Source organism: Buteo buteo, chromosome 10, assembly GCF_964188355.1.
Source record: "Buteo buteo chromosome 10, bButBut1.hap1.1, whole genome shotgun sequence".
Taxonomy (NCBI): domain Eukaryota; kingdom Metazoa; phylum Chordata; class Aves; order Accipitriformes; family Accipitridae; genus Buteo; species Buteo buteo.
Window position 1 is genome coordinate 38809396 of NC_134180.1, and position 115720 is coordinate 38925115.

General features: G+C 56.6%; 7 protein-coding genes across 17 annotated transcripts; 3 read left to right on the forward strand and 4 right to left on the reverse strand.

The window, feature by feature from the left end:
• Positions 1–4753: 4753 nt before the first annotated feature.
• SSBP3 (single stranded DNA binding protein 3) lies at positions 4754–60084 on the reverse strand. 7 transcript variants are annotated; one of them, XM_075037165.1, is made up of 18 exons: positions 59889–60084; positions 59640–59712; positions 59393–59454; positions 58595–58679; positions 22272–22361; positions 14377–14457; positions 13553–13612; positions 11407–11473; positions 11221–11297; positions 8253–8317; positions 8089–8137; positions 7765–7800; positions 7488–7542; positions 6918–6988; positions 6298–6376; positions 6049–6077; positions 5761–5862; positions 4754–5187 (listed from the first exon to the last, which is right to left on the reverse strand). In XM_075037165.1, exons 1-18 carry the CDS (start codon positions 59942–59944, stop codon positions 5056–5058), a joined length of 1269 nt encoding a protein of 422 aa, XP_074893266.1. In that variant the 5' UTR covers positions 59945–60084; the 3' UTR covers positions 4754–5055. The 7 variants fall into 7 exon arrangements, with proteins under 7 accessions (XP_074893266.1, XP_074893269.1, XP_074893268.1 ...); XM_075037168.1 differs by having other exon boundaries at positions 4754–5242; XM_075037167.1 differs by lacking the exon at positions 14377–14457.
• A 15369-nt stretch (positions 60085–75453) lies between these two features.
• On the forward strand, positions 75454–90611 carry ACOT11 (acyl-CoA thioesterase 11). Of its 5 annotated transcripts, none has more exons than XM_075037175.1 (18): positions 75454–75534; positions 79597–79672; positions 81196–81394; positions 82272–82341; positions 84256–84306; positions 85517–85577; positions 85813–85914; positions 86355–86490; positions 86620–86776; positions 87157–87276; positions 87357–87501; positions 88459–88514; positions 88646–88712; positions 88786–88869; positions 88982–89115; positions 89430–89561; positions 89642–89768; positions 89872–90611. In XM_075037175.1, the coding sequence occupies exons 1-18, from the start codon at positions 75512–75514 to the stop codon at positions 90025–90027; spliced, it is 1896 nt and encodes a 631-aa protein (XP_074893276.1). In that variant the 5' UTR covers positions 75454–75511; the 3' UTR covers positions 90028–90611. The 5 variants fall into 5 exon arrangements, with proteins under 5 accessions (XP_074893276.1, XP_074893277.1, XP_074893274.1 ...); XM_075037173.1 differs by lacking the exon at positions 75454–75534 and adding an exon at positions 79308–79448; XM_075037176.1 differs by lacking the exon at positions 84256–84306 and having other exon boundaries at positions 75455–75534.
• A 3071-nt stretch (positions 90612–93682) lies between these two features.
• On the forward strand, positions 93683–94655 carry TMEM205 (transmembrane protein 205). The gene is made up of 3 exons (XM_075037624.1): positions 93683–93854; positions 93954–94117; positions 94356–94655. The coding sequence occupies exons 1-3, from the start codon at positions 93755–93757 to the stop codon at positions 94653–94655; spliced, it is 564 nt and encodes a 187-aa protein (XP_074893725.1). The 5' UTR covers positions 93683–93754.
• Positions 94656–95204: 549 nt separating this feature from the next.
• Positions 95205–103184, reverse strand: TTC4 (tetratricopeptide repeat domain 4). The gene is made up of 10 exons (XM_075037178.1): positions 103082–103184; positions 102877–102994; positions 102568–102729; positions 102250–102327; positions 101314–101438; positions 100945–101031; positions 99831–100045; positions 97995–98076; positions 96831–96913; positions 95205–95894 (listed from the first exon to the last, which is right to left on the reverse strand). The coding sequence occupies exons 1-10, from the start codon at positions 103154–103156 to the stop codon at positions 95795–95797; spliced, it is 1125 nt and encodes a 374-aa protein (XP_074893279.1). The 5' UTR covers positions 103157–103184; the 3' UTR covers positions 95205–95794.
• A 1165-nt stretch (positions 103185–104349) lies between these two features.
• Positions 104350–105796, reverse strand: PARS2 (prolyl-tRNA synthetase 2, mitochondrial). Its single transcript, XM_075037625.1, has one exon. The coding sequence runs from the start codon at positions 105782–105784 to the stop codon at positions 104375–104377; it is 1410 nt and encodes a 469-aa protein (XP_074893726.1). The 5' UTR covers positions 105785–105796; the 3' UTR covers positions 104350–104374.
• Positions 105797–106658: 862 nt separating this feature from the next.
• On the reverse strand, positions 106659–110510 carry TTC22 (tetratricopeptide repeat domain 22). The gene is given in 7 exon segments (XM_075037647.1): positions 106659–106947; positions 106949–107109; positions 108682–108819; positions 108821–108844; positions 109382–109500; positions 110162–110277; positions 110464–110510. Coding segments are annotated over 7 exon segments (894 nt in total).
• Positions 110511–110821: 311 nt separating this feature from the next.
• On the forward strand, positions 110822–115243 carry CIMAP2 (ciliary microtubule associated protein 2). Its single transcript, XM_075037648.1, has 10 exons — positions 110822–110833; positions 111206–111310; positions 111409–111525; positions 111722–111859; positions 111955–112072; positions 112280–112308; positions 112421–112564; positions 112764–112865; positions 113883–114013; positions 115120–115243. Exons 1-10 carry the CDS (start codon positions 110822–110824, stop codon positions 115241–115243), a joined length of 1020 nt encoding a protein of 339 aa, XP_074893749.1.
• Positions 115244–115720: the final 477 nt, after the last annotated feature.

Consider the following 115720-nt stretch of genomic DNA (forward strand, 5'->3'; position numbering starts at 1 on the left):
AGCTAAATTAGCTCCAACCAAATGTAGAATGTTTTGCAGTTCTGCACTGATATCCTCCAGCACATGGGAAGGAATAGGACAGCCTGCGCTATTTTACGGTGTGGAAGAGCTAATTTCCAAGAAATTGATCTCACCTTAGTGTCTTGTGTCAGAGACTGGTCTGTGCTTTGTGATCTTCTCTGACCATCTGGATGAACACCCCAGTTGTGTGTTCCAGTCCAACAGACAGCTCTACTCTGCAGCTTTCAGAAAACAGATTTTCACTAGTCAAATTTGAGATCAACAGTTGCACCCAGTAAATTGGGATGCATCGGCTTGTAAGTTAAATTAACAAATCCCTCAATAGTTAGGAGAAAATGCTTGAAAGAGAAGTAATCCAGTAAGTGTTGCATTGATCTAAATCATGTTTATTCTGCCTGCTCAAGGGATGCCTAATTCAGCTGATCGATTTTAAATCTGCTCAGATCTGTAATTTGCACCAGTTATTTAGGAATATATTTGAATCCACTCATGCTGTGTGGAGACTGGTAGGTGTTTCTTTCTCGGCTGTTGGCTCTCTGCTATGTCACACGGACCCTGCTGAACGGCTCTAGGCAACGGCCCTTGGACTATTGACATCCCCTCACCCTTCCAGCTTTGGGTCATTACCGTCTTAAGGAGGAAACCCTGCAGGGCAGCCAGCCGCTGCCGTGTTAACGTTCCGGAGCAGAGCGGTTTCACTAAGGAAGCGTGGTAGAAGAGTGGCTGTGGTGGAGAGGGGGCGTGGAGGAATGAAACGCCTCGCATGCTTCCAGTAGATGTGGGAATCTGTGAAGATGGTCTACATGGGACAGAGCCAAAGTCTCTTTAGATGCTTTTACCTCTCAGCAAAGACATCTCTATTAGGACAGGCAGTAGAAGAGAAGCTAAGTGAAGCTGGAGTCCCATTGTCTCCAAGACTGAGCAGAGACAAAGCATGAACGCAGGGAGAGATGGGCAAAGGCAGAACAAAGGCAATTTTGAAAAATGGCAGAAGCAGTAAGACATGGGATAGTCAGCAGGGGAATGAGGCTTTGGCAGGTTAAAAGAGGCATCAGGAAGCCACTTGAGGTGAGGGGACCATAGCCAAGCGTGCAAGACCGTGTCCCTGGTTTGCTCGGGGCACGGCTGATCTCGCCTGCGGTGAGGGGGGGAGCAGTACTCACAGTGTTGCCGAAAGGAGCAGCTGATCCCCGTGCTGGGTAAGCTCCTCTGAGGTCCAGGAGGGGAACTCAAGGGGGGGCAGAACAGGGCTCCCAGCTTGGCACCTGGGACGGACGCTGGGGTTTGTCCGTCGTGGTGCAGGTACGAGGTCCGTGAACCAGGCAGCCCCTGCAGAGCGGCCCCCGCGCCGCGGACAGCCCAGCACCCGTGTGCGGTGTCCCGCTGGTCTTCCCAAGCAGCCTGCATGTGGTTCGGCTCACCCGCTCGTTCCTCCAGTGTGACTCGCTGGAATTGGCCCAGCTGAGGGAGGTGGGACCGAAAGCAGGACGATGGGTCACAGAGGCACATCTGGTTTGGCATCAATAAGTTATAAAGGCTTGTCAGCAGATGAATGGCATTACCTCAGCACGGACCAAGAGCCAGGCATTAACTTTTAATGAACGGCAGCCGGGGAAGCAGAACATGCGAGAACGGGGTGGCTGGAGTCCGAGATGAAGACCTGGCAGTGCCCGGCTGCCAGGAGAGGAGCTCTGCAGCCACCGGTGCAGGATCTGGCCCCCAGCCCGCCCTGGGGATGATGCACTATGTGCCGTCTGGGCTCCGCCGCTCCACGCGACCTTCCCCTGAACCACTCCCTGTGCAAAATCCCACTCCACGGGCTGCACCCGTTGTGCCAGCAAGTACAGGCTGTGCTCCGACCGGAGCCCCTGGTTGTTCAGAACCTCCTCCCACGTTTAATTTAATGAAGACTAATGGGGGAGACAATTATCCCTGAGGTTGGGCTCAGGAGATGTTTAGGCTCAGGAGATGTTTAGAGGAGGGAAGCTGGCAGTTTCTCATGGGGGTGTGTAGTAAAACTAGCTCGTAACCCCACAAGAACCAACGGGAAGGGCTTTTCTACGCCCCGCAATGCTGCCTCTTGCTCGGGGCAGCCGAGCAGGGCCTGGATGGGCAGCGTGGGCAGGGATGGCCCCAGGGAGCCTCATCAGCATCACCTAATTACCCTTGGGGCTCGCGTTTCCAAACGATGGACAACGCTTGCGCGCTACTTTCTGCAAAGCACGGAGGGACGTGACTGCCTGGACCAAAAACCGCGTTGGGGACCAAAACCCGCACGAGGATGTCTGTGGCATTAACCTGGGGGCAAACCTGCACAGGTAGCAAAGGGTGTAAGCACACACCGCTCCTTGGCCCCGCCGTTAATTACACGCTAACGGGCTCTGCAGGCGCGACGATTTTTCTGGGTGGTTCCCAAAACCCAGCAGACATCCAACGCATCGGCCCCTCGCCCTTCTGCTCCCGGAGCATCCGTGATCGCACGGCGCTCGCTCCTGGAATTGGAGCGGCGACGTGGCTGCGGGTGCCGGTGCCGGGTGGGAGCATCCCACGGGACCAGCAGAGCTCCAGGATGGCTCGCGGCCCCCTCTTGAACGTTCCTGCAAGGAGGGAGAGGAGCTGCAGAATCGCAGCCAGCCGTATCCTGCCCCAACTAGTCAAAGGCAGAGAACAAGTCTCAGACAGCAGCTCCCGGGAGCGTTTCAAGCACCATCTAAAGACCTAAAAACCCCCAATTTCTCCCCAAATGCCTCTGAAGCTGCCCGGCGGCGAGGCAGGTCAGCCTCGCCCGAGTTTCTCCATCTCCAGCAGTCGGTGCGGAGCCCGGAGCTGAGTTTGATCCTGCAACGGTGCAGGCACCCATCCTGCCCTGCAGCCAGCTCTTGCTCGAGAAAGAAGTCAGTAGACCCCTTTGCAAAGCTATATATTTTTTTTTAATTTTTTTTTGAAGGTGCCACTTGTGTCCCTTCCTGAAAAAACAAGGAAGGATCGTTAAACCAAACCTCTCCCAGGTCCTGCACTGCAGCCAAATCCCTGGCCACCTTCCCAGCCTCAGCCAGACTCCCCCCCACCAAACGCCGACCACCTCTCAGCTCTGCATCTCCCCCGCTCCCGCATCCCAAACCTGCGGTTTGGTCCTCGATAAATAAAGGTCGGAAAAAAAAAAAATAGCCCTCCCCTCGCCAGTCTGGCAGCAAACACCAGGAACAAACTGCAGAGCACCGAAATCAAATGTTTATGTTGATATTTATTACAGCATTGGGGGGGGGAGAAGGGGGGAGAACCGTTTCATTCAAAAAACCATCCCATACCAATGAAGACAATAATTTAGCTATTCATTTTAAAATACATTAAAACCGGTCCTTTCATTTCCTCACGTCAGAACAAAAAAAAAAAAAAAAAGGAAAAGAAAAAAAACCCCTGAACAAGATGTAAAGCGGAAAAGGAAAAAAAAGTTGACCCCTTGGGGAGCCCCCGGGTACATTTGCGATGCAAAAAAAATCTGCGTTCAGTTATTTCTCAGTGTAACTTGGAAAATATTAACCTGACCGTAACTATGAGACTGACACCCTCAGACCCCCCCATACCACCCACCCCTCCCTCCCCAGCGACTTTCTACAGGTAAAGCACAATTAAAATGCCTAGGAAAAAGAAGGCAAATGTGAAAAAAAAATATTCGTATTACACACTAAAAAAAAAAGTTTTGTCATCTCATGTCTTGCAGTCAGAATAATAAAAACAAGCCAAATGTTCCCCAAAAACATTTCAATGAAGGGGTGCGGAAAAAAGACATCCCTTTAATAAAACATTATCAACAAATATCGTACACAAACTACAATGTATAATAATTATTTTTTTTTTTCCCCTCTCGGTAATTTTCGAACCAGACTACAAGGTAAGAAAAAACACTGAAACAAGATACAATGCTTTCAATAATCCGCACAAAGGTCAAATCCAAGGGAGAGAATATTTTACAGAATATGATATACATGGAGCAGAAATGGGAGCTGGAGAAAAACAAAGACCAAACTACAGGGTAGTGTCATGTACAGAGATCCCAACCCGCCGCCTTGGCTCATCCCTTCCTCTCCCGCCAGAAGGAAGGGCCTTCGATGCTTGCCATTAATTTTTATTTTTCTTATTACAGAGCGAGCCTACAGAATAGCAAGGTTACATTTTAACAACAAGAATTCCTTAAAAAATATCTCCATCCAGTTCCAAATCATAGATAAGTGAAACCCTGACAAGAGCACATCTCTAAAGAAAAGAACCCCCCCAAAATACCCCCAAAGCAAAGAAAACCCCCAAAAAACCCCCAAAGTTAGCTGGAGATCACAGTTTCAAAGTCCCAGGTCAGATTAACCCTTTCTTTCGGTGGATTTACCAAAAAAAAAAAAAAAATTTTTAAAAAATCAATTTTTGCAGTGAACCAGCTGAAGGACTCTGGGGAAGGGAGGGACAGAGATTTCTTCTGGTACTCAGAGAGGGGGGGAAAGACTAACACAGTGCATGCCACAGTCACAGAGAGCAAGATCACGATTCATTCGAGGATGTGATCCTAGAAGGGGTCACCTGCGTTAACAAGTTTATAACGAGGTGGTGGAGTCTCTTCCCCAAAGCAGATCTTGTTAACTGGAGGAGGAAGCGTTGTGCTGCAAACGAACCAAAAAAACCAAAAATAGAAGGGAAAAAAAACCCCCAAAACCAAAACAAAACAGGCCTTCTGAACGAAAACCACCATTGTAAACTGTCCAGTTTATTTAAAAAAATGACTACAACAGAGACAACATGAGATTTCATATCTAGACTAGCTTCCTGGTGTCGCACGGCACAAACATACAACAGGTTCGGTTTCTGTCTTTATTTAAAAGAACAAAGCAAAGAGATCGGAGTTGGGTGCTAGAGGCTTCCGTTTGTTTCCAAAAAGAAGTGTCATGTACATATATAAACCCTTCTGCACAAAGAAGGGTCTTGTCATGTCTTGAAATATTTTAAGTTTTGTCCTTCATGTTTTATGGAATAAAAAGTTCAGCCTTTTTATTGCATGAAACTAAACCTGGGGTTTTGGCCCCCGCCACGCGTCTCCCTGCCCATACACCTAGCTTCTTCTTCTTCTTCTTCTTGCATAATTCGTTGAGATCCTCCGAACGGCAGCTGACTCTCTTGATCCTGGAGAGGAGGAGGGGGAGGGAAATCACACACTCATCGTCATGCTGGGGGAATACTGGAAGAGAGACAGAGCCAGGGTGAGAAACCAGGCGGGCCGGACCCCCAGGCACCGAAGCGGGGGTGCAAAAGGAGGCTGATGACAACTACACAGCGACCTAATCGGATCTAATAAATCAGGAGGAGAGGATACGCTGGAGACTCCAATTTATCAGGGCGTAATCTGCTCTCTAACTTGCTTTTCCGGGGAGAAAATCAGCAGAACGGTATGGGCTGAGACGCAATTTAAAACAAATAATTAACATGCACACGTGTATATACGCTGCTAATAGAGGAAGAAGAGGAGGGATGTCTGCAGCCACGCACAGAGCCTCAAATCGGCCAGGCCAGCACAGCTGGCTGCATCTGCAGCGGTTCCTCTCCATCCTGCGGGATCCTCTCTCCTCCATCCCGCAGGATCCTCTCCTCTCCTGCGGTACACCCCTATCCCGCTGAGGACCCGAGCTTGCACCCACCATCCCCCCGGGAACCATCCCCCCGCCCCGTCCCCAGGGAGGCACTCACTCACTCACTCACATTGTCATTTTGGAAGGAATGGAGAAAGTTGCCTCCCAGCTCCCCGTCGTCTCTTGGAGTGCCCGGGGGATTGCTAATGCCACTTATGTTGTTTGGAGAATTCTGCAGGAGATGGGGGGGGAGGCGGTGAGCGGGTCCCTGCGCTCCCCGAAACGCCGTGGGGGCAGGACGCAGCCCTGCCTGCCCCGCTCACGTCCCCCTGCCGTGTCCCCATCCGTTGGGGTCACACCGGCACCCCAGTGCCGAGAAAAAGGGGGGGCCCACACACCCGCTCTGCAACTCACTTACTTTTGGAAGTCCATCTATGTCTCCTGACCCTGCGCAGGGGGGGACACAAAAGGAGAACAGCCTTATTGAGCATGCAGCGATGGCCCCTGCACCCCCCCGCCCTGCTCCCCCCCACCCTCCAGACTCCCCCTCCGATTTCCAGTGCTTCGAGCACTGGTCCGAACTGGGGGCTGACCCTGGGATGCTCTGCCCAGGGAGCGAAGGCACGGCGGGGCTCCCCGAGCCGCAGCCCCCCGCGCGGGCGCTCACCTAACGATCCGTTCATGTGATGGGGCTCCATGCCACCCATGCCGCCCATGGGGCCGTCGGAGCCGGGGCCCATCGGGAACTGCGGAAGAAAAAGGCGACAAAACCAAAATCAGCCACGAAACCACCCCGCACGTCTGCCACGGCCACGGCGGCTCCTGGGGACCGTCCCCTCCCCAGCCATCCCTCCGGAGCTGGGCGAGAGGAGGGACGCATCCACCCTCCGAGGCTGCGGGGCATGTCTGGGGGCTCACGGTCCTGTGGGTTCACCCATAAAATTTGGCCGGATGGGTGCGGGCAGACCCAGACCCATGGGCAGGGCGGAGGACTCCCTCCAACTAGTATTTAAACGGATTTAAGTCTGCCCGTCTCCCGCAAAACACAGCATCTCGGCGGGCACGCAGCTGCCACCACCTCGGCCGGAGCAGCAGGACCACCGCTCCCTTAATAAGCATAAAAAATTAACAAAGTCGCCAAAGAGTTAATCGCTTTTTGATGGTTTGTGTTATTTCTGTTTTGTAACAAATGGCTGAAATCAATTAAACTGCTTTACTCTCAACTGATGAAGTTAATTATGATTTGTTATGGTATCTGATATGTAAATTATTAGAAAGCAGACTTACATTCGATCGACTGCCTGCAGGCGGTACTGGATTAATCATTGTGTAGATGTTGTCACTTGAATTTGTTGAATCTGTGGAACAGTGAAGCCCAGTAAGTCGGGTGATTAATTCATTTCTTAATTAAAACAAACTCATGCCACTTGAACTCATTCTTTTGTATTTTATCACCTAAAATTCCCTCTAAGTACCACCATTTTCTGGTTAATTTGTATTTAATGAAGATCCACAAAGTTTTTAATCACAGAAATTCAACTGTGAAAAATAATTCAACTCCTGGCTGGGAAGCACGGGGAGGTAATTCCTCGCCGTGTAGCACTCCTCACCTCCCCGAGCCCCGGCAGCATCCAAATCCATAGATGGATAAACAAATGTCCCCAAATACCATCCCAAAGCCAAGCAGCCCACACCGCTCGCTCCCCGAAAAGGCAAAAGCTACAGAAATTGGTTTTCGCCAGTTGGGCAGAAGTTGCTTGCGCTTGGTGGCGCGGCCCCAGGGATGGGGGTCTCCTGGCAGGGGAAGGGGCAGGAGCCCGGGAGACGGGGGTTTCGGGGGTCTCGGGGGTCTCGTACCTGCGGGACTGGGCATGATGGGTGTCCCCGGAGGACCGCCGCCGCCGGGCGGACCCTGCGGAGAAACGAAGCGGGGGTCAGCCACACAAACACGAGCATCGCCCACCTCCCCACGTTTTCAAACGCCTCCCCCGGCCGGACCTGGCACCCCCAAACCCAGCCTGGCCCCCCCCTCCCCACCCCGGCACCGATTCCCCCCAAAACCGCACGAGCTCTCCGAGCCGTAACGTCTCTGCACCCCGACGACAGGATGGACAGATGGAGCAGGAGGACTCACCACGTATGTACCAGGTGATGAAGAAGAGTATGGGATCTAACAGAGAGAAGAGAGCCAGGTTCAGCCGCGGGGCACAGCCGAGAGCCCCCGCCGCCCCCCCAGCCCGGCTGGGATGGGGGTCCCAGGGCCCACCAGCCCCCGCGGCTGCACGCCGCCCCAGGGAGAGCAGGACGGGAGCAAGGCTTAGGCTTCAGATGCAGCCCCTAAACAAGAGGCTGGGGACCCCCGCTTCGTTAGCAGGATTCAGCTAACGGGGAACGGCCTCATTTGCGGGACGGTTCCCAACCAGCCCCGCTCTTGCTTCAAGGACCGTGGGATACTCACTGAGTTAGCACTGCTGGGGTTCGGCCACGGTCTGCCAGCTCCCGGCCCCCTGGGGTCAAAATTAAAACGGGGAAAAAAAAGAAAGAAAGAAGTTTTTTTTATCCATATGATCCTGCAAAGCCCGAGTCAGCGGCCAAACATCCCCCGTGCAGGGTTTGCCTTACATGTTAATTCCGGGCATGCCGGGACCTAGGGAGTTGGGTGGAGGTCTCATGCCGCTGCCGTAGTTCTGCAACGATAACCAAGGGTCAGTCTACCGTAACGGGAAGGGAAACCGGAGAAGACAAGAGAAGGGAAAAAAAAAAAGACCACAAAAACAACAACAAACAAAAAAACAAGAAGGTTAGTTTGCAAAAATGAGCTTTAAAAAAAAAATAAATATTAGACGATGCTGAACGTAGGGGCAATTAGCAATTGTGTTTATAAAAAAGCCAGGCGGCTGAATATGGAAGGGAGCCAGGCTGAGCCCCGAAGTCCCCCCCGGTCTCTGATGCCATGCTGGTGGAGAGAAAACAGCCCCCTCCCAGCTCCGGGAGACAAATCTGCTCACAGCCCCCCGGCGCCAACAACAGCCTTTTGGGTTTGTCTTTTTGTGCGGGAGAAAACAGGGGCAGGAGGAGAAAAGGCGGCATCGCTTGGAAGGTTATTGCTGCAGCGTAAGGACGGGAAAAGGCTGCACGAGCTCCCCCCGAGACGGAGCATCCCCTGCTCCCAGGATGACAGCTGGAGTAGGGAAAACCAAGCCGGGCTCGTTTTCCCGTTGCTTCCCAGCTCTCTGCTACGTCCCCCGGAGCAGGTCCGCAGCCAGCCCCTTGGGGCTCCTCTCCTGGCTTATTCCAGCCTGGCTTAGCCTCCAGCTGGGACCGGGAGCCTCAGATCTGCATCCCTCATCTCCTAAAACCAGCTCTAGTACAAAGCCAAGCCCAAGGCAGCGAAGGAAGAGGAATCTCCCGAATGCCGCGCTCCATTTGGTCTGCGCTTTGCTCCCCGTACCCTCTGGGCGACGTGCAGCCGGATTTAGGTCGCGCTGACGCTCCTCCCCTCCCACCTTCCCCCCACGATGCATCTTTTTGGGCTGTAGTTCTGCCGTTTAAAGAAAAAAATTGCTAAGGCAGGAGGGGGGGGATGGCTGGCCGCTTCCTATTTTGCAGCCCCTCGGAGCGTTCCAAGCTGGATTTTAAGTGCAATGCATCAGAGCTGTCGATTTTTCCCTGGGTTTGTGGATGCACCGGAGCACGGTGCTCTCCTGAGGGCATCATCGAAGTTTGTTTTGAAGAGGCAGAAAAGGGTTTTCCCCAAACAAATTACCGGCAAGTCCTTAATTGAAAGAAATTCCAGCCATTTACACTGAATAGCAGCATCAAACCCCTTGGTTGTTTTTTTTTTTTTTTTTTTTTTAAAAAAAAAAAAGCCTCAGCATTTTTAATTGGAGCTGAAAGGCTGGAAAACGAAGCTGTCTGAAAGATGCTCAGGGAGGGTGGAGAGGGAACGCAGCTGTGCTGAGCAACCTGGATGCTGGGCTCCGGCAAGATGCTGCCGAAACCCAGTGAGCTACAAACCCTCTTCATACAGGCACCGGCAAAGCTAACCCTGGCTTCTGCAGAGCTAAAACTGCGACTATTAAAGGGAAAAAGGCAGCGGTGATCAGCTGTAAGGGATGATTCATCGTTGGTATGTAATAAGCAGCTGCTGTCAGGATGCCGGGATGTCCTGGCTGGACGCTCGGCAGCCCTTTCAAATAATTTAAGGAGTCTTCGGGCAGGTCCCGATGCAAAGCTTAAAGGAAAAAAAGCCCTGGGCGTGCGAGGTGTGAGAGGCTGCTGGGTTTGGTTGGGTATTTTTGGTGGTTGCCTGCACAGGCGCTGGTTCCTGGATGGCTGCGGGGAGGCAGCGCCCCGCGGGTGCCAGATTGGGAAGCCCAGCGCTTCTCCAGGGGAAGGCTGCCTTTTAAAAAACCTCTCCCTAATGTACGTACACAGGGAACGGCGGAGTCAAAAATAAAGCTCTGAACATTTCACAACTCCTGCCGGCTCCCAGAGCCGCCGCCATCCCACGCGGCGCTGAACGCGCGCTCGCGGCTTCCAAGTTTCGCGGCGTGCTTTGCAAGTGGGAAGCGAGCAGCCTCCCCCAGGCAAACCACCGCCGCTCTCCTTGGCACAGGCCACGCTAACAAATGCCGGTTTTTTTGGGTGCAGTCCTCCAGGAAAGGAGGATTTTAAGCAGAGCAGCGGCGCTATCGGAGGGCTAGTCTGGGAAACGATGCTCATGCGGGTTTTTTACCTCCTGCCCCGGGATGGATCCGGGTGCCTGCAGAGACAGCCGGGCATCCCTGAGCAGCATCCTCAGGCTGGTGTTAAAAAGGGATGACACAACTCCCTCTTTACACAATATTCGCTTATCTCAACAGTCTCCAGGGGAAAAACAAAACAAAACTCCAGCGCACCCGCTCGTCTCTTGACAGACTCTGATCCTCGCACTACAAACTTGACGTAGGCGACGATGCAGAGAGGATAAACCTCCAACCAAAATATGGTAATCTGGTTTTGAAGTCTCGTAGAAGGAACAAACAGGAGTGAGTCAACAACAAGCCACTCCGTAAAGCGAATCAATGGAAAGACAGCATATATTAACCCAGATCTGCTTAATTTCAAGAGTTTAGTCCCCTTTGCTGAAATAGAGAGCTCAAGCAGGCAGCAGGAGGGGCGCACGGAGGGGAACCTCGCAGAGGGAAGCCTTATTCCCCTGCTAAAGGCATCTTTGCCATTTCTTTTTATTTATTTATTTTTAATGCAAGCCTCCTTTCCCCTTCCTGCTGTTAGGGTCATAACTATTTCCCAGGCAGGCAGCGTAATGCACTCAAAGGCTGCTCCGGCGCGGCGCTAAGTGCCATCCCCTTTGACGGAAGGGCAACAGGGAGGTTGCGATACCCTTAAACGAGCTCTGAAGACCTTGCTCACGTTAAAAGGAGGGAGTTCCAGATGCAAGACTAATGTAAAACGCATTAACACTAATGGGGGGACAGGGCGTGGGGGGTGGGGGGGGGTAACTCCCAGCCCTTTGCGCCCCAGGAGGTCGTTTCGATGGTGCGCGGCGTTTGCCGAGCTGTAAGAGGCTCTTTGGCGTTGGGCTTACCTGTGGACCGGGACCCATGGGGCCCATCCCTCGCGGAGGATTCATCCTTTGCATGGGGCCGCCCATGTTAGGGTGCCCTGTTGGGAGGAAAGCAGGGGCGTTACGCGGCACGGCAGCCGCTTCGGGTCCCAAATTTAACGGCTAACGAGAAACGTTAACCGTTCGTCCCTCCTCCGCTGGGTTTACCTTGCTGTCGCGTGGGATCCATCGAATTGGGCAGCAATGGCTGTGTACCGGGAACGGCACCCGGGGGCTGTGAAAACAAGGGGAGGAAGATGAAAAAAAATAGTAATTGCTACAATGCAGCCTAAAGAGATAGATTTGGGTTGAGGCTTTAGGGGGGCTCCTTGGTGTGCTCCCCAGGGTGCACCACCCCTCCTGCCGCAGCACGACCTGCGGCTGCCCGAGCATCCCGCATCCCGCCGCATCCCGGGCATCTTCCTACAGCCTCCGGGCGTTTGCCTCCCCTTTCCTTTCACAACCACCCTCTAAAAAAACCAAACAAGGTGTCAGCGTTTCCTCCTCTCCCCGCAGCCCGTGTGCCGCCAGGCTGCCGTATTTTAGGGGAGCCGGGGGGAAAGCCCGGGCTGCACGGGGCAGAGGCATCAAAGCCGACAAGGAAAGGAGACGGGCAGCGTGGCTCCCCGGTATTTACATTCCAGGGCCAAACCGTGCAGGTTGCAGCGATTCATCGGCTGCCGGCGGAGAGATGCTCCATTTGCAGCAGACCAGCGTTCGGACCCGTCCCCACGCGGGCAGAGGGGGAGACGGATGCTCCCCCTCCCCAAACCCACGCTCTGCTGGGGCAACGTGGCTATTTAAAGTTCAAAGGCTGCTCCGAATAGATAAAGGGGGAGAAAAACGTAGCTACCATCTGCCCGGGGGAAGCAAACTGTAAACAGTTTTGCTACAGCGCTGCTTTTTATTTGAATACCGACACAGACAGATCCCACTGCTGGAGCACAGCGCAGGCACTGGGTGCACATGGCCGTGCCGAGGCAGAATCTGCCCAATCCCGATTTTTTCGCAGCCTGGAAGCTGGCAGCAGGAGGAAGATAAACCAGGGGCGTTGCAGAGATGGATATTTACACTTCTGCTGCCTGACCTTCCCGCCTGCCTATTTATTCCTCTTGTCCCTCTGGATGTGACCACAACCTTGCCGAGCTCTGGGTAGGTACAAAACGGTGTTTTATACGTGGCGTTTGGGGGGAAAAAATTAAATCCTTCTAATTAACTTTACCCAATCCTGGATGCTTGACCCTGCTGCAAGAGCAGCCTCCCCAGACCGGACCCACGCCTGCCCCAGCTCACTGTGTTCACCTCCAGAGGAGCTTGGGACGAGCTCAGGACCACAGCAGGATGGGCTCCTGTTAAAACTGTCCCGTGAGGAGGTGCAGTTAATTAATACCTTGCTAAAACAGCCACCAGTGCCTTGGGTGGGAGGCTTTTCCAGCCTGTCCGGGCTTGGAGGGGTCCTACATCAGCCCCCCTGAGTTTTTCTCAGCTACATCTCAGCTGTCTCACCGTCATTTTGCAAGTTCCAGCGATTCAAGTCTCAAATCCAGCAAGCACAAACACGAAGCGAGCTGCTACATCCTATTTCCTGACTATCCTGCTCATTCTGCTAATAGGAGCTATATAAAAATAATGTTGTTAGCCAAAAAACAAGCTCCCGAGATAATTTTTGCACAGCCACGTTTGCTACTCAAAGGAATTACAGGTTTCCTTTAATTTCCCTTTAATGACAAATAACCTCTGGTTCGGTCATTACCCTATGGATCTGCACGGCATTGCTGGGAACGAGATGAATTCCTGAACCAAAGGCCACGCGTTCAGGCAGCGCGTGGGGTGGAAGCCTCCATCCGTAAGGCCAGAAACAAACTGCCCTTGTTTAAGCTGGGATAAGAGGATAAACCGAACCCAAAAAATTCAGCAGTGACCTGCCCCGCTTGACCCCGCCGCTGATCTAAGCGCTCGGTCAACCCAGCAGCAGGATTATCTCCATCACTTTAATTTTCTGCGATTGCAGGGAAAATCCGGCTGGGCACCGAGCCCGCGGCACGGCCGTGCTGAAAACACCACAAATAAAAAGCGGCACACACCCCACCGCCGTTTACACCCTGGATATGCCCGAACCTCAAAAAAACAGTAAAATAAACGGGTTTCGTGACACTTGACGGTCCAGCAGTAAGAAAACGGAGGATGCCCGAGGGAGGCGACGCTCGCCATCCAAACCCCAGGAGCACCTGCAGGACACGTGGCCCTCGTCCCCCTCCCCAAATAAAAGCCGTCCCCAAGAAACCCGCCGGCGCGGAGCCCGGGAGCGCAGTACCTGGTTGCCCATCCTGATGGGGGGCCGGGGACCTCCGGCGTAGCGCGGCGACATGAACGGCTGCGGGGACACAAAAGGGAGGTCAGGGCCGAGCTGCGGGGAGGCAGCACGCTCCCCACGCACGCCGGTTAGACTGTACACACTGGTTTTGTTTTTTGTTTTTTTTTGTTTTTTTTTTTTTCTGGAGACATCCTTTTTAAAAAAAGTTAGGTTTCAAAAGGGCAAAAAAAAAAAAAAAAAAGATGTCCGGAGTCCGTTTTTTTTAACATTTTCTCTGTAGATTTATTGTTTGAGAGCGTTTGACATCGGCAATACTAGGTGAGGCTGTTAAAATTAGTGCATGGGAAACCCTGAGTGTTAGATACCGTTCAAGTTTAAATATATAGAGATATATTAAAAAAAGTGGCAAATAAGCACATACAGACACGCACACACAAAAAAACCCCCAACGCTAAGTACTGAAAAAAAAAGAAGAAAGACTTAAAGTTACTTTTTTTACAACTGCTGCTACTAACAGAAGCTTAAAAACCCACATCAAGTTAAATTTCTCAGGCTACCTTGGGAAGGTAAAACAGTCTGATACCCACGATTGACTTCTTAGTCCATTGACAACTGCACATCCAAAAAAAAAAAAAAAAAAAAAAAAAAAAAAAAGGAAAAAGAATGGGAAAAAACCAACATTTTGCTTCGGAGCTGGGGTGCCCGGGGGGATGCTCCCCGGGGGAGCGGGTACCCGCTGCCCAGCATGCTTATAGAGGAAAAAAAAATAAGCAAATCGAGCGCACGTCCCGGTTCACAGCCCTACCCATCGCTAGTGTCTTTACCTGACTGTGGGGTCCCATCATGCTGTTAGGATTGTGGGGTGGAGGCTGTGCGTGTGGCGAGGGCTGTGACCCAGGCGGTCCCTGTGAGGTCAGACAGTAGAAGGAGGTTATAGATTAGCACATGAAAGCGCAGAAAGAGCTAAAAAAAGGATTGACGGGTGGACCTGTTTTGTCGGGGAGTCAGTTCTCCCATTTTTAATTTTTTTTTTCTTTTTTTCCTCTTTTTAATTGAGTTTCTATTCATTTGTAGCTGAACAATGAATAATGATATATGCAAAAAAAAAAAAAAAAATTAAAAATCAGAACATCTGTCAAAATACAGCAGCCACATTGACGGTAAACGGTCCGGTAGTTCAACCAAGTCTGCAATGATAAACACACAGGGAAACACTTTGCAAGGGCGTGAAACGAGGAAGAAAAAATATGCAGGAGAGGACCAGAGAGGTTGGGGGAAATACAAAAAACACCCCCAAACCAAAAAAAAATATAATTTTTTCCTCTCTCATCCCAAAGGTTGGAAACACCTCCGGGGTTTGGGTTTTTTTTTTTTTTTGACCGTGGTTCACTGGAGGTGCTGGAGCGAGCGCAGAGGACGAGGAGCACGTCCCAGCTCGCGCCTGGGCAGCGTTTGGCCGGCACAACCGGGGCTGCATCGCCAGACTGCACGGATGCAACATCCTTCCTCGAGGTGGATTCCCTAAGGATGCGAGTAAAATGGCTTGCGAGCAAAGAAAGGATGTCTAGGGGAAAAAAGGAGAGATTAGTCGGTGCAGGTTTAAGGCTGCAATGCAGCAGCCGCTGACATTTTGGGCTTGAACGCCCACTTTTTTTTTTTTTTTTTAAATTTTCCTTAAAATGAAATGAAAATTTGCTTGGAAAAACCACGAGCTCGGTGCAAGAATATAGCGGTGCGTGTTAACGTAAGGAAAAAAAATATGGATTTTTGGAGTCAAAGGAGGTGTAATTGGTAGAGAAAGCAAACGAGCTTTGTCAGGAGGTGATGGGAAGCGACGGCAGGCTCCAGGACCGGCGCCGGAGCAGATGTTCTCTACCTGCCTCGTTACTAATTTCAACAAGTGTTCGCCTTCTAGCTGCTGCCAGCAATGGCATGGTTTGTTACCATGAGCAATTTTCTTAATTAACAGACATTAATTAGCCATTTAGCAATTTTGCAAGCATTTGTTTAGCAGCTTTCCTAAACATGAATACCACTGTGATAATGGTACTGATTAGAGGGTCCCCTAATTAACAGTACAGGGAAGGAAAATTGAAATCACATAAATTAAAAAGGGAGGGGAAGTTAATGAAGGCAGGACATATTTGCACCTGCAAATCTTTTGTACGGCGGAAACTTGAGTGCAATGTAAATAAAGTAAGAGGGTGGGTTTTTTTCCTCTTTTTTTTTTTTTTTTTTTTTATTTGAACGGTTCGGCAGCGAGATGGAGCCAAGCGGATTTAAACCAACAGCCTCCTGCCAGCCTCTCCGCTCCAGCCGCCGCGCGCGGGGAAACGAAGTCCCACCGTTTACGCCACCGTTTATTCTCCAGGAGCTGAAGGCGACCAGCCCCCGTCCCTGATGCCCGGCGAACCTTGGCTGGAAGCGGTCGCGGCACTTCAGGACAACCCTCCCGGTGCCAACCCAAGCGCCTTCTCCATCCACGTCCCACCAGAGCAGAGAAGACCACGGGGCCGTGGAGGACAGCAGCCCCCGACGAGGTCTGGCCACCACCAAAGCCCTTCCTACGCGTCACAGCCGGAGGATTTGGGGTAGGGGTTATCGGCGGAGGCGAACGTGCGATGAAACCAAGTGGAGGAGCAAACCCAGGACTGGCAGAGGCCAACCTCCACGTCCCATCGACGCGAGGGTCAACAGGTCCTGCGCAACGCCCGCCTCGCTGCGCTGCAAGGAGGAGCTCGCTGGTCTCCAGACGCCCAGCCGACAGGCGCGCAGACCCCGTCTTGAAGTTATCAGACTCCCGACATCCTCCCTCTCGCACGCCCCAGCGCGCCAGGCTGTGGGTTTAACTGGTATCGAATGCGAGGGGGACCGACACGCACCGACTGGGACCGGAGGGGGTGCTTTGGGTCTGCATGGAGAGCTTCAGAGCAAGCAGCGTTCGGTCATCGTAGGAGACGCGTCTGTAAGACGCGGCGGCATTTTCGCCAGAGAAAAATCCACCCGCCCCCAGCAAGCGGATCCAGAGAGCATCGGTTTGTTTGTGCTGCTGAACGCGTCCTCCGGAGCGCGGTCCTGCCCCACGGCTGCTCTCCGGGATGCTCCAGGCTCAGCGCCGCAGCATCTTCGCCGTTGCGTTATTCCATGCGGTACCGCTCCCGGCAGAGACTTCTGGATAACGTGACTGCAGACGGCCAGCTCGTGCAAACGCTTCGGCAGGCGGGGAGGAGCCGAAAGGAGCTTTTTGCCTTTTTTTTTTTTTTTTTTTGCTTTTTGCTTTTACAAAACAGCAACGAGCAGCAGCATCCAAAATGCTTGCTCCGGGCTGCAACCGCCACGGCCCCCTCCCGCGCCCCTGCGGCACGGCTGCTCCACTCCGTCAGAAATGCAGACCCTCTGGATATTGTTATCTCCGTAAATATTTGCAGATGTTTCAGGGCCGGGACCTGCGCTCAGCCGGGAATGCCTGCCGGATCGGTTGCTTTTTCGCACGGGTTTCCCTCGCTGCAGAGGAAGCGGCAGATGATCCCGATGGATCACGGTGGTTGAGACAAGTGTTTTGCAGAGATGACATGTGGGCTCCAACCAACAGAACAACCCTTATTTCTTAAAAAATCTGTATTTAGCAGTTATTAACTAGCGCTATTACAAGAGGAGGCCGAAGGCACGCAGTTCCGCTTCCTCCACATCCCAAACGCCCCGGAGTCGCATCCGCAGCAGAGCCCCATCCGACACGCCACGCCGGGCGAGCAGGACCTGCTCTGCAGCTAATTCACTCTCATCTCAAGACCAGCGCTCTCCCCAACCAGAGAAACCCCATCATCTCTCAAGTTTTCTTTTTTTTTTTTCTCTTTTTTTCTCCAAACTGGGTGCCTTGCACGGGGGGTTATTCTTCACCTTCCTGTAGCTGCCTCAAAAAAAACCCCAACGACCAACCCCAAACAGCTAAAACGGCGTTAGAGGAAACTGTTTCCGACAGCTCTCGGTGCCCCAGCCTCCTCTCTACTTCATTTTTTTTCCCCTCTACGCTACGGGGACTTTAAAAGCCCAACCTGGCCCGTCAGACGACTGAAGTTTGCTGCCGCTGCCGCTTTCTACGGGGAGCTTCCAGGCGATCAGGTTATTTCCACTCCGTCTTTCACGAGCTCGACTCCTCAAACTTCTTGTAAAATATTAAAGATGGAAAATGGCACGAGCTATCATAGCTCTGCGTGTGTCAATTTATGTTTCCAGCGTAATTCACCACAAATGGATCATGTTTTATGGGCTACATACTTTCAGCTAATGGGGGAGTTTTTCTATTTAAAAACATTTTCAAGCACCTCTGGGGGTGGCAGAACAATGCAGGATGGTACGAGAAGGCAAAGCATCGCTGCCACGAGATACCGACAATTTAGAGTTAGCAATAGGAAGGCATCTTGTGTTGTAAAATACCTGCCCCTGCCTACCGGTTTTGACATTAGAAAATACTAAAATAAATTAGATGGAGATTAATTAAAGACATGCCTGGGTCTATTGGATAGGAGCTTTATTTCTACCGAAGGAGAGGGACGTTTTGCAAGTTGCCAACAAAAAAAATAAGATATCCCTGAAGGAGCTTTTTGGAGAGATGCTCCAGGTCGAGGAGAGGAACCCGGTCGCCTTCCAGCACATGGTGCTGGGTGAGGACCTAACCGCATCTTCTCGAGAGAGGGCAAGGCAAGGCAAGGCAAGGCAAGGCAAGGCAAGGCAGGGCAAGGCAAGGCAGGGCAAGGCAGGGCAAGGCAGGGCAAGGCAGGGCAAGGCAAGGCAAGGCAACACAAGGCAAGGCAAGGCAAGGCAAGGCAAGGCGGGCCAAGTTCCCCTGCAGACGGCGGAAGGCAGCCGTGGGCAGGAGCTCTGCTTCGCCTGCAGCTGGGGCTCCCAACTGCAGAAGCCTGGTTTTAAAGAATATGTTTAACACAAGCTCTTCAGGAAACAAACCCATGTCAGCCGGAGCCAAGAACAGTCACCTCCATCTGGCTGGAGCACCCGAGAGAAAGTTGACTGCAAATCCCACCATATGCTCCAGACGCTCGGTACAAAAGCCTCGGGCATCCTACTAAACTTCCAGAAAAAAAACTTTCTCCGACGCTTGCTTTTCCTTTCCTCCAGCTCGTAAGCCACCTTCCTTCAAACCCTGTCTGGTGCAAGGCTGATACCGAGTTCTGCCCTGGGATTTTGGGAAGGGCCACCTGGTTTTGCGACTCTTGTGCCACCTCGCCGGAGCCGGTTGCCCACAGCCGGCGGCACCGGCGGAGCGGTGGCGAATCCCACCGAGACGTCAGGGCAGCCGAGCAGGGGGAAAATGGTGGCATCCAAGGAGGGAGCAGGACAACGCGGACCTCTCCCTATTGCCCCTGGCTTTCCCATCCTCACCCCGGTGGGTGACCTTACCCGAAGAGACGTGCCTCGGGGTGCAGGGAGGAGAGGCAGGGAGGGCAGGGGATGTCGGGGGGGTGAGCCCCCCGAGTTCCAGAGCCCCCCGTCCTCCCCAGTTCCCGAGGTCTCTCTGCATTAGGGGGCAGTGTGGGAACACCGAGCAGCCGGCGCTTTGTTTTGGTGCATCTCGGCGCCGAGCCGCTGATGCATAGCTAACGCAGCCGCCGACATTGATTTATGGTCAACTTTCCATTTCATCAGCGCGCGGGGTACGGGGCGGCGCGGGGAGTTTGCACTGGGGAGAGGAGGCATGGCTGCGGTGGGGGGCTGCTGACTGCCCCCCCTCCCCATTTATTTAGTCTTAAGAAGGTGTGGTATTAATTGCTTTCAATTTTTAATTTTCCTTCCTACATTTCCCCGGCACCCCCCCCCCCCGTCCCTCCTTTGAGGGATCTGCACCCCGGCATCAATCCAGCTTTCAAAACAAAAGCAGGAACGCCTCTGATGACCTTTAGGAGGATGAGCAAAGGGTTTGTTTGCTCATCTCAATGGGACAAAGAGAGAGATTTAAATAAAAGCATCTACCCACGCCGGCCGTCAACCCAGCCACCTTTTGTCCGGAGCGCAGCCCGATGCCGTGCCGCTGGCTGGCACCATGCTATGCCCCGGCACCCCAAGGGCGCCCAGGGCCTCTCCTTTCCCATCGTTTTGGGAAGGTTTTGGGAGACTCTGCAGGCTGCAGTTCCCTTGGCCCCCAGCCCGAAGGTCGCTGCTGAGCCCCAGCGCAAGGAAGGGACTCTCCCTGCAAGACAGCAGCTGCGACGGGCGCTGCAGCCTGGACTCCTCCTCTCTTCTCCCCTTCCCAGCGTATCACTTCTCCTCCAAGCTCACTCCCACGGATTTTTGGGCCACTAGCTCCCAGGAACGGTCCGTGTCATTTCTTTTCCCTTTGCCAAACAGCAGTGCACATCCAAACGCGTGGGGCTGGGGAGGGTTCACGCACCCCCAAGGCAGCAGCACGGGGCTTCACCGGTGACTCCCTTCTTATCTCCTGGTGCCCCACCATGCCAGGACAGGATCAGGCCCTCTAAACCTTCTCAAAAGCAGTCTGCCTATGCCCTCTGCCATCAGGGATATCCCTTGCAGGTCCCTGCTGCCTGCAATATGGTGCAGGAGAGCGAGATGCTGAAATCCCCCGTGCCCTCTCCATCCTCCGGTCTCCTGGCATGAGGAGGGCACCGGCCGAGGTGGTACCACCAGGAACCTCACTCACTCCCAAGGCTGGCACACCAAGGTCAGGGAGAAGTCCTCTGCATCTCCTGTGACCTTTTTGGTTTTGCCCTCTTAAGTTCAGCACTTTAATTTCCTACAGAGATAGGGAATTACCCGAGCCACGACCAGCTCGCTGCCGAGCCTCCAGCCCACCTCTGCCAGAGCTGGTCTCCAGCACCTCCTGAAGCTGGAATGAGCTCCAGCACCCGCAATAAATCAGACAGGCTTTCATGGAGGCGATGTTCAGACTGTGTTAAAAGGTGGGATTTTTCTTCTCCCCTCCTCCCCTCCATCCCCAGGGCTGGGAGGAGAAACCAGATGTTGGAGGGCTTTCAGGAAAGGCAGGCTCTTGAGATGTCACATGTGAGCCATATGCATCGGCATCCATCCTCTCTTCCCTCCGGCAGCTCCGGGGATGGGCAGCATCCCCGCACACGACACCTGCACGGGTGCCATTACTTCTGCTGGGTTTTCGGGATGCTCCCCCCACCCCGAAGGTCCTAAGAAAGCAGGGTTGCTTTCGAGACCCCCTTCCCCAGAGGCTCCTGTTCCAGCTGCACGAGAGGTAAGGAGCTAGGATGGGTTGTTTGCTCCTGCATCGGACCCTCAGTGCAAAAAGGGCAGAAAGGAAAGCAGGGGGGACAGCCTGGAGGCTATCCATGGAAAGAACTGTGTGTGCATGCACAGCACGTCTGGGGAGATGCGACTCCTCTTCCTCACCTTCCCCTCTCGGGCAAAGCCAACCCATACTCTTGAAGCCTTGCCCTAACTTCGTGCCAGTTTTGCAGCCCTCGCAGCTCTGCGTGAAGCAGGAGCCCCAAAGGACAGTCAGCTTCACCGCGGGGCGAGATCAGGACTTTTGGAGACACATTTCTTGGAAGCAGCAGCTTGGCACTCGAATTGCTGGCAGCAGCTATGACCTGCGAGATAGCATCTCCGCTGTTGGCTTCACCCCGTGCCGCCGAGCGCTGCTACAAGATTTGCCTGTTTTAGGGTTCCCGATCAATATCGGATATTCTTACTTTGTCAGAAGCATGTTCAGGAAATGGGATCTCTCTAAAAAAAAAAAAAGACAGGACCCTCCTTCCCCCTTCCCATACACACACAAACGGTGATATCGGGCTCAGATATCGCCACAATAAATCACAAGCGCCTTATCGAGTCTGCCTGTCTACTGCCTGAGAAGTTCTCCCATATACAAATCACAAGCCCAGATAAAAAAAAAAACAGCTTGCCAAAACAAATATTCCTTTCAACTCTTATCCCATTTGTTACACGAACAAGTGTTTCTTCCTCAAGAAGGAAGATTTTAACGTACCGAGAGCTTACGCCGCTGCAAACCAGTGCAGCTCGCGCCATGCAAAGAGATTCCAGAGAAACCCCAAAAAACCCCCACAGCTCAAGTTTTGAAAATTCCTTTTCCGTGTGCTTGTCGAGATCCTTTCCGTCAGCGTCACTCCAAACATACGTTACCCCTTCCTCGGTCAGAGCTCAGCACGGGAGAAGGAAGGAGAGAGGGGACTTTGGGGACTTTGCTAGGTATTTGCTTACAAGGTGCCTCCACGGCATTCGGGGACTTGGCTGGAGCCGACTCCTGCCTGCAGCCACAGCCAGCGTTTGTTAATGCTTTCAGTGATTGCATTTGGAAAAAATCAAGCGGTTAACCAGAGGAGGGGGAAAAAGTTTCAGGAATCAAAATCCAGAATGTTTTCAATTATGCACGTCTGTTAGGACCGGAGAACAAATACAATCCCAACCCAAACACAAACCAAGCAGCTTTGGAAAAAAACATCAGTTGTAAATACACAGTAACCTCTTCGAGCAAGAACAAAATTTGCTTTTTAAGGCCACAAAAAAATAGAAAGCAAACGTGGAAGGACAGCAGAACACAAGTTATTCCTAGACAGGTCAGCTACGCGGGCATGCTGCTTCCCTAGCATCCCCTTGGAAAAAAAAAAAAACCACAGGCACGACAGCGCTGACACCCAGAGCGTAAGCAAACACGTGCGCGGTGTGGAGACGAGCATCGGGAGGAGCGGGAGCCTACCTGGAAGAAACCGGGCGGGATGGGGCCCCCCGGCATCCCGTCGTTCGGGGGAATGTTTCCAAGCACGGGACTCGGGGCGGCAGCTGCGCTCTGCGGGGAACAAAACCAGGACAAACATGGTGGGTTTGAGTCGGAGTTGAGAAAAAAAACACATCAAAAAAAGCCGCCTGTCCTGCCACACCACACTGACTCAATTAGCCTGTTACCTCCAGAGCCTCGAGCATCGCTCCCCGTGCCCCGAACATCTTCCCCCCAAGGGGAACGAGCAGAGGATGCTCGGAGCCAGAGGGGCACAAGCCTCTGTGATTCATCCATGGAGAAGATGGCTGCACAAAACCCAGGGATAATTCTGGGGCTTATTTATTCATTTACCCAGGCATTTAGCCTCATCCAACGTGTCACTTCAGGCAGAAGCTCTTTTAAGGCTTTTTAAATGCTTCTCTTCCCTCACCTCCCCCCACATGCTCGCCGGTTCAGTTCTGTCCTCTGAAAAAGATGCCTCCCGGACCTCACCAGCGTGCCAAAGTTTTATTGTGAATTTCCAAATTCATCGCACCTGATCTGTGGGGTCATGCCCCCCCTCACACCTCCCCAGGACGAGCCACCCAAGTGGCTCCAGCCCTGAAAAGAAGGGACAGGGTACCCAGACACTCTGCTCATTCCTGCTCAGCATCTCTTTTCATATTTACTTCCTCTCTGTGATGTACGTTGACAGACAAAAGAGGTTTTTCTGGTGCCAGGAGCAGCTCCGGCAGTGCTGAGGGAAGGGTGGCATGCACCAAACCGCCCTGGGAAAGCACCAGCACGACAGGAGGCTCCTGCCCAGAAGGAAAATGGTAAGAAAAAGATATTTCCCCGAAGACCCCTGCTGACACACATCCCTGCTGGGTTAGGAGCGGTACCCGTGCCGTTGAAGTGCACTCGCGTTTACCCATCGCCGAACGAACCCCCATTCCCAGGGCAGTTACGAGGGATATTAATTGTATTTGGATCACTGACCTACTCCCTCCACAAATCTTTACAGTGCACTTACCCACCTAAAACAACGTGGCAGGGCCGAGGAAAATCGTCCACCACAAAAAAAAAAATTTTTTGGTGTTTCCCCAAAGCTCAGAGCACCCCAACCCCACCAAACCCCGTGTCCCAACAGCAGCCGAGCCAGCCCCGGCCCCGACCGCATCCGATGGGGTGACGACCACAAGGTGCGAGCAGAGGGCAGAAGCCGGGGGGTCAGGACTTGGGCAGCTGGAAAATTAAGGATTATTATTAAGGACTAAGGCTTGCCGAGGTGAGACCTCAATGTCTGGTTGGGAATCTTGCTATTCCGGACCAGAAAGCCCTGCAGAGGGAGGAGACCACCAGGCTAAGCGCTGCCTTGTCCCTTGCTGGGACCACCTCTCGTGCCCCCCTCCACCACGGTCTCCAGCAGGAGCCAGCCTGCGGGATGCGGGATGCGGGATGCGGGATGAAGGCCACGACCACGCCGGATGAGCGGTTGCTTTTCCCACCCCAGCACCTCAGAGCTGGAAGTGCTGGAGACGACGGCACGGGCTGATTCCCCAAAAAGAGACCCCCCCTTCACAAAATAACCCCTGTGGCTATGGGGTCCTGCGCCTCCGGGCACAGCCCACAGCATGCTCCCCCCGTGCCCCCAAAAAGGCATCCCGAGCAGCCTTCCTCACATCAACAGCAAAGGCCAGATCTGAGTGTTTTTACAGTTAATAAAAAAAAAAGTCCTGGCAGGAAAAATAAGCCTGCCCATTCCAGGCTCTTTTTATACATCAGACGGCAGCAAAAATAGACAGGAGAGGGAGTGAACCCAGTTCTCCCCCTCCCTCCATCCCCCCAAGTGGGTCAGCTATAAAAGTAAAACCAAATCTTAATCCAAGGCCATGAACATATTGCAGTTTCTCTGCAAAGCAGATGACGGTTCTTAATGCAAAAATATGTAAGACCGAGCCCCAAACTGCAGCGAGCCCATTTGGAATTTCCTTTATTAAACCCTCTATCACGCAAAACGCTTCTCTCCCAAGGCGGCGAGCGCTGCAATAAAGCTGCCAAGGTGATATTTTATGGTTTCAAGAGATTTCCAGCACACCATAATCCTTTGCTGGGGGAATCTCCCAAAGCGAAATGGATCCCAAAGCGGTGTGGAGTGAGGATGGACACATATTTGGGGATCCAGGGGGAAAGTACGCTGCCCTCCTCCTTCCCTCTGCAACAGGGAGTGGAGGGAGGAGGGCAAAGCAGCCAAAGAAAATCTTGAAGCAAATGCCCATTTTCCCCCAAAACCGCAGAGTATTTTTCCGCGTTAAACACCCCAAAACCTCACCTATGCCTTCGCGGCATAAACGGGGATTTAAAGTTCCTCGCACATGTGGCGCTTGGCAGAACTCGGTAATTAAAAACCCACAAGTGCCCTGAGCACATTGTAGGATGGGAGCCAAACTGGTCAGCCCTTGATGAATGATTTACAAGGCTGCGAAGTGACATTTTATTTCTTTTTTATTCCCCTCCCCATCACTGCCGCTAAGGTAAACACGGAGGCACCTTTAGCCCCACAGAAGCGATGGGAGTGCAGCCGCGGCCGGAGCAGCTCTGCAAAACCCTTGGGATGTGCCAGAAAAGAAAGGAAAAGGGAAAAAAAAGACACCGGGAACAGATTTCCCAGACCCCGAGGGTGAGCACCCAAACCCCAAGGGTGAGAACCCAAAGCCCAAGGGTGAGAACCCAAACCCCAAGTGCTTTCCAGCACTCATTTCCAGAAAACCAGGACTTCTTTGCCCTTCCAGCTCTCCCCACCTGGCTTATTTCCACCATTTTGGCTCAGAAACACTTTTTTAGGGACTCTGGAGACTTCAGCTCCTGCCAAGCCCCTTTCACCGGGTGAATGTCTAAAAAACCCCCAATACCCCTCCCCGGCGCAGGTACAGGCGCGACGGAGATGCCACGGAAGCCGGCAGGAGACGGGAAGCACCGGCGCGGTGCAGGAGCGTGAAGCCCGGCTGTGCCACCATGTCCAAGCTGGCAGTAAGCCGAAAGCACGTCCAGCCACACGAAGGTCCCCGTTGGCACGCGACGCACCAAATTTCCTTCCACCAAAGCACGCCGGAGACCGCTGCCGGAGATGAGCGAGGACAGCTCTGGCACAGCCAGCATGCCGGCTCGTTTGCCTTTTATTAGATGGTAAATTTGCTCCATGTTGGAAATAAAATGCAGTTCCTGGGGCACACATATATAGCTATATACACACACTTTTTTTTTTTTTTTTTTTTTCTCCCACATACATTGGATTTTTTCCCCCTTTTTGGTGGAAGCCAGCGGAGCAATGACAATCTGGATCGCCGTGTTTCGCTTCCAAAACGAAGCTCTCAGTTAACACACCGGCTTGGTACGCCAGCAGATGCCGTCTAAGCCTTTAAATCGCACACTAATTGCACTAATTGAGCTAACAGTCTCTGTTTCGTCTCCCTACCCTGAGTCAACCAGCGTCTTCTGGTACTGCTGTAGAGATCCAAGCTGTTGACTGTAGTGTTATTTTGTCAGCCATTAAACGATTCATCAGAGTCATTAATTGATTTATTACCGCTGCCTGCGAGTATAGCTTTGCAAATAAAGAAGGATGGAGGTCAGGAAGCAATGGAAATCGGACAAAACAGCACAGCCAGGAGCTGGGCACTTGAATTATCGGTAGGAGCCTGCTCGGGCAGGGCCACTGCCATCAGGTTATGGGGGAAAAAACAGGGGAAAAAAAGAAAAAGATGTGCTGTTTGGCTGCGCTGCCAAACCAGTTAGGTTTTTCAGCTACAATCTACGTAGGATGTAAAAGGGCTATTAAAACAATCTTGTTTTCTTAACCTAATCCTTAGGAAGAAACCAGGTTATTCCGCCGTATTAATTGCATTTAAGAGCGGCAGGGAAGAGGCACCGGCGTGGCTGTACTGAGCGGCTCCTCGGTCCCCGGAGCCACCCGAGCATCCCGAGCTGCCCCGCCAGCATTTCGGTGTCACCCGAATTTGCTTTCCCAGGCCAGCTGAGCCGGGAACATGACTCACCTCCACTCACCTCCGCTCGTCCCACAGCCCTGGGAGGAGCGGCGGACGGGTGCTTTTATTTATTTACCCTCTTTAATGCAGAGTTTAGGTCTTTGCTAGGCGTGAAGGTTTGCCGAGAGCAGGGTGCGGCGAGCCGTTTCCTGCCCCCCGCCCTGCGGCAGACCCGACCCGAGAGGAGCTGTGAGGCACCATCGAGGCCAAAAAAAAGGGTTTCGGGGGCTGAACTGAAAAACCAGAGCAGCCAGCGCAGAACCGGCGGGCTGAAATTGCCGCCGACGGCACGCCGCTGCCCCCGGCCCCGGGGAACCCCTGGTAATAAAAGGCAGCACCCAACAAGGGCAGGTTTGGGAAGGTGGGGAGCTTTTTGGATGCTCTGTCCGCACGGCAGCCCTCGGGATGCTGCAATGGGATTCTTCCTCCTCATCCCCGTTGCTTGGACAAGCCTGAGCCGCCTCCAAGGGCATCTCGGAGTTGGGCTAAGGCGCCGCAGCCCGATGCATCCCACCCTGCAAGGCTCCCAGCGCCACGGCGAGACCGTACCCTGGGAGGTGGCAGGGCATCAGCCGAGCCCCAGTTTGCCACCCGCCCAAACCCGCCACGCTTCACCGGCACAAGCGATGGTTTCTATTAACTATGAAAAACAGGTTCCCGTTGGCGGGATTTACTCTGCCGTTAAAGGCGAGCCGGCGTCCCCACCGCACGCTCCGGGCGAGCAGCTTCGGGTCGCGCAGGCAGCTGCGCAGCGTGCCCCAGCATCCTGCGGCTGGCTTTCACCAAACGCTTTTTTTTTTAAATAAAAATAACCTCCAAACAGTGGTGCAAGGCGCTGGTAGGCAGCAGAGAGGATGCTCCCTTCGTGGGAAACACCACCAGGACCAGCCACGCTGCCTGCCCCAGCCTCCATCAACCCGGCAGCGAGATGCTGAATGCAAAAATATCTTCATGGCGCAGACCTAAAACCAAACTAAGGGTGGCTGGACACTTGCTTTTTTGGCTCAAGATGGTTTTGCCCTCGCTCTCCTCTCCAGAAGAGCGGACCGGAGAATTTTGGCTGCATCTCACACCTCCCAGCTACAGCGGGAGCAGCACGAGGCACTCGAGGGCAGCTCCGGTACGAGCGTGCGGGGATGCTTGGGACGTGTTGGTGATCTGGTATCTATCTGTCCCCTTTGATTTTATTTTTTTGCCTAGAGCACAGGCTTTGGAGCCTAAGGAAGAAATCAGCGTGCAGGTCAGGACTTAAGCAGGCTGCGTAAACAGGTAATACGGAATTTAATTGGACTCCAGTTAAGCCTTTTCATCTCGTTAAAGCTGCCTTCATCTTATACAGCCAGGTTTTAAATTTAATAATAGAACCCTCCCACACCTCGCCGTAACCCGATTAACGCCGGGGAGGACGGCACGCCGACCGTTTCCTCTGGACCGAGCCCTCAGATGCTCTCCTGCATCAGTCCCCTCTGCGGGTCGGAGCCAGCATCTGGGTTGCATCAACGTGCATGAAAATAAATAAACCACCAGCCCGCCGCAGTTGACGCGAGTGCGATCGCCGGCCCACGTGTCGGTAGCGGGCACCCACTGAGGCACTCGCTTCAAAACCACGGTGCTTGCAGAGCCTCTCGAGTGGGCTCAGGGTGTTTTTGGGGCACGCCGTGCTCCCCAGCCGCGGTACGCCCGAGACCGTCCTGCTTCCTCCGCTGCAAGCCGCTTGGCTGGATGCTCCAGGAGACAAAACAAACTGGGTTTGGTTTATTTTAGGGTAAGAGAAGGTAAAAGGAGACCGGTGTGAAGCTTTGCGTATTGGCAAGAGGAAGATATATATATATATAAAAAAAAAAAAAAAAGATTAAATGGGCTTTCAGCAGTATCACCGTACCACCCAAACGCCATCACCGCGCTCCCGTGGGACACCAAGCTGTGCACACAAGTTCAGCGTAATTATACTTCTATGATAGCACAAGCTTTTTGTGCTTCTTTTAAATACATCACCTGCGAGCCGCCTGGTATGGGAAGCCCCAGCACACAAAGCACCAGCGTACATCCCAGCCGGGAACAGCCACGCTCGGCCACTTTTTTCCCCCTCCTTTAAAAAGAAACAACCCCCAGCTCTGTATTTTCCCTGAGCTTTATAAAAAAAAAAAAAAAGGCATAACAGTTGAATGGTGTTTCAAGCTAATACGGGTCTTTTCTTTTTTTTCACCCCCCCTTGTAAAGGATAATCTGAGACAGCAGCTTCGGCCACGAAACAATAGGATTTTAATCTCTTAAGTCGGCGTCCCCCTTATCCCCGGGAAGGAAACCCCTTCAGTCATTTACAAGTTTGTAAATAAGGCTCTTGGTAGCATCTCGCGGACATCTGCTCCGCCAGCCCAACAGCGTTCCTGCTAACATTTACAAACATCCTTACGCAAACACCCAGCGCGCTCTGCTGAGCTGGCTTTCTCTAAATATATCCCAAGGAAATAACTTGGCAGGGCTGCAAAAATTTCACAGCAACCGAATTAAAGGGGGGGGGGGGGGAAGGGAGGGGATAAGCATCGGAGGTGTAAAACAGACCAAATGCAATTAGGCTCGTTTTTGCACGCACGTGTGTACGGAAAGGTTTACAAAGGGAAACTTCTGGGAAGTTAAGCCGGGCTTGCTGGTAGCGCTTTCCCTGACTTAGGAAGGGCTTTGCAGGGGAAAGCGCGCCGGGGCTTCACGCCGCGTGGTCAGGCGCGCGGATGCACCCCATCCCTGTTTTTTGGGGATGCTTTGCCACAGGCGTCCCCGAGTCCCCCCATCCCCAGCTCGGAGTGAAGGTGAAGCCGAGGGTCCTGGCTCTCCCACTGCCGGCGACTTCCCCGGCACAAGACCCACGTCAAGCCTACGCCTTAAAATTGGTGTACGAACCCTTCCCACTGCCAAACAGCTCAAATGGATCTCGTGCAATTAGCAGCCTGGAAAGTGCTGTAAATACACAGGTATTAATTACTATCAATTCTCCTCTAATAATTCCAGCAACAGACAGGCCAGGCTCTTTTCCAGCAATCAATACCATCCATTTCAGGGTACACCTGCCAAAAAAGTTATATAAAATAATTATATAAAATTTTCATTAGATAATGCAATTGCTTAGGACTATTAATCTACCGCTCATCTATCAGCACAGGATGCTCGGCTCTACCGAGGGCCACCCGGCAGAGCGGTACAGCTCCTCGCACCGACGACCTGTATTTTCTCCTGCACTGGACACTGGGTGGTTCCCGTTGGATTTGCTCCTGATGGACCTACACAAGCTTTATGCAAAGCTGACGGATTGATTTCAGATTTTTAAAAATTATTATTATTTTTAAAACCAAAAGGGAAACAGCCCCAGCAAGCAAACCTGCTGGGAGAGGTAATGTGCCAGAGTTTTCTGCAAAGTTGCGACGGTTAAAGCAGATGGGAGTTGATTCCCCGTGATGCCCCTCGCTTCGCGCTGCTGCTGTCGGGGTATAATTATGTGGGCTTGCATGGCTGGATACTCGTCGGCACGTGCACCGGCTCGCCTTCCATCCTTGCCTTAAGCATCACAGCTGAAATCAAGTCCTCTCCTTTACCGACCTTTGAAAAGCTCAAATTAAGGAAAAATACTGCCTCCCTCTCAGAAAAATAGTAATAATTTGGCGATGAGGTCCAAGGGAAGCTGCTGGCTTTGGCAGCCGGACTTCTGCTTCCCAGCGCCTGTACAAATCACTGCTCCTCTGCCTTCTGCCTTCTTCCAGATTGAAATTGCCACGCGAATTTTGGAAGGGGTTTTAAGAAAAGCTAGATTTAAATTGGTAATCTAATTTAAAAGAGAAAAAAAATATATAATCCGCAGCTTTAGAAAAATGCCGCGCCATTGCACCACGTGCATTTGAAAAAACATAGTTTTAACTTGTCCAAAGGATTTACTAACAACTAACGAGGATATTGCCAATCCCATCGGCTAGCCGACGCACCGCAAAACGCCCTGAAGGCATCCAGCGCCCGGCAGTGCTTTCCCCATTAAAGATGGGTGCGGATTAGAATTTTTTTTAATTTTTTTTTTATTTTTGCCACCTTGTGTTTCAGCTAGCAGACCTCATTGGTTGCTGTTTGCAGTCAAATATAACACAAAATAAGCTGCGAGTTCTGCATGGGGAACCAGTGATGGCCAGTACCTAACCTTCCTCTGAATCCAGGGAAGGGGATGAGACCCCCCCGGCACCTGCCTTTGCAGTGCAGTGGGAAACACCGTGCCCTCCCCAGAAAAACACCCATTTCCATTGTTGGGGCAGCGGGATGCTGTGGGATGGAGCACCCACACCCCGGCACAGCATCCAGCACTTCCCACCCCCGGTCCAGCCAGAGAAGACCAGGACCCGACTCTGCCCTGCAGGAAAACATCCCGGTTTTCTCCATCCTCTCCCGCCGCGGGGAAAGAAGAGGAGGGAATTAATGCAAATACTCCCATTCTTGTCATGCACTTGAATGCCAAAATATCCCATTTGCTTAAGCCTATTTTACTGCTAGCAGCTGCCCCGGTATTATTCCCCGACACCAAAGGCAAAGGGCGAAAGAAGTTGGTCCGGAGCAGGTGAACGCCATCTGCCCGTCCCTGACAAGATGCTGACGGCCACCATCTTCGTGTATTAACACAAAGCCCGTTTGAACGCCTGCGAAAGGTTACGGCGGCGCTTTTCAAGCGCCGCCGTAACCTTTCGCAGGCGTTCAAACGGGTTTTGTGTACCTACAGAGGCGGCCGAGCATCCATCCCCACTCGCAGCGGCCCCTGATGGATGTGCCTGCTGATCTGTGAAGAGTAAAGTTTTTCCACAATGAGCCTTTAAAAAAACCCCAAATTAAAAAATATAATAATAATGACAATAACAATAACGAATAATAATAAAAATATTAAAATCTCCTCCTCTTAACAAAGCAGCAGGTCAGCAAAAAGAAAAATCATCATTTTAAACAAAAGTGCTTCCTTGATGTTTGAAGATGCTTTGTAGCATCTTCTCTGCACAGCATCTTCCATTAAATGTGCTGGTGGAGGGATGGAAATGCCTTAAATAGAGGCGGAGGTGGCAGCTGACTTAAATAAGGGCTGTGACTTGCTGTGCAGGTACAAAGTTCGGCACCTCGTATAAACCCTGGCGAGGCGGATGGGGAGGAAAGCGGTGGACTTTGCACGGGAGCAGCTGGCACTGCTGCGGTGAGACCCAGGGCGGCCCGTCAGAGCCCTAAATTAACCAGGAGGAATGGACTTCACTGCAAATTTTGAGGACTGCTGTATTTGGCAGCAATGCTGGCTATGGGCTTTTGTCCTCTCCATCACCCAAACAGCACCCACCCTCCCGGGAGCATTGCCGTGACAAGCCCACCAGGTTTCTGCATGCTTGATGCATCCCAAGAAGCAAATATGGACTTGGAATTCCTTTAGGAGGCTGCAGTCGTGCTCCAAGAGCTTTTGCAGGGACGGCAACACCAGGATGGCACAAGGAAAGCCGTTGGCAAACCCCAGTCCCAAGCAAGATGGGTTTTGCGGTTGAGCGATGCCCTTGCCAGCGTGGATGGAGAAAAGCCATCGCACCTCAGCACAATTCCTACAATTTCCAGGGCGATGTTTTAAAAATGGTAAAAATATTCTGCCCTCCATGCGGTGCTTTACAGCGAAGTGCTGCCCAGGTACAGAACTGCGGAGTATCCTGCAACGTTTTGCTGTGGAGCTACGGAGCTGCAGCGCATCCTGCATCCCTGCAGGGTTCTACTGCTTAGGTACAGAGCTGCAGAGCATCCTGCACCCCTGCATCCCACAGCAGCGGTGCCGACCCTCCCCGAGCCCCGGACGGCCGCTGATAAGGTCATGATATGCGCTTCTCAGCATCCCGAGTGCCACATCCCAGGCTCGCCCGTCCCTGGTCCCTGGGAAGCGGGTCCGACCGAGCGGCGCGGCGCAGCACGGAGCACCACCGATGCTCTCTCCGGGCGAGCTTAAAGCTTGAGCGAACAGCTCAGGTTTGAAACGCGTCGAGCTCAAGGGAAGACGCAACACGTGAGCGTGAGGCGGCAGTGGCAGGAGGAAAATCCCAGCTTTCCTCATCACCCACCGGCACAGGATCCCAGCCCGGATCGTACCCATCGCTCTGCCCCGGCAGCACGGAGAACGGGCTGTGGCTCCGGGGGCACGGCCAAAACCAAAAGCGGTGCGAATCGTCCCCAGAAATCATCCCTGCGCATCTGCCCGGGGTCAGAGATGAGGGGTTTTGGGGAGGGGGGGAATTGCGGTAACTTTCCCCTCCTCTCCACTCATCTAATCCCCTGGGCTAATCCCTTCCAGCCATATGGAGCCCTCGCATCCCAAACCTGCCCCCGGGAAGCACCCGTGGCTGCCCCTCTGGAACCCGTATCCCCCCGGGAGCAGTGCTTTGGACCTCCAAAGCGATGTATGGGTGGCGAAAGGGTGCAAGCCCCCCCACAGTTCCCCAGGAGATGCCCCCAACAGCTGCACGCATGGTTTCTGATGAAAATTCACACCAAAAATACTCTTTAAACCCAGGCGAGCGCAGCCCCCGTGTCCATTTGCCCCCGCCTTTTCTAACAGCAAGGTTTATTGCAGTTATTTGTGGGTGCTGCCCCCCAAAAATACTGTTTCCCAGGTCTGGTAATTGCTCAAGGCATTTGAAAATTAATAGAGCAGCTAGAGCAAAGGACGGGAGGAGTAAATCTGATGTAAGCCAGCGTGTAATTCAGTGCTATTCCCAAGAACTGGTGGCTTTCTCCACAGCCGAAAAAAGCCAGGGGCTAAGCCAGCTTGGAGGGGGCGCAGATCTTCCCTGGTAGGCTGGGATTTTTTGGGAGGAGGAGGGTGAATGGGAAGACTTTAATTTGCAGAGCTTTTTAACCATTTCGGCACATTCTGGAGGAGAAGAGATGTATATCAACTGGACGGGAGGGAATCCACTGTACCTCCTCACCTCCAACCCTGCTTTCTCTCTTGCCTACCCCTACCTGGGATAGGAAACACCGCTCCAAAGTGGTCACACGTTTTATTTACCTTAATGCCACCTCTGCGTTGCTTTGGCACCGCTGGCAGCGGCGGTCTGGGCACAGTCGAGCCGTGGGGCTTCCCTGCAGAAAAGTCCCTCTGGGGTTGTATAACTGACAAAGTGCATGTTGGGCTAGGGAAGGATTTCTGATAAAAATGTGGGTTTTTTGAAGTAGTCACTTCTTTTTGCATGCTCACAGAGTGGTTTGGTTAGGTGAAACTCCAAGCTATGTTACCCTTTAAGCTTACAAAACATTAATTATTTCACTTCTAAGAGCACCCCTCCCCATCAAAATAAGTCAGTTAATACAAACCCCCATTTATGAACTGGGAGCTTTTTGAAGCAGGCTCTGGAGGGACCCTATAAAACCAGCATGCAAACCCCTGCCCCCTGACCCAGCAATAAACTAGTACGTGAGGCAGGAAAACTTAAAGTCTTGAGAGCAAGGGGAAAAAAAAAAGAAAAGAAAGAAAGATAAAAAAAATTAGCCCCAGGCTTTCAGACAGCAGAGCGGGGGAGGGATCGATGTGAGAGCATTGAGCATCACTGCAAGGTCTTGTTTAGACTGGCAGCGCCGGGGAAAACCTGGTTACAGACTGGGTGGGCAGAGTCCGAGGGATGGATGGGGACGATGAGCGGGGAGAGAGGACTGGGACGGTGGTCATGGCCGTGAACCGCTGATGGAAACTTCCTGATGGGCTTTTTCTCTTTTTTTTTTATGTCCACCATTTGATATCCGTAAGTAAGAGCCACTCCTCCGCTCCCGCTCTCGCGACACCCCGGCCAGGCACACCGCCGGTGGGTCTGCCCTGGCAGCACGGCCCCCACGGCCCCCTCCTCTCCACGGTGACGTGCCTACGGGTGCCAGGTTGTGGCTCCATCCCCGCGACGAACCATCCTCGGTCCCCAAAGCTGAGCATCCCGCAACCTCCCAGCTCTGACGGCCGCTGCCCCTCGCCTCCCTGTGACCAAAACACCCCCAAACCCCATGGGGAGCCACGGGCAGACCCCGAACTCCCCAAAAGGCAGAAGATGCCCGGTGGCACCCCAGTTAGTTTTTCTAAGCCTCGGTACAAAGCTGGAGAGGACACCCTTCCCCTGCCCACCCCACCTTGCTGATCCCCAAGCTGCCGTGCCGGCGAAGCTCCGGTGGTCCGCAGGGTTTCTCCCTCCCCTTGTCCCGGTGGGATGGAGCACCCATCGCCACAGCCTTCCGCACCCACCAGCATCTCGGTGGGCAACGGCTCCTCCTGGGAAAACTCTTCCAGGCTCTGGCATGGAAACGACACGAGGGACGAGGGGCCTTTGTGCAGGCTGCACCCTGCTAAGCTGCAAAAAAAAGCTGGGGACGGGGGGGTTCAAAGGCTCCTGGTGCAAGGAAAGGCCTCCTCCATCTTCCCCCTCCCCAGGCACCGGCTTTTGTATCGCTTTGGCCGGATTCGTTCACTCCCCTCCCAAAGCTGGGGCCTCCTCCGCCTGCAATCCCTGTGGATTTTACCTCCGGGCAAGAGCAAGGGGAAAAAAAAAGGGGGGGCAGCCCAGAGCCATAAAAGAGCCTGGTAAAAACAACAGACTGCGGTTGGGGAATAGATACACGATGGCTTTAAAAAAGCGCACCGCTGAGGAGAGTTTGATGGCTCTGCCAAAAGGAAAGAAGTGTCTTCCCACTTGCAAACAAGAGTTAATTATAGAAAAAAAGGCCCAGGAAAGCGTTAAAACCATCTGTGCCATGAGGAAGAGGCTGGGGCCGGGCGGGCGAAGGCAGCAGCGCTGACAGCTGCTGTGTACAAGCAGCCTGGACCGCTCCCCCCGTGCTGTGCCGAGCCGTGCCGTGCCGTGCTATCCTCCCGCCCTGCCATCCTCGCCGTGCCATCCTCGCCGTGCCATCCTCACTGTGCCATCCCTGCCGTGCCATCCCGCCAAGCCGGTGGCAGCAGCAAGCCACAGTGCCGCAAGGTCCCACCTGCCCCGGTACGTGCCGTGGGTCCCCAGCCGGACCCCCCCGCAGCAGCCGCCCTCCTGCATGGGTGCACGGGGCCGGAGCTCCAGGTTCGGCAGACAAGGTCACCACCAACTCCCAAAAGAGCCCCGGGTGGCACAGAAGGGACACCCCTGGGATGCACGCAGCAGCCTCGCCAGGAGACTCATCCTAAATATGTCCCACCGAAGCATCACGCCGGTACGTCCCAAGGGACGGACCTCTAGGCACCCAGTTTTACCCCAAACCCTAGGGAAACGAGGCCCACGTGATGATGCCAAGCGCCCTGTGTGGCCTCTGCCGTCTCCTCGACGGGGCTGAGGCTGGACGTGCCTCCTGCCGTGGGAAGGATGGGGGCCGTGGGAAGGATGGGGTCCGTGGGAGGGATGGGGTCCGTGGGAGGGATGGGGTCCGTGGGAGGCCGGAGACCTGCGTGCCCGGCTGCAGCAGCACCTCCCGACCCTGCAGCCAGATCCCAACTGCTTCACAAATATTTACCTAGCTGGTTTTTAAACAAACCCGAAATGCCGGAGAGTTTAAAGTCCACGTCCCAAACAGCTCCCGTCTCGCTCTCGCCTGTCCTCGGGTCCCCAGCCGCCTGCCCCCGGGAGCCTCCGGGCTCCCAGCCTGCCCCAACCCCCCAATTTTAAAGAAACTGCAGGCAGGCAGGCAGGCTCCTGCCTGGTCAGGCAGCCAGGCCAGCGGCAACACTTCTGCCTCTTATTTTATTAGGGACATTCAGGCTGGATGATGCCTGAACACGCAACTGGTGCATTTCAGAGGAGACCTCATGCTGATGAGCTTGCATATAGATTCACCGCAGAAAATAATTAGCCATAATTAAGGGCTTCTGGTTTATGGCTCCAACAATTGTTTAAACAGCAGAGCCCTGTTCAAATTAAGTTCAGGACTCGGCAGTAAATATTTCTTTACCATGATACAGTTTAGTTTCAAATTCCTGCTCCGAGCAGCCAGCCTGGGCTGCTCACATCGGGGCCAGAGCTGCTTCTCCTGCGAGGAGGCACAGGAGCCAGAAATCCTGCTCTTTTGGAGCAAAAACCTGTTGGGGGTAAGAGAAGGGAAGGAGGGATGGCAGGAAAAAAATCGCCAGGAGCTTGGAGAAGACAAGAGCGGATGAAGAGCAAGAAGGTGCCGCCGGCGGGTAGATGGCTCCGTGGCGTGACGTGGGCACCAAAGCCTGCAGCACGGCCGGATCGGCCGGTGTTTCGGCTCACCGAGGCGGAGGAGCCGTTTGAGGCTCTTCCACGTAGCATCTACCCACCGGGCCGGCCCCCACCCCACCTGCGGCGCTCCCTCCCTATGGACAACATATGGCGTGTCTCACCTCATTAGAGACATAACTAGCAGAAATAATAAGCAAGTCTTAACACAAAATCTAAACCAATGCGCTAGAACAAGCTCTTCGGCACCGAGGTTTTTCGGTATGCCCCCAAAACCCTGCTCCCAAAGCCAGCTGCGGTCCTGCAGCGCGCTCGTGCTCCACAGCATCAGCCTGGGCGATATCAACCGGGCAAAAGCAGAGTAAAAAGTGAAGATCAATACTCGTATCAAGGCAGCTTCTAAGAGGTTTCAGTTGGTTAAGTAGCCTTGAGATTTTGGCCATGAAGGGCGGTGCTGTCAACACGGCCGTACGCTGCCCAGGGACACTGGGGGGTCATCTCTGCAACTGCGATCTCCGGAGCAAGGAGCTGACGAGGGGGAGTCCTGCGTGGATGCAGGAACCACGCACGGGTGGAAACTTGCAAGCAACTCCACAACATACATGGTGGAAGTTTACTTTTTTTCTACTTTTTCATTAACACCAGCCCTCCGTTAGCACTGGCGAGGCGGGAACCCATCGGCGTGCCACCGTCCACCACAAGGCACCACGCCGTGATGCAGTCCCACCATGCCACGTCTCAGTCCCACCACGCCGCGATGCCGTCCCACCACGCCGCGATGCAGTCCCACCACGCCGCGACGCAGTCCCACCATGCCACGTCTCAGTCCCACCACACCACGATGCAGTCCCACCACGCCGCGATGCAGTCCCACCACGCCGCGACGCAGTCCCACCACGCCGTGATGCCGTCCCACCACGCCGGACCAGGTGAAGGACAAGAGAAGAGGAGCCCATATGATGGCCTGCGTGGGAGCTCTGTCCCCAGCACGGTGGGGACATCGTGTGGGGACGCTGGCCCTCAGCCTGGGTAATTTCTCCTCTCCAAGGCAGGTCCTGAAGCCACCTCAGGGCCACCGCGTATGGCAAGCCCAGATGTTGCTGCAAATTAGTAAAACTCTTTCCACTGTTTTCTTTAAGGAAAAGGGATGTTTTCCCCCATTACCGCTTCCTCCAGCAGATGAAACCTCAGAAAGTCCTGGAAGCAAAACCCTGATGCTGCTCTGCCACCCAGAAGGGCATCTTCATACACATTTGGTGCCTCCGCAGAAGGACAAGCCAGGAGCACCACCGGCTCCCACCAACGGCAGCGTTTTTCCGAGTATGATCTAGGAGCGCTGTGGGAAGCGCACGGGGAAAATGGCTGTATCATAAACCAACTCAACTTTATGACCTGAACGTTTTAAGACGTAGCAGGAGCCTTTGTACTGTGGCCATAACTGCAATATATCAGTTAGCCATCGCTTCCACCAAGATCTAGCACTCTAGATTTTGCAGCAAACGCTGGCTTAAAGACCCATATCAAATACATTATGATACCACTGTTTCCCGTTACCCACGCTGATGATTCAATTAATTTAAAAACAGCAGTGAAATTTAATTTTGCCATTAACCCTGCAATCCCCGGCAACCGCCAGCTGGGAAGACGGCAGCCACCTGCCCAAGTTTGGATGGACCAAAGGGGTGGGAGGAGAGTGAAGGGACGAAAGATGAGGAAATACGGATGTGAGTGGAGAAACAGGGCAAGGCAGGATCTTTTCTAAGCCCTTTGCAGGGGTGGAAAGAGTAGGAAAGTTTGCAGGAGAGACGGGACAGGGAGCAGATGAGGGGTTGCAGAACTGCGCCTGCAAAGGGCTTTATTCAAAACAGGCTCTTGTGGAAAAGGCTCGCTTCCCTCCTTCCACTGGCACAGCTCGAATTCCTGTGGTCCTGCACAACTCCAAAGACAAACACGATGCAGAATGAAAAACACACCGGTGGCCACCCTCCGGAAGGGCAACCCCCGGAGCCTGCCCGGGTCTCGCCTCGGATCCATCAGTAGGGCCAAGGGTTAACAGGAACCGTCAAATGGAGCGCGAACTCCATAAAGGCAAGCTGTTCTTTCAGGGGGGTAAAAGGTTGCCCTTTAGAGATCTGCAGTGACGGTTTGCACGTAGGCTCAGGCCTCAGGTCAAGCGGGGCTCACCCATCGCTTCATCGGGCAGCCCAGCTCACCGCAAAGGAACAGCACAGAAGGGACACGGCTGCCCGACAAGCTTTCCTCCCCGACACGTGGCCAGAGAAGAATAGTTAGCCCAAGCAGAGCTCTCCCATCTGCTTTTGTTTTCCAGTCTTCAGTCCCGGGCTCCGCTAAAGCCCCTGAAGTCACCGGGCATCTGTTCTCCTCCACCCATCGCAATCTGCCAGCCACCGCCGCTCTGACAGCCATCCATCACGCCGTAATACGCTGACCACGAGACCCAGTGGGACATCATTTTCAAGTCAAATGCAGCAGTTAGCATAAAATAAAGCATTGCCCTGGTTTGGTTGTTTTTTTTTTTTTTTGGACGATTCCGCAGCTGCAGCTAGGGACTCGGTATGCAACAAAAGTGAGGGGGGAAAAAAGGCACAGGAAAATGGCAATTCTACTCTTCTGAGTCATAACAATTATGACGTTGTGATAAGAAACGTTTTCTATGAATTTTTAAGTACCAGTAATCCTGTTTTGCAATTGTCCCCCGGGAACAAGGCGACAGATTGAATGGGGCTGACAGTTATTTCCATCCTGACGAACGCGGCTCCGACGCCCCGTCTCCTCCCTCCAAACTTCCCGGCCTGGCGTTTTGGCCCACCGCTCCAGCTCCGGTTTGTTTGGTGCAAGCGAAGCGGAGCTGGCTTGGCCATCGGTGCGACTGAGGAAATCCCCAATAACCCTGCAAAAACCACCCCGCTGGCCCCAAACCCCAAGCGTGTACTTATTCGTGCGCCCACAAAGCAGGGCTGCCCTCCGACAGCGTGCACGGGGAGGAAACGCACCCAATAAAGTCCCTTTTCCTTGCATGTGCAGCTATCCCCTGGAGAAACCTTCAGCTGTGAGCTACGAGGCGAGTCGAGCATCTTGGTCCTCCCCGGTCCAGCCACAGCAAACACCCTCGCGGGTCCCGGGAAGATGGGGATCAACAGGGAAGAGCATCCCTTGACGTTTCAGTATTCGAGACTCCAAAATTTCCATCACCACCCTAAAACCCTGCAGATTTATCTCAGTGACGTCGAAACGGGCTGCGGGAGAAGGCGGCAGGGAAATGCACCTTTTTGTTCAAGTCTTTTAGACCGGGAACAAAACCAGTTCCTTTTACCTCTTTTGTAAAATGAGCATCGTCATCAGAATCAGTGCCGAGGAGCGAATTTGTTTTGCAGAGGATCAAATAAATAATGGATGACGAAGGAAAGCTGCCACGGCGAGACTGCTCAGGAGATGCTCTGCTCTACACAGCCTTTCCCGATATGCTCCTGCTTACAGCTCCTCACGCCAGCCCCAGCTCCAGCCCCCCAAACCCAGGTACCAAGGGGTGCACCGGCCAAAGCGACACGCGCCGGGACATCGGTGCCTTATGGCTGTTGTCTCTGGCAGCCCCGTACGTTCGACGGGGACGCGTTTCAATTGCCAACAGGCAAGGAGAGAAACGTGGGATGCGCTCCTGCACACCCAGGGTACTGCACGGGCCCCGGGGTGCGAGCAGCCTGGCACAGAGCGGCATCCCCGGAGGGCAGCCCAGCTCACTGTCCTCAGCACTGGCCATCCTCAGCCACCAGCCTGTCAATAAGTCTCAATCCTTTCAATAATATGTTAAAAAAAAAAAAGAAAAACTGAGTTTCTGCTTCCCTGCGAGCAGTCACCCCATGCCTCAACCACTTCTGCCCTGGGATTACTCCATGCCACCATGCCAGCACCCAGCAAGAGCAGGGACGATGACCCGCACCCACCTACGAGGGAAGCCCTTCCAAGACCTATATAGCCAGAAGACATTAAAACCAGCCTGTCAATTTAGATGCAAATTTATTTTAGATGCGACAGAGGGCTTACGAAAGAAGGCGCGCTGGGTGCTGTCTGCTTCTGCTAAGGCTGTTGTGATTTGGCTCCCAAGGGCGTTGGATGGGTGAGCTGGAGGGATGGGTGCCGGGATGCAGAGGCTTTCACCTCCGGATCAGTCCCTGGCTGAAATCCGGCCCCATGATGACCAAAAGCCCTTCGTCTGAAGGCTGTGCAAGCTGCTCCTGTCGGAGAGGTGCAAGCACAGAAGCGTGCCCACCACCCCTGCCTCCTCCACACCTCTTCCCGGCAATCCTCGGTACGATGCAGCTGAAACCGGCACCCTTTGTTTTCCTTCCCCAAGCCTGGGCAGCCCTCCTCCTCCTCCTCCTCCTCCTCCTCCTCCTCCTCCTTCCAGTCCCCACCACCGCCGCCACGGGGGCAGGCTGCAGCCCGGCAGGTCCCGGGGCGGTTTCTCAGAAAGCGTAACCGTTTCTGCAGAAAGTTTGGCAGCTCGGGCCAATGGCAGGAGATCCTTTAATCAACTCAAATTGCATTTTCTGCAGATAAGTCTCCCACTCTTAGCCGCCAAGAAAAAGCCAGCCGGACGGCAGCATAAAAAAAAAACCTAAACCACCACAGCCCCCCCCCCCCACGGAGGCTGCAAAGTCACCGCACAAGCTCGCGGGGTGATTATTTATAGCCTTCCCTCTGCAAAAGCCAAAAATAATTGTTCCAGCCCAATTACCGAATTTCTGAACGCTCGGCTCAGGGGTAGCCACCGAAGTGCCGCGCCTTGAGCCGCTCACAATATATTGGGTTTGTGTGGCAAGGTTTTGCTAGCGGGGGGGCTACAGGGGTGGCTTCTGTGAGAAGCTGCTAGAAGCTTCTCCCGTGTCCGATAAGAGCCAATGCCAGACGGCTCCAAGACGGACCCGCCGCCAGCCAAGGCCGAGCCCATCAGCGACAGCGGTAGCGCCTCTGCGATAACATATTTAAGAAGGGGAAAAATACTGCCGTGCAGCAGCAGCAGCGGAAAGTGGAGTGAGAACATGTAAGAGAAACAACCCTGCAGGCACCAAGGTCAGTGCAGAAGGAGGAGGAGATGCTCCAGGCGCCGGAGCAGAGATTCCCCTGCAGCCCGTGGGGAAGACCACGGTGAGGCAGGCTGTCCTCCAGCAGCCCAGGGAGGTCCACGGTGGAGAAGATCTCCACCTGCAGCCCGGGGATGCCCGAAGGAGGCTGTGACCCTGTCGGAAGACCACGCTGGAGCAGGTTCCTGGCAGGACCTGTGGACTTATGGGGTGAGGAACCCATGGAGCAGGTTTTCTGGCAGGACTTGTGACCCCATGGGGGACCATACTGGAGCAGTCTGTGCCTGAAGGACTGCAGCCCGTGGGAAGGACTCACGTTGGAGAAGTTCGTGGAGGACTGTCTCCCGTGGGAGGGACCCCACACTGGAGCAGGGGAAGAGTGTGAGGAGTCCTGCCCCTGAGGAGGATGGAGGGGCAGAGACAACGTGTGATGAACTGACCCCAACCCCACTCCCCATCCCCCTGCACCACTGGATGGGGAAGAGGTAGAGAATTTGGGAGTGAAGTTGTGCCTGGAAAGAAGGGAGGGGTAGGAGTAAGGTCTTTTAAGATTTGGTTTTATTTCTCATTCCTCTACTCTGATTTGATCGGTAACAAATAAAATTAATTTTTCCCCAAGTCGAGTCTGTTTTGCCCGTGACAGTAATTGGTGAGCAATCTCTCCCTGTCCTTATCTCGACCCACAAGCCTTTTGTTACATTTTCTCTGCCCTGTCCAGCTGAGGAGGGGGAGTGATAGAGCAGCTTTGGGGGGTACCTGGCATCCAGCCAGGGTCAACCCCCCCCCACGCAATTAGCACCCGGCGAGGTGGGATGGGTAACGGTGGTGGGCATCTCCGGAAAGCTGGGATGCCATCAGCCCGGTGGTGCTTCCCAGATGTCCGGTTTTGGTGAGGAGGATGTGTCTCATGATTGTAACCTCCATGGGGTTGAGCTGGGGCTCCCAAGAGGCTCCCTAAGAAATTGCTGGGCTCTAATGAGGTTTCACTGCAGCCTGCGCCGAACCCCAGAAACGCCTGTAAAGGTCTGACCATGCACAGCGGCTGGGAACACACACGTGCAAACATTGAGTTGGGTTCTTTCCACCCTGTGCCGGAGCCCAGCGAGACCAAAAGCCTTCTGCAGCCCTCCGCTCAGATGCCTTCCCCAGCCGTTTCAGCCTCCCTCGGCTTCCCATCCCTCCTTACGAGCCCTCTGGTTTTGTTTGGAGAGTGTTTTTCCTCCTCCCTCGGCTCAACCCACCTACGCCGCTCCGCTGCCTTTTCCATCGGCAGCGAAGGCAGGCGAAGAGGAGCGACCGTGTTTTGCGTGGCGAGGAGGGGGAAGCGCCAGGCGCCCGCTCCGAGTCCCCTACCTCTGCACACCTTCCCTAATATAAAAAAAATATTACATATATACACCAAAAACCCTGGTGGTGGACCCAAGCCAAGGGGCAATTCAGGGCGGTACAGCTGCTGTGCTTGCAGTCAAAACTGATCTCCGAGGTTGGATATCACACATTTTGGGGATGTTCATCTCAAGAACTCCACAAAAGAACAACGCAACCACCCGCAACCCAGCTTGAGCCCTCGCGGGCAGGTGGAGAGCCCCTGGCACCGCTGCTGAGGACAGGCAGCAACCACTGCTGCCTTCGGAGGGAGAAAGCCCAGGTTCCCTCTGCACCCTACTTCTGCGTCTGCTGGCTTGACCCATTGGGAGGTCTCAAAAAAATACCAAGTTTCGTTAAAAGCAGGTAAAGCCAAGGGAAACCCAGCTGCTCCAGTGGTCCCTGCCGAAGAGCCAGCGGGAGCCCAGCTATGGAGGAACCTGTGCGGCAACCCAGAGTCGCTGCCACAGCAAACCCACAAATTAGCACGTTTCTTTCTTTCTAGAGGTAGCCTAAAATTATTGGGGAGGAAGTTTTCCTTTGGTTATCTCCTTCGGGAGGCCCAGACACATCGTGCTGAGCTGCTCTCATGGCAGTGATCGCCTGGGGTCCCCACGAAACACACCCTGCGCTGCAGAACACCCAGTTACCAGCACGTGCTTCCAACTCAGGCAGCCAGGGAAGCTGCCAACACCTAAAAAACTCCCCCAAACCTGCCCATTCCCTTCCACGTGACTCGTCCCACCCCACCACCATCTTCACCCGAGGGGATGACCCTGGGAGCTCTTCCTCCCAGGTGCAGAGGAGGAGGCTGCAGACCCTCCTGGGGATCCACCACCATGGGACACCTCCGACCAGAACCAACTGGGGCTCAAGCGTTCCAGCTTGGGCTTCAAACCTACCTTAGAGGACCGCCGAGCCCCCGGCTGGGGGGGATACCGGGTGGGGGGACCCCATCTTTACCCCCAGCAAGCGCTGCCCCCCCCTCCCCACGAGGCTGCGCCGGCTCCAGCCGCTCCCGCGATCCAAGCGGAGCAGATGGCACGCGCAACACTTACGGCTTCGCTTTCCAGCCGCCATCGCAGAGCTGCTTCTCAGCAGGGCGGAGGCGGGGGGGGAGACGGCTTTTTTTTTTTTTTTTTTAATTTTTTTTTTTTATTTTCCCTGGGAATTTTGATTTTCGTTAAAAAAAAAAAAAAAAAAAAAGTATAATCCTGCACTTGAGACCTGGGAGGCCCTGGCAGGCAGAGCGCAGTGCTCTACGGAAGGACGGTGCGTGCCGGCTCATCGGCAGTCTGTCCGTCCGTGCCTGTGGGACCCGCTGACCGCCCAAAATCCATGTTGAGAGGGACAAATCCTGTAAAGCCTCGCAAAGCAGAGATGGGGGGGGGGGGAAGGGATGAAGCGATCAAAAAAAGGGCTTTCTAGGGATTCTGCTGGCTCACCTGGATTTCTTCCTTTTTGATGGCTCATCCCCTGCTCACCGAGGGGCAGCTTCTGCCTCTGCCACCCCGGTGGGGCAGGCAGCGGGTTTGGAGAAGCGTGCCCTGAGCGGAGGAGAACTGGAAGGAAAACCGAACCGTGTTTCGGCTCCCTGGGATACCAGTCCTCCTGTCTCCACCAACTAAGATGGAGCAAGGGAGATGCTGTCCCAGCCAAGGCGATGACAGGCTCTGGGGGCATTCTCCAGCTTGGGGACCAGACCTGCCTGGGTGCGATGCCGTGGCACACCACGGTCCTCTTGTCCTACACCGACGGCTCAAACCAGGTTTTTAGCTTCCCGGTGGAAGCCAACACCTAGAATGAGGCTGGGAAACCATAAATCTGGGCATCGCAGACACCAGATTGCTTTCAGCAGCCGCGCTCTGCACAGAGCTCGGCGATAAGTAACAAAAAGTCTGCGCTTTGCGCCGCTGATTTCTTGTCTGGGGATGCATAAAACCTGGGAGATGACAGATCGGCACCTCAGTCCAAGAGCATCCCCGCGCTCGCTCTGCCGGAGAGGCGGATAAACAAAGGCGGCCCTCCCCGGTGTCCGCAGGCAGCTGCCACTGCTGTCGTGCAATAGCGAGAGGGGGAAAAAAAACCAACAAAAAACCAAAAAAAAAAACCAAAAGAGGTCTGCACCGCCAGGATCCACGGGAATGGGATGCTCCCGGCGCTATCCCGGCCCTTTTATTGTGTTGGTACCCGCAGGGAGCTTGGCCCCAGCCCCTTGGACACCTCCCCTCCCCGGGGGTCTCCTTGCCCAGCCGCCACGGCTGGATGCCAAGGGCAGCGCCATACGGTGTAGCCACTCGGCACGGCGCGGCGAGGGGGAAAACGTCGCGTTTGGGCACAGAGAGCGGCTCGGCCATCCCAGCAAAATTGCTCAACGATGATTTGTACCAGGCTGCAGCGGTTTTGTGCCGACGGGTGGGATAGACGCCTGTCCGAATCCCACACGGGACTGTGCGGGCAGAAGAGTTTGAGAGCCCATCCGACGGCACCCGGAGATTCCGTGAGGTCAAATATTTGGCCGGGAAGTTTCCCGATGCCGTTCCTTAATTTAGACAACCCCACCGCTGGCAAGGACCGGTGGGTGCTCACCGATGCTTCGCACTGGCTGGTCGCGACAGCAAGGGAAAAGGGAGCGTGCTGGGAAATGCTAACTTGAGGATGTTTCCAAGAAAAAAAAAAAAAAGAGAAGATGGCCATGGCTGCAGCACTGAAACACCCAGGTCTTGGGTTCATCCACATGTGGGCACGTGGTGGTTGTGCTCGGCCAGCCTCGTGAGCTCACAGCAGCCTAAAGCAGCCGGAATAACGGTGCCGCGCTCCTCCCAAACCTTCCCCAAAAGGTTGGCTGGGTCCCCGCGTCCCATCTCCGTCCCCTTTCCCAACCACCGCGGCCCCGCGCTGCCCTAGTCCTGCCCCATCATCAGTTTGGGGCTCAAGCCCCAGCCCCTCGCACAAGAGCCCCACCGCTGGGCTTCCCCCCGACAGAGCCGCACAGCCCCCCAAAATTTGGCTTTTGGAAGCGCCGACGAGAGCACCTCTAGCTCCCAGGGGGCCGCACGGATTATTTCACCGGGCCACGGCGGCGAATCCTTCGGAAGGAGAGAAGGCAAGGCAAGAAACCATCTTTGCAACCCCAAAGTTGAATAATTATCACCTGGGCTGCGAGAAGCCCTCTCCTCCTCCCCAGGACCCACCAGCACCCGGGGAGGGGACGGCACCGCCGTGTCCCCCCCCCCAATCCCCGGGGTTTTGCCGAGGAATGCCGGGGGCGGCGGTGGAGAGGGGGGGAGCAGCCGCGGCGCTGGGAAGGGAACCAGCTGGAGAGCCGCAGCCTCATGAAATAATGAAATGCCAAACCAACCCCTGCATCTTCCACAGTCTCTCAGGTCACCTACCAGATTAGGAGGCCTGTTGCTAAGGCAACCATATCTTGCAAGTGCTAGCTGAACTTCCCCATCGTTTTTAACCCTTTAAGGAGCAAAAAAAAAAAAAAAAAAAGAGAGAAAAGAAAAGAAATATATATATAAAAAAAAATAATAAAAGGGTAACGCCAATGATGCAACCCGCGGGAGACCAGCGGAGGCAAAGGGGGGGGCGGCTGGGAAAGGGAAATAAAAGAAAAGGCGCCCCAGCAGCCACCTCCCGCACGATGCACGCCGCGCTGGCTCCCTTCCAGGCGGCTAATAAAATTATTCGGCATCCGCGCACGCACGCGAGACCCGGCAAACTTTCGATGCGCCTGGCATGGCAGCGGGGGGGGGCGGGGGGGGGAAGGCAACAAAAAGTCAGGTTATGCATATGAAATGGGGGCAAACAAAGCAAAAATGGAACTACTTTTTTTTTTTTTTTTTTTTTTTTTTTTTTTAAATACAAGCCCTCACGGCCTCGCAGACACTGGGCAAGCCCTGCCACCGTGGCAAGCAGCCGGCAGGCCGGCGCCGCGCAGGAGGGGACAGATGGCCGGCGCTGCGCCCGGCAGCAACGTCGGGATGGAGGTGATGGGCGCCTGCGGCCACCCCACCAGTTTTGCTGCAACCAAGGGCCAGGAGCACCCGTGACGGGGATGCACGGCTTGTGCTCTGCGATGATAAAATAAAAGAAAAATAAAAATAGCTCCCTCGCCGCCCAGGGATCGCATTCCAGCGGGGTGATGGGGAGCACGGTCCCCCGCTCTGGGGGGATAAAACCCCATTTTGAAGACACACAAGCAGGGAGGCCCCAAATATTGCAGCTTGCTGGGATAACGGGAAGGCCTGCGAGCAATAGGGAAAAAAAAAAAAAAAAAAAAGGAGCAAGGCAATGCACAGACAGCACAAGGGGAAGGAAAAAAAAAAAAGGAGGGAGGGGAGAAAGAGGCATGGAAATGAGGAGAAAATGTGGAGCGGCATAAATCAGGCGCGCGGGGGGAGCCGGGGAGGCACGGCAGCACGTGCTGCGTTCCAAGCGCGCGGGCAGCGCACGCGGCCGGCTTCTGCCTGGCAGGGTTCGCACCGGGAGCCAAACCGGCCTCGTGCCCCAGGGAAATGGGCTCCCACCTTCCCCCCCACCCGGGGGCGCTAATTCGGTGTGGGGTATCAGCTCCGCCACCCAGCAAGCCATCGTTCCCCTGGTAAAATCGCTTTGGGAAAGAAAAAGCCTCCGTTGGCACCGGTGCAAAAGCTACTCAAGGGCAAAAATTTAGGGGATTCCCCTTTTTCCTGCACCACACCCCCCCTCAGGTCAAGGTGGGGACAGCAAGTGCGACAATTCCTGCTGAATTCCCCTCAGATGAGGGCAGCAAGATGGAAACTTGCTCCCAAAGCCACCTTCTTCCCACCAGCCTGCTCCAAAAATCGCAATAAAGAGAGGCGCGAGGGTCTGTGCAAACCCAGCCCCGCTTCGCTCCGGGGTTGCGGTGAGAGGGGCTCGCGGCCGGGCCACCGCACCAAGGGGCCGCCGGCATTGCCGCCCGGCACCGGTCCTGCCCTCCGGCCTCGCCCCCACGCCGGCACCCCCGCACCTTGCCAACGAGCTGGCGGGAGAAACTTAATTAGCCACGTCCGCCAACCCCAAACATCTGTAACCAGCAAATTTACAACCAGAAATAAAGAGGAGTGACCTTCGCGGTGTTGAAAGACGGTTGGGTTCTTGTATTACAACGGCGGGGACAGGCAAAATTCATTATCTCTAATAGCCATCCTTATAACCAGATTAAACACAAAGGCAGCAATTCCGTATTCCCTGACGTGCCACCGTCCCCATCCCGAGCGGAGGGGAGCTCCCCTCTGCCACGGCGCCGCTCGCACAAGCCCCCATCGCTGCAAATCCAGTTGATGTTTATGCACGTGGCCATCTCCATCCCTCCTACCTGGGAAAGACAGTATCCCGGCTCGTCCCACCCCACCGGCCTTGGGGACACCCAGCTGGCAGCTCATCCCTCCTGGTCCTTCTCCAGGCAGCGCCGGGGAGATGCTCGGCTTCCCTGCGAGCATCCCGGGGTGGGGGGGTACCAGCGGCGAGCTCCCCCCAGCACCAGGAACACCGCGGTGGTACCCAGAGCGGGTGCTGCAGATGTTTGCTCACAAGATGCGAGGGGAAAAAACACCTGGTTTCCAGCACACAACCAACCAGAGCCCGACCCTCCAGAAATAATCATCGTCACTTCTCGGCGCACGTAACGTTCCCAAGCACGAGGGCTTTTGTCCTGAAGACGTAGCCAAGGCTTTCACCTCTGGCTGCGAGATGCATGCGGTGCCAATCACCGGCCGGGGAGCGGGAGCCTGTTATTTTCATCAGAGGATGTTCTCTGTGGGGACCTTCAGCTGCCAGCCAGGAGAAACAAGCCACTGGAGAAAACTCGAGCCTCCTAATGGCTTTTTCTTTACCACCCCCAGCCCTGGCAGCAGCGCGAGGGCAGCTCCTTCTCCAGAACATGAGCACCAGTGGGGCCAGCTGGTTTCTCCTCTGTTCAGCAGCAACAAGTCCAACTGCTTGGAAAACACTTAAGGTGGGGGGAGGAAGCTTCAAATGGACCAGGCGGACGGTGCTCCGCACTGGAGCAACAGTAAAAGTTAAAATTAATTAGCTGGCAGGATGACAAAGAAGCCATTGTGCAGCACGGTGGAGCAATCCAAGTACAAAGGCTTTATATAAGTCATGTTGAAAACTCCTTGATGACTGCAGGTAAGGACGGACAAGCTGTCAGGACGTGCCACGACACCCTGAAGGGCTCAGGGACAAGCAACTAAATGTGCTTTTAACGATGAAGCGAGCCCTGGGAGCCCCAGCCTGGATCTTCTCTCCAGAGGAGCCTGGCAAAGGCGTGAAGCACCTGGGCGTAACCGGTGCTGCGATGCCCAGGATAAAACAAAACCAGCCGGTTTGGGTTTTTCCCTGGAAAATCGCGCTCGAGCTGGGCTGAAGATGCCCACGTGCGACACGGACCAGCGTTTGCTTCCCTGTGAGCTCCCGCCTCCATCCCCAGCCGTACCCCACCGAGAGCCCAAGAGACGAGACCGAGCGTTCCGAAGCGTGGCTGCCCCTGCCTCAAACCAGACCCCAACGGGGTCTTACAAAACCAGACCTACCTCCCAGTTCACGCCTTTCAGAGAAAGACCCCCAACAGCCAAAGGGTCTCCATCACCAACAGGCAGACCCGGGGTCCGCTCCTCGGGGAGAAGCGGGCACCCTCCCAGAGCCGCCGGGGATGCAGGAGGAGGGCAAGGGGGGGCTGAAGCTGCGACGGAGGGTCACCCCAACGCTGCTACTGGCCATGACCCCCCCGTCACCTTCGCCCCCCCACCCCACAGGCAGATGGGCGGTGGTGCGGAGGGACGCCGGCTGTGATTTACACCCCACCAGCTGCACAGCTCTCCCGCAGAAAGGAGCGGAGGGGGAGCGAAACACCTCTCCCTCCTCCTCCTCCTCGCTGCGAGCATCGCTCCCAGGCAGGGGGATGCGGGGGCTCAAGCAGCCCCTGCGCCCCGCAAGCTACCCTTATCCCAGCGGGGCTCCCCCAAAAACCAGGGACGAGCACCCATCGAGTGCCCGGCGGAGCAGGAGGGCAAGGAGGATGCTCTGCCGGGCTTTGGCAGGGGAGCAGAGCCGAGCGCGACGCCGCAGCCTTATCTGCCCACCCCAAACCAGGGCACGCTGCGAGGAAGCGCCCTGCCCCCTTCCTCGGCGTGCAGTGCCTTTTTTTTTTTTCCACTTAAAAAACCCCAAAACAACAAACCAAGCTCCCAGCTCCTCCCCAACCCAGAAGCTGAGCTGCAAGGTACAGAGCCGGGCACCACTAGCTGCCCCTGGGGGTGATGCAGGGGCTTTTCCCCCCCTTACAGTTACCAGAAATGAATAAATAAGCGATGCCAAAGCTTGGGACACCCTCGCCGCGAGCCTGTTTTGGGAGGAAAGGGGAAGACAGCCAGCCGCTCGCCTTGGCAGGCACCCATCGGTGCTGGACCAGGCACCCCGGGTGCAACGGCAGCCGCACGGGTGGGAGCTGGGGCAGGAGAGGGATGCAGGAGAAAACCCGGCTCTGGGCCGGCATGCCTGCCAGGAATGCCATGGGATGCGGGCACCACAGCTGTGCCAGGCAGGTCGCGCTCACCAGCGAGTCAGAGCCGCTGCAGTGCATCCTCTGCTTCGGTTTGTAGCCAAAAAAATCCCAATTACAGGTGCGAGCTCAGCCCTGTGATGTTGTAAGAAACCAGCCCAAATCCAGGGAAAACAGGAGGGAAAAACCCCCACCAGACCCCGTTTGAGGCAGGCAGGAGGGGCGGCGAGAGCTCATTTTCACTACAGAAAGCCACTGCACCCCGGGAGGAGAGGCGCCAGATCAAATGTTCAAGGGTTGATGCAGAAACATTAAGAAAAAAAAAAAAATTAAAAAGAAAATGTTAGCTTAAGACACAGCTAGAGGTCTTCCTTTGGACTTTATCTGGAGGCGGCAGGCTGCGGCGGCGCTGCCTTGCACATGGACGGACAGACAGACCCCACAGCCTCCCGCTTGGCCCAGGGAACAGAGAGGTGGAAATCACCTTGCTAAAAGCCACCGGTCGTGGTGATGAAGGCCATGGAGGAGGAAGAGTAAGGCAGGTTGGAGAGCACTTGATGGCCGGGTGCAAAGTGCTGCTCTGCTGCCCCAACCACGTGCCAAATATATAGGCCCATGCACCTATATCTATCTATATCCATATTTATATCTTAATTCTGTACATTGCATAGATATAATTGCATATATACACACACACGCACGTATATTTTGCTTAATTCTGATGTTAGCAGCACCCATGCGCACACCATTAAACTCAGGCAGGAGAGTGGGCATTTCTCCTCTTCTCAAAAAAAAAAAAAAAAATTAAACGCACAAACCTGAGACAAAAGAAAAGGTGGCCTTACCGCAGGGGGAGCTGCACCCCATCCATGTCCAAACCTTACCCAAAGCTCCCCCCGGGTGCCCTTCTTGTCCCAGCTGGGGACAGGGGGTGGCCATCACCACCGCAGGACACGGGGACGGGCGTAGGGAGGTGGAGGCGGGTGGGCAGCTGGGTCCCACCACACGTGGGAAGCGGCACCCACAAGCAGCCACCTTGTATTTTGGAAATCCCCCCCTCTACTGCACAGCTGTAGCTTTGAACTCAGCTCCTGGCACTCGTGGCCACGAGCAGGAGTTTTAAGAGAAGAGGGAGAAAAAAAAAAAAAAAAACCAAACCCCAAACCGAGGCAGAGGCAAGGTATTTGTTTACTCGCAAAAAGCCGTTTTTGCTCCCCGCCAGCCCAGAGGAAAGCGCTGCTTCCGCCCCGCCGAGCCCCCCAGCCCCGCTGCGTGGGGGGGTTTTGTCTGCCCCCCCCCCCCGGGATCTGCAGGGTCAGGGCTCGGAGGGAGCCGCTGCTGGGAAATAAAAGAGGGAACGTGCTCGTGACTGAGCAGAAGCCTCAGCGGGAGTTTCATAACCTGACCCGGGAGCGGGATGCTGGCGAAGCGGCCGTGTGATGCTCCTGGGGATACAGCCCGCTCCGCGGTCCCCACGGGCACAGCGGGGCCGGACCCCCGCCATCGGCCGGGCTGGGACGCACCGGGGAGGGGGGGACACGCACGAGCCGCTCCAGGCGCTGCGTCTCTCCCTCTGCCATCCCATCTGTTTATAGGGCTCTCAAGGAAAAACGGGACCAAACGCCGCTGCGGCAGCTCCCCCAGGTCCTCCCCGGAGCAGCCCCGGTCAGCGAGGGCTTCGCGCAGCCCGGTGCCATCGCGGCGGTGCCGGCTCTGCCGCGGGGGGCACGCACGGCGGAAGAGGAGAAAGAGCCGGAGCCCCTCGCCCGCTCCCCGGGACCGGCTCTGGCAGCTGTTTCCAATAGATCCAGGGACGGCTTTACAAGAGAAAAATAGGGAACAAAAGGTAGGAGAAAATCCAAGTTTCCAAGGTAAGGAAGGAAATGATCAGGAGAACAGGAAAGCCTCACTCGTACCCAATACACGGCGTCCTGACCTAACGAACCTCCTCGCTGCCCGCCGCAGCGGGACGGCGAGCCCCCCCCGCCCCGTGCCGGACTGCCGGCCAGCCTCCCCGCCATGGCACGGCACGGCACGGCACGGCGGCCCCTCGCCCTCTTTGTTCCTCCGAAGGGACCCCAGAAAGCAGGGGAGGGCAGAGCTGCGAGCTTTGTGCTTGCCCAGAGCGGAGCATCTGCCGGGGGCGGCCGTTTTCCCCACCGAGCCGGCGGCGGGTCCCCTCGCCGGCCTCACCGCGCTCGCCCACGTGGCCGCGGCGCCGCCGGGGCAAACAATGGGATGGCGCGGGCCGCCGCGCTTGCCACGCAAGGCCTTCCTCCTCCTCCTCCTCCTCCAACCCGCTGGGGGCTCTGCCTGCCGCCGGGAGCTGGCCCCTCTCGAGCGCTGGGTGGGAGGAATTAAAAAAAAAAACAAACAAAAACAAACAACAAAAATAAATACAGAAAAGGAAAGGCTCGAATCTGCCTCGTCGCCGCACTTCGGTTCGTGGAAGGCGAGGGCGCGCTGACCCGCGCGCGCCGAGATGGGCGACGGGGACGGCAGAGCGGGGACCTCCCCGGGCAGCACCCAGGCTCTCGCCCCGGCACCCGGGGTGCAGGGGGTCCCCGCCTGCAGCACAAACCCCCACCTGCCCTCCCATCCGTCAGCCAGGATGGAAGAAATCCTCCCCTCTCCTCCCGTCCCACCCCCGGCTTTTCCGGAGAAACCCCTCCCGGAATTGGAGCCGGAGAAACTTTGCATCTTCACAGCATTTGTTGACATAAAATCCATCCCCTGCCTTACTTTTGCAGAGGCACTCGGGGCGGGGTGGAGCGGGGGGGAACGTCTGTTTCCATTTGAAACTGTCAAAATTAGCATTCAGTAATTAAAAATCACACCCTTTCTCTTAATAACCTAACCAGCATGATACAATCAGGTTGTGCCAACTCTTTAATCTAATTGACTAATTACAGATTTTAATTTAGTCAGTTACTGAACAACTGTTGACAATTTGTTTTCATTAGGGACAGAACAGGATAAATATTTAGGCTCCCCAGTCAAAGACTAAGACATAAGCTCTGGGCTCTGACCTCCGGTTTCGCGCCGGCAGCTTCTCCATCGGCATCACCCACGGAAAGGTGCCTCTCCGAAACGCCCCGGTCCCACCATTGGGAAGCGCAGCAGCAGAGCCTGCTCTGTCGTGACAGCCGATATTGTTTAAAATATAAAATTAAACTAATCCAGCTTTGCACGGTGCCCCAGTAGAAAGCAGGGTTTAAGGGATGCTCAGGCTCGCAGGCGGGATGGGGACACCAGTACCCTAAACTGGGAGGGAAGGCTGAGCCCAGGACACTGCCGGGAGAGGGAATGTCTGTATTTATTTATTTATTTATTTTTTAAGTGATGTGGAGTTTTGCAGCTGCTCCTGGCAGCCCGCCACTCCCGAAGGAAACTCCTCTCTCCGGTTACCTACCGGGGAACCCTGTCCCTGCAGAGCAGAGCTGGACGGAGCCCAGACAGAGCGCAGTCCCACGCAGAGACGGGACGGAGCTGTGCGTGCCGCCCTCGGAGCCCCGCGCCCAGGGCTCAGGCAATGCCCGTGGGGGCTCCCAGGGACCGCACAAAGCTGTTCCCAACCCCTGCCCCTGCGTCGCGCCAAACCTGCCCCCAAAAACACCTGCTCTCCTCCGCTTCTAATGCGCTGTCTGCGGAGGGCACGTTGCAGAAGCACTCGGGGACCACCGCCACCACCGCAGAAGCACTCGTGGGCCACCACCATCCCGCGTGCTGGTCCCACACCCACCCCACGCAGCCGTGGGTGCTTGGAGCAAGAGCCCCACAGCCTTCGCTGGTCCTGGAGCAAGATGACAGGCCGCCACAGGAGAGGCGACAGTCACACCGAAGCCCTCATGCACGCAGAGCATCTCCTCCCAGGAGAGGTCCCACATGGCCATCTTGCCTGCCAAGGTGCCACGAGGCGGCCACGCGGACCCCGGGGAGCAGAAGATGCTGTGACAATGAGGAGATGTCCCCCCTGCACCCCGGGGACGCCCGTCCCACAGCCAGCCGGGGCGTGATGGGCAGATCCAGCAGAAAAGGACCGTTTCCCACGCCTCGCCTCCAGAGCGCGGCTGGGAGGGCACTTAGAGTGGGGGGGAAAAAGCTGGGTTTGGGATTCACACTCCAGTGCCTGGGTGACCCCCCCCCAGCCCGTACTGCCAACAGGCAAAACCCTTCCAGCCCCTTGGGTTTCACCTGGTTCCCCACTGAGCAGTCTTGCATGCTAACACCAGCAAGCCTAGATGCTACATCCCTCCGTCTCCAGGGGCTTCAGAAACCCCCTCACCGAGATCTCAGTCCAAGGACAACTGTTTCAGACGGTGAGGAAAAAGGAGGAGCGCTGGTTGCCCTCAACCAGGATGGGAGGACACCACACCATCTTTTCCCAGACCAACCGCCACCTTTCCAGCAGCAACCGCCTCTGCTGCAGCAGAGCATCCTTCCAGACCCAAGTTAGAAAGAACTGCAGCAGCTTTCCAAAGTTAAAAAAAAAAAAAAAAAAAAAATCAATACTTTGCGTTAATGGCAAGTTGAAGCCACCGCTTCATAGATCTTGCACTGCAAAGAAAACAGCATTTCAAATGTTCCCAAGTGTGGGTCCTTCTCAGGGGGGAGCTGGGGGCAGCAGAGGAAGGGAAGGATGAAGTCAAACTCTCAGGCAGCCAAAGGCTACCCTAATTTTTCTCTCCTGCACGTTGATGCTCCGAGCTGGCCGTGCAGGCAGAGCAATACCACAAAAAGTATGTAGCAACAGTCAACTAGATTTAAGTTCATTTTCTGTAGCTCGAGGCCAAAATCGACTGAAGTGGTTCTGGTGATCAAGTTTTCTGCAATTCCCCTTTCTATGTATTACCTCTTTGACAGAAATTCACTGCGGTATTTAAACTGGCAGTCATCACCGCTAACTCAAATTGTATTGGCTTTCATGGCGTTGAAATGCTCAACTGCGACCAGCCATCGGCCAATTCCCAGATAACGCAGCAGCTGAAATCCCCTGTCATGCCGAGCGATCCCGTTGCAAGCTCGCCGACGCCGGCAGCGCGCCGGAGCGCACCGCAACGCTGGTGCACTTGCCGTGGGGCTTTGCCCAGCGGAGAAGCCCAAATCAACGGCTGTGGGTTGAGTTTTAGGAGTCGACGGGTGCTTCTGGTGCTGTTAACTTGGATAAACTCTTGATACAGGTGGGACAGGCTGACTAATAACCAATCTTCCAACCAGCACAACTCATCAGTTGCATTAACAGACTCGCAGCCGTGCCGGAGATGGAAGGAAAGAGAAGTGCGGCGTTCCTCCTGCCTGCGCCAGGTGAATCCTGGCTCCCATCACCCCTCTCCCAAGAAGCACCTCTCTACCAAGTCCCAGCAGCCTTTTGTCCCGGCTTCGGAAAAAAACCTCAGGGGAAAGGTAAAAAGCAACATTCCTCAGCCGCGGCGAGAGCCCATGGCTTTCAAGGGTGTCCCTGCCCCCAAAAAGAGCAGTGGGATTTCTCCTTCTTTTTTCCCCTCACTAGAAAGAGTTCAACATTAAAAACTGGAGGGGGAAATTGGCAATTTGTCCTGTTGCTCCTAATAGTTTTCATACGGTTACGCTGGGAAACGAAGTGGAAACGACACAGCAAGCAAATCCCACCGTTAGCACCTTGCTAACAAGGTGCACCGCTCCCCCTCCTGAAGATGCGTCTCCCAGGCGAGCAGCCCTCCGGTGCCGGCTACGGGAGGGCTGCGTGCCAAGCCCCGGCTGGCCCAGCACCGCCGCGCTGCTCCCGGAGCATCCCCCTGTTTCATCTTTAGAGTGGCATGGTAAATACATAGTCTTTGGGTAAATAAACACCGTATTTCGAGCAAACACCGAGCTGGCTGCGCAGAGGTTGCCCATCGTTGGCCAAGTGTAAATATGATGCTCTACCAATCTGGGCCAAGGCTTATATCAGAGTATTTTTAACCACAACCACCGTATGAAGTGATTCACGACTCACTGGTCCAGCCCCATTGAGGGCTGGTACCCCATTTTAGGTGCCATGCACTGGCTGATGGGTTGTGGCGTTTGGTGCTTGATAACAACCTGTATTCCGACTCCGGCACCCATCGGCGAGGCCAGCCACCACGCTCACCGGCACTGGCAGCCCGCCCCGGCACAGAGGAGGGTGAGAAACAAGGCGCTATTCACACTCCCCCAGTTATCATTCGGTTCTTTGGTCAATATTTAAGTTTTGGCCGGGTAGGTCCCTCACCTTGTAAAGTACACGCTGTGCCGGGAAAACACCGCTCCTCGGAGAGGGACTGTGCCGTGAGCATCTGCCACGGGCCATGGCGGGAGGGAGAAGCACAGCCCCTGCTTTGAGGCCAAAACATGTCTGGGGAAACCAAACCAGTGCCACCAAGCCAAGGCACAGGGGAGCAACAATCTTCTTACGAGTCTTCAAGGTAAAACCCAAAACATAAAGCTCTTGGGGCTGTTACAAAACTGCATTACACCAAGAATTAAAAACAATCAGGATTGTGTCTATTTACTGTAAGCTTAAAGCAACGTGTATTAAAGAAGTTTATGCGAATCATCTAATGCACTCAGGCCTATTGTTAGAATTATTACCAAGCTAAAAAAAGATTAATTTCTCTAAATACACTAAATCCTCAGACACGATGAGGAAACTGCTGTGAACGGAGCATTACCACGTCTTGGTTGCTAATGTCATCTTCACCTGCGGCTTTGCCGCCCAAAGATCTACCTTCGCCTTGCTCCCGATGAGCCTGCTGTCCCAACCGCGCTCCAGAAAAACCCAGAACTTGGCCCAAAACGCCCAGGGAGCGAGCGAGCAGCTGCCCGTGCCAAGCCGAGTGCTGGTGGACGTGCCGCCGGTTGTCAGCTCTGACCCCTCGGTTCAGGAGTTCACCATCTTAATCCGACCCAGTAAAAACAAGCGATGCAGAGAGCGGCCACGGGGAGGGACGGACAGACGGACAACCCCCCCACCTAGCAAATACCCAGACCTGCTTCCCTCCACGCCCCAGCGAGACGAGCATCTTTCCCCCCCCGGGCAGAGAGAAGAGGCAGCTCAGCAGCCAGCCCAGGCTCCCTGGCAGCCCGGCGCTGCCCGTGCCCCGGGGCGACCGCTGCGGCCAGCGCCAGCATGCAGGAGCACCGCGGAGGTCCCCGAGACGCTCGCCAACAAACCCTCGCGCATCCCAACCCAGGCATGTCGAGGCAACGAGAAACTCGGGAAGGGAGGAAAAATGGTTTCCATACCATAGGCTCCCCGGAGCAGACAAAACCAGCTCCTGCTACAGGGTTTAAACTCACTTGACTGGGGTCCAAGCCCGCAGCCAGGTGACTAATCCTTCGACGCAAATTCCTCCCGATGCTACGGACGCGGAGGACGCGCGCGGGACGGGAGCGGGCAGCCCGCCCGTCGCCCACCGGAGCCGACACGCCACGCGCCCTCGCTAAGAGGTGTCTTTTTGGGAGGCCCCTCAAGCCTCGGCATCCTGCCCCAAAAGCATCACCCCTGGTTCACGCTAACACCTCTGAAGAGAACGACCCAAAACACCGACAGACGAGATGCACGCCGTCGACCGACGGGGGTCTGCAACACCACCTTCAACGATCAAATACCTCTGCCTTGATCAAACACCTCTACCTCGCCGGTCTCGAGGGAGGACTCGGACAACCAAGGAAGCCCCCCAGCCTTGCCAAAGGCAAGGAGATACTCAGTGGGGCGTTCAACAGCGTTTTGAGGAATCCCCCCCTCCTCCCCACCGCCATCCAACCCCTGCCCACCCTTTGAGACGTCCTCAGCATGAAATATCTCACCATCGATCCTCTAGTAAACGCTTTGTTGTCCATTGCTATGCAAAACTGCTTAATTCTACCAGTAGCCTGAATGCCTTTAAGTGCTCGAGATAAGTATCTGAGCTAATTTACATAATTGCAACATTATGAAATACTGTTCAGTCAAATCAGAACATTGTTGGTTAAAAAACCCATGCTTTTGCCAGTGGGTTACGTTGGCTCTCGGTGCGCCGGAGAAGCCGGAGCTCCCCAACGCTGTAATTACCGCGAGGATTAGAAACTTGTTACTCACGTAGTCATGAAAGGCTTTCGCTTCACTCGAATGTTCACAAGTGTCTCGCCTTTCGGGAGCTGCGCAGTAAAGGTCCCAAAACACGCTGCGTGGCGGAGAAAGTCGAGAGAAGAGGCAGTTACTCATCGGGGCTCGTGCACCGAGGGGGGGTCGGGGGTTGTCACCGGAGGTCAACAGCTTCCCACCCACGGTCGGGGAGGGGACCTCAGCCGGATCCGGCCGCGCATCCCAACTCGAAGCCGCTTGGACCCCTGGAAGTGCCCGGCACCGCTGCCCCCGGGATGGGTGACGTTGGGTGTTTTAAGAGGCAAAAGCAGGCTTTTGGGGCTAACAACCGCACCGCTTCAGGGACCATCCTGACCCTCCCGGCCCCGCTACCACCACCTCGCCCTCACCTTCCCCCCGGGCACCCCCACGGCCTCGCCACAACTCGGTCTCCCCAACCGGCCCCGGCGGCTTTTCGGCCCCGCTGCCGCCCAGGGCTGCCAGGCCAGGAGGCCTTGCTGGGGGGGGGACGGACGGACGACGGCGAGGGTGGCTCCGCCGCGCCTCGACGCCCCGCGGGGAGCGGGAGCGAGGAAGCCGGGGCGGTTCGGGGCTCGGCGCGCCGCTGCTGACTCACGCCGTCGCCGGGGTTTTACCCCACGGGTGGGGGGGCAGCGCTCCGCCGGGGCGACCCCGCGACACCCACGGCGGGGGCTGCCGGCTCCCACCCGCGACGTGGACACCGCGGGGGGCTCCCACCCTCCCGGACGGTCACGCGTGTGCGCGCGGGTGTCCGTGGCTCCTCGCACTTACCACCACCAGGAGTGCAGGAAGCCGGGGGGCTCGCCCAGCGTGATGTTCTTCTCCCACCGGATCTGCGGGCGAGAGGAAGGCGGGGGTGGAAGGGGGAAGGAGGAGGAGGAGGGGGGGGAGGGTGGTCACGAGTGGGCGTGGGCCCCCACGCGCGGCGACCCCCCGGCGCCGCCGCCGCCCCGCGCAAGATGGAGGGCGGGCGTGCGTGCGGCGGCGCACAAAGGGCGCGGGGGGCGGCGGGGCTCACCTCGGACAGGAAGGTCTGCGCCGACTTCTGGGCGCCGACGTGCAGCAGGTACTCGTAGACGTACAGCGCCAGCCTGCAACAGCCGAGCGGCGGGTCGGGGCGGGCGACAAGGAGGAGGAGGAGGAGGAGGAGCACCCCCCCCCCCCATACACACACGTCCCCGTCCCCGCCGCCGCCCCGCACAAAGCCGCCCCGCTTCCTCCCCCCCCGCCGCCTTCCTCCTCCTCCTCCTCCTCCCGCCGCGCTTACTTCTCCCGCGCCTGCCCGTCCGAGGGCACCGCCGAGCCCTTCCCTTTGGCGAACATGGTCCGCGCCGAGGAGGAGGGGGGCGGCCGCTGGACCGCCGCCACCGGGAGCCGCTCTGCCCGCCGCTGAGGGGAGCGCCGGGGGCTGTCAGAGCGCCGGCCGCCGCCGCGCCCCCATCGCCCCGCGCTGCCGCCGCCGCCGCTGCTGCTGCCGCCGCCGCCGCTCCGCCGCCGCTCGCTGCGCCCGCCGCGCCGCTGGCCGCGCACCCGAACGTGGCCGCGCCGGGCACCGCCCCCCCACCCCCCCGCCGACGGGCGCTCGCCGCCGCCAATCACCGGCGAGGAAAGGCGGCGCCGACCCGCGCCACGCCCCCCTCCGGAGGCGGCGGGCGAGCCTCCCGCGGCGAGGAAAGGAGGGAGGGGGAGGGGGGCGACGCGCCGGTCCTAGCGTCCCACCGGCTCGGCCCGCAAAAAGCGAGGCTCCCCCGCCGCGCCGAGGCGCCGTGGCCCTTTAAGGCGCCGGGCCGAGGCGCGCAGCGCCCGCTGATTGGTCGGCGCCGCGGAGACCTCGGGAGGGGGGGGCCTTGAAACCGCCCGCCGGGCGGCTGAAGGGGAGGAGGAGGAGGAGGAGGAGCGGGGGGGGGAGAAGAAGAAGCAGCGCGTCGGTGCGCCCGGGCGGGCGCTGCCTCTGGCCGCGGCGCCGGGCGGGACCCGCCGGGGCCGGGACGGAGGCGGTGGGAGGCGGGGGCCGAATGGCCCCCGCCTCCCACCGCCTCCGTTCCGGCCCCGGCGGGTCCCGCCCGGCGCCGCGTCCCCCGACCCCGGCGCTGCGGGCGGTTACCTCAGGGCCCGGGCGGTTACCTCAGGGCCCGGGCGGTCCTGGCTGTGAGGAACCCTGAGGGGAGCTTGGGGCCGGCCTCCCCCCGACTCCGGCCAACTTCAGCGCCTCCAGTCACGGGGCGAGGCTTTTTGCGGCGGAGCCTCGCTGCCTGTTTTGCTTCGCTGCCCTTTAAAAACAAGGCGGGGGGGGGAAAGCCGAGCCCTTGGGGCTGGGTGGTGGTCTGGCCTGGGTTTTGGGGGGGGTCCCTCAGAGCAGGCTGTGGGGAGCCCTTTTGCCTCTCACTGGGGGGTTTTCGGAGGTTTGGGCAAAGCTGTGCTGCGCCCCAGGGTGGGCTTCGCAACCCTCGCCCCACTGACAGAACGCAGGAGCCCACCAAACTAACCAGCGCTCCTGCTTTCTGGTGGCGGTTTCCACTGATGTTGGAGCAGCACAAAAATAAGGGCTTTAAAAAGCTCTTCCCCCCCCACCACCACCCCGGCCTCACCTCTACTTCCAGAATGACTCGCTGAACAAAAAAACGGGGACGGAGGCTGGGTAGGGGTTGCGCGATGAGTTACCCGATGGTTAAAATCGGGAGGTTACGGCGCATCCGAGCAGCCTCGTCCTGCAAAAACACCGAAGAGCCCGAGGAGTTTGAGCAGGGCCGTATGCTCCCGGCGACCCTCCTTGCGAGGGCAGGGAGGCTCGGGGCGGCTGCGTGGGGAGCTGTGGGACGGAGGAGTAACTGCTGCGGGACGGAGGAGTAACTCCTCCGGCAGCGGGTAGTGCTGCTGCACCCCGTGGGAACGTTCGCGGCCATCGGGACCTGCCTGAGCAGGGCCAAACTCGCTTTAAAGCAAGGTTTAAAACAAGCTTTGGGGGGTGGGGGGAATCTCTTTGCAATGCGGTAGGTCGGAAAGGATCAAAACTTGAAGGCATCCGAGATCTTCTCTTTGGAAGGAGAAAACCTGGCGCTTTGCGCAAGTTTTGGTTTGCGGGGCGGGGGGCCGGGGTGATGGTGGAGAGGATGAGACGGGCGTTAGGAGCTCTGCTCCGTGCGTGCCTCTGCGGCAGAGGCCGGAGGGCCGGGCCAGGCAAATCCCAGACTTTGTGTCTCCCGAGCCTTCGCATCCCTCTGCTCCTCTGCTGCTCTGATGGGCTCAAAAATAACCGGGAGCCTCCCCCGGGACTGAGGCTATGGGATAAATTTGACCCTCCAGCAGCACGTGAGATGTTCGCTGAATATCCCCGGTTAAAAATAATGCCCTCATATTCTGTACCTTCTGCGTGGAGGTGGAAAGCATTAATGCAACCGCCGTGATCGGTGCAGTGCCCTCGGCAGCAAAAGGGCCTCTCCGTGCCCAGAATTCCGTCCTGCCCCGCTCCTGTTCATCGGGAGCTAGTTTTCTTTTAACTCACTGATTTTCTGGGACAGGTGAGTGGACAAAACCCAGCCACCTCCTCTCCCTGACCCCAGGGGTCGTTTGGGACATGGAGCTAGCCCAGGGAAAACGCGACGGGAGCCGGGATCTCTGCCTCCTTAGGTGCCTTCAGCAGTCTGATTGCAGGTCTCCAGCCGGGAGAGATGCTCGGAGGAGAGAGCAGCCGGCGGGGGGGGGGGCCGGGAAGCCGCCTCGGCTCTCCCTCCTCTCCTCCGGACCAGCTCCAGTTCTCGGCTGTTGCTAGGGGAGATGGAGAAGAGCAGTTGATGGAAAGCTTCCCGTAAGCGGCACCAAAAGAAAGTATCAATATTGCCATCCCAGGGTGGCAGAGCCCGACCTGCCAGCCACCAAATGCCAGCACAGCGAGGGTGGAAACTCTGGCCCCGTGTGAATTCACCAGGGACCAGCCCTGCCTTCGCATCTTCCGTGACCTGATGATTAGAGCAAATTATAAGCCGGTGCTTTGGACCAACTTAGCTGAAGATCAGAAGGGAGACTAATTTCATATCATCACCACCGCAGAACGCAATTAAATGGCTCTGCAAAGTTTTAACACAAGTTGTGACAGGAAATTTAGGAAAAAAAGAAATCCCCACACCCGAAGCCAGCAGCTCCGTCTAGCCGAGTCACAGGAGGACGTACCGAGGCCACCGAGCGCTCCCAAGGCTTGGAGGGCGACCCGTGGGCTGCCTTACTCAGCCGGGCTTTCTCTTCGTCGGGAGTTTTTCCTTGGGTTGCGCCAAGGAAGGCACCAGAATTCATTAAAAACCCCAAACCAAGAGCCCAGCTGGTTGTTTTAACCACCCGCCGGTGGATTCCTCCCAGCCGCCGGGGTGCCTCCCTTGCACGGCACCCACCCGGCGGGTACCCGACAGACCCTGCTGCGCCGAGCCCGAAGGCAAGAGAAGGTGCCGGGGGGGCAAAAGGCAGCGTCCCCCGGGCACGGCGAGGGGGAAGGCACCAACGCACCGGGCGCTGCCGGCGGCTCGGCCGGGGCTGCTGTGGGATCCCCGTGGGCAGGCTCCCCCTGGGCAGGGATGCGCAGCAGGAAGGACAGGTTTGGGAGGGAGTAGCTGTGGGAAGAGTGGCCTCTCCACGTTGCATATTAATGCTCCGCGCGCTTTAATTGCGGTGGGACCTATCGCGCGGAGCCATTAGCATGCAATGCGGAGGAACACGTATTTTTGGGATGCCTGCCTGGCTCGCAGACTCTCAGCCACGGGGAGGGGGTGGGCCGTGGGATGCGGGGAGAGGTGTCTCGTCCCCCCCCCGGGGACGCCGCTGGAGTCGCAGCTCCTTCCTCGAGCCCCTGAATCATCCCCGCTGCCATCTGCTGCACCCTCGCTCTTCCCCGCAGATGTCCTTCTTCCTTCCCCAGAAGGAGATGAGAACCGAGGACGAGGTGCCAAACGCAACTTCAAACAGCATCTAATAAAACACGGGATTAATTTCTTCTGACTGGTGTTCAATGGCTCTGATTAAGCAGAGCAGGATTTAATTAGCTTGTTTGGACTGCCTCGAAACCCGCGCCAAAGGTGGGGGAGTCTCAGCGGCTGGGTCCCCCCCGGCCCCGACCGTGAGCCGATGGGGGCTGTTGGGACCTTCTCCCCATGGAGCAGAGTCCGCTGCCTGCCCCGCCAGGCCGGCAGCTCCTTCAGGATCCCCCGACCACCTTTTACCACCCGGGATGGGTGCCCTTGGCAGTGCTTAATCCCAGTGACACCCACGGGGCAGGCATGGGGGGGACGGAGAGGAGCAGGACAGGGGGTAGGTTGGAGGCCCCACCAAGGGGACACCTCTGCCTTCCCAAACTGCGTCTCATCCTCTAAATCCCGTGCCGCTCTGCATAAACCAAACTCGCCTGGCCACCAAGTCCTTGAATTTAAAGTAACCCTGATTTACTACCAGTTGCTGGCTCCTCTCCTCTCCCTCCGCCTGTCTCCTTTAACCCATTTCATTATCTATGCTAGCTTAGGCTTGTCTACGTGGGAACATCACGGTGAAGTTATTGCAAAATAGATGGGCTGTGAATGTAAAGCGTGGCAGCTATTCCCCAGCAGCTCCCTGCGTGTCGGCTCGGATTCCTTACCCGAAATACCTGCATTAACCTCGGCTGCAGGCAGGCACTGCAAAGCGCCGAGCAGAGGCACCCATGTGGGACGCGATGCTGCATTCCCAGAGCTGGCACTCCTGGGATTTTAACTCTGCGGATTCCCGTCGTTGCAGAGGAGACAAACAGAGGCAGAAGGCTCGAAGGGAGAAAGTGCCAAAGATAACAGCCAGGGAGCAGGACTTCCCCGTCTGAGGAGCACGGACAACTTGTGAGTCCCAAACTTGCGCTTCGGGATGTGGTTGGATTCCTGAGGAACTGGTCAGGCTGCGCAAAGGCAAAACCCAAAACGCAAGACCCCGGTCACCCCATAGCCCTGACAAAGTGTCACCTTGCCCACCTCCTGCCAGTGCCAGCCACTCTGGGCGACTCCGGTCCTCCTGGTCTCCACATCCCTTGCCGCTAGCCTACATCTCCCTGCAAGGGACATTTTGCAATTAAATATCCCCTCCCTGAGCAAACCGGCACGCAGGAGCTGTGGTCCTGCCCCACGCGGTGGCATGGTGATAACCCCCAGCCGGCTCCCACCAGTGACGGTGGCATTTTCTTGCTGGGCTGTCTGTGTCTGGCCATGCTCGTTCCCTGCGGTTCCCGAGCAGGGCACCGGCATGGGGTGAGGATGCTGCGGGGGGGTTACATATAAATGCTGCCCGCAGGTCTCCTATGGCAATGGTATAGCAGAGACCCTCCCGGGGGGTCCCAGCAGAGCTGTGTGTGCCTGCAGACCCTACAGACAATGCGATGGTGCCTGTCTTTGGGTTTCCTTCATCATCCCGCAGGGATGGCCTCGGACCTGCGCTACCCGCCTCCCGGCATCAACCATTCTCAAGGGAAGGGTCGCAGCCTTGCCGGGGTAGCAGCGGTTGTCGACTGCCTCAGGAGCCAGGCAGAAAGCCTGATGCACCAAAGAAGCATCTGCAGTTTAACGTCAGAGGTTTCCTTACCCCCCTGCCCTCAGCGAGGAGGGGTTTGGGTGGGGAGCGGGTGCCCGGCTGGCGTGACGGGATCTAAATCCAGCTCTGCTGGGGCTGGTCTCGAGCCTTTTTGCTCTGCCGGGGCAGTGCCTTTGGGGCCTATCGCTCCCGTTTCTTCTCCAGGCTGAGTCCCTTATCTGTCACCTCTTCCATCTGTCCCCGCCTGATACGCGCCGCCGGCAGCGCCCCGAGCCAGCCACCCCCGCCAGCGCCCTGCAACGGGCAGGAGCGTCTCTTCGGCTCTGCTTTCCCGGGATGCTTCGCGGAGCTGGCCGGAGGGTGACCTTGGGTTTCGGAGCAGATGTCCCTCCTGCTGCCACCGGCCCCACGGGTGCTCCCACACCAGGGTGGACGGGTGCCAGGTGCACGCATGGAGCTGTAAATCTGCTGCGAGCACGGTGGCAGTACGCGTATTTATTTTAGCAGCCTTATTTTAGGCAAAAAGCTGCTGCAGGGTGAGCTGTGGTCTGACGGACTCTGCTGGTCGTGAGGGTTTCCTCTGCTGCTCCTGAGAGCTTTTTGGGAGAAAGGGGGACCTCAGAAGCTGGAGGAGAGGCTTCCCAGGCAGCAGCCTGCCATCGGAGCCAGCGTCCTCCGGGACACTCGCCTCTGCAGCATCCTCCAGAGTTTCAAAACCAGCTCTTGCTGCTCAGAAGCCTGGCCCTGGCTCTGCTCACACACCCGGCCGTGCACGGCCACAACGCTTCCCCACAGGCAGCGAGGGGACCTGGCCCACGCTCATCCATCCCGTTGCCTCCAGGATGCTGCACGCATCGGGCTTGCCCCCAGGCCACGGACCACACGACCTTCCCCGCTGCTGCACCGAGCACCCCTTTTCCTAACTTAAAAAAAAAAAAAAAAAGAGGCTGTTCATCGAGCCCATGTTTTCCCGGCTCGCATCTTCACTTTGTCATACGGAAACGCTGTGACCGGCTCTCCCCTTCCGACCTTCAGGCAGGGAGCCGCTTCCCCCCGCCTGCTTTCACCTTTACTGTTTTTAAGCGCAGGCTCTTCCTTCTTCCTCTGAGCGCTCATCGTTCGCGTCTAGCCTGCGCGACTTGCTGACCCAGCACTCCTGCCCGCTCCTCCATCCGTTCTGCCTCCACCCGTAACGCTCCTCCATCATCTTCCCTGGGAAGGACGTGCAGAGCGGGGTCCCGGTGCCGCACCGGGGGCCGTGACTGCGCAGGGGTCCCCGTCCACCGGCCCGCGCACCGCCTGGGGACCCGCACCTGGGTTTTCCTTGCTGCCCACCCCGGTACTTGGCCCAGACACCTCCGGGGATGTGGGAAACCCCGAATTATCTCATCGAGGGGGGGCTGCCTGCAGGACAGCGATGCTCCTCTGCAATGCCCCGGCCGGCTCGCTGGCCCCGGGGACCTTTGCTCTAAGCCAGGCTCAGCACTCAGGCTGTCGACAGCCTCCCGTCATCCTCGCCCTGGCTGCTGCCAGAGGAGCGGGGAGGAGGCAGGGGCTTGCGACCGCCTGCGACGACGGCCCGGAGGGCAACGACAGCCCAGATGTGAACGACAGCCCAGATGGGAATAGCCCAGATGTGACCAACAGCCCAGACGGGAACTGTAGCCCAGCTCTGCCCACGCCACAAGTCAAGGGATGCTTCGCGCGGGGGCCGCTGCCCCGATGCCTCCCTCTGCCCCCAAATCTCTCGTCCTGCTGCAAGAGCCGCTCGTGCCCGGGGCGCAGCCTCCGGGGCTCTTTGCCGTGCCCACAGCCTGTCCCCGGCCACCGCCATCGTCCCACCCGGCGAGAAACACGAGAGCCGTGGCACGAGACCCAGCCAAAGCCTCTCCTGTTTTGATCGGTGGAGGCGTGGGCTGCTAACCGCAGGGCCTCGTTAGCTTAATGAATGAATTTCAAAGCTGGGCCTTCGGATGAGTTTTGGGCATACAGCAAACTCTTTGGGAGTGCCAGCCTAGGACACGGTCTCGGTGTCTCTGAAAAGCCTCATCTTCTGGTTTCTGAGTGCAATAATAACCAAACCAGGAGATTCTCATAAAGGAAATCAGCAAAGACAACTACTTTTATATGTGCGCTTAAGTATTTAGGTCAGTATTTTTAGAATAAATAGCCGTGGGTTGGTTCCTATCTTTTCACTTCCATTTTTCACACTTCAGCTTCATTTTCCTGAATCTGGTTATACTGAAGCAGGAATTGGGTTTTTCAAAGCGCTCACACCTACCAGCGCGCTGACCTCGCTGGCTCCCGTTTCTCCACCGGCTCCTCTGGCCTTTTCTTCTCCCCTGAGCTATTAGCACAGTTGGGGGGGGGGGAAACCTGGCCCCCTCTGCCTTAAAGATCTCCCCGAGAGCGGGCGAGGGAAGGGAGGGACGGGCTGCGGGGTGGTCGGCTCTGCAAGGGGGTGGGGAGCTTTGCTGGTCTGAACTGGGAAGGGGGTGTACGTGGCGCACGGCCGTGGCCCACGACGGATGCATGCGGCTCCGTGCACGGCTCCAATCCTGCACCCAATGCCACCCAGTCCCTTTCCATGCCAGGGAGAGCCCCGGCCGCGAGCTGGGCGTTGCACCCTGCAGCCTGCTATTAAAAGCAAACCATCTAGAAGAGTCCTTCGGAGTGAAAGCAGCTTTTAAGGGAAACATTGGCAGTCTCGTTTGGCTGCAACAGCGCCTGCTTTGCTAACGGCCTCCAAAATTAGAAGAGGCTTAGAAACTTAGGATGGATGTTACTGCAGCAGAGTGGGGAGGGGGGGACGAGGGGGAGGCTCAAGCCTGCTCAGCCTCAGCTGTGCTTCCCCAGAAATCAGGATGCTGCTCCACAGCCCATCAATAAAACCGTTTTTTTTTTTTGGGGGGGGGGGGGGGGAGATAAGATCACCGTGGGAATGGAGCACGGGGAGCAACACCCGGCCGGCGTGGAAATCGCGGGCACGCACGTGTGGCTGGAAAAAGCGGCGATCTCCACTGTGCTAAACACGCTCCACGGGAGCGACGGAGATGTGCCAAAGCCTCTTCATGACTTAGCTCCTAATAAACACGCTGCGAATGGGAAACAAGCCTTCGGCGTTCCCCAGCGTGGGCGAGCAGGGAGCTCACCCCAGCGATGCTCCATCCCTATGAGCTGGGGGAGGCCGGGGGGCACAGGGCACTCCTGCCTGCCCTGCATCGCTCCTGGGGGAGTTTATCCCGAAATAAAGCCCTCCTCCTCCCCGGCTCAACAGCCGCTTCACCTCCGAGAGTTATTCACAGATAAACTCCATAAATTTGGGGGACAGCCATTTTATCACTCCTGGCAGCTCTGTGCATTGCCTGCCACAAGGTGAAGCCAAGGGAGCTGGGAAGGGATGGAAAACCAGCTCCCGGGAGAGCCGGAGCATCGGAGCACCCGGCCAGGACCAGCTCCGCTCTGGGGCAGCCGGGGCCACGGACGGCCGAATCCTGCCCCGGCTCTCGCTGCCCGCCTGGGGTTTCTGAGGCTTTGTTAGATGCGGGGAGGCGTTGAGAGCAGAAAACCTCCTCCTCTCTGCCTTGCCTCCATGGATGATTTATTTCGACACGCGACTCCAGCCTGTTTTGCTGCATCACTCCAGGCGTTTTATCGCCTCTGGCCTGGGCTGGCGACATCCCCGCACCCAGCCCCGGCCACCCCGGGAGCAGAAAGGAGCCCTCGGCCCCTGCCACCGGGGCTTGCGACGATACCAAAATGCTCCCAAGCCCGGGTGGTTAGGTGGCCTTTCCTGACCTCCTAGAGCAGCTCCCCTTCTCCCAGCCCCTTCCCTGAACCGTCGGTCCATCGCTGCCGGGTGCCCATCGCTGGGGAGGACGCCTCTGCTTGTCAACGCGCTGGGACCATTCTGCTGGAATACCACCTGTAAAAATAAATACATTCAAAAAAAAATTTGCCCTGCACGTACAAAGGCGCACGGGTCTGTTCAGTAGCTAACGTTAAGCTCCAACGGCCCCGCGAGCTCCCGAAGCGACGCGGCCCGTACCCGCAGCCGGTGCGCGGGCAGCGTCTCGCTTCGGACGGGCACCGCTGCCGTCCCGGCCGGGCACGGACCCGCGCGGGCTGCATTCCTGCGCGGCACGCTGCGCCCCCAGCCCGTCTGCGGGACTGTCCTCCCACCAGGCAGTTTGGGCTTCGAATTTTAATTTTGACCGAACTATAGATTTTTTTTCTCATTTCCAGGTTGCTGCCAGCCCGGTATTCCCTTTTCCCATGGGAAAGCCAAACCCCGGGACGCGATGACGGCTGGCGATGCCGGAGATGCCGACGGGGACGACGGGAGAGGGGTTCCCAGCAGACTGGGGCACCGCACGCTCCCTGTACCCCCCAAAACCCAACTCCTCCATTTCACAGCCTTCCTGGAGCGCAAAGCAGCTGTGGAAAGGAGCCGGATTTGGTGTCTAAAATTGCCCTATCATCTAACGAGGCTTTTTCCCCCCTCCCAGGCCGGCTAGCAGGAAGAAACCCCTCCTCGGCTGGGCGAGATTTCCACACCTCAGTGGCGGTGGTGGCGAGCGCTCTGCATGGCTCGCATTCAAATGAACTCGGCGCAGGCGAGCAGGCGGCGGCGGTGGGTGCTGCCACCCGTCCCCTCTCCCACCCCGGCCCCTTCGCCCCGGCGTTGCGCGGAACCGCCGGTATATTTTTTCGGAAGGAGTCAGCTGCCCGCCTCGGGGTTGGGGTTTCTGGGTCCCGCGGGAGCCGCGGCGTTCGGGTTTCCTGTTTACCCGCGCAGCTGTGCCGGCGGTTGGAGGGAGGCCGGCGCGCGTTAGCCGCGATGCCGAAACATCGCCGAAACATCGCCGTTGCCGTAACCGGCGATTTGGCCGGCGCCGAATTCGAGGCCTTCCCCGACGCCGGCTCCTCGGCTGCTGGCTTGCAAAAAAAAAAAAACCCCAGCCAGCGAAAGGCTTTGGACGGAGGAAGCCGGGAGCGGCAATCTGCTGGTGGATTGCTGTATGTGCATAATTAATTAAATTGCATAATTAATACCGCTGCGTTATTTATAAAGGGCTGGGGGATGTCCCCATCACAAGCAAGGGCCGAGTGCCACCCCGGCCCGGCGGCGGGGACGCGTGGGTGAAGCAGCAGAGGCGAAAGCCCTGCGCTGCCTGCACCCGAAGCCCCCCCCCCGGGGCACGGTCACGCGTGGGCTCGCACTCCCTTGGCTTACGCTGCTTCCCCACCTCGCCGGGGCCTGCTGGCGCGGGCAGCACAGGCAGGAGGGCGGGCAGGGAAGCCGGGCAGGGCGGGTACCACCACAGCGGGGCTGCCGGGCCGTGTCCCGTCCCCCGTGGGTCGTGTCCCCCCCCCCCCATTCCCCGGGGCCGCCCCCCCCCCCTCAGCGCGGCGCCGCTCGGGGCGGGGCGGGGCGCGGAAGGGGCCTCTTGAAACCGCCGCGCTCTGATTGGCGCAGCGCTCGCTCCGCCCCGCCCCCTCCTCCTTTCTCCCCCCCCCCCCGCCCTCCTCCTCCTCCTCCTCCTCTTCCTCCTCCTCCTCAGGGGCCCGGGGGTGCCGAAGGGCTCCGTCCCCCCGCCCCCCGGCCCTGGCCCCGTTCGGCGGGCGGGCTGGGCCGCAGCCGCCGGAAGGCCGCGCCTGTGCGCCGGGGCGGGGCGGGGCGCTGCGCTCAGCCGGGGCGGCCGCGGGCACCGCGGGGGGGGGGTTGTGTGTGTGTGAGGGGGGGGGGGGGGGGAGCGCAGCGCGGCCGCTCGGAGCAACGGCGCCCCCTGGCGGCGCGCGGTGGCGCGGACGGCGCCGGTACCGCACGGACCCCCCCGGGCCTGTGTCCCCCCCCCCCCGGGCCTGTGTCCCCCCCCACGGGTCCTGTGCCGCTGTGTCCCCCCCGGGGTCCTGTGTTTCTTCCGCCCCCCCGGCGTGTCCCTGTCCCCATGTGCCCCCCCCCCCCCGGGTGTCTTGTGCCCCTGTACCCCCCCCCCCTCGCCCCCCGGGGGGGCGTCCGTGTCGCCGTGGACCCCCCCAGGATGTCCCGTGGACGCCTGGGGTGTCCCCATCCCCACGGACCCCCAGGCCCGTCCCTGTCCTCACGTCCCCCCTGGGTGCCCCAGGGTCCCTGCCCTTGGGGGACCCCCAGGGCTGTCCTTGTCCTCATGGACACCCCCCCCCCCGCCCCCCCACGCAATCCCTGCCCACCCAGGCCACCAGCAGCAGGGCTGTTCCCTTGGCACCTCCCAAACCTTCTCCAGAAGGTCCTGCTTCCCGCCGGGGAGCCCCCGGTGCACCCCATCACGGCCAGATGCCCCGCCGTCCCGTTTGCCCACCAGCGTTCAAACAAAACCACGCTCGCTCTGGGCTTTAAGGTTTGAATTAAAACCAAAATAAACCCCACGGCAAGCCAGGGCCCGGCTTAGCCGAACAGCACACAGCCTCCCTCCTCCTCTCCGTCGCGGGGCGGGCGAGGCGGCCTTAGGAAATTAAGTAAATACCAACGGAGGAGTCGAAAAATAGGTTACCTTGTAATTGAATTTTTTTTTTTTGCCTGCAGCTAAAGAAAAATTAGCCTTCCTGCTATCTTGTGCAGCCTGTGTGTTTGAGAACTTACCGGGGTGTGTAATAGCTGAAAGGGTGGTGTGACAGCTCCTTGGCCCAGCCTTTTCAACTGCCTTACTTCTGAGCTCCGCTTTTCTTTTTTTTTTCCCCCTCTTTCCCCTGCCTTTAAGCTCCGAGCGCTGCCAGGGAAATCTAGAGCTTTGACAGCTCGGAAGAGCCAAGAACAGGACTCCTGGCAGAGCGATGTGGCCCCGATCCCGTGCCAGGAGCCGGGGCAGAGCCCCCCCTTCGAGGGAGACCCCAGCTCGTGGGGTGCCGTCACCCCGTCCCCTCGCCCCGTCCCATCGCCAAGTGGGTGCTGCTGCAGCCGCCGTGGGGTAGCAGAGGCCGTCGAGGCCGGAGGGTGGTTCAGGGCACAGCACCCCAAGTGCCGGTCCCCGCGCGGCGGGGGGGGCTGTCGTCCCCTTTTTGGGGGGTTGTGGGACCCCCGGGCGGGCAGTGCGGCCGCGGCGTGGCTCTCCTCCCCGATGTTGCAGCAGTTCCTGGTGCAGCAAGATGACATGAGGGGTTGATTTATGAAACTGGTACTTTAGTATCATTTTTTTTTCCTCCTTTTCCGTAACGAGCCGTTTGCATAGCGGTGCCTGCCGTGCTGCCCTCCCTTCTTCCCATCAGTACCCAAGTTTTGGGGGGGAATTTCCCAGGGAGAAGAGACCTGCAGCCCAACCTTGGGTACCGCACCATCGTCCTGCCGAGGGGGATCCATGCTTGGCCCCCCCCCGGAGCCAGGGATACCTCGAACACCAGCCTCCGGCCCCTGCTACCCACTCGGGACGTGGGATCGCCTGCACAAACCCTCGGGTGATGGGTGCATCCCACGGTGGGGAGCGGGGTCCCTGCTAGGGGCACACGGAGCAGCCTGGGGCACCCCAAAAGCACTTCCAAGCTCCTGGCATCGTGGCCCCCCCCCCCCCCAGCAGCGAGTCAAGGACTGGGGGTGTCGCTCCCAGTTGTTCGGCTCGGTCTCCGCCAGCCCCGTCCCTGGTACGGGTCTCAATTCTGGCTTCGCGGGGCTGCTGGGGTCAGCCAGGGCTGCACAGGTACCGCCTCGGCGCTCGCCAGCATCCCCTTAATAATTGAGAAAAATCTACATTTCAGCAAAGATCTGACTCATGCCGCAGCCCCTTTCTCCCGCTGCCGAGCCCCTGAGCAATTTATCCTTCCAACTACTCCAAGAAGTGATGAAACCAATAGGTCACTTTTTTTTTTTTTTTTTTTGCTCAGCAGTAATTAATGGTTTAATTAACACTCGTGACATCCAATTCCCATTGCTTTGCATGAGCAGCCTCCGCTGCTGGGGCCTCTTCGCAAACTCTCCGGTAACTGGGGGTGGAAAGGGTTAGCCAGGGAGCCGGCGGGAGCTGCCGGCTGGAGGCCGCCCATCTGGCCACGATTTCTTCCGAAGCTGGAAACTTCTCCTCCTCCCGAGCAGCAGCGGCGTTTCCAACACGTTTCGCAGCCTGCTTTGCTTTTGCACGGGCTTGTTTACAGTGCGGCGGCTTTCACGGCCGAGGGAAGAAACCGGGCGCCATGAGCGTGCGCTACGCACGGCCCTCGTTATTTACTCTTAACGATTTTCCAGTATTTTAACACCAGTCCCCGAGAAATTGTAGTTGTCCCAAGGAGAATAGCTGCTTGTAACCGGTTGCTAATTACAAGTATGAATGTCAATTAATTCATTTAGCTAATTATCCACTCTCTGAGCATCACGCACCAAAGAACTGTAAAAGACAGGCATATGGCGATGGATCAGGAGGAAGACGCTGGCGCCTGCGTGCGCTCGCTGGGCGACCGGGGCCGGCAACGCACTTGCCGGGTGTGCCGGCGCGCCGGGGTGAAGGGATGCAGGCAGCGTGAGAGCCGGGGGGATACGGCCGCCGCAAGCCGTAATTACAGCATTATGCTAATTGGGCCTGGAAAACATCAACCCTTTCCTTGCGACTTTTGTTCGGAGGCTCGAGCGTGGGTCAAGCATCTGAAGTGTTTCTAATTGTGCTGCTCCCTCTGACTCAGAGGAGGGGGAAGAATCATTTTCCCTGCGTGGAGCAAACCTCTTGGTCATAATCTGGTTGCAGAAACAATCGGTCCTAAGGAGGGAGGGGGAGATCCTCGATCAGCCTCCAGGCTAAAGGTGGGGAGATCTTGCTTGTTACAGGAGCCTTACAGGGCACCTGGGCTGCTGCAAGCAGGTAGAAAACCGTCTTGGTGAAAAAGCATCTTATTTGCTGCCCCCCCCGAAAGAAAATCTTTTCAAGCAAATGTTCTTTTCTGAAAGGATCGGAGTTAATCGCATCTGGGTGTGCAGAGTTACTCGTAAGGCATGGAAGAAGTTGTGGGGGGGAGAGCGGAGCAGATGCCCCATCCCCGCTCTCGGAAAGCCGATGAAGAACTGCAGATTTTATACCAGCAGCTAAGCAGCGAATGCTCTGAAGGGTTAAAGCCCTCGGTCAAAGCGGGGCAACAATCTTCTTCTGGAGGGAACCTCCATCACCATGCTCGGATCAATCACCCGCTGCGGCGCTGCCTCCTCCATCCCCCAAAGGCTCCTAAACTTTGGTGGGCAAGCGTCACCCCCGGCCGGGCCACCAGCTCCATCCCTGCCTGGTTCTAGGTAGGTAGAGGTAGAGTTCTAGGTTCTAGGTAGGTAGAGGTACCCGCTTCTAGGGTTTTGAGAAGCATTTCCCCACGTCCAGCCTAAAATTTGGGTCGCTGAGGCCCCGACGCCGCAGGGCAGCACCCACCCCATCAGATACTGGTGCTCGGTACCCACCACAAGCATTTACTCTGTTCCAGTGCTTCATTATTCTTATTTACCAAAAAAAGTGAGGCCTTATTTCCTGTTGAATTTGTTTAATTATTTCACCGCTGGCTTTCCAACGGCAAAGCTTGCGCTGCCTGTGCCTGCGAGGAGCTTTGATCAAACTCTTGTACGTCAATTACCAAGATTCACTTATAAAAGCGCGTAAATTAAATACAAATAGAACAACATCTCCCCCAAACCCGATAGGCTGTATCATTAATGTGGTGACACGGCAATTTGCATTTTATTTCCTCGTTCTAAAAAAAAAAAAAAAAAAAGTTTTTTATTTTAAGCCCCGTTAGAAGTACTTCAAAGGCAGCAGGGCCAGGCAGCGGCTGCGCGGATCCGAGCGGCTCCGGAGAAGTTTGCGGAGCCTTTCCCGGCAGGCGAGCCCCGCGTCGGTGCCTGCGGTTCTGGGGAAAAATAACAAATATTTTCAGGCAGGTGGGAGAAGAGCCCGGTGCCGTCGGTACGGAGCGGGCTGGGGGGGGGAGCAGCCGGGCACCCCCCGTGCCCCTCGCCGGGGCGATGGGGGGTAGAAGAAGGGGTGATGCGCGGGGCCGCGGAGGGAAGCCGGGACCCCATCTCAGGGGCTGCTCGCTGGGGAAAAATGGAAGGAAACGGGCAGCGCGTTGCTCCGCAGAGCCGTTGGCAGCGTGCCGGCGCTTTCCCCGGGCGCGTTCGTTCGTTCCTGCGACGGGAGCGCCCGGAGCCAACCTCCGGAGCGCCGGCCATTTTCCAGGCAAGAGCCGATGGGCTCAAGCGCTACCTTAAGAAAAGTTATGCGTGACTATATTTAAGGAAGCGGGAGGGGGTGTGCGCTGGCCCCGTCCCAGGGCCCCGCGCCAGCACCCGGCCTCGACGCCGGCCGCGCGCGCAGGTGTCCGGACGCTTCTCCTCCCAGCCAGCCCTCGCCTCGTCGCCGCCTGCAAATGCTCAGCTTCTTCTGGCTGAGGTGAGGCTCGCCGAGGGGCTGGGGGCTAATGGGGGCGAGGAGGGGGGAATGGGAATGGACCCCAGGGCTGGGTGAACGGGAGCCGGCGTCGCTGCGGAGAATTCCACGCCCGGCGCCGCAGCGGTGGCTTGTCGTGGCTTGCGGCGGCGCCGGGCGGTTCTGCCCGGGGTGGGGGGAACGTGGGGTGAAAGCCGCTTGTGCCCCCTCCCCGGCTCGCGGGGGTGATGCCCTCTTGCCCTCGCAGCCCACGGTGACGTGGCGCCCGCCGGGGACAGCGGGTGACAGCCGGCAACGTCGACCCCTGCCCAGGTCTTTCTGGGTGTGCCGGGAGGGATGCCGGGGGCGTTTGGCTTGAATCAGAGTTTTTTTCGCTTAAAAGTGGTGGAGGGGCAGATATTTGGGAAGCGCGGGCACAGGGCTGCCGGGAATGCCAGCGTCGCGGGAAGGGCAGAGGGATGCGCCGGGGCTGGCTGGGGCGGCATGGGTGGCCGGATGGCGTGGGTGGCGTGACACCCTGGTGGTCTCTGCCCAAATGGTCTCCACTGCGGTGGTCTCGACCGTGGTGGTCGCGACCGTGATGACCACCAAGGTCGAGACCACCGTGGTGGTCTCCACCCCGGTGGTCTCAACCATGGTGACCACCACGGTCGAGACCATGAGGGTGGAGACCGCTGCACCGTTCTCCACCGTGGTGGTCTCAACCACGGTGGTCTCGACTGCGGCGATCTCCGCTATGGCGGTCTCCAACTTGGTGGGCACAACTGCGGTTGTCTCGACCGTGGTGGTCTTGATGCTACGGCAGTCTCCTCCCCGGCAAAGCCGTGGGCGGCAGGGCAAAGGTTCCTGGGCTGGGCGATGCTGTTGGGTGACCCCACACCGGTGGATTTTGGCCCTGGCGCTGTTTGCAGCTGTAACGGGGTGATGATGTGCAGCTTCACTCTCCCCCTGGGCTGGAGGCAGCAGTGTCAGGGGACCTTTGTCCCCCGGGATGGTCCCTGGGGGCACTTTACCCCCGTGCCGGCAAACCGGCGCACCAACCTTCCCGGGAGCCTCCTGAAAGCCGCGGAGAGCGGCCGGGCAGGGGCATGGATGGGGCTTGGGGCTGCAGGCACGGCCAGGGCTGGGGATACTTCACCCGCCGTTGGACCGAGCGGTGTAGAGGGACGTGAAGGGGCCGGAGGCATCCCTGGTGCGCTCACCCTGACCGAAGGTTTCCCATGGGTGCTGGATGTAAAACCGTCGGCCCTTTGTACGGGGAGTCATCCTTGCGGCCCCCCCCGCTGCCTTAGGGCCTCGGTTTGCACTTTCCTGGCCCCACGCCTCGCTTTGCTCCATGAAACCCTAGGGAAAGCATGACGTCTGGTCCCAAAAATACAACTCACAGGGTGCCCTGGCCTTTCTCCTGGGCTGACTGCCCTCCTGGGGTCCCACCGAGACCTGCCACAGGGAGCTGCCACATCTCTTCGCCGTGCCACGACCCGGTGATTCGGTCCCTCTCGTCCCAGCGGGGCCACCGTGCCGACGGCCCCGCAAAGGAGCCGGCACCCCGCACCCGAGCAAACCCTGCGGGTCTTGTCCCGGGGACCCCGCTCCATCCCGGCGGGCATGGGGTGATGGACCTGAGCCGGGCTGGGCATCTCTGCCGCCGCTTGTCGGTGAGGGTCCCGCTGGTGGGGACATCTCCCCCTGCACGAAACCTGCCGGTCCCATCCCTGGGAGCACCGGGGCTTTGCTGCTGCCGGCAGTGGGACTGGCGGGCCGGGTCTCGGGGGAAGGAGAGCCCTCGCTGCCCTGTCGAGATGGCAGAATTTCCCAAAGTAGGTCAGGTTAATTTTTTAACGCGTGCAGATTTGCTTGTTACCATGGATATTGCTCAATTATACACCAATAATCCCCCATGAGAACTTCATTGTCGCCACTTTCTTCCTCCCCATCTCCCTGCCTTTTTTCTTGAAATATTCCCAGGGAGGAGTAAGGATGCGCCGAGGGGCTGAGGCAGGGGTAGGAGACCAGAGCCAGGCGAGGGAAAATGGGACTTAGGCGTTTGGGAGGTGGCGGTGGGGCAGTGGGATTGCTCTGGAAGGCAGGCAGGGGCTGCTCGAGGTGTGGGGCTGCCCCAGTCTGCCCAGAACCCCCCACAGCCCAGCACCGGGGACCCCCAACCAGGCTTCACCCTTGTCCCTCCCTCCCATCCACTGCTTGGGGGTGGCTAAAGCAAACACTCCGCTTCCAGCGGGCTCAAGGATTTGGGGGAATAACCGCTCTCCTGCATCCCCCCTGCCTGGCAGCTTCCTGAGGGTCTGCGGGACCCGAGAGGGTTTTATGACGGAGACTCCCCCGGGCTGGTGTCCCCCAGCGCTTTTCCAAGAGGCCAGCACCCAATTCAGCAGCAGAGACCATCCCTGGAGCTTGTGGGTGCTTTGGTGCTGTGGGACACCCCCCCTGCCAGGGTATAGGAGAGCAGTGGGGTGCCATGGGGTCCCTTTCCCCCAGTATTCGGGGAGCCATTGGGGTGTCTCCCCCTCCGTGCCATCCCCCCAATTTGCTCTGTGAGCTCCTTATGCCTTCGGCAGCGCAGGAAGCGAGCGTGGCAGGAGGCAAGAAAAATACTCTGCTGGAAGGGTTTTTTTTCTAATGCAAACTTTTTTTTTTTTTTTGGGTAGAAGTGGGTCACTCGAGGGGTGACAGAGTAAGAGCATCATCGCCTGGGTACTGCATCCCGTTGCCATGGTGACCTGAGGGCTGCATCAGTCAACAGCTTTAAAAATGTGACAGTTGAGTGAGGCTGAAGATTTTAATGAGGACAGACACTTGCTCGCTTAGTTTCGATAACCGAATACTCTATAAATACCCACTGGCTGAATGGTTCTGAGTCTCTGGAGCGTGTTTGCAACGTGTGGCCGGGGCGCTCCCCTTCCCCGGGCAGACCCCTGTGCTCCAGGGTGGGAGCGTGGGCTGGGGCTGTCTTGGAATTGGGGGGGGGGGGGGCGGATAAATACAAAGCAAACGGCTCTTTTTTTACCCCCTCCTGCTAACCCAACCTGGGGGATAAAGTGACACGATTGCAGAGCCAGGAGCAGGTTTGGGTTTCCGAGGTACATGCCGTGCAATCCCCCAACGCAGGCTCTTGCGAAGGGCTGGCAGCGCTGGAGGCGAATCTGCCGCTTTCACTTTTTTGTCCCCGTGCCAAAATCGGCCGGTCCTGTGCCTCGGGGAAGGAGCTGCCGCCTCCGGCAGCCCGGTGGGACTGGCGTGGGAGCGGGATGTTTGCTGGGACAGCTGAGGACAACACCGAGGGCCCGTCGGTGTTGTGTTTAAAAGCAAACTGTAAATAGAAACCCTCTTCCACTCCTTTTTGCGGCATCTCCCACGCTGACTTTCCTTGCGACGCCACCACCGCGTCCAGCCGGGACCCGGTCGCAGGGCACGTGGCCGGGGAGCCCGGCGGGCACCCAAGGGCGCCCAGTGCCCTTGGGGGATGCCAGAGATTCACAGGCAGAGGGGCCGGTGCGGGGTGCGGCGGCGTTGCCGGCGATAGGCGCTTCCCATTTGCTGCCCCCGGTACCACCCGCACGCCGTGCGAGTCCTGCCCGCTGCCAAAAATACGCTCTCGCCTGTCTTGTGACCGCGGCGGTGTCACCGCGCCGGCCGGGGAAGCTTCAAGACGCAGCCCTCTGTCACATGTAGGAACATGGAAAGTATTGACACGGCGTCACCGCGCCCTGGGCTCGCTCCAGCACCCCAGAATAGCTGGAACTCTTTCCATCACAGCCGGTCAGCGCCGGCCCTGACCCCCAAGGAATGGCAGGCGCGAGCCCTGGGTCTGCCCTTCTCCGTTTCGGCTCCGGCGGTCCCCCTGATAGGTGCCGGCGAGGGGCCGGTGGCGCGGGGAGGGACGTCGGCGCGGGGACAAGGTGCGACAACCCGCCACGCGGGCAGACGGCGGCTCTGCGGCACCCACCACGCACGCCGCCTCGGCCCCGCCGGGGACAGCCACGGGTGTCCCGCACCCCCCGGCTCTGCCGGTCCCGCCGTAACCGGAGCCGCTCTTCTCCTTTCCAGGTGTCTCTTAAAAATGGTCAAGGAGAATATTGTAGTCCCTGAAGAGATCTTGAGCTTCTGTTGCAATGGCCTCCAGGTACCCCCCCGTGCCGTGCAACTAACCCCGGGGTCGCGCTGGCAGCTACTAACCACGGCTGTGCCGGGCAGATGCCGACCCGTGCCGGGAGCCGCTCTCAGCCCTGCACCGGCTCCGGTTGCACCCGCTCCCCACCAGCATCCCCGGCCTTTTGCTGGCTACCGCAGGGTCAGGGCTGTTCCCACAAGGTGCCGGCTTTTTCCCTAAAATTTAGAAATGGCAAGCGCCGGGAAAATGAGCCGCGAGAGCTCCGGCCGGGCTGGCTGCTCGCTTTGCAGCAGGCGGCTTTGGAGGTCTTTGCGTCGCTGGCTCGTACCCCAGAGCCTGCCGGCTTCCCGAAATAGCTCCGTGGTACTCGTGGAGGCACCTCGGCACGTTGGGAAACAGCCCGGGAGGTTCGCAAAGGGGTTTGGAGCCCGCTGGAGGGGCTCCAGCAGCCGGGGGTCCGTCTCGCTGCGGGATGGGGGGGGCCCTTTGCCGTGGGCTTGGCTTGCCGCGTTCACCGCCGTCCCCGCGAAGCCGAGGTTTGTGCTGTTCCTGGGATGTCGTGTACCAGTAGCTATGGAAACAGAGGTTAGACCCGCTGGAGAAAAATGCTATTCTGAGAGGCGGTGAGCTCAGGGTAGTCGGGAAAGCTTCATTTTCGGCATAAAGCCATCTTTAAAAGAAGCCGGGCAAAGCCAAGGGCAAAGAAGCTGCTGCAACGGGGCTCTGGCAACAAGTGCTGTAAACGGGAGCCACAGCGGGAGCAGAAAGCGGAAGGAAGGGCCGTAACAAAGTCCAGACGGCTCCTCGTGTCTCCTCAATTACTCACCGGGCTAAGCGAGTTCACCCCTTGTGTAACACGGCTCACTTGACGTCTAATCAGCTATTTTTTCTTGCCGGCACAGTCGCAATACCAGCCCCTCTCTCCCAACCCGCCTCCCGCCGGGGCGAGAGGCAGGAGCGGCTCCGTGCCCGGCAAACTGCGACGCCAACAAGGAACATATTTGACTGCGCAAACAAGCCCAAACCGACGATGCTTTCCCCTCCCTCTGCTTGTACCAGACGGGAAAAACTGCTTTCGGTGTTTCCTTTGGTGGAGGGGGGTGTTGGTGGAAGGTGTGGAGCATCGCTGCGTGCCCAGCCCCGGGCACAAGACCTGGGAGCGCAAAACCGCCCTTTGCTGCGGCACCCTAAAAATGAAGCTGTCGGGGGAGCAGGCTTCCTTCCAAGAGAATTGGTTAACTTTGGGAAGGGGCTTTGCACGGTTTTTGGGAGGAAACAGCTGGGTTGGGTGATAAATGGCCTGGCAACCCGCAGCAATCACCAGTGGAGCTCTTTTCAGAGGGATTTTTTTTTTTTCATTTCGGCTGAGGGCATCACGGCTTTGGCGATGGGTTGGGTGGGTTTTGGTGGTGCCCGGGGCCGTGCGGGGCCGGGGGTCCCGCTGGCTCCGCGTGGGGAAAGGGGCTGCGTGGGTCATCGTTTTCTCAGGGGATTTTTCCTCCCGTTTGGGTAAACGGACCTCTCGTCCCCCACAGGGTTCGACCTCTCCGCCGCGTGCCCGGGAGCCAGGGGAGCGGGAAGAGGCACCGGGAGCCATGGCGAGCCCCTCGCCCACCGGCAACCCCACCGAGGTGCAGATGAGCCAACTGGTGCTGCCCTGCCACACCAACCACCGCGGCGAGCTCAGCACCGGCCAGCTGCTCAAGTGGATCGACACGGCCGCCTGCCTCTCCGGTAAGCCGTCGTCTCCCAGCGGAGCCATCGTCCTGCCGGGCCGGGAGGGAAGGGAGCTGGCAGCGTCGCCAGGAGTTAGCTCATCGGCGGCGTGCCCGGCGGTCCAGTGTCGTCCCTTGGAGCTGACGCCAGCTGGGGACCCGCGTCGTGCCATTTTGCTGAGTAATTAGAGAGCGAACGGGAGCAGGATGAGAGGGGGAGGAGACGTGCGCTGCAGCACGCACGCTTGCTTGGGGACAGATCAAAATCGACGTCTGCTTCTTCCGAAACGCTGTCCTTTCCCTTGCCTGGTGCGCAGGGCACGGCGAGACCCGGCTGGTGATGTCCCCGGCATCCCGGCAGCGGTCAGAGAGCTCTGCCGGCTGGGGCAGAGAAGCTCACCCTGCCAAGCGCACCGTGGGTCGCTGAGCACGGGGAAAGGAAAACGGGTGCAATATTGCGGTTTGATGAGGTTCCCAGGGCAATTTTGCAGTTTGAGGTTCCCGGAGTCCCAAGGGAAAGCCAGACCGGCGGGGCAGCTTTAAAATATTTGCTGTGTACGGGGAGATGGTATCAGCTGTCGGTGCATCCCCGCAGCGGCTGAAAGCATCGAGGGAAGGCAAACAGCAGAGCAACACGCCTCCAGTTCCGACACGCCCTCCAAACCCTTAAAACATCTGCAAACCCACTCCGCTACGGGGTGGAGAAACCCCAAACCCCACTCTCCGTCCCCTGCAAACGCGGCAGATGGGCACAGGCAGGCAAAGGGACGCTAGCCAAGCTGTCACCGGTGCCACCAGCCCCGAGGCAGCGGCCGTGGGGCAGAGGAGCATCCACGCTCTTCGCACGCTCGGCGTGTTGCTGCAGGTTGCTGATGCAGTTTGTTTTTCCTTTCCAGCCGAGAGACACGCCGGCTGCCCATGCGTCACGGCTTCCATGGATGATATCTATTTCGAGCATACCATTAGGTAAATACTCCGCTTTCTAGCGGGGCACGCGCGGGGGAGGCAGATGGGTTTTTTCCCCGTCTGCCGGGTGCAACGTGGACAGTGGGGCTGGAGCCAGGACAGGGAAGAGCGCGTTGCGGAGGGGAGGAGATGCGGTGGCAGCGCCAGGCTCGCAGGGCAGCCAGGGATTGAGGCTCCAGCTCCGCTGTAGGGCTGCGGACTGACTGTCTGCTCTGATTTATCTGCTCTCTGGTCGCCTGGGGAGCTCCTGCTGGGTTGGCTTCCCGGTATTTCCCCCGACCCCAGCTCCTCCCTGGCTTTGTTCAAGAAACAGCTCTGACTTAGCGCTCTGGAAAACTTAAATCTTGCAAATCGTGCCTCTGTAGCAGCCACGTGGGTGGCTGGCGTGCGGCGGAGCTCACCCACCCACCAGGTGCTGGGGGGAGCGGGACCTCCCTGCACATCGCTTTGGGAGATGCACCAGGCTGGGCTTTGCCCGGCCAAAAAATCCCCTCCAAAGCTTGTCCCGGCATCCCTTTGGGCACTGCCCCAGCAGAGGTGCCCACCCCGACGGGCACAGCCCCCGGACTGCCACGTCGCAGGGAACAACATAAGCATTCCCACCAGGCGTAGGTCTTACGTACCCAAGGTGATCTCCTCCCTTACCACCCCCGGTAAACCCAGGTGCTGCCACTCAGAGCCCCCAAAACCCCCCGTGCGGGGGGATGCCTGTCCGCTCACCCCCTGGGTACCATCTCAGGGGGCTCGGCGGGTGTTTTGGTGCAGGGTTTTGGCACGGTTGCGAAGGTGCCCGCAGGGTCCGATGGCAGAGGTGCCTGCGTGCCGGCAGAGGGGTTTTTGGCACCCCCGTCCCCTGGGGACCTGCTGGCCGAAGGCTGGTCCGGCCAAGCAAGCCGTGCCGTATAGGATCCATGCAGCTCCCCACCATGCGGGTCTGCCCGCTGAGGACAGAGACCAGTGCGGGCACGCAGGGCGGGCATCGGCGTCCCACGCCTTTGGCTGATGTGTTTGGTGCCAGGAATTCCGACTCGCCCTTGGGTTTCACCATCATCCCTAGGAAACGTTAAACTCCCGCTTTCCCATTCTCACGTCGGATGTCGCGGTGCTGGTGGGTCAGCAAGCCCCTGGCAGAGGCAGGGGTGGCACCATGGGGATCGATGCCCTTGCTCCGAGCGGGCTCAGCGGGTGCCGTGCCCGGCCCCGCGCAGCTCCAGCTCCTGGGGGAGCTTTGCCCGGGAAGCTTTTCCCCCGTGGGTTTCGGGAATGGGAGGACGAACCCAAGCCCCGCTCCCGAGAGTTAAATCAAGCCCTGCAAGGCACTCGCCCCTCCGCGGCGGTGAGCCAGGCACCGCTCCAAGGGGTCAGGGGATTTGTGCCGCTCCTGGCTCGGATCCCGCTTGCTGTGGTCCAGCTTAATGCTCCGAGCAAGGGGCCTGGCGGGGATTTCCCACAGAGCTGTTTGTTTGAAGGCAGAAGAGCTTTGGGCGGCGTTGGCCGTCTGCTCTCCTCTTTGCCCGGGTGTTTGTGCTTTCTGCCGCCCTCCCACCGCGAGGGAGAGGCAGGGAGGAGCTGTAGGTGCTTGGGGGCTCAGGGGAGACCCCCAGGACACCGCTGACTTCAAAACTCGCCGGCTGGCCATCAGATGGTCGCCATCCCTCAGCCCTGCCGCGAGGATTGCACGTACCCTTGAGCCAGGGTTCGTGTGGGTTTTATGGCACCGGCTTGTACCGTTTGATAAGGAAAGAGAAGACAAAGTATTTTTGGGCCATACTATAGACAGCCGGGGCTGCCAACGCACCTGCCCGGACCCCCGCCTTTGCGTGCCCCTCGCCACAAACCCCGCCGGAGCACCCGTGCGACCACTTCCATCGCCTCTAACCCTCTCCTCTATCTTGCTTTTTCTTTTCGCACCAGCCAGCCGTATATAAACCCTCCTGGGCAGCGGGACGGGAGGAACGGTGTCTGGTACGGACGTTTGCGAGCCCTAGAGCAGCCGGCCTAACGCGGCGCTGCCGTGAGTTGGGAGCATTAACCCCACTGACGTGGCGTGGCGTGGCCCGGGAGGCGCGCGGAGGCTGCTCACGTAACCCTGCTAACGTTTCCGCGTGCCGTGGCGGGCGCAGGGTTGCCGCTGGGCCAGGGGTCCGTGCCGGAGGCACCGTCCCAGCCTCGTGCCGCCCCTGCTCCAGCCAGAGCCAACGTGCAAAGCCTGTCGAGTGGCTGAGAGGATTACGGTCGTTTGAAGCCAGAAGTTGCGGCAGGGGGCAAGGAGGAAGTTACGGTGCCGAAGCACAAGCTGACTCTTCCTCAATTCTGGTTTTGAGCCCTCTGTGGTACAACTGCGGTGGCAGTTGTAGGGTGTGTTCTTACACTGCGTTTTTCTAGCACTGGTCTCTTTTAGGGGATGAGGAATACTCCTGAATTAATAATGCATTCGGTAAAGATTCTGTTGGTGTCACCAATAAGCTGCATTTGCTCGTTTGGTCAGTACCAGTCTGAAGTAGGTTAGGCTGCAGAGCTGAAGCTGTCTGTGTGTTTACTCTGAAGCCTACTGAAGACCTGGACTCTGCGAACAGCAGTTTGCTGCCAGCAGATGTTTCATATGAGATATGGTGCAAAATGCCCCTGGCCGGATCCCGCCTCCTGCTGTCTCCCAGTGTCCCAAAGTGTCCATCGCTGGGAGGCCCTGGAGAGGAGGAGGGATGGGAGCAGTCGAGGTGCTTCTGCTGCTGCTGTCACCGACCGAGGGCCTGTGGGGAGGCCCCACGGGTGCTCCTGTAGTGCAGGACAGCACACGCGAGGCTGGAGGAGCCGTTTGCTCTGGCAGGAGCTTGCATGCCCGCATGGCGGGGGGTGCCAAGCAAGCCTCGGGCACCTCTGCACCCCTCAGGTGTCCCGGCAGCACCCCAGACCTGGGGACCTGTTTGTGCGCAGCTGCTCAGGGGTGACATCTCACCGCCGGGCTGGACGCCCACGGGTTCCCACGGCTGGGGGGGGCTGTCCCCATGTCCTGCCGGCCATCCCAGCATGTCCCCACGGTCCCAGGCAGCTGCTACCGCAGCGGGCAGCGATCCGGAACACCGCAGCGGCTCGGCGTGGAGATGCTCGGCGCCGGCGCGTGTGCCGGATAACCACGATTAACCCCCGCGCGCTTTCTCCTCTTTCTGTTTTTCAGCGTCGGGCAAGTTGTCAACATCAAAGCCAAAGTGAACCGAGCCTTTAACTCCAGCATGGAGGTTGGTGTGCCCCCCCCCCGCCTTCACCCCCACCCCTGCCCCTATCCCCCCTCGCCCGTCCAGCCATCTGCGCCCCGTCCCCGCCGCGAAATACCCAAATCCTCCCGCGGTTCCCAGCTTTAATCCCTCGTGTCAATCCCTTCCCGCTGCGTCTGGCCGGGGTGGGGGTACTCGGTGGGATGCGGGTCCCCGGGGGGGCAGAGCCGGCTCTCAGGGGTGCCGTGCCCTCTCCCAGGTGGGCATCCAGGTGAGCTACGAGGACCTGTGCAGCGGGAAGCACTGCAGCATCTGCAAGGCGTACGCCACTTTCGTGGCGCAGGGTCCCCCCGGCAGCAAGGTGAGCGGCGGCCGGCGGCCGCGGGGGTCTCGGTCGGCCCCTGCGTGGAGGCAGCGAGGAAACGGCCTCTCTGGGGAGGGACGAGCTGGGCTGGGCTCGGTTTGCCATCACGGCACGTGCTGGCGCTTCGTGGCTATCTGCACGCTATCGGGTTGGCGATGCCTTATGCCGTGCGCGTCGGGGTGCACGGTGGGGTGCTGGGCTCTGGGCATGGAAGGCACCCACCCGCTGCTGCCGTCCCCTTCTCTGTGCCCGGAGTAATCCAGTCATTTTCCCTCTGGCCCCTCCATGAGCGGCTATAATATAATCTAGAAGGAGCGCGACTGGCTCCGACACACATACGGTGGGATGTACGGTTCTACCGGAGCGCATACTGGCACCCAAAGGAGCCCTGCCTTCTCCTGCAGCAGGATTGCACCCTGTCCGTGTCCCCTGTGCAGGTGAAACTGAAGCCGCTGACCCCGCGGACGGAGGAGGAGAAGATAGAGCACAGCATCGCCGCCGAGCGCCGCCGCATGCGGCTGGTCCACAAGGAAACCCTCAAGGACCTCCTCACCCGCAGCCCCCGTGAAACCGGTACCGCGTCCCGCAGCCCGGGCTTCCAGTCCCAAAATAGCCCCGACGCCCACCGGTGACGCCCTCCTTCCTCGGTGGGATGCTGGGGAGGGGAAGGGTGGTAACCTTGTTCTCCCCCCACCGCGGCAGAGCTGGAGACGCGGGACGGCAGCGCGGCGGTGCCGGCGGAGAAGACGCGGGTGGAGAGCGTGGAGCTGGTGCTGCCCCCGCACGCCAACCATCAGGGCAACACCTTCGGTGGGCAGATCATGGCCTGGATGGAGAACGTGGCCACCATCGCAGCCAGGTGAGCCGGCGGGGATTCAAGGGAGAGGGGCGACGGCGTGCCCGCAGGGGACGCGCTGCCAGAGCAGCGTCCAGCGGGGTCGGACCACAGCCGGGTTGCAGGGACCCTCCGAAGGGATGGTCCCCAGCACGTCACCCTTGGGCGATGCCGTACAGGGAGTCCCACGGGCGCGTGGAGCTGGAGGACCCCCGGGAAGGGTTCGCGCTCACCCCGGTCTGCTTATCGTCCCTTCTCACGGCTGGTTTTGGCAGTTGAAATCCAGGGGTGACATTTTTGGGGGTCTCCTCGGCTCTCACTGGGTTGGGGAGGGTGCGTGGGGCTGCCGGGGCGTGGGGTCACATCCAGGGGGGCTAACGCCTGTCGTCCCGTCCCCCCCCCAGCCGACTGTGCCATGCCCACCCCACGCTGCGGGCCATCGAGATGTTCCACTTTCGGGGACCGTCGCAAGTCGGGGACCGCCTGGTGCTCAAAGCCATCGTCAACAACGCCTTCAAAAACAGGTGGGTGCTGGTGGCGGGGGTCCCCATCCCACCCTCCCGGCGGTTCTCCGCACCCTCACCCCTTCTTCTCTCCCCCTCAGCATGGAGGTGGGGGTCTGCGCCGAGGCGTACGGCCAGGAGATGTCCGTCAGCCGAAGGCACATCAACAGCGCGTTCATGACCTTCGTGGTGCTGGACCAGGAGGGCCGACCCCGCACCCTGCCCATGGTGGCACCCGCACCGGGGGTAAGGATGGGCAGGGCCGGCTTCTCCCCGCCGCGCTGGCACGGGACCCCCGGGAATCCCGCTTAGCCCTGAATGGCTCTTGGATTCACGGCAAAACAAATGCAGTTTTACGATGATGGAAATCAAATTGCTCGATAGCAAGTGAATTAAATTGATTGCTCGGTATAACTAATAATAAAATAAACCACTTGCCCGTGCAGAGATGGAGATGTATTAGCCATGCAAGGCTTAACAGAATATTGCCGGCAAGTTTGAGCTCATCTTTTCTCTAATTTAGGGGAAAGAATGCAAATCTTTTACGTTGTTTTCACCTTTCAAAGCACCCTGATTCATCATTTGCTCAGATCCAAATATTTAAGAAAACCTGTCACGAGAGCACGGCGGCAAAGCAAACGCTCGCACGTCTCGGGGTGCATTGTAGTAGGAGTGAGCGATGGCATTGCCTTCCCCTTGGCTGATCTGTGCCCACCTGCCTGATTTTTTTTACGCCTTAAAACTAGGACTCTTCTCCTACCCTGCAGGAGAGCATCTCATGGCCAGAGCTGGGCCCCCTGAAACTGCTTTTCCACCTGCTTTGAAGCACTGCGCTATTGCTTTCTTTGAAATAAGCTGCTTTTTGGGGGTTTTTATTTCCTGGGAGGGGATATTTGCACATGCTAGGGGATGCGATTTGTGTTTCAGCGGCTGTTTGCAGGTCTGCAGCCGCAGCGAGGGTTTTTTCCTGATGTGCCAGTGCCTGTCGCTTGGTCACAGCACGGTGGCAATGCCGAAATAGCTCACAATTAATCACTAACCACCACTGCCAGCATAGCTGGGGCAGCAGCCGGCGGGCACAGAGGCTTCACCTTCCAGCCCGTCCCTGCTGAACATTTTGCCCGCTCCCAGAAAGATATCTGGCATTTTTTCCCCCCCCCCTTCCTTTTCCTGTTAACCTGATGCACTTTTCTCATTTATCAGGATGGAGTGAGGAGGTACAGAGAAGCCAGCGCTAGGAAAAAAATTCGGCTGGACCGGTGAGCAGAAAAAGCAAGTGGGATGTGGGGATGGAGGAGGGAGGAGAGGGCTGGGGCTCAGCACTGGGATACAGGGACAGTCTGTGGGTGGTTCGTGTCCCGCCGTAAGGGAAATCGTTCCTTTCCCGCAGAAAATACGTCGTCTCCTGCAAACAGACCGAGGTGCCGCTCTCCGTGCCCTGGGACCAAAGCAACAAGGTAGGGTGCTGCCCGCGGGAGTCGCTGCCTCCTGCCCCCCCTTCCCACCCCTGACGTGTCGCCCCTGCCCCAGGTTTATCTGAGCTACAACAACGTCTCTGCGCTGAAGACGCTCGTAGCCAAAGCCAACTGGGCGCTCGCCAGGGAGAAGGAAAAGGTACGAAACCCTGCCCCTTCCCCACCACGCTGCTTCTCGCCCCCCGTGGGCAAGCCGGGGGGGGGCTCGGCGGCGGTGAACGCGTCCCAGCCCTCGCCCTGTGCTCCCCAAGGTGCGGATGTACACGCTGGAGGAGGACAAGTTCCTCTCCTTTCGCATCGAGATGTCGGTCCGCATCGCCGCCGGCCGAGCCTTCTCCCTGCTCTCCGACCTGCGGCGCCGGCACGAGTGGGACAGCCACTACGCGTGAGTGCTGCGGGCTTTCCCAGGGACGCCCAGCCCTCTCCGAAAATCACATCCCTAAATTTAAGGCTCGTCACTGAACGCCCCTTTGGGCTTTCCTGGGAGCGAGCGTGCCGGCCTGGAGCCTCTAGAGACCTTTCACCATGTGGCCCTGTCCTGGCTCTGCCTGGGCTGATGGCTGCACTTTGCTGCAGAAAACATCTATTTTGGGTCCCCCAAAATATTTTGGGTACGGTGGTGGGCTGTAAATGTGTAAGCCCCCTGACTTGGAGGCCACAGCGGGGGTTTTTTTTGACCGGTCCCCTCCCGCCTCGCAGGAGCGCCGAGCTCGTCCAGCAAGTAGATAATGACGACATGATCTACCACGTGGTGAGCCAGACGCTCAGCCACGAGAACAAGCCGCAGGACTTCGTCATCCTGGCGTCCCGACGGAAACCCTGCAGCAAGGGGTAACCCGTCCCCGTCCCCGACCCCCCTGCTCCCTGCCAGCGGGGCTGCGCCGGCTCATCGGGCCCTCTCTCCTCCCCAGGGACCCCTACGTGGTGGCCTTTCGGTCGGTGACGCTGCCCACCCACCCCGCCAGCGCCAGCTTCACGCGGGGGGAGACGATCTGCTCCGGCTTCTGCATTTGGCCGGAGTCGGAGGAGACGAGCAAGGTGGGATGCTGCGGCCGTGTCGCGGGGCCGTGCCGCCCACGCTCCATCGGGGAGGCTCTTCCATCCCCACGTGCCCCTACTAACCATCTCCTGTGCCTCGCAGGTGGCTTACTACAACCAGGCTACGCCGGGGTACCTCAACTACGTCACCACCAACGTGGCGGGACTGTCCTCCAACTTCTGCGCCACCTTCGAAGCCTGCGAGAAGTTCCTGCTGAAGAACAAGGAGGACCTGATCGTGCGGCTGCAGGATCTCTAGAGCCACGGCACCCCTGCTGACAGACGGACAGACAGACGAGGTGGCACCTTGGTGGTGGAAGGGGACACGGGATGGTGGCACCCAGGCCCTGCCTCCCCTGGGGGCTTTGGCCCGAAGGAGGTCCCAGGGGCTGGGCATCACTCTACTGCCTCACCCCCTGCACTGATGTGTCATGTCTTTTCTTCTTCCTTTTTTTTTTTTTTTTTATTTAGAAATTTTATAAGCTGATGTACAGGACTTTTGGTTTTCTAGTTCACTTAATGCTACTTGAATCTTTATATGATCCAAAATCTTCCTAACACTGATTTTTTTTTTTTTTTTTACTGTTTCTTTATGGGGGAAACTGGTTCCCTTCGAGGCAGCAAAGGGAGAGAGGGGGCAGTGATGTGGGGAGGGTGCCGTATCCCTCCCCGGTGCAGACGCGGCTGATGGAGCATCTCCCCCTGCGGCTGCCCGGTGCTGCTCCTCTTCCCAGGCGAGGCTGGCAAACAGCTCCTGCTCCCGCCGGGCTGAAATCCCACCTCACGGGGCTGTGGAAAGATAGGAGTGGCAATAAAAATGCATTAAAAGAAAAAAAAAAAAAATCTGTATCTGCTCTGGGTGAGTGTCTGCTCCAGCGGTTTGCTGTGCGGCTGCCTGGCCGGCCAGCGTGGGGTGGGGGTCCCGCACCCGCAGCACCCCCCGGGCAGGTGCCGTTTCCCTGGGCGAGCAGGGGGACGGGGCTGCTCAGGGTCGCCCACCCCGAGAGCTGCTGCCCGGGGCTCAGGGGGACGCGGGGGTCCTTCGGGGCAGGTCAGTGTGCCGCAGGAAGGAGGGTGTCAGCCAGCGCTCCCCGCGAGCGGCTTCGGGGACCGCCCGGCGGCATTGCCACCACGGCAGGGGCGGCGCGGGCTGGTGCAGAGCCGTAAACCCCCAACTGCCTCAGCGGCGCCGAAAAAGCAAAGAAAAGACAAAGCCAAACCTTGTTTCCCTACGTCTGAGCAAGGCTGAGGAGGACATGGCGAGTAGGTGCGGGCAGATGCTGAAACCCAGAGTGTCCGAGGCTTCGATGCCCATCCCTAATTGCCCCCAGCACTAGTGACCTGAGAAGTCCACCACAGCAGAGGATGGGGTTAGGGCCATGTCAAAGAGCTCGCTGCCAACCTGCTTCTCCCGAAATGCAGCACGGGTGATGGTGGAGGTGCTGCTCATCAGTCACACCCCAGGTGACGTCTGCCCTCAGCCACAGGCCAGTTTACAGCCACCTCCCAGGCTTTCCTGGGTCACATAGCCAGAGGTTTTCCGATGGCACTGAGGTTTCTGGAAGGCTTGCTGCCTGCTGGGAAGGGAAGGAGGCGCAGGAGCCCTTGGGCACACAGAACTGTGGGGCACAGCAGATTTAATGTCGCCCCGGGGCGGCAGCCGTGCCCTCGCCTTTTTTTTGCAGAGCTTAACCACGAGCAAGTGATGGCGATGGGTAAGATGAGGCTGTGAGGTACCAGAAATGAGCACAGGGTCTTTTGCAGGCACGCCAGGGTGTTTTCTCCCTCTCTGCAACACCCAGTCTCTAGAAAGGTGCTTTGCCACCCAAATTCCCCACCCGGTGTACAAGCAGAAGGAGCTGTCTGCCTCTCTCCTGTGGGCACTGGCCAGCAGCTCCCACTCCTGGAGCTGGCTGTGGCCATAAACTCGTAATCTCTGCCCTATCTCCGATCATAAACATCTCCGTGCGAGGCCTGGCACGGCGCTGCCCCGACCTCCCCCTGCTGCGCTATCACTACAAGATAAAGCCGTCTCAAGCTGAACATGGTACAAAACATTCAATTTTTATAGAGCCCTCTTATCTCCCGAAACTCGGAGCAATCCTGCCTTTTTATCACCGGGATGTGAGCCATCCTTTCTACTTATCGTTAGAAATTGCTGCTGCTTGATTAGGTGGAGGGAATGATGTATTCGCCCGAACATTAAACTTTAACTGACCTCTCCCTCCCCTTAAGTATTGTGCTTTTTCCCACCGCGAGGCCACGGTCAGCCCTCACCCCGGCTTGGCTGGGTCCCTGGGGGTGCGGGATGATGGAGCGGGAGCGACTCGGGGGCAATGGGAAATGGATGGGAGCACAACAGAGAGCTGCAAGGGTGTGAAGCATGTTGTGGTTTATGTGCAGGTGGGAAAAAATTGCAGTCCTGCAGCATCTTCTGCTGGAGGGAATGATGGGGGAATGGTAGACAGCAGGACTGGGCGATTTGGAGCATCCCTGGAGCATCCATTTCCAACCACCTCGTCCCACAGCCAGCTCCCAGGGGAAGAAGGACCCGCTGGCGGGTGCATTGGAGCCTGTTGAGAGCAGCCTGCTCTTACCAGCCTTCCCCAGAGCCCCCCCATTTGCCCTCCCCAACAAATGACCCGGTCTAGGGCCAATTTAGCAATCAATCACTATTTTTCTTTTTCCCTTAAAAAAAAAGAAATCCCTGCAGGGTGTTACCCTCTGCTCTGACAACCCTCCCAGCTGCAGCTTCTTTGCACAAAACCACCCAGCTGCCTTGCTGCTCTCGACTGCTAATTCCTGCACAGAGGCAAACAATTTGGAGAGGCAGAGCTGGGATCCCGGGAGCGGGAGGGCTCTGTGCCGGCTGCCCACAGCACCCGTCGCTGCTTTCCTGCACAGGATGATGGAGGGGACAAAGCCTCACCAAAGGACCACAGCTACCTTCCCCAGGCCCCTGCCGTCGTGCAGTAAACAGGGCTGCGGGAGGATGGAGTGGGGAAGCATCCCAGAAATGCCAGGAAGCTTTTGGCAAAGCAAAGGCCATGAAGACAGCTGGGGATTTACAAGGCAGCACTCCAGGTGGGATCCGAGCGCCTTCTCCCGTACGTGATGCTACCACCACGAGAATGCTTCAAGGACCTGATTTTTATAGATGCCTAAATAAATACAGGCAATTGATATATAAAAACACAGCATATATTTATCTATTTTGCAGGGGTAGTGGGATGTAATTAGATGGCAGTGTCTCTCTCAAGGCTATCCCTGCTGTAATTCATGCCCTGAGGCGGCTGGCCAAGAGGAGGAGGAGGAGGAATAAAGCAGGCGGCAGAATTGATGGTCTGCTCCCAGAAGCTTTGTTTTAATTAATTTCCAAAGCGCTCCTTCTAGCAGAGCAGGCAGCTCCTTCAAAGCCTCCTTCTCCCCACCGCTGCCCATGCTCTCATGTTTGTGCCAGCACGGGGTCCGGGGCAGCGGGGTGAGCCCGGGAGCCAGCCCTGCTTCTCTGAGCCCCCAGGCTTTTTGGTTAAAGTGTGCAGAAGCTGTTGCTGTTTTTAAACAGTGGGACTTCTCCCTGCCCAAGAGGCCTCTTTGATGGCCACAGCATGGGCAGATGTATTTGTCAGGGCTTTTCCTTTTCCCCTTTTTATTGACTTTCTGCTTGTTCCTGCTGCCAGGGGTCAGACGGGGCTTTGGCTGGACTTTGCCGAAAGTCCACCCGAAATGGCTGGTTACCAGGTGCTGACGCAGTGCCCTGCCCCTAAGATATAAGGGGTTTGAAAATTGGGTTTGCAGCCCGGTCGGGTGCACGGTGGCGAGGCTGGGAAGTGGCTGAGGCTGTGTCAGCTCTCCCAAAGCTTCCAAAGCTCTTCTTGTGAAGCTAAACTGCATTTGCTGGATCCAGCAAGGTGACGGCAGTAACAGCAGCTAAATTTGGGGGTGGCTTGGCTGACGTGGAGGGACCCGTCCCTGGCCAGGACACCATGCCGACCGACACAGAGCCCTCTAACACCATCAAACTGCTGCACCTGGTTTTCCTCTCCACCTCCTGGGGAATGCAGATCTGGGTGACCTTCGTGTCTGGTAGGTTGCGGTCCGTACACACCGCCGTGGCTCTCTGCCCCGGGGGAGGCCCAGGGGAGGGGGCTTTGCCCCAGGACCTACCCGCTCTCCCCCTTGCAGGGTTCGTGATGGGCAGCTGCCTCCCTCGCCACACCTACGGCTTCATCCAGCGCCAGCTCTTCCCCTACTACTGCCACATCAGCTCCGCTTGTGCCTTCCTCAACCTGACTCTATTTGCCATGTACCACCCCAGCGAGCTGCTCAGCGACGAGCAAACGACCCAGGTAGCCTCCTGCTTTAAAACGTGAGCTGGCTGTAGCCCAAACCCCTTCCTCTCGGGGTCCCGCTCCGCTCTGCTCCACTGAGGCTGGTTTGCAAATGACGACGAGGTCCGCACATGGCTGTGGTTAAAAGAAACTGGTCAGCATCCAGATTGCAGCGAACCTTGCGTGCAAGAGGGGCTGGGGGAAGAAATTTAATCCACCATGTGTGATGTTCACGGCAGGCTTTGCTCCCTTGCAGATCATCGTCTTCTTCGTTTGCGTCGCTGCTTCCGTGCTGAACACACAGTGGTTCGGGCAGGTCGCCTCCGACATCGTGGCAGACATGCACCTCGTCGAGCGCAGCCACGGCCTCGGCCAGGAGGTCGGACTGTTTGCCGGCAAGTCCCGCAGGCAGCTGCGTGCCTCCGACCCCAGCTACAGGCAGCTATCCCGGCAGCTCACCCTCTACCGCGCTCTGTCCTCCCTCTGCAACCTCTGCGGCATCGCGTGTAACAGCTTGAGCTTGTACTACCTGGCTGCCCATCTCTCTGCCCTGTGAGAGCAGGACACCGCGAGGCGAAGGCTGGCTGGCCAGAACCAACACTCTGGGAAAAGGGAGCCATCCCGCTGCCTCGTTGTAAAGTAACTCTAAGCTTTGGAGATTAAAGTTCAGTATCCTCAGATGGAGATACCTTTAACTGTATTTGTGCATGGTGCAGAAATTTAGGAATAGCGAAACAGAAATGCTTTCTTTAGAGCTGTATGAATCCAGCCCTGAAGTGAGAAAAATCCTCCATGATCTAAGCAGGAGTGTTTATGGCTGAACAGCTTTTTAATGCCCCATGCACTAGATGTGTCTAAAAGCGCAGTGTCTTTCTGCAATCACAGAGAGACTGCAGAAGAGAGAGAAATGAGAGATTTAGAATTACTTTTAATTAAATGCTGAAAGCTAATACAGAAGTGCAGGAGACGCTGTATGTTGGCTTTACCAGTTAGTGTCAAGGATAAGGTTGTTATGTTTGGGTTTAGAATTACTGTTTGACATCCTCTTGTAGTATTTCATGAGGCGAGAAAAACTACTGTCTCGTTCATTAGGCAGAAGTCAGTCTACTTAAAACAGACATGTTTATTTCCAAGTTATAGAGGACAATCAGTCAGGTAGCAAAAGGATCAGTAAAACACACCACTCTGAACAAAGAGCTCTGCTTTACTCTGGCCAGCAGCAGAGCCAAGCGGTGAAAAAAGAGCAGCTGCTTAATCCCAGGCAGGAATCTGACTGCATCCATCCCGCTGCAACAGGCAGGTATCTCCCCAGACCACTGCTGTTAAACCCCAGCAACCACAGCCCACCTCCAAAGAAATCGGTGATTTTTCACAGGTAAGTAAGTACATTCCCAGCTGGTGCTGCTTCAACTGCAGCCAGTGTTTGGCACTGCTTCAGCTTTATTTCAAAACCACATGCAGCCTATCATAGAGGAGACCTTCTGCAAGCCAGCTGGATTTCTTTTTAAACAAATAATCCCCTCTTGTAAGCCCTTCATTCTCCTATGCTGCTTTCCTGGAAGTTTCCTTGTGTGCCAAGATTATTTTTCCCCTGAAGTGTGCAAGGCATTTTTGTTCCAGCAGAAGTTTGCAGTCTGTAGCTGGGATAACAAACAGCAGCCTCTTGCACAGGTTTCCTCGTTTCGTTCTTGCTCATTATAGTCGATGCACCTTCTTGCCAGAGAAGTACTTCTTAGAGAAAGGAGAACGCTTTACAAATGCCAAAACTGTTGGAGTCCCAGCCTTTACAAAATACCTGCAAAGATTAAAAGGAGTCCTTTGGCTTCCTTGTAGCTGGCCAAGTGTCATGCAAAGTGAGTGACTTCCGCCCAGCTCAATAAAGACTGACCTCCCGAAGGCTGATAACAAGCTTTTTTGCTGATTAGCAGAGCCTCTTGGGGCCAAGGCTACACACATCTGAGTAGGAGTGTTTTATGAATCAACCCTTCTCCCAACAGCTACTTCTAATTAAAACAGCTGTTATTCTCCCTCTGGAAAGAGGTTTCTTTTGCAACTGCCCTTACAGCCTGAAATCTGAGGGCTTACGCACGCTGCTGAGTTTTATGGAGTGACAGTTCAGACACAGCCCGCAGCAGTGGACCTAGAGCTCTGCTCCCACTGTGACAGACCAAGCCACTAGCACTGTGCAGCAGGCTTTCTCCAGCTAGCTACAAGATGGTGCAAGTTAACAGCACAGGCTTTACAATAACTTTTTGGCTTCACAAACAGCAAATTCTTCTCTCTAAATAACTGCACAACACTTTAAAGCCAGTTTCAGAGTCAAACTGTGCTGCATGCTGTGTTGGGGGCTGCTCACGCAGCATTATTAACAGTGAGAGCATTGTTAACCTTCAACATGCTCTCTTTATATGCTGCTGCTTTTTTTTTTTTTAAAGTAGTGCTGTGTAGATGGGATCTGAAACAGCCCTTTTGTGCTGCTGCTTGTGTGTAGCCCAACTCCCCTTCCCATCTCCATCTAGTCCTGGAAAGAGCTGTTAATTTTTTTTGGGGAAAAAAAATATGTAAGTCGCTAAAGCCAGGCACAAAATCCACGTGGTCCCACTGCTTTACACCTTCAAGAGTTAGGACTATTAAATCAGAGAACAAACTGCACTTAAAGGCAAAGACATAAAGCTCATTCTTTTAGCCTTCGTGCTCTCTCTGGACCTGAACAGGACATGAACAGCCTCACCTTTCGTGCTGCAGCACTTGTAGCAACGTGTGTTCTGGGTTCAGCTCGTACATTTCTGTTCTTTCTTCATCTTCAAAATAGAGCTGAAAAAAATTCTGGAAGGTTATTAAACACCTAAGGTACATGAAGGCAAACTACTAAGCTGTTGAAAGTCCAGTAACAGGACACCGTGTATCTGCTAGAGGTTTATTAAACTTCTGTAGCTTGAACCGACCATGCCAGATGCTAACTTCAGCAATGCAGAAACTGTTTTGTGTAAATTCCGAGTCTTCCCTGTATAAACCAGCTTAGCTTCTTATAGCAGTGGCAGCAGGAAGGCAAAATACACTGGGTGCTCCTGTGCTTTACAGAGAAGCAATCCAGATCTACAGGCTGCTTTTTAACAGGTAAATGCAGCAATGGTATGAGCTAAACTGAGTAGGTTTAAAGATATTTGAACAAACCAGGGTAGATTTAAGAGATCTGAATCCAGCAGCTGTGCCTTAGACTGTACATGCACACAGAGCTATAATCCCAGTTTTTAACATGTTAAAGTACAGAGCCACTGTCCTTTTGGACATGTCTGCTCACTGTACTAAGGGCTGTGCTTTGCCTGGCACATGTGACACTGAAGCAGAAAATGAAAAATAAACATCTGTATCCTTCTATGTATAACTTCTGAAAAATTCTCAAAACCTGCTGCAGCCACAACCAACTCACATCTCACCTTTGCTAAAGTCTTAATAGACACATATTGTCTTGATGGGATTAAGTGTTTAAGTACCCCCAGTTAGTTCTGAAAATAACCTATTTTTTTAATATTTTCTGATTTGTATTGAGCAACTTCACATTGCAGTTAAAAAAACAGGCAGCCTACCAGCTTGATATTCTAAATCTTAATCATCGTTACAAAGATGGGAATCTAAGCAATATCTATAAATACCTTCTATCAAATACAACATTAAGTGGAAGACAAAAGAACTTTCATTTTCATTAATGAATTCTGTGTCCATGTCAGCACATCTGGAAAACGTTTGAGCTTCCAGATCCTTATTTCACATCTGCGTATGGTAAACAGGTAACAATGCCATTGCTTTCATACACTCAAAGCTGTGTAATTTTTCACTCCAGACGAAAAGCCACAACACAACAACCCTGAAATAGAAGGAATGTCAAACTTCTCACCTCAAGATTGCTGGGAAGGTATTTTCTTTCTAAATCCCAAGGAGGTAACTCAGCAAACATCACCATTAAATGATCAATAAACCTAAAAGCCAAGATACACTTGGTTAGCTTAGACAAAGTGTTCAGCTTTTGAATGATGGTAAAAATACATTAGCAAATTAGACAATTCTCGTGGTTTAACCCCAGCCAGCAACTAAGCACCATGCAGCTGCTCACTCACTCCCCCCGTCCCCCAGTGGGATGGGGGAGACATCAGAAAAAAAAGTAAAACTCATGAGTTGAGATAAGAACAGTTTAATAGAACAGAAAAGAAGAAACTACTGATAACAATAATAAAGTGACAATAATAATAATAAAAGGATTGGAATATACAAGTGATGTGCAATGCAACTGCCCACCACCTGCCGACCAATGCCCAGTTAGTTCCCGAGCAGCGACCCTCCCCAGCCCCACTCCCCCCAGTTTATATACTGGGCATGACATCACATGGTATGGAATACCCCTTTGGCCAGTTTGGGTCAGCTGCCCTGGCTGTGTCCCCTCCCAACTTCTTGTGCCCCTCCAGCCTTCTTGCTGGCTGAGCATGAGAAGCTGAAAAATCCTTGACTTTAGACTAAACACTACTTAGCAACAACTGAAAACATCAGTGTGTTATCAACATTCTTCTCATACCAAACTCAAAACATAGCACCATACCAGCTACTAGGAAGACAATTAACTCTATCCCAGCCGAAACCAGGACAACAACAGACTGGAAAGTAAGTTTAGATCACTAATAGTTTCTTCCCTTCAAACTCATCGCTTTCCCAATGAGACCAAAGCCCATTTGTAACTCATGGTACTGGTTTCAAACTTGAGCAGTGCAACAACAAATTATTTTTAACTTTTCATTTTCACTCTGAAAAGATGCCAAAATAAACACCATGCATTTTGTCTAAAATTGATCTTCCTTCTACGTGGTCCCACCAGCACCATGCTTCACCAGATCAGAGTGCTGGGAAAACGCTTGTGTGTCAGAGGCTTGTTTATTTTGGTACTTCAGGAGTGTTGGTGGCCAATTTGTTCCAAGAACCCATTTTCACTTCTTTTGGTCATGAAACGGCGTAGTGAACACTACTGCATAAGAACCACACACTAATCTGCTTGCACTGCAATTTTAAGTCCTAAACTTATTAGTAGGTCTGAGGAATACATATCTCCCCACAAAGAAAAAGTTACAAAATCCAAGGTTATTTAACACTGCGAGATCAGGAACTGCAGTTAACATCAAGAAAGTGGAATTCCCACCTTGCCAGTCATTTGCTTATAGTCTGAAAGGTCTGTAGCACTTCAGTCAGGCCTTCTGTAAACCCTAAGGAAACTATGGGGCCACTGGTGGTTACGAGAGGTCCCTTTTGGAAACTTTTTATAATTTCTAAGTTTAATCCTCTTTCCAAGACCCACATATTTGGAGGGCTTCGAAACAGCACCTTAATGAACCTCTGAAATCCATGCATGGGATGGGTCACAGGTATTACTGGCCACTGGTCCAAGCTCGCACTGCAAGTCCCTTTAAGCACACTGGCTAGATATGACGTATTTCTCTGCACCTTCATATTTTGGCCGTCATAGATTTTGCCCCTCGTATTTTAAAGCTGCATTTGTAAATCATTGAATAATTCAGGTTGGAAAGGACCTTAGAAGGTCACCTACTGCAACCTCCTGCTCAAAAGCACGGTCAGCTATGAGATTAGAAATCTGGAACTACTTCATTAGCATGGCCGTGTTTCACTTGCTGTCTGCTGTCATTTACTCAAACATCTCTTTATGCAAGAATGCTGCTGACAGTGCATTTACCTGGAGTTCTCGTGAAAAGCCGCAATAAAGTCTGTCTGCTCATGCTCAGGGTACAGAAAGAGGACAGGCCAGTTCAGGTTGCCATCAGCATCTAAGTGCACCTTTGCCCCCGTGGCATTGTCAGAGTGGAACCCATCTAAGGATATCTCAGCCAGGCCATCTGATACTTCCTCTTCTTCATTTGAAGGCTCAAGAACCAGCTTGATATTTCTTTCCTGGATGGGAGGAAGGAAAAAAAAAACCCCAACCAAAAACCAAACAGGTATGGTGAGGAGAATAAGAGCAAAAAATTAGCAGTCAGTAAAAGGACAAATTGTGTCATTCTTATTAATGAGCCAGCTCTTAAACATGCCATCAAAAGCCTTCCTACAGTATCAGACTCAGGTGTCCGGTCTTCCCAGTAGAAATCAGAACCTCAGCCAGACACCCAGGTTCCTCATGAAATGGATAAGCAGAGGTGGGAATCCAGAGGAGCCCACATGCTGAGAGAAGAGCCTGAGAAAACGTGGGGAAAGGGATGCAGCTGAAATCCTGTCCTTTGGGACCAAGCAGGCATAACTTCAGGGTGCAACTACATGCACCAGCTCCTGAGAACATCCACTCTTTCAGAGAACTGAAGAAAACTCACTCTTTTCTTTGGAAAGACAACTGCAGAAGAGGAGATCCAATTTACGTAATAGTCCAAAATACTTTAACATAGCCCAAACGTGTGTCGAGGAAGGAGAGGATCCAGGACTGATTCTCTCCTCCACCCTCCTGGATGGTAGTCTTCTACCCTTCCGCTGAAGTAATGCCCATCGGCAGCAAAGAAAGCAAGGTTCATTGGGCCAGTGTGATGCTACAGCCTGGCAGCCAGAGCTCTCTCTTGGATGCTCAGTCCATCTCCTAACACTGGGATGGTATTTTGTGTTAGTTGTTACCTGAAATATGGAAACCCGGGAGCTGGGGCTAGAGCCATGCAGATGAGGACAATCATGGTTTTAACTCAATTTTTTGGCTCTAGCCCTCAAAATCCTGTGTATGAGAACGACCCCTTAGAGGCACACAAGTGAGCTCTTAAAAAAACTCAAACCCAAAGCAAACCACACAAAACCAAACCCCCTCACCAACCCACCTTTATTGCTGCAAGCAAAATTTCCTTTTGACATTGCTCTTTCTTCTTCATCACCTTTGCTTTCCTTGCATCCCGCTCCTCAGCCCGCTACATGTAAGAAAAAGTTGCACCATGGTCACGCACAGCAAGTCAGTGCCCATCACTGCTCTACCCTGCCAACGAGCGGAGAAATCAGTTCAGATCTCCAGAAGGGTTCCCTCCAGCTCTTTCCCCTACACATCTAAACAAGACACACTACTCGATTCTGTTTGGGGATGTTATACTACGCAGAAACTTGTATGGAGCACTCTTCAACCAAGGATCCCAAAGTGCTTCTTGACACAAAGTAGGCAACAAGCATTATAGATGCTAGACTGCCTTAATATTTACCTTTAATTTGTCAGCTTTAGCTCTCATTTCCACAAGCTTTTTCTCTTTTGAATCTATTCGCAAGCCCTCCTCACACCATGCTATTGCTTCAGAGAAATTCTTTAGCTCCATGTGACAGAGAGCTCCTGGAAGGATTAAGATTTTAAGTTTCTAGTATTGGAGTCAGCATACAACTACTACACAAAGTGGTGGTTATAAACACAGCATTAGCCCTAGTGCTTTCAAGAGGCATACACAGCAGCGCATGCTATTGTCTTGCAGGGTCATGTTCAATCGTAGACTCCCAGCAGGTCAGCTGAGAAGAAAATCTAAAATATTTCAGCAATTCTTGTATCATTTGCTCAACTAGTCACAGAAATCAGCAGAATGATGCTAGAAGTGTCTGTTACAAGCAAAATTTTATGATTATAACATATCAGTATTTGTTGTCTCATAAAGTGGCCATTTCCATGGAGTGAGAAAGGCTGGGGAAAAAAAAACCAAACCCAAAAACTAGTATTGTGGAAAACAGCAAAAGTTATGTTGTGCTTTACAAAAACAGATCCAATGCCTGCCTCTTTGACAGATATAGAAGCTATAGAGCAAAGAGGGAAAAGATAGCATTTTGACTGAAAATCCCAAAACAAAATGCAGAGCTCTGTTTTGGGGAGAAGCAGCAATAAGAAAACAAGAGATCTGGTACAGTAACTGCCTTAATTTTCTGAAATGAATGCTGTCCCGAAACAAAGTATGAACGCATGCTCACAGTAATTTCAGGTTTATAAACAGTGTTATTTGACACACAGAAACATGCAGCGAAACAAAGCAACATCCAACAACAAGTTTGTTCCAGGGCTTGTACCACTAAGAGCCTAATAAGTAAATACAAGGTGTGCAAAGCTGTTTTGAAATGATGTTCCGGGCGCTCCACGCGGTAACGTGTGCTTTAACTCTTACCTCTTATGACTGCTTTGAGATGGGTGGGCTTTAGCTTTTTTGCTTGGATGGCATCATTGAGCGCAGAACGGTAGTTACCTACAAAGCAAGCAAAACGGCTCAGAACCTTTCGTTTGCGTTTAAAACCCAGGCAGATCCCACGGTGACAAAACAGCTCACGCGGAGACTCTGCAACGCACCGTTCCTACGATCGCTGCGAGGCGAGCGGAGGAAGAAAGAGCACGCCGGGAGCAAGAAGCGAAAGGCCAGGGATCCATCAGACGGGTAAGAGCCCCCTTCCCAGCCCCGTCCGAGGCGGGACGGGGCACCTCTCCTTACCCAGGTAAAACTGCGCGGCTCCCCGGTTTGCGTGCAGCACGGCGTTCAGCTCGGGGTCCTCGCACTTCTTCTTCAGCCCCTCGGTGTAGGCGACGACCGCTCTCCCGTAGTCCCTCTCCCTGAAGTACTCGTTCCCTTCGTTTTTGTACATCCTGGCCAGCTCTGCCGGGGACGGAGGGGGACAGGGCCTGAGCGGGGGTGGGGGGCACGGCTCCCCGCCAGCACCCCGGGCCAGGGCCGGAGGGACAGACCGACAGACAGGGACAGACACCCCCCCCCCCCCCGCCCTCCTCAGCCCCGGCTGCCCACCTGCGGGACCCTGCTCCTCGTCGAAGAGGAGGGACTGCAGACAGGCCAGCTCGGGCTGCCGCGCCGCGTCGATCTCGGCCGGGCACCGCTTCATGAACATGGGGATGGCCTCCAGCTCCTGCGGGGGGACACACACACACCACATCGTCCCTCAGCCCGGCCCGGCTTCCCCCCCCCCCGGTCCCCGGTCCCCTCCCCGCCTCACCTCCTCCCAGGTGTCGGGGTGGAAACCACCCCGGTACCGCGTCCCGCCGCCACCGCCAGGCCCGGCGTCCGCCATGTTGTCGCTGCGGCCCGCCTCCCGCCTCCCGCCTCCCGCCTCCCTTCCCGCCCGCCGACCGCCCCCTCAGGCCCGGCCCCGGCGGCCTCCGGCCCGTTTTCAGCTCCAAGTTTAGGTGGCATCTCCCGTGGGGACGGCAGGCGGAGCTGACCCTCCGGCGAGAGGGAGGGGAAGGCCCGGGGGGAGCCCCTCAGGACCAGGGGGCTCACGGGGAGCGCGGGGCTGACACGAAGCCCCTCAGGACCGCGGCCCGCTGGCGATGGCTGGATCTCAGAGCCGGGAGCTGCGGCATCGGGGCGAGGGGACTCCGAAGAGCTCGCCCCGTCCAGGGCAGGAGGCTCAGGGGAAGCCCCCACGCTGCAGCAGGCACGTACCGGCGGGACATCACCGTCCTGCCGGACGGGGTTACTTACGGCCTGTATACAACACGGCCTGGACGTTTCTATCCCCAGGCTTTGCAGGTCCCCAAATTTCATCTTTCCTTGGGTTTTTTTTTGGCAAGGATTTTCTACCACTCCGAAGGCTGCATTCCCAAAACCACGCCATCACCACCCATGCCCGGCTGATGCAGGCGTCTCACCAGCTGGACGGACCTGCAGGACTGGGGTGTGGATGCCCGACACTATTCTTCACCTTAATTCCTGCAGATTTGCAGCGCTATGGCATTTTCAAGGTGAACAAGGCTCTAGAGTTCACCATTTTGCTGTAATTAAGACTAACCTCCACCTTCATGGCACCTGGGTGCCTCTAAAGAGAAGACGCAAATGGAGGAAAGGCACCTTCCTTCCTCTCCTTAAAATCCCTCATTCGAAGAACTCAGCACCCGAAAATGGCGAGGGAAAGCCCTCCCGTCCTCCCTCCTGCAGCCTCAGCTGTTGCATGCACTTGACAGAGGCCGTGTCTGCCACGGGTGGGCAGCGAGGGGCCGACCCTAGTGCTCCCATGGCTGCACAAGGCTACACGTGGTGGTAAAAGCGGCTCACGGGGGCCTGTAGCCAGATGGAGGAACGCCCCCCGCCCCACAGGGGAACACGGGCTGACCCCAGCTCAACCCCAGCACCCAGCACGGTTGCGAGACACCGTGGCCAGCTTTGACGTGAGCTGGATTCGGCTCTGCTCACCCAGAGTCATTGCCAACAACCCGCACGTCCTTGGAAAGGAACTGGGGCTGTTCAGATAAACTCAGTGCAGCAAAGAGGAGAATCAGAGACAGGGAGTTTAAGGGACTTGCACTTTACTCAGCAGCTCAATGACGCCTTCCTTGGTGAGGAACAAAACCTCGCCGGCGTTCTGATTCCAGACCTCGAAGACCGGAGGGTCCTCGCAAACCCTCTTCCCGGCTATGACCACATAGGGATAACCCAGCTTGTTGGCGTCCTTTAGCCTTTTGCCGATGGTCAGCTGTGTCCTGTCATCCAGGACTGAGTCGCCAGCGAGGTGGGGCAGCACTTCGGCGAGGTCGTCATACACCCGCTCCAGCAGCGTGACTCCCTCCTCCTCCTCCTTGCTGCCTCTCTTGGGGGGAATGAAGCAGAGCTGGTAGGGCGCAATGAGGCTCGGCCAACGGATGCTGTCCTCTGTAGAGAGCACCTCGATGGAGGCCGCCAGGATGCGAGTGATGCCTAGGCCGTAGCAACCCATTTCTGCCAGCTGGGGTTTGTTCTTGGGGGAGCAGAAGACGGCATTGGAGACGGAGGAGTACTTGGTGCCCAGGTAAAACGTGTGCCCCACTTCGATCCCTTTGCTCTGGGTGAGTTTTTCCCCGCACGTGGGGCAAGACGTTCGTTCCCCGTTTAGCATTTCCACGTTGGCCGCGAAATGTCCGTTGGGGCACAGCAGCAGCCTGTCCTCGCCAATGTCCGCTGGGAGCTGGAACTCGTGGGACACGGTGCCGCCAATGCTGCCTGTGGCCGCCTGCACTTTGACGAAGGGAAGGCCCAGGCGGTCGAAGAGGCTGCAGTAGGCGTCGCACACCAGGTCGTAGGTCTGCCGAGCCGCCTCTTCGGAGGCATCGAAGGTGTACATGTCCTTCATGTAAAACTCCCGGCTGCGCAGCAAGCCGAAGCGGGGCTTGGGCTCGTCCCGAAACTTCCTGGTCACCTGGTAGAGGCGCAGCGGGAGCTGCTTGTAGGACAGGTTGCTCTGAGCGGCCACCAGCTCCGTCACCGCCTCCTCGTGCGTGGGGGCCAGGCAGTAGGCCTTGTCGTGCCGGTCCACCAGCCGGAAGAGCTCCGGCCCCATCCCGTCCCAGCGGCCGCTGGCGCGCCACAGCTCCGCCGAGCTCAGGCTGGGCATGTTCAGCTTCTGCCCCCCCACCGCCTGCATCTCCCCGTCCACCACCTTAACCAGCTTCTCCATGGCGCGGACGGCGGGCGGCAGGTAGTAGTAGCAGCCGGGGCCGGAGGGGTAGACGAGGCCCCCTTGCAGCATCAGCTTCTGGCTCCGGCAGGCGGGCTCCCCGGCCCTGCCCTCCCACCCCGCCTCGTCGCCCGCCTGCAGGTCGAAGGGCTGGAAAAGCTGCGAGACCAGCAGCCGCTTCGCCCTGCCCGGGACGCCGTACCGAGGACCGCCGCCGTACGGCCGGCCGTTCCCCGCCGGCAGCCGCCATCTTCTCAGCCAGCCCTTCATGGCGTCGAACCGCCGGCGCGCCCCCGCCACCCCCCGCGCGCGCCCCCCCCCCCCCACGTGCGCGCGGGCCCGCGCCCCCCGCCCCGCGCCGCCAGGGACCCGCGGGCGCCCCGCCCCGCCCCTTCCCCGCCGTCACAACCAATGGGAACCACAGCCTCCTGTCACGTGGAGGGTCTCACCGCCGGCCGGCCAGGAAGCCGGAAGTCGGTAGGGTCGGACCGGCGGGCGGAGGAGGTCGGGGCTCTCTGGTTCCGCCGGCGCGGACGGGGGTCGGGCGCCACCTGGCGGGCGGGCGGCGCGGCCCGCAGCGGGAGGCCGCCGAGGGGTGACCCCGGGGGTCTGCGGCGTGACCTGCCCTCTCCCACCCGGCGTGGGCCGCGGCACCCCCGCGGTCGCACTCGGATCCCGCGGCCGGATTGCCCGAAGGCGGCTGGGCGTCCTCGGGGAGGGCGGGCGGGGGGGGGCAAGGAACGGAGGCTGGCGGGGTGTGGGGAGGACACCACCCGCTCAGGTGTCCCCAAAACCCAAAGGCCCCGCCGCAAGGGCAGGAGCAGGGACCCCCCCCAACGCCTCCCAGCTCCGCCGACCGGAGGTGGAGGTTTAGGGGGGACCTCGGCAGGCAGCCGGCCTGCGGCAGGGGGTGGCAGAGGGTGGCTGGCAGCACCAGGGGCAACAACAGGGCTAAGGCCGCAAGGGGTTTGTCTATTGCTTTCTTAATTAACAAGGTTGTAGAAAACTGAGGAGGACCTGACAGCTCACCAGAGAGCCTGCCATGCTGCAGAGCCCACTGCCACCCCGACGGCTCAGAGGGATGGCGACGGCTCATTCATCCTGCCCTTGGAAGAATCGGCCTTCGTCATCTCAGACAGCAACTTCACCAGCTCCGTCCAACCCCCCGGCCGGTCGTGGCTTTGCAGAGCCAGATCACCTCCCACGCACAGTTGCGGCAGACCACCCTCTGCTGCTGTGGGAATTTCTCCTCGGCTTTCTTAACCCACCGTTCCGCTGCCTGCATCAGCGTTTCTGTCCTCAGTTTCACCTGGCCAAAGAGCATGAGCGGTGTCTCCAGGAGGCACCGCAAGTTCTCAGTAGAGCCCACGTCGTCCAGTTCGATGGCCCGCTTGAAGCACTCGATGGCGAGCGTTTCCTGGCTTTTAAGCGTAGGATTTGCCCCTGAAGAGCTGGAGTTTGGGTATGGCGTCGCCCAGGTCAAACTCCAGGGCTTTGCTCAGGAGTTTCATCCACCAGGACCAGGCATCCACCCTCATGCAGTGATGTCTCCTGGTGGCTCTTCGCTCCTGTAAGCTCTCTGAATTCCCTCCCAGCTAAGGCTGATGTTAACCGTAGCAACCCCTCCGTTCCCTGTTCCTGCCTTCAGCCCTGCTACACCCCTCTGTCTCCCTCACACCTAACTGGAACCGAGCCCAACAGGAGGGAGAGGCAGCCAAGGGCCAGTCCCCTCAGTTTTTGTGGTCTATGTTTAGGGCTGAGAGTTAATGAGAACCTGGGGATGCTGCAAGGAGCTTGCCGGGATCTCAGGGCTATGGTGTGCCCACCTTCACCTGCCCCGTGTCCAGGTTTGTCCTTGGGCACAGACAAACCTGAGGACCCTTTCAGGGTGATTTTTGGCATGCATGAGCTTCCTTCTGTCAGGCACTGGGCCCTGTCCCATCTTGGTGCATCCCAGATCTTGCAGATGTATCTTCACGTGGATCTGGACACCAGAGGAACCTCATTAGCTTGTGCCCAGTTGCAGGGTGGATGACAAAATGATATGAGTACAAACCACCAGTATGCATCAGGTCAGCTCCTTGGCTATGCCAAGCTACCCCAGAGAGCCAGGCCAGCTTGCCCAGCACCAGCACCCCCATCTCCAAAGCGTGACCCCAGGCTGGCTCATGGCTAGTAGTACCAGGAAAGGCAACGCGAGCCCTGAGATGTTGCTCATCCTGCTGACCTTGGCTGCAAATTTGGTTGCCAGTGATCACGGGGTCCTTGAAAGCAGCTAGCCCATCCACTCCCCTTTCCAGGCTCAGTCTCAAGACTTGGGGGCAGCATGTCCTAATGTGTTCAGAGGTTGAACTGCTTGGCCATAGGAGTGTGCCTGAAGAAGGGCTGAGAAATCAAAAGCCTTTTTCTTATGTCATTTCAGCTCTCTCCAGTCCCATCTGGCAGACAGACATCGCCTGGCACCCAGTGACCACCTCCATACTGCACTTTTCAGCCTCCTGCCTGCAGCTCAGAGGAAGTTAAAACATCTCTAAGGAGCAGCTGTACGCACATATTAAAGTACTTCGCTAGAGGAGGATATTTCACTTCACTGAGCCTCATTTTATGAGGAGTTAAATAATCCTGTTTAAATATAAGGAAGTAAGAATGAGTCCTTATTTTATTTAAAAACGGGATTTGAAGAAATATTCATGATTCTTCTATGATGGGAAATACTCACTAATGTGCACTCCTGTTTACAGGGGACTGGAAATGGGCAAAGCCAAGGGATTAAAGAGTACATTTTGATGCTTCTGAGTGATTTAGGAGCATTAAAGTCATTAAATAGTCGAGCCAGTTCTACCTGGTGACTCAGCATCCTGTGAAACATTGCCCAGAGGGACCCAGGGAAGGCCTTTAGCAGCTCAGTGCAAGAGCCAGGATCTGGCCCAGATTTCCTGGCTGCTGAGTAGCAACTTCACTCCCAGACCAGCCTTCACTGGTTTTGTCAGGCAATTACTTCTCCCTACATGTTTCTCGCCATAATTAAACGAGCAATGCAAAAGCTGTCTGGGAGAAGCGCCATGGCTGTCTGGGAGGCTGGAGGAGGAGGAGAAGTCGCCGTGGGAAGGGGACCTGCCCACCCCTCGGGCACCCAGCACGCTGTGCTGGCCCGGATGGGGACTTACCTGTGCCCAGGTGCGGTAGGCCTGCCAGTTGAAGTGCGGGTCCCACAGGACCTCCAGTGCCATTTTGCATATCCCTTTGACCATCTCCTGCTGGCCCAGGAGGTGGAAGATTTTTGCTGGGCAGTTCAGGATGGGAGGGTTGTCTTTTCACCGTTTCTATCGCCTGTTCGAGCCACAGAAGTGAAACACATTTCCGTCGGTGACTTATTGCCTGCTGTGGTGATCAAAGGGACAAAAACATCTTGGATTGATTCACCGGGGTGGTGTTTTAACCGGGAGGGTTTAAGGCTAGACAAGAGATGTGGTCTGTGGGGAAAGCTGATATCTCTTATTAAATGAACAGACAGGACTGAATGCGGGGCTAAGCTCGGGGGTTATGTGCCTGAAAGCCTGTCTGTGCTCCTTATTTCTTCCAGCTGTGCTGGGGGAATCTAATAAAGGTATTGGTGTCCCTGCAGCCTTTCACCGAGCTGCTGGCCTGCTGCTTTGCCAGGGGCTGATTTATGCCATTGGGGCCAAACACGTGGCCTGGGAGTGGTGTGCTCTGTACGTGGCAAGACCAAGGGTATCGGTTCCCGTCTGGGGCCTCCCCTCTTTGCCCTGGGGGATTTCCAGGAGGAAAAGCACTGAGGATGGGGGGGAAGGTGAACGAAGGACGTGAATCAGTCCCTTGGTGCAGCGACGCTTTCCAGAGCAGCACCTTTCCAGAGCAATCGAGGTGTTTGGTCTCGGAGAAGCCACAGTCCTGCATCCCCGTCAGGGTGGTGGAAAATGTTTCTTTCCTTTCCAGCAGCATCCCCAGGTAGCATCAGGGCAGGGCTAGGGAAGAGAAGTCAGGGCAGGTGAGGGGCCAAGTCATTCGGTGGCCTAACCTCTTTCTGTCCTGCAGAGGATTTGCAGTTTGGGCTTGGGGTCTCAGCGCAGAGAGATGGCACATCCCAGCTGACCCTGGACATGCTCTTACCCAGCTTGTACGGTCCGTGAGCCCACAGCGCTGGCTCACACAGCTGGTTGACCAACTTTCTTGAGTACTTTCATTCCCTCTGGTGACATTACTGTAACTGCACGACTGCAGGGCAATGTTTTTATGTCCACTGCAGTGGTAGTTGCAGGGTTTGTCTTAAACTCGCCCCTTGGGAAGTTGCTGGGGGATATAAAATTACTGCACATCCCCTGCGCCCTGGCAACTACCCAAGGCGCAGGCACTCCCCGGTAACCCTTGGATGCTTTCAGGCAGCTCCTCCTGAGCAGACAACGCTTTTGAAAATAAACAACATTGATAAGAATATAGTCATTAAATCAATCAGAAGAACATGTATCATCATCTGAGGTTCAGGGCTACCTTGGATGTAGGTACACACAGCATCCATCAGTGCTGGATGCATTACACGATGAGTTACAGGTGCGTAGGGGCCAAAGGCGAGTTTCACACAGACGGGTTCGGGGTTCCCCTCCTGCTGAAATAATCTGCTTCTCCTACCTCTGTAGTGAGTGTCGGAGGACTTGATGACTTGTCGGGGCAGCACCAGGGTCCTGTTGGAAGCAGGCAGCCTTTTCTGCTCCTTGCTGCCCTGGCTCAGCAGGATCCTGTCCAGCCTGCAATGGGAGTGGGTGGTAGCAAAACCCTGCTTTCTGCACCAAACAGCAACCCAGCGCCAGGGAACTGGCTTCCCCAGGCCTGACTTGCTCTCATCCGAAATGCCACGGGCATTAAGGGGGCTGGCGAGCCTCCCCTACGGGGATCAGACACGGGTCTCCTTGCCCAGACCCACCAGCACTCACAGATGCAGCAAATATGGTGCCACACAGGATACAACCACCAAGAGCATTATTTTATTGCCCAAAGTGGGATTGACAGGTTGGGTAGTTGCTTTAAGAACATATTTTTTAGCAGCTTAGAGATAGTTTGTCCCTATGAAAGCCTGGTAACCAGTTGGATCAAGCCCTGAATTATGTAGCTTTAGCCAGCCTGGGAGCCCCCGTTACAACCAGGATCGCTGCCTTGTCCCTGCTGTCTGCTGGCCCTGTCTGCTCCCGGGAGGGGACGTTCCCTGGGGAACCATGGCAAGGGCTGCCACCCTCTCCGCAGCCCCCAGGGACCAGAGCCGCCAGCGTGGGGCTGCAGGCTCTCTCTGGGGACATGGGCAGCCAGGTGAGGCCACCAGCCAGGCTTGCCTGGATGTGTGTGGGGAGCCGGACTTACCGGTGTAGCTCTCCTAACCTCCCAAATTGCCTGTGCCTGCTGGGAAGCAGCTTCTCGCATGGGGACTTTTTTGCAGACGATGGTCCGGGACACGCAGCATCAGGCTGGGTGCACCCCAGGGTGGAAGTGTGGGATGTGGGCTGCTCGTGCTGGAGCATGCTGATGCCTTTCTGATGCTCAGCAAACACAGCATGGAGGGGTGCTCTGTGCAGATCCCCGTGTCCGTCTCCCCTAATCACCTCTCTTCACCCGGCTGCGGAGCCACGGCTCGTGCTCCGGTCCCGGCGTTGCTGACGGTAGGGATCTGGCTCTGCGTTGTAGGGAAAAGCATCAGCCTTTGGCTGGGCCAGAGCAGAGAAGGGCTCCTGGCTTAGTCAGCCGCCCCATTTCCAGTTCAAGGAGATAATGAAGAGGCGCAAACGCCAGGTAAGAGCTGGGTTTGTCCGCCCTCCCTACACATTTGCTGGGGGCCACCGGCAGCACAGCCCAGCCCTGTCCTTGCCCTCTCCGCTCTCCTCCCGCAGCAGGAAAGGCTGGGCCCAGGAACGTACAACATCAGGGACTTTCTGCAGGAGACGCGGCCCTCCAGTCTCCAGGGAATCTGCGACACCAGGGAGCAGCGGTTCAGAGATGCCCGCAGGGTACGTCACACCCTGACACGGGGGAGATGCTGGGGAACGGTGCCCGCCGGCTGCGGGACTTGGCTTCGGGCTGATGTCTCCGGAGAACAAGCCCTTTGGAAGGGTTAGGAGCTACCGTGGGTTCCATCTCCTCCTGCTGGGATGGGGACTGTCCCCCGTGCTGAAGCTGCTCACGACCACCCCACCTCTCCCGCAGGACTGCTTCCCCGGCCCCGGCACGTACGGACCCCGGGGCAACCCCTACGCCCGCCTCGAGGAGAGGGACAAGCGTTCCGCCGGCACGCGTGGGCTGATGGACAGCAGGACGGCAAAGTGTGCCCCGCTGGCAGCCGAGGCAAGTCCTGCCCCTTGCCCTGGGGACACGCTGGTGGGGTGGTCCTCTCCCACCGCTGAGCGCAGCCCCTGCCGCCTTTCCCCCCGTACCTGCAGGGCAGCGGCCCCGGACCTGGCACCTACCGCCTGCGGAGCAGCATCGACGAGGGGCTGCGGCGGCGGGCGGGCGGCCTCGGCCCCTGCCAGCCCTTCTCGGGAGACAGGTCGAAGCTCGGCCGTGGTGGTCTTCATGCCTTGGAGGTGCGTTGCCCCGGGGTCCCACAACCGGCCAGGGTTTCTCATCGAGCCGTGGCGTTGTCAGCCCGCTGCTATAAGGATGGAGAGCTGCCTTACACCAGCATCTGTCCCACTTGGGTATTGCTCTTTGACTTCCCTCGGAGGCTGGAAAAATACGCCCGTGCAGCAGCGTTTTGGGAGTGAGCGGGCTGCAGGCAGCGCGCAGGAGAGCGGGCTGGTGCCCGTGACCAGTGGCAGGGCTGAGGTCTCGTGGCACGGGAGGGATGGGGGGGCACGAGAGACCACCGGCAGCTGACCCTCTCGCACCGCTCCCTTCTCCCGGCAGAGGAGAGGCACCGAGCTGAGCGCTGGCACTGTCAAGGGTTTCGTGGACAAGCTGACGTTGAAGGAGAACAAGAAGAAAGGCTGCTTCAGCACCCTGCCGAGGAACCCGTTGTCCTGCCAGATCAAGGCTGAGAACGTGCTGCCCGTAGGCAGGTAAGCTTGGCTGGTGCTGAGCAGAGGGGCAGGAGCTCAGCAGCGACCACGTTATCTCTGCCTGCAGCCCCGGGCCTTTGCCCTTTTCAAGGGATGCTCAGACAACCCTTCCCATTAGTTTTGCTCTGCATCAGCTGCAAGCGAGCGGATGCACTTCATGGATGAGGGCAGCTGGGTTTGAGTCCTTTTAGGCACCAGGAGCTTCTCGTATCCTCCCAGAAAGTCATATTCTGCTGCTTGAAAGTCAGTTTTTCCTCCAGCAGCATCAGCAGCACGTTGCAGAGCCAGTGCAGGTGGGAGCCTTTCTCTTACTACCCGTTCCTGGAGCTGTATTCATCTTGACAGCTTCCCCACAGAGAACCAGAACAAAGCCTAAAGGGCTCAAAGCGGACAGGGAAAGCTTTAGTGCAAAACAGTCCACCTTGGCTAGGGATGAGGAGCAGGCTTCCACGTGGCTTCTCGCCTTTATCCAGCGGAGTGGGGAACAGGCAACTTGAAAGAGGTCAAGGATGAAGATATCTTCGTAATTGCTGGGGAACTCGACAGATGACATTTTAGGGGGAAGGTTGTGACACAGCAGCCCTTCACTACAGCTAGCAGTAGGCGACTGGGGAGCGTGCTCGCGCCCACAGACATAATCAACTTCTTTGTGGACCACTGTGATGAGAAAGGGTAACAGGGTAACAACTGGGACCTCCCCCGTTAGCCAGGACTGCTGGTAAATGATGGAAAGCGGCTTGGTGAGCACTTCTACCAGCTCCCTCTGCACTCACAATTGCTAGCCCTTGTTCTTGTGGGGCACTTCAATTTACCAGATGTCTGCTGGAAATACAGTACAGCAGAGAGGAAACAGTCTCGGAGGTTCCTGGAGCGTGTGGAAGATAAATTCCTGACATAGCCGGTCAGTGAGCCAACTAGGGAAGGTGCCCCGCTGGACCTGTTGTTCGTGAACAGAGAAAGACTTGTGGGTGATGTGATGGCTGGAGGCCGTCTTGGGCATAGCGATTACCAAATGATAGTTTTCGATTTTGGGGGAAGTAAGGAGGTGAGTCAGCAGAACTGCCACCTTGGACTTCCAAAGGGCAGATGTTGGCCTGTTTAGGAGCCTGGTTGACCAAGTCCCTTGGGAGGCAGTCCTGAAGGGCAAAGGAGTCCAGGAAGGCTCAACATTCTTCAAGAAGGATATCTTAAAGGCTCAGGAGCAGGCTGTCTGAAGGCCTGGCCACACGAAGGCACTACCTGGTTTTGCCCCACTCGCATCCCCTGTGCTGCCTCTGGATGGGGAAGCACATGAGACCTTCTCCTTCCAGAACCCTGTAGGTGTTGGTCGCTGCGACATCACCGAGCGTGAAAAATACCCTCAGAAGATGAGATACCAGTCCCTGTACCGGTGTGACGCGCAGCGGTACCTGAGCAACTTGAAGCAGGATGCCTACTTGCTGTAAGTCTGACAGACAAGGGGGCCGTAAGTGGTTTCACACTGGCTTACAGCAAAATCATCTTGAGCAGCTCCGGGGAGACTGAGTGCACGTTAACTGCCACTACAACTGATGCGAGGTGGGATGATCGTGTAGTTAAAGCACTGGATCGGGACTGAGAAACACTCACCAGCCCCACCGCAGGTTCCCTCTGTGGACAGGGAGGTTGGTATTGCTGCACCTCTCCCCTCCCGGGAAAGCGAGGAGACTTTTGTGCCTCCCCACGGCGTAGAGGTAGTGGGAGGGTTAAAGAACTACTGGCTCTTGAGGCACTTCATGGTGCCACCACCGAGGTGGGTGGTGGTGTATCTTGTGAAATGCGATTTGGCTGCAGCGAAGGTCTAGGCAAGTAGTTTCCACCCAGCTCGAGGAGGCAGCCTGGGAAGCAAGTGGGAGGTGGATGGATAATCAGGCTGTCTGGACTCATTCCCAGTGCCGGCACAGGGCTCAACGGCCCTGAACAAAAATCACCTTCTCAGGCTGTGCCTTGGTTTACCCATCTGAGGAAGGAAGATAACAAGGCTCACTTTTACCACAAAGGGCTTTGAAATTGCTAGCATGAAAACCCTCTGAAGCAGTTAGGAACTATACTAATGAGAGACCTCAGGATAGCCCTCCGCTCTCACCTTTGCTTGTGGCCAAGATTAGCAAACTGCTGCGGCGGCACTATGGGCTGACAGCTCTGCAAAGGTCTTTCTTGATCTCCAGAGAGTAGTTAGAAATCTGTCTTGGCTGAATATAACTCGGCAGCTTTCAGCGGGGCAGCCAGAAGTTAGCTATCCTGTGATGGAGAAAGCATAATGAAATCTAGCTTTCAATATTTCCCAGCTTTGTTAATCTTGCAGTTCCAGTAGGAATAAAAAAAAATCTGAACAGTGAGCAGGACTTGGAATTCAAACGCATCTCTCTGATCAAATAGCACTAGCTCCAAAATCACTTTTCAAGTTAAAGCTGTGCTTTTTAAGGGAATAGCCAGCTTTTAAGAGCTCTGTTCACCTCCATGCTTAAGACTAATGAGATTAATCCAACCGATAATTTGAGCCCATGGAATTGCATCCTCTTTCCACAGTGAGCGGCTCAAGCCTGTTGCTAAAAAAACCCGGAGTGATATGATTTCTGCTTCACGCTGTCCCGATACCTCTGAAGAAATGTTTTCCAAACGTAAGATGGTGCTGGAAAGCCCAAATCAGTGAGTAAATGGCAGACACGCCAGCGGATGAGATGGGGTAGATGAAAATACTTACAGTGTGCTGGCGTGCAAGTTAAGAGATAGGAGACAACTCGTCTCGTTCTGTGGTAATAAATCACTCTTAGACAATTAACTTTTCTGTTGAGTAATTCAGTATTCCCACCTTGGCCTTTATAGAAGTGACACACTTGAGAAGTGGATGCCAGATAGGGCGCATCCTCCGAAGGAAGGTCTGCTGGCACGCACAGCTCATTCAATATTAAACACTTCCTTTCAAGCAACGCTACTGAAAGAAGTTGCACGTACCTGTTATGCACATGGTGGTGTTACCACAGCTGAATACCCCCGGGTCAACCAGTACAGCTCTCTCCGTGGAGAGCTGGGTCTGAGAAAGCACTACTACAGCAAAGCAGAGTAGTTAGGCCTTCAGTAATTGCCTACGTACCTGTCCTGTGGCATCTTTAAAGCAGCTGCACGCAAA

Coding starts and splice junctions, on each gene's coding strand:
- SSBP3 (XM_075037165.1), bottom strand. CDS start 59,944: ATGTTCGCCAAAGGGAAGGGCTCGGCGGTGCCCTCGGACGGGCAGGCG. Junction 22,362..58,594: donor CGAAAGCCTTTCATGACTAC/GTGAGTAACAAG, acceptor TGTTCCCCGCAG/AGCGCAGCTGCCGCCCCGAG. Junction 11,474..13,552: donor CCATCAGGATGGGCAACCAG/GTACTGCGCTCC, acceptor TTGTTTTCACAG/CCCCCGGGTGCCGTTCCCGG.
- ACOT11 (XM_075037173.1), top strand. CDS start 79,336: ATGGCAGGCGCGAGCCCTGGGTCTGCCCTTCTCCGTTTCGGCTCCGGC. Junction 79,673..81,195: donor TCTGTTGCAATGGCCTCCAG/GTACCCCCCCGT, acceptor CGTCCCCCACAG/GGTTCGACCTCTCCGCCGCG. Junction 88,870..88,981: donor TCGCCAGGGAGAAGGAAAAG/GTACGAAACCCT, acceptor GTGCTCCCCAAG/GTGCGGATGTACACGCTGGA.
- PARS2 (XM_075037625.1), bottom strand. CDS start 105,784: ATGAAGGGCTGGCTGAGAAGATGGCGGCTGCCGGCGGGGAACGGCCGG.
- TMEM205 (XM_075037624.1), top strand. CDS start 93,755: ATGCCGACCGACACAGAGCCCTCTAACACCATCAAACTGCTGCACCTG. Junction 93,855..93,953: donor CTGGGTGACCTTCGTGTCTG/GTAGGTTGCGGT, acceptor TCCCCCTTGCAG/GGTTCGTGATGGGCAGCTGC. Junction 94,118..94,355: donor GCGACGAGCAAACGACCCAG/GTAGCCTCCTGC, acceptor GCTCCCTTGCAG/ATCATCGTCTTCTTCGTTTG.
- CIMAP2 (XM_075037648.1), top strand. Junction 111,311..111,408: donor TGAAGAGGCGCAAACGCCAG/GTAAGAGCTGGG, acceptor CTCCTCCCGCAG/CAGGAAAGGCTGGGCCCAGG. Junction 111,526..111,721: donor GGTTCAGAGATGCCCGCAGG/GTACGTCACACC, acceptor CCTCTCCCGCAG/GACTGCTTCCCCGGCCCCGG.
- TTC4 (XM_075037178.1), bottom strand. CDS start 103,156: ATGGCGGACGCCGGGCCTGGCGGTGGCGGCGGGACGCGGTACCGGGGT. Junction 101,439..102,249: donor TCTCAAAGCAGTCATAAGAG/GTAAGAGTTAAA, acceptor TAATCCTTCCAG/GAGCTCTCTGTCACATGGAG. Junction 95,895..96,830: donor CAAGTGCTGCAGCACGAAAG/GTGAGGCTGTTC, acceptor TAATCTTTGCAG/GTATTTTGTAAAGGCTGGGA.